Raw genomic sequence first — 143319 nt, 5'->3', positions numbered from 1 at the left:
AGATAGCCAAGGGGTTGGAGGAAAGAAGAGACATAAAGAGAAAGAAAGGCAGATGAAGTTGAGGGGGGGGATGAGAGAGAGAGAGAGAGAGAGAGAGAGAGAGAGAGAGGAGAGAGAGAGAGAGAGAGAGAGAGAGAGAGAGAGAGAGAGAGAGAGAGAGAGAGAGAGAGAGAGAGAGAGAGAGAGAGAGAGAGAGAGAGAGAGAGAGAGAAGAGAGAGAGAGAGAGAGAGAGAGAGAGAGAGAGAGAGAGAGAGAGAGAGAGAGAGAGAGAGAGAGAGAGAGAGAGAGAGAGAGAGAGAGAGAGAGAGAGATAAAGATAAAGAGGGATGATATATGGCTCATTGTCTTTGGGGGAGGAGCCAGGTGAACTTGGCAGTACAGTCCACCCATCTGAGTCCAAGCCTCCCCAACCCAGTGTCTACCTCACAAGACTAACCCCACATGTCTCCTCAAAACACATTCAAACCACATGTATACCCAACCTCACTTACTGTATACACACCACACACTCACATGGTCCCACAATACCACTTAAAACACACACACAGATCTGAACACTATAAGTCAATAGCAGTGGACACAGCTGTGTGAGGGAGTGTCAGCTCCAGTATTGGGGAGGTCCAGTCAAACTAGGCTATGTGTTAGTATGCGTGTTGAAGGCTTGCGTGCAAAAAAAGCAGAGCTCCCCACACCACTCGATTACTCCATCCCCAAGATACCCACACACAGGGAAAGGGAGGGGGGGGTCTAACCAGTATCCAGGCCTCACACACAAACAACGTGTTATGGTCCCTAGTTCTCACACTCCTAGTGTATGCAGAATATATGTCACTTCTATTGAACTAAACACATGGCAGACTAATGAGGTCTGCCCAGCAAGGGAGGTGTGTGTGTTGTGTGTGTGTGTGTGTGTGTGTGTGTGTGTGTGTTTCTGAGCTTCAGGTAATGGTGGTTCTCATGGAATATCTTGCTGATTCAGGATATTTTATTCAGGTACATTTTCAGTGAGTGATCAGGGGTGTCCCAGTGTGTAGAATAGATGCATGCATGTGTGAGATACAGAATGGTATGTCCCTATCTAATATCTTGCTTATGTAGTACATGCCTTACGTAACTCAAACAGGATTCAAACCGCTAAGCAACCGAGAGACGAGTTTGTCTAATACAGGAATGAGAGGTATTGAGCAGAATATTTGGGAATATAGGACATTCACTGACGTACGTAGCCTAGGACTGGACAGGGATGCTGCTTGGAATATGTCGTAGGAAATTTGCTTGAATAATGATAAATAAATCACTGTTTTAATTGCTTCCTGCTTTTGACAGGAAGGTGTCATAACTGAAGCGGAAGTGCAATGTGTCGTCCACTGCAAGAACCCCAAGATTCACCCCAAGAAGTGCTGTCCAACGTGCCAGAGTGAGTGAATGTGTACTCGTGTGTGTGTGTGCGCATGTGTGTGTGTGTGTGTGTGTGTGTGTGTGAGATAATAAAGTTAACCTCTGTGTCTCTTTTGTTCCAGGCTGTATCTTCGAGGGCCGTCTGTACAAAGAGAGGGAAGAGTTTCACCCAGAGGGAAAACCCTGTATTAAATGCACCTGCACTGTGAGTATACACTGTATAGACATGCATGTCTTCAGTCTCCACAGTACAGTGACTGGCCCCTCTGTGGTCCAAATGAGTTTGTCTTGGCCCCTCTGAAGTCCCCCCCTCCTCCCCTTAGTAAACAAACAGTGGAGGTGAGTGAGTAAACATATTAACTTGTGGTGAGTCTGTAAACACATTAACGCCTCAGTGGGACTAATGTACACTATGTCCTGTACCAGCCGTTAATAAGGGCACACTGCTACAGGGCCAGGGGGAACTGTGACAACTGTCTGGCATCTAGAGTAGCTGTGTTTGTGAGCTGTTATAGGTGGCAACCCAGGTTTCACAGGTCCAGACAAAGGTACACATTATATTGTATAAGGGAAAAGGTCATTAGGTGGAGATAAGTTGAATAATGCATAAGAGAAGATTAATGCAGCATTGTTCTAACATCGATGTTGTGTTCTTTCAGGGAGGGCGGACCCTATGCATCAGGGAGGTGTGTCCTGTCCTCTCATGCCCCACCCACCTGAGCCACACTCAGCCCGGACAGTGCTGTCCCAAGTGCCTCGGTAACACCCCACTCTCATCAAATTCCTAATAGGACTCTCAGATAGAAGTCTGGAGAACATATTCATATTTTATGAAAAAGAGTACTTATCTCAAATTTACACCTTATTAAAACATCATAACAGTTCTAATAATTATCATCAAACTGATCTCTTTTTTTCTTTCTCTGTCTCTCCGTCAGGTCAGAGGAAAGTGTTTGACCTGTCGATGGGAAGTTGTCTGTTCCACAGTGAGGTCTATGAGAACGGCACCTCCTTCAAGCACGACAACTGCACCAGCTGTACCTGCAAGGTAAGAACTGACCAGGGAACCAGACCCCAGAACTCTATTCAACGTATGTACCATATCACCAAGTTACCATCAATAACTGACCCCTTCTCCTTCCCTCGTATCTCTCAACCTTCAACTTCTTATATGCCATATTACCAAGTTATTAATTAGTAATAAGATTACCAAGTTCATCAATAACTGACTTCTTCACCTTCCCTCGTATCCCTCCACCTTCCCAGAATTCCACTGTGGTGTGCAGGAAGCGCTGCTCTCGGCCTGGCAGTTGCCATGGTGACCAGTGCTGTGAGGAGTGTCTGTCCTTCGTGAAGGTAGCGGAAGTGAAGTACTGCCGGGTCAGGAACAAGATCTACCGGGTGAGACACTGTGGGACAACACCCTAATGATGCATCCCTGATATCAACTTCGAAAAATAGAACCTTACCATTGCCTCAACATTCAACACTGATACTATCCACAGCAGCTGTCCTTATTCTGACATTTATATGCATATTTATACAGACATTAATACTTGATTGATAAGTTGATTGATGTTGTGGTTGATTGGTTCCCTCTCTGCTTCTTACTCTGCTCTAGGAGGGAGACATGTGGTCGTCTGTGAACTGCACCCTGTGTGCCTGTATCAATGGGGCCATCGAGTGCCAGCCAAAGCAGTGTGTGCCAATCATCAGCTGCCCCTCGGTGAGTGACAGGCTCAAGGCCCAATCACAAACTGTCTCTTTTTGTATCACGCCTTTTTCATTCCAGGAATTGTTCAATTAAGTGATGTGAATGACGACATCGATTAGAATATACTTAAAAAATATGCTCACTCACTTTACCTATCACCTTAACGCTGGAATCCGTACTTGGTGAAACTGCCATGTCCGTTTGCGATATTACAACAACAAAGTAGTTACTTCAAACAACAAACACCGTTTTTTTCCCTCAGACATCATTGCAAATCATTGCACCCGTGATAGAACAGCAGAGTATGTACTGCAAGTTATTTTTACCACAATGCTGAATGCTCCTCCCCTCCGTTTCATCAACAAAATAAAAACAATAACAAATGCGCTGGGGCGGACAGTGGCTCTGTTTTACCGTATGCAGATTTCAGCTTTAAACAATTTCCCACCTGCAATTTACATGCATTTATCCCTATGTTATGAACACTGCCTATACCTATAGGACATATCCCTGTGGTCCCTCTGTTCTCACTGAATCATCAACATGAGACAGTCCCTTTCACACTTCATCACATAAACAACCTACCACGACCATCACGTCCCCATCCATCTGGTCCCTTTCCCGCTCAGACAGACAGAGGTTGTCTACCGTCCAGAGTTACTATCTGTGACTAACCGCCACACGTTAAATCCACATGCGTGACGTGTTGGTGTCACTGTAGGCAGCTGGCTGGAAGCTGATTTAGCGGTGGAGCGGTAAGGAGCAGTCAGAACCGATTCACCTGGGCCAGAACAGTGTGAGTGGGCCAAGGCACGACTGTGGTAACTTACCACAGTAACCATACCTTCCGCTGTCAAGTGGTTGAGTAACGGTCCCAGTTCGCACGGCTGTCACCTGTCATACGGTCGCGTTGAGGTCACCTGTCTTGGGATGATGTAGTAGATTCTTTGAAATCCAGTGACCAAATGGTCAGTTACTTATTCATGCTGTCAGTGACCAGCGTTCACACGGTTACAATGGTTACATAGCCTCACCTGTTATGGTCACATAGCGGCTGTTTGTTGCACGGTAATGTAGTGGTCATCTGTTCTTTCATACGTTCATATAGTCGACATTAAAGGCTCATTGCCATTCTTTTTTAAGCTAGCAACCCACCACCATCACATATACACAACACCCATATGGTTATGGAGCAGATAATGGTCAAATAGTAGCATAATGAACTGTCATACGGTCATCAGTCAGACAGTAAAATGACAGTCACATATGGCTGCCTTTGTCATGGATTCCTAGTGGTCACACAGCGTTCACCTGTCATACAGTCATGAAGTATATCTCCTAACGGCCATCTGTGTTTGTGTCTTGGTCACTGGGTCATGGTCATCTGTCGTAATAGTCACATAACAGCCAAATGAGACACGGTCACCTAACGGTCAATTGCAATATAGATATGGTCACATAGCGGTCACCTGTCATACAGTATCACAACATCCACTCATCATACCTTCCCGGTGGTCATGTAGCGTTCACCTGTCACACTGTCACAGTGCAGTCACCCATATGTCTGCCCCTCTGTCCCATAGGAGACATACAGTCTCCAGTCAGGTCTTTGTCTGGGTGATGTTTGAGTGACAGTGAAGAAGAGCTTCCATATATTTAGACCCTGAAAGCCAATCTCTCCATCTCTCAAAGGCAGAGCTTCAAAGAGGGAGCGCCCTTTGTGCACTGTGATGAGGGTTGGGTGGGATCTGTGTGTGTGTGTGTGTGTGTGTGTGTGTGTGTGTGTGTGTGTGTGTGTGTGTGTGTGTGTGTGTGAGTGAGTGAGTGAGAGTGAGGATCTGGGAGAGAGAGAGAGAGAGAGAGGATCTGGGAGAGAGAACAGATCTGGGGCAAAGGTAAGTGGGGGTTGAGGGGGATAGAGTTCTCAAATGTGCACATCTGATGGAAGTTGAAACGTACCCTCCCCACCCACCCTCTCTCTCTTGCACACACACCAGGCAGAGAGTAACAATTGTCTGTATCAATGTCTCACTGTCCACGTTTGACTGGTTTTGTCTGTGTCTATGTGTGTGGGTATTAATATGTAATGTGTCCAGTTGACTGTCTGTCTGTCTCTTGCGCTCTGACTGGCTGCCTACTGATCTCTCTCTATGTCTGTGTATCTAACGGTCTGTCTGTCTCTCCTAGAATAAGATCCTGAACAGAACAGGCTGCTGCCCGGTTTGCACTGAAAGTGAGTAAGTTACTCCCCTCTTCCTCTGCTGGGTCCTCACACACCTTTGTGGGTTGGATTTTGCAGTTTTGTGGCAGTTGTTTCTTTCTTGGTCTTCTCTCAAATTGAAATTGAGTCATGTTGTATTAATCGCAGATTTCTCATGCAAAATACAGGAAAACTAGATGGATCAAATTGATGCCCATAATTAAACACACTCCCTCTTTCTCCTCCTTCCCTGCCTCTCTCTCTCCCTCCTATCACTCCTTCCAGAGCCAGGCGTGTGTACCGTATTCGGCGACCCCCACTACAACACCTTCGACGGGCGCACGTTTAACTTCCAGGGAACCTGCCAGTATGTTCTGACTCAAGACTGTGGTGGTGTCCCCTCCGGCGGGGGTGGAAACAGCGCCGACTCTGGCTTCACGGTTCTGGTGAGGAACGATGCGAGGCGAACCCGCTCCTACTCCTGGACCCAGTCAGTGGAGCTGAGGATAGGAGGGCTGAGTCTCAGCCTGCACCAGCACCTGACGGTGAGGAGGAACGGCACACGCATCGCCCTGCCCTACCATGGCCCTGGGGTCCACATCGACCTGGATGGATACCTGCTCAAACTCACCACCATCGCAGGTTAGACGGGCTGCATGTTAACTTAATTGGAACCCAAAGAACACTGCTAAAGCACACTGTAGCTCCTTTTTGAAGCATAACTTTGTCTCTCTCTTTCTTTCTCCCTCCTCCCCCTCCATCAGGTCTGGAGATCACGTGGGACGGGGACAGCTTTGTGGAGGTGGTGGCTGCTCCTCACCTGCGCGGTCGTCTCTGTGGCCTCTGTGGGAACTACAATGGACACAAGCGGGATGACACCATGGGCAGCGACGGCCTCTTCAAGTTCGTCGTGGATGAGTTTGCCGAGTCGTGGCGCGTGGACGGGAACGAGGTTTGTGCCCAGCCCCTCAGGAGGCCCACCTCGTACCTCTGTCCCGGCAGTGTAAAGGTGAAGTTCCGCGCCCACAGGGAGTGTCAGAAGCTCAAGTCTTGGGAGTTCCAAAAGTGTCACCGGGTGGTGGACTTTGCCTCCTTCTACAGGTCAGTGGTGCTTGGGGTGTCTCAGGAACATTGGGGAGCATAATTTGACACAACGCTCTTGTGACATGTTATTCATATATCAAACGTGATATTTCATTATCTCCGATGTGCATAGAATGTCCAGTGTTGTGTCGAACATGGAACCCTCTTAGTATGGAGATACATTTAATCCAGTCCATTTAATTTAATTCAACAGTTATTTTTCTTATCTCTCTCTCTCTCTAGGTCCTGTGTAACAGACATGTGTGAGTGTCCGGTGCATAAGAACTGTTACTGTGAGTCCTTCATTGCCTACAGCCGGGCCTGTGAGAGGGAGGGAGCCCCCGTCCACTGGAAGCCAGAGGCTGCCTGCATGGGTGAGTGACAGCACACACAGCCTATCACTAAACTTCATGGAACAGGGGACTCCCCCCACATTCAATTTGCTCAACAGAATGTATCTCTGAAATCCATTCATGCAATTCTGTCAAACCAACCCCATCTTCTCCCTCCCACCTTCTCAGCCACCCAGTGTAAACACGGAGCGGTGTATGACACCTGTGGCCCGGGCTGCACCAAGACCTGTGACAACTGGAACGAGATCGGGCCTTGCCACAAGCCCTGCGTGGCCGGCTGCCACTGCCCAGCCAACCTGGTGCTGTTCCAGGGCCGCTGCATCAAGCCCACAGCCTGCCCTGGCCGGTGACCCTAGTGTCCCAGAGGAAGGGGGCCGAGAGAGGGCCAAACAACCAACACTGCCTGGCACTCAGGGTTCATACCTGGGGGAGTGAGGGGAACATGGGGGGTGAGTGTTGGGTGATGGATGGATGAACAGACAGGCAACGATGGACTGAAGGGAATCTCAGAAGAGAGGTGGGTCAGCTAGAGGCCTCGTCCACTCTGAGAGAGATAGATACCGGCCATCACGGACTGGGGTTTGAAGCTCCGCTATCTGCTGCTCTTACTCGTCCAGCAATACCTTTGTGTTTCCACAGGATGGCGCCCATGTTGTCATTAAAATGGGATAGGTATCTGGAGGGAAACATCACCCTTCTAGATAAAGGGGAGGAGGCTCTTTGGGAAAGCCTTTGTGGCTATGCTTCATTAGTTACTGGACACTCAAGGGACATCCATCCAGACTGCTATGGACCCTCAGGAAAAGGGTGGGGCTGGCTCTCTGTTGAGCCAATATGGCCTCAGTGTTTCACTTTGTTGCAGCACACAGACATTCAAAACCAGGAAACCAACCAATGCATCTTGAACAAGCATGTACACCCTGCCAGCATAAGGGATAAGCTCTACGATGAATATATTGAACAACCCCCAGGTTTCACTTGCATAGGATTCTTTTATACTGTAAACTAACAAGATTTGTATAAAAACAGATAGCATTTTGTATTATTATTATTGTTATTTGTTTGTTGTTGATATTGTTAATTTATATATCGATCAATTGATATGTTGTAGCAAGAGCCAGATTCATAAATCTAATTTCGCTATAAATGATTTAAAGGGAAAAAAGCTATTTATGTATTTGTTGTTTAGTTTGTATAATTGTGTCTTGTTTGAAGAGAAACGCCCAAATGTGACTTGGTTGTTGCGCCATCGCAGGGAAGAAACGTACTGTATTTTTAAATGCTCAGTGTGTACAGGTTGTTGTGTGTTGATTCTCAAACTGAAGGTGTTCCTCGAGACGTACATTTCACTTGACTTTGTAAGTTATTATTTAAGACCAGCAATATATAATTTTCATGAAACTCATCTCTGACAGTTTTCTTCCTTTATTTTGGTTGACTGATGTGAGGTCAACACATAAAAAGTTAATTACATTTACATTACAGAAAGCATCTATTCAATTTAAATACATGTGCACACTATAATACACCTCAAATCTCAAAAACTAGAGATAAACGCAAGAAGTCAACCACCTCGATAAATGTGTCAAGAGAGGTTGTACTGGGACAGTAACAGTATGGGTCAGAAATAACACTGGATGCCAGAGAGACACACATTGGAAATAGCATTAGCATTCCAAGTACATGGATCAAACTGCTGTGAAAACAAAACATTAACATTTATATACCCATTGATTGATTGATGTCCCAGACACACAACAGCACCAGTTAAATACCATTTAAGCCCCTTATGAACACACAAACTGGTTGAATCAACGTTGTTTCAACGTAAATTTGTCAATGTATTGTGACATGGAATCTACGTGGAAAATACATTGGATTTGAAAAAAGTAATCAATGTAAACTTATTTTGAGGGTGGAATTTCATCAATGTAACCAATTTTCAACATAGACAAACCTTGTATAAAATATGTTGAATTTGTACCTTTGAAACAACGTCAGATCTTCAACGACATATCCACTATCAGGAAAAAAACTTTAAGCTGGGCAGCACCTCCTATTGGAGAGTTGATCTATATACAGCTATTCATTTGGTCTCCCATTCAGGGTTTTAACCAAGCCCAGCCCTGCTTAGCTTTGATATTTGTCACTGACTATAATAGGACTAGATAGAATAGGACTAAGTTAAAGAATAGGACTAAATCAAAGTTTATGTAAAGTGCATTTAAAGTTTGATTAGATTTAGTCCTATTCTTTAACTTAGATTTTTGGTTGAGATGGAGACACAAATCCAACATATCAATTATTAATTTGTAGACAAACTGGATATTGAATTGTGTTTGGTTGTCAATGCAACCAAATATCAACATTTGAAGGAGATGTATCTTCTGATTGGATAGTTCCATCTGTTCCACTGACTTAGTCTGGCTTTAATTCCAGTTTGTCTACAAATTAATTATTGATATGTTGGATTCAGGTCTCCATCTCAACCAAAAAAGTTAAAGAATAGGACTAACCACATCGAACCTTAAATGCACTTCAACTTTGATTTGATCCTATTCTTTCATTTTGATTCTTGGAGACATGAATCCAACATATCAATAATTAATTTGTAGACAAACTGGAATTAAAGCCAGACTAAGTCAGTGGAACAGATGGAACTATCCAATCAGAAGATACATCTCCTTCAAATGTTGATATTTGGTTGTGTTGACAACCAAACACAATTCAATATAACTTTTGCAATACAGTAAATAGCCTATTAACTTGTCCACAGGTTAACAAATGATATGTTGGATTCACCTCTAACTAAACCAAAAATAAAAGTTAAAGAATAGGATTAAGCAAGTGGCTCAGATGAAACCATCCAAGCATTAGATATCCTTTAAAATGTTGATATTTGGTTTCCTTTTGGAATACAGTAAATAGCCTAAAGTTAAGGCTATCTTACAAACTAATGTGACAGTATTTATTCAACCTTAAAATGAGTAACACACATCCATGTGTGATGAGGTGTGAATGAAGGAGTCCGGCGCAGGAGGTAAAACACCGAAGTCCAGAGTTTATTCCGTTTACATAAATAAAACGCACCCAGCAATAACAAATGGAAGAGTCGAGCTACTCGCTCTCACAATGAAACAATCACTCACAAAGACAAGGGGAACAGAGGGAACACGTATACACATACTAATTAGGGGAATGAGCACCAGGTGTGTGTGATTGACAAGACAAGATAAGTGGAGTGATGAGAATGGGATCGGCAGTAGCTAGTAAACTGGTGACGACGAACGCCGAAACATGCCCAAACAAGGAAGGGAGTCAGCCTCGGTTGAAGTCGTGACACCATGGCCACATTTTGAAGCTAGCCTACAGTAACTATACATGTCTTCTTATGTAATAATAGAAAGCGTGCATGCCCAAGATAGCATCCAAACACCGCAGGTCTGTGGAGATCTTCACAATTGCTATAATAATCTGCGCAGAATGTCGAACACCATTGATCACTTGCACTATGTGTTTTTAATGTAATCTCAACTGCAATCCAGGTCATTTGGTCGCGCTATTAGAGTATGCACAGTGATAACACATTAAATTGTTGTATAAATACAAAATATCTGACATTGTATTACCATTTTAACTTTGTTGTGCTTTTAAATGGTTGAAAGCATAGTGATAACACAATGGAAATTCAACAAACTTCTGGCTGTCTCTTTCAGTGGGTGAATAAAGGTTGAAATCTCATTGATCAATGTCTCAACCAAATATTACCCAAATTTCCACGTTGAAATTACGTGATGTGCCCAGTGGGATACTATGGCAGGGATACACCACAATGTCACATCTCTATGGAGGACACATCAAGATATTTGTTTTAACCCTTTTTATCGATTTGTTATGACTTTTGGACTAGGGATTGTTTTGTTATAGGGCACATGATATAGAGTATCAAATTATATTCACTGTCACAACAGTTCCTAAATTAAAAGATGTGATCCAATGTGACTGCTATCACTCCAAATCAGTTGAATCTATGGAACTGATGAAAAAACAAGTGGTCAATTTATTGCAGCGGTTATATTTTATGAATAACTCAAAGTCTGATGAAAATAGACTCATGTCTAAGTAAAAATAGAAGTTCAGTGTCACTACTTGTTCAGAGTCTTGTTTTGCTTCTTTGGTACGTCTGAAAATGTCTACACTGGTCTGACACTAGGCCAGTGATATATAATTGGGAACTTGGGACAGTGATATATGGTTGGCCCAGTAACCACGTTTCCGTCCAACCTTTTTATGCGAGTAAGGTTCATGTCGGATAAAGAAATGCCACTACAGGCCTGATGGAAACAGCACATTTGTCGGTAAACTTTCCAAATGTCGACTAAACTAAATACGCTAGACAAGGTGGGATCTTTTTGTGTCTGTAAATTTAATTATGCGAAAAAAGACGGTGGAAACGCCTTTATATTGACATAACTATCATATCGAAGTAAATTTGGAGTCACGTGATGATATTGCGTGATCCTCCCACTACAACTCGGGAAAGCATGCAGTTTATTAGGCTAAATGAAATAAATGAAGGGTGGTGAAAGTGCACTGTGATGAGCTTGATGCGCCTTTCCAATAAATGTGATCGATGCTTGACAAATAAAAAATAATCACGCTCTTATCCATAACAATCTCATCATGTAGACTTGCCTATCTGCGAGCTGTTGGCTAGAGCGCACGTGCCAACACCAGAGATTTGCAATATAATGCAACATTTCTTCAGTAGAGTTTAAAATGCGATGGAAACCCATTTAACTTGTATTTTTTATTCGGTACATGGGAATTCAATCGCAAAAGTTGTTTTTATGTGCAATAAGTCATCACGCACATACTGTTATCCCCAACAAGTCAATTTGATGCAAACATCTCTGGTGGGAATATGCACATATTGTTTTTATACGGATTTTACAACATTCGCATTAAAATCTGTCACCAATTGGATGGAAACCTAGCTATTGAGTGAGACAGAATCAGAAAGTCAAATGATAGATGTGGAAATAGTAGATCAGCGATAAAGGGTATGGTGAACTAAGTACTGGGTGTTGGTTAGGTGCTGTTAAAAGCAATGCAAAATATTTTAGGTGGAAACTACTGAAAGTGATATTACAATTAAACTAAAGTGCTTTGACATGTAAAGCATTGACCCAGGCTCATTTACTACCATTACCTGTTACTGATGTTCACCAGAACAGGTCAATATTCCAGCTAAAACCTTTAGTAAGTGGTAAATTTAAACTTTAGAATCTGATGCTACGTAAAAAAATATGAGTATGTCCTTTAGTATCATCTATAGCTTAGATCAATGTGAGCTGTATCCTTGCCTCTTAAAAGACTGATTTTGAAAGTGTCATGATACTGATAAAAACATGGAATGGGTGAAATGCTTTCAGTGCCTTCTTTTGATTTGCAGATAAATAGGGAGGCTGGGGGTGATATAGTCCAAATAAGCCCCTCCCCCTGTGATGAAACAAGAAAACAAAGACTTGTGATACAAGTTGATACAACTAGGAGCTCTAACTACAGAAAATATGTATATGCATTCTAATATATATATATTCTTAATACAAATCAAAATATACAGCTAATCAAAAATACACTATTAAATCTCCAGGTTGGCCGGCTTCTCAGAGATTTAAAAAATACAATAAAACCAGGTTTTACAGTTGGGTCAGTTACCACAGCAATGAAAAAATGGCACCAGGCAAAGAGAAGAAAGAAGGGAGCAAGATGGTGTGATAATGAGAGGTAGAGAGAGTGAGCAGGAGAGAGACTGGAGGCAGTTCAGTCATCACTGTCGCTGCCTGACTCGCTCAACTGGAGGTCATTCCCTGTGGACACACAAACAACACACATTACTACATTGCAACCACCACCTACATACCTCTATCGAGAGATAAATTATTAGTAGTCCCCCCAAAGTAGAGTGCTACACTGGCCCTACCAGCCCTGGTACTCACTGAGCGTGTTCATCAGCTGGTTGCTGCCCGGTTGCCTGTCTGCTCCTCCGTTGGCCATGGGGTTACGGTTGGGGGAGGGCTGGATGTGGGGGAGAGGGAGTGGGACAGGTTGGGGATGAGGGGCGTCATGCTCCCCATCACTGCTGGAGCTGTCGTCCCCACTACCAGAGCCACTGGCCGAGTCAGATGAGCTGCTGCCGCTACTGCTACTCATCTGTTCAATAACCTCCACCTCCGCTCGCAGCTCTGTGCCAGGACAGGAGGGGGCGACAGAGGCAATAGAGTCAGTACACAGTCAAAGTCAATCGAGAAACAAGAATGATCACATGGTAAAAGTTGTGGCAACATGAAGAGGCTCACCTCTCTTGATGTCATCTAGCTGGGGCTCAGGGGAGGGGTTGTCCTTGGAAGGGGAGGGGGAGGTCTTGGCCCCTGCACCAGGCTTAGTGGGGGCACGGAACTGCGCTGGAGGCTGGGGGGCAGTGGCACGCACCGACTGCTGCTCAATCCTGGCCTGGATCTTACTGCTGCCCTCCGCTCTGAAAAACCAAGTCAACAGCTGCACATCTACTGTCACAAATGATCTGCAAAACACATTTCTTAATTCACAAGTTAATTGTTACTATGTATTTTTGAGACAATGTTTTGGTTAACCCCCTCACCTGGTTTTCTTGACCTGGATACTGCTGCTCAACTTCTCCAGCATGTACTCCCCAGTGTCATGATTTATGATAAGAACACAGTCTTTCTGATATGGCCGCTTATTCCCTTTGAATACTGTCATGGGTGGTGTAGAGCCCTAAGAACAGCACAAGAACAAGTATCATGATCAAGTACACAGTTTGCTTTCATCTTTCTGCAGTGGAGTTATCAGAATTAACTTTTGTCATTGTACAGCAGAGGCAAAAGACCACAGCTGAGTAACAATGACTAAAAAACACCCACTCTTACTGGAATGTGAGGTAATGTGATGGTGACTTCCTCTCCTTTACCGACTTGCAACTCTCCCTCGCAGCTTGTGTCAATTGAAGCTGGTTTGAAATCATCTACAAGTGTGAAAGAGTGAGAAAGGTAATTATAAAGTCAGAAATACTAGTTACCTGTCCAAAATTGTAATCAGTAACCTAACTTTTGGATTACCCAAACTCAGTAACGTAATCTGATTACTTTCCCCTTAAGAGGAATTAGAAGAAGTAAAAAAGGACACATTAAACGCATTTGGTGTGTCATCATAGTGGTCTCTGATTTGTGGTCAGACTCGCTCAGGTGGAACAACCTTAAACTTGCGCCTTTTTTCAGTACTCAATTGAATGTCATTGAGAAAATAGAAAGATGTTAATGTATTTTTTCGCAAACATCCTTTCTGAATTTAAAAGTAATCACCTTGCTACGCTACTTAGTTTTTCAAAAGTATTTGTAATCTGATTACAATATTTTTGCTCGTAACGTACCTGATTCCCATTAGTTTTTTGTAATCAAGCTAGCTAACTAACAGTAACTAGCTATATTGTTAGCTAACGTTAGCTAGCTGACGAAGATAGTTAGCTAACATTATCTAACTTACCAAAAGGCGTGACTAAAGTTGGGTATAGTAAAATAAACTTAACATATTTACACATTTATACTTAATCACTAAAAATATTGTCTGGCTACTAACATCTGATGGTGTGAAATGACGATTTTGGCCTCTTCTCAAAGCTCTCTCCGAGCTTCAAAACATGTTCTTCTTTGTCCAAGAGCGGATTTGTACTCCCATTCATGACTCTGCTGGAAGTTTAAGATTCACATGTATTTAAAATATGCTGCTTTATAACATTTAATGATAAGCTAGCTATGCAGCTAGCTAAGCTGTTCAGCAAAACAATCCATACGCCACATGACCACTTATTTCCCTGTTTTGTTCCAGTGCTGAAATGTCACCGATAGGGTCTGAAAACCCTGCTTGGTTTGACTCCAAAAGAAACACCCACAAATCAGCATATTTAGTACCTTAGAATTAGTAACAATGTATTATTATCTATTAGTATAATAATAATAATTTCACCTCACACGAATAAGTACAACGTTTTTACTGACTGATATAAACAGGCCGGAATCATCGTAATCAAACACTGTTCCCACACGGACGAAGAAGACTACATGCCACACGAGAAATCTTAGAACATTTCTGGAACATTTGCGTTCATTAAAAATGTATGTGGAAATATTTCGTGCATTTTCATTAGCAGTCTATCTATCACTACAATGTGTTAGTACCATCCATTAATATTAGCTGGATCATTTAATATGGATTGATGAAATATAATAGATTTGAGAATGTCAAGGAAGTTCTGCTATTAGCTACTACCGTTAACTACAGTAGTGCAAGTTATGGCACTATCAAAGCAAGACGACACAGCCAATGTTGTACTCCCTGGAGAGGAACCCAAAGACAGATTGCCATGTCTTACCCAACCAGTCCAAAGCAAAACATCTACTGGCAGGACTTTGAATGAGAAAGAGATGGAGAAACTGACAGGTGACCAGACTTTGGTGTCTGACTTCAAGCAGATGAAGTTGGAAAAGGAGGCACAGAAAAACTGGGACTTGTTTTACAAAAGGAACACTACAAACTTTTTCAAGGATAGGCATTGGACCACCAGAGAGTTTGAAGAACTGAAAGTGTGCCTTGAGGTAAGAAGATGGTGTAGGATGTTGTTAGGTTCCCAACTAGGGGTGCATCTCAATATGGTACGTTTCTCTCTCTCAGTTTGAAGCCCAGAGGCTGGTCCTGCTTGAAGCTGGCTGTGGGGTTGGGAACTGCATCTTCCCACTACTGGAGGAAGACCTCAACATCTTTGTCTATGCCTGTGACTTCTCACCACGAGCTGTGGAGTTTGTGAAGGTAAGAAGATGTACCACTAATGACCCGGAGCTAGTGAGACTTTTAACAAAACAACCCTGATGTCCAGAGTCATTTTCTCTTTGTCCTCAGCAACACCCCCTGTACTGCACTGAGCGCTGCAGTGCGTTCCAGTGTGACCTGACTAAAGATGACCTGAGGGGTAATGTCCCAGTGGGCAGTGTGGATGTGGCCACGCTCATATTCGTCCTCTCAGCCATCCACCCAGACAAGATGCAGCAGGCTCTGGACAACATTTACAGGGTGAGACAGGGCTGAGGAAAAGCATGAAACTGCAGTAAACACTTTAAACACCCTCAAAATAACTCGTGACTGAATTGACATTCTCTGTGTCAGGTTCTGAAGCCAGGGGGCATCATTCTGTTCAGGGACTATGGCCTGTATGACCACGCCATGATGAGGTTTAAGGCCGGAAACAAACTGGGAGAGAACTTCTACGTCAGGCAGGACGGCACCAGGTCTTATTTCTTCTCCAAAGGTCAGTCCATTCCTCTTTCTCTTTCCTCTCCTACATTTTCCCTCGTAGTAGTTCTTTTAGCTTTTTTGTCTTTCTTTCTTTCTTTCTCTCATCACATAACGCACAAGCAGTAAGCAGTCGGTCTCTTCTATGGGACTCTTTCTCTGTTTATACATTTTTCTTCTTCTTCGATGAGGTTTAACGGCAGTTGGCATCCAATAAATGTTGCATTACTGCCACCTACTAGACTGGAGTTTAACTCCCTTATACTTTTCTTTTTTTTTAAATATACAAAAAAATAATAATACTAATACCCTATCATCTAACACTACACTCACAAAACATTAAAAATAAATAAAAAATATCATACTCCACTATTTAAATCTATTTTGTCCTACTTCAGGCCAACAGCCTGAAAGGATCGGACATCGCCACTTAACACACCCTGTAACTCTTCCGATGTCAAGTCTTGCACACCAAAATACCTCTCCGTAGCTGCCACCACAACCTCTATTTTCTGCTACTTACGTTCCATCCCTGCAGTAGAGTTGATAACCATTGCTATAAATGCCAAAAATCCAATCTTACTGAAACATACAGTACCAGTCAAAAGTTTGGACACACCTACTCATTCAAGGGTTTTTCTTTATTTTATACAATTTTATACATTGTATAATAATAGTGAAGACATCAAAACTATGAAATAACACATATGGAATCATGTACTAACCCAAAAAGTGTTAAACAAATCAAAATATATTTTATACTTGAGATTCTTCAAATAGCCACTCTTTGCCTTGATGACAACTTTGCACACTCTTGGCATTCTCTCAACCATCATAACCAGGAATGCTTTTCCCACATATGCTGAGCACTTGTTGGCTGCTTTTCCTTCACTCTGTGGTCCGACTCATCCCAAACCATCTCAATTGGGTTGAGGTCGGAGAATAGTGGAGGCCAGGTCATCTGATGCAGGACTCCATCACTCTCCTTCTTGGTAAAATAGCCCTTACACAGCCTGGAGGTGTGTTGGGTCATTGTCCTGTTGAAAAACAAATAATAGTCCCACTAAGCCCAAACCAGATGGGATGGCGTATCGCTGTAGAATGCTGTGGTAGCCATGCTGGTTAAGTGTGCCTTGAATTCTAAATAAATCACAGTCAGTGTCACCAGCAAAGCACCCCCACACCATAACACCTCCTCCTCCATGCTTTACGGTGGGAACTACACATGCGGCGATCATCCGTTCACCCACACCGCATCTCACAAAGACACTGCGGTTGGAACCAAAAATCTCCAATTTGGACTCCAGACCAAAGGACACATTTCTACCAGTCTAATGTCCATTGCTCGTGTTTCTTGACCCAAGCAGGTTTCTTCTTATTATTGGTGTCCTCTAGTAGTGTTTTTTTTGCAGCAATTTGACCATGAAGGCCTGATTCACACAGTCCCCTCTGAACAGTTGATGTTGAGATGTGTCTGTGACTTGAACTCTGTGATGCATTTATTTGGGCTGCAGTTTCTGAGGCTGGTAACTCTAATGAACTTATCCTCTGCAGCAGAGGTAACACTGGGTCTTCCATTCCTGTGGCGGTCCTCATGAGAGCCAGTTTCATCATAGCGCTTGATGGTTTTTGCGAGTGCACTTGAAGAATCTTTAAAGGTTCTTGAAATGTTCCGTATTAACTGACTTTCATGTGTTAAAGTAATGATGGACTGTCATTTCTCTTTGCTTATTTGAGCTGTTCTTGCCATAATAGGGACTTGGTCTTTTACCAAATAGGGCTATCTTCTGTATACCACCCCTACCTTGTCACAACACAACTGATTGGCTCAAACGCATTAAGAAGGAATTAAATTCCACAAATTAACTTTTGAAATGCATTCCAGGTGACTACCTCATGAAGCTGGTTGAGAGAATGCGAAGAGTGTGCAAAGCTGTCATCAAGGCAAAGGGTGGCTATTTGAAGAATCTGAAATATAAAATACATTTTGATTTGTTTAACACTTTTTTGGTTACTACATGATTCCATATGTGTTATTTCGTAGTTTTGATGTCCACTATTATTCTGTAATGTAAAAATAAAGAAAAACCCTTGAATGAGTAGGTGTGTCCAAACTTTTGACTGGTAGTGTATATCACTTGTTGGTTTATCCCTCTGTACTGGTATAGGTCTACTACTCACACCACTCCTCTCAGGATCCCTCCCCCTTGACCCATCTTCCTCTACTTTCTTCACTGCCTCAGCATATGACAACTTCTGCACTACTCTAACCCTGGAAACCTCAACCTGCCTCTCTTGCATGGGCACCCCTACATTTAACACATACCACTGCTTTCCCCAATGCTACACATTCCTTGGTCTTATGCCCTTCTGCACACTTCTCACATCTAGGAACCTCCCTCCTACACACTGCTGCCACATGCCCATAAGCTTGACACCTGTAACAATGTAATGTATTCAGCACAAAAGCTCGTACAGGATAACTTATATATCCTAATATCACTTTGTCGGGCAAAGACTCAACATCAAAACTCAAAAGAACAGACAATGACTCGACTGTTTCTCCACTCACTCCAACCTGTCTGCGTCTCACCAAACGACGAGCATCACAAACACGGGAATCTTCTCCTTCAGTTGGTCAGCTTTCACATTTACCGCTACCCCAGTAATCACTCCTTTCAATGGCTCCCTTTTCTTGAGAGCAAAACAATTCACATATCTTGTCCCCATTCATTTAACACGGAGCTCCTGCTCCCTCTGACCAGCAGAAACACAAACAATTATCACTAGACCACTTCTGGTTACCCTCACCGATTCCACAGCACCCAACTCTGTTTTCACCCAACCTGAAACCACAAATGGATCAGCCAAAAGGCAAGGGTCCACTTTTTCCAAAAACGTCACTCCTACTGTCACAGACTCATCTTTATCCTGACCCTCGGTGCAAGCCTCGGGCCCCGAGAACTTCACCACACCTACCACCTCCGATACTTCGCCCTCATTCACTTCCATTTCTCCTATTGTCTTCAACTCACTCTGCTTACACTTTCTACCATTCTCCTTTAACAAACCATCTCCCTTATTTCTGCCATTTTTAACCGACTCAAGCTCACCCTCTTCCTCCCTCTCTCTCTCTTAGACCTCCTCTGCCTCTCTTTTTCCCTCCATTCCTCCTCCGTATTCCAAGTCTAACTCTCCTGATGATAATACTGCATGTCTCCTGACATACATCTTGTTCTTGCCTTGTCAAGGGACGCCATTTAACCGGCTGTCACAATCTCCGTACAATCTATACATTTTTCATCTGAACCTTCTGTGTTTCAGAGCTCTTAGCTGACCTGTTCAGAGGGGCGGGGTTCGAGAGTGTAACCAATGAGTACGTGCTACGAGAAACGGTCAATAAGAAGGAGGGACTTTGTGTGCCCAGGGTGTTCCTTCAAAGCAAGTTCCGAAGGCCAGACCAATTACAGAGCTCCTGAAGTCCCTTTCCGCAACAAATGTTTGAAACCTTCAAAGGCACAAATGGACTGAAACCTTCATATATAAACGGATATCATTGGACAAAAGCCTACACTGCCGTATTGCTGATCAAGTGCCGTTTGTTTGATTATGCTTTTTTATTAATAAAACTCAGTGGTGGAAAAAGTACCCAATTGTCATACTTTGAATGAGTAAAAGTAAAGATACCTTAATAGAAAATGACTCAAGTAAAAGTGAAAGCTACCCACTAAAATACTACTTGAGTAAAGTCTAAAATGATGTGGTTTTAAATATTCTTAGGTATCAAAAGTAAATGTAATTGCTAAAATATGCTTAAGTATCAAAAGTAAAAGTAAATGCTATAAATAATTTCAAATTCCTTATATTAAGCAAACCAGACAGCACAATTTATTTTTTATTTAACAATAGCCAGGGGCACACTCCAACACTCAGACATAATTTACAAACAAAGCATTTGTGTTTAGTGAAGTCCGCCAGATTAGAGGCAGTAGTGATGACTGCGCGTTCACTTGATAAGTATGTGAATTTGACTATTTTCCTGTCATGCTAAGTATTCGAAATGTAACGAGTACTTTTGGGTGTCAGGGAAAATGTAGGGGAGTAAAAAGTACATATTTTCTTTAGTAATGTAGTGAAGTAAAAGTTATAAAAAATAAAATGGTCAAGTACAGAATCCAAATAAAATACTTAAGTAGGACTTGAAAGTATTTTTACTTAGTTACTTTACACCAATGATAAAACTATATGTGTATATGATGGAGAATTTCTTAGAGAGAATGGTTTGGTTGTGTAGTTTCAGAGTTGTTAAAGTTCCAATACTATTTTTTGCTGCCATCTTTTCCAATCACATTTATTTTTACCACAAGGGGGCAACAAAACCTGTATAAAATATGTAACATCAAGTGCTCCTTGGTTACAGTCAAAATAAATATTGTCTCATATTTTTTATCCTGCTCAATTTGTTTTCTATTTCCAATTTATCATGTTTACCTAGCATTCATACACAATGTGCATACTTGGCAAACCCATGTTGACTTCTAAAAATGTAAACGTGATGGTTTAATGTAGATGTCATGCACCTAATAATCTCTCGTGGACAGATGCATGTAACATATCTGACACAATTATGCAAGAATGTAGTTCTTGGTGTCCGAGATTATGCACCTAATGATTTTGAGTGGGCAGGATTTGTTTTAGCGCAACAGTAACAGTTCCTTATATTTTTAAGTTGCCACTACATACGAGAATACCTCTGCTTTTATGTCTTTAGGCACTGAACAACGAGCATCTGGATTTGTTTTTGAGACCACCTCTTTTTTCAGTCCCCCCTCCAAATGCACCCATCTGTGACACCACAAAGTCACCCCTGACCCTGTGGTAGGATGAGTCACCAGCAAGCACCTGAAATTATTACTCACATGTCACCTTTTCAAAGACCTCTACAGGTGTTTGTCCTATCTGGGCGTGTGTGTGTGTGTGTGTGCACGTTTCTGTGTGTGTGCGTATGTGCAGGTGCACGTGCAGGTTTCTTGTGTGTATTTTTTCATGTGGAACTGACCCCACCACGCGTTTACCCTTTCCAGCAGTGGGATGGGTCAGTGTGGGTTTGTGCCATGTCACCTTTGGGAGATGAGACAAGGGAACACGTGTCACTCCTCTCACATCATCAGGAACGTGAGGGCAGCTAGATCCACAGTACATGAGGAGTCTGACATTCAGTGAAATGCCGCAACCCCACCAGACACTGTCTGCTGGACACTTGGGGCTCAAAGGCCAGCTCCCTTCTGGCTTTTTTATAGCCTATACAGGGTTTACTGATACTGTAGAGGATGGCAAAGCACTGCCGTTTAAAAGGGTTCTTTATATCACCAGGTAGGTTCACGTGGGTCTGAGCATGATTTCGGCAACCCAGAACCAAAATCTTGCATCTACTTTATGTTAACGTCTGTCCACAAGAGAGAAAGGCTTTGCACAGTTTCACTGACATTAATCTCTATGAAAGGGATTTATCATTTGTTTACAAATTGGGTTGATTTATAGATCAGATAATCAGTGCAGCGCCTAGGTCAGACCGACCCTACCCACTGGGCACAGATGTCAATTCAACGTCTATTCCACGTTGGTTCAACGTCATTTCATTGAAATGAGGTGGAAACAACGTTGATTCAACCAGTGTGTGACCAGTGGATAGTGAATAAGCACAGTACGCTCCATTTCCATATCCTGTCAATAGGAAGTCTATAGCAACACAATGAGTCATTGAGGGAGTACACAGGTGCTCCCAGTCCTATTCAAGGTCCCCATCATCACTCATTACTAATCACCTGTCACCATTGTAATGTTCGGGATACAGGTACACACCCTGATCCTTCCTGTACATACACACACATAAACAAGTGGCGCCCATCTTTCTGTCGCGTGACGAGGGTTCTTACTGATGGTCCAGGCAAATCATTATTGTGAACCTCTACCCCCAACAATGTTCTCTTAATGTAATCCAGTCCACATTCACCCACTGCTATAACACTTGGCACTTTTCCCCTAAACATTTACAGCACTAAGTGATCATTATCAGCCTCTTAGGATCCTTTGTATATGAAGACGCTATAGGTACCTGGAATGTTTTGTGAAGTGGAGCCCTCATGAGTGTGATGATATTGCATAAGAGGAATGTGATAGGAGGGATTGCAGCGTATGATTACATATTTATCTCCCCCTCTCTTTTTCACTCTCACCTTATTCAAATGGCAGAATGTTCAGTGTGTCTCAGAGATCAAATATAGTGCATATCTATCAGCGTTGTCCGATCTACACAATCCATCTCAATTCTCAATGTTCTGAACGTTCCGCCCTACTAAGCAGGACCATGCCAAGATCCGCCTCTCTTATATTGCTGTGTCATTTCCTTTATAGAGAGGGCACTTCCTGTAGAAAAGTATCTCGCACACGCACATGCTCAGGCTGAGGTCAGCTCTGCTCCACAGTGAAAGAGAGCACTGAAGAGGTCATAGCCTTCTAGTACCTTCTATCTGGAGGGGTTTGACATATCCTGTTATTCAGACACGTTCCTTTGGGTGGACAGAACATGCTGACTACTGTAGATGTCCTTGTGATGTTGATAGTAGTTACAGTGATGTAATGTGGGAAGCTAAACTCTTGTGAGATGAGGCTAGTACACTGTTTCCTCTGTAATTACCTAGGAAGGGATCCCTTCCTTAATGATATTGACTTATATTGGTTTCAGTAAAAAATAAATAATAATGTGTTCACAGTCCTAGATGTGGCTTTTTGGTGCTTATGGTTTTGAAAAGTATTGGCGAAACAATGTAGTCTATGCAGTTATGAATACCTATTGAAATACTAATCCTGATTTCACATTGGTTCTTGATATACTGTATACTCCCACTCCCCCCTGATCACAGCCATCTATATACAATAAGTAGGTTGTATACAATATATTTGATTCTCCTCCTAAATGGGGCATGTGATTCTCTTGTCAGTGAATGGGTAGCGGATGTATTCCAAGGACTAGACGGGTTTCCGAACGGGACACGACCCCATCAGATTGGTGCGCTGTGGAAAAAGTCATTGAGGTTTTCCTGACTGGTTGATTTTCTTCCTCCCCTTGTCGTGTCCCATTATTAACACTGGCAGTGAACTGGTGTTCTAACTGGTCTGTTCTCTGGCTTTAAGGTGAGCAGACAGACAGTCTGAGTTACATAACTGTCAAAACAATCACCCCCCTCAATCTGCATGCCTGCCATCCTCTGCTTCTCTCTTTTCCCCTCTGATGGGCATGGGGAATGAAAACAAGGATGTCTGGATGTGGGTATGAGAGAGGGAGAGAAAAAGAGAGAGCGAGAGAAGGAGCAAGTAAGCAGCTGTGTTTGTGTTGACTGAACCTGTGTGAATACAGGTCCAAGTGGTGTGTGTTTGTATGTGTGGGAGAAAAAGAGGGTGTAATACCTGGATTTACTCCCACACTGCAGAGATGCTCTCCTCCTGTTCTAGCTATGGGAACAACCCTAAAGGCAGCGCTGTGTCTGAGTACCCTGTACTTACGCACTGTAGCTGAGTCACCTTACTGTCCACGGCTGCCTAATCACGCACTGCAGCACTGATAAGGACCTCTTATATGCCTGAGGTTAATGAACAAAATGGGCTGTTGAACAGAACTGTGTCTTAGGATAAGGGTCCTTCACTGATGACGTGAATGTGTGCTATTTGCCTATCTAATCATATTTAGTATATCTGGGTCACATGGTATCTGAATCAGGATGGGACAAACGCATCTAACAAGAAGTGAAACTAATGAAATAGCTCAATAGGTCTATCTTGTCATCATAGTGCACTGCAGTAAAATAACTGGAAATAAACATTCTAATGGTAGTTGAATGATAACCAAGCCTTATGTTCTAATGTCAAGCAATAGCACTGATATGTGTCATTCAAAGCCTCTGTCATTTCATAAACTCTTTATAACTTTTTGTAAACATTACCACCTACACACCACATTTACATACTGGGCATTCCATTACCTTGGGCTGAGAGAAAGTGAGAATTACAAATATTTTTATCAAAAATGGTTCCAGTTCCACTCAGACATACAAAATACCAAATGAGTCCTGTCTAACATGATTGGTGTGTATTTTACACAACAGCCTCTCTACCTCCCAAACACAGATCATATTGTTGGAAATAATATAAATTTTAAACATAAATGTGCCGTATTATGGGTATCATTTGAACTTGAAGGAATTGTTATACAAAGATGGAAGCTTTAAATCAATATATCATAAGGTTTTGCCGGAGTGAGTATTTATCTAATATAGGCCTTCTGTACACAACTGACGTGCATGATACCATATAAATATAATTATATTCATCATCAGATTGTTCTTGAACTCGATTTCTTTGAATCCAGACCCAACAGACCAAAATACCATGTTTAATCTATAGGGCATCCCCCATTAATTTACTGTATCATGCATTTCTTATGGTGTTACACTGCTCAATACTGGGCTACTTATGTTTTGAGGATACAGTATATGGTATCTGAGCATTGGAAAAAGTGGTTCTAGAATATGGGATGAAGAGAGTATCTGGTATTTTGGAGTAGGCTGATACAAAGAGGGTATTTGGTTGGGTATGGCTAACTGGCCTAAATGGAATGTAGGGGCAATGAATATCTGAGGGTATTCATTAAATACATTTTCATTCATTATTATCTGAAATCTGGAACATTCTATTGTGGGAAGAAATATATATTAAAGACATTTATAAAAAGGTATTGAATTTCCCAAATTGTATATTCAACTTGTTACAACTGTTTTACCACACAGTAAGTAGTCTTTGATGGTACATAAATATATAAATGCATCCGTTTGGAGAGCAGAAGGGGGCGTGACGTTACGCTGTAGATACGCGTTCACAAGTAATTTCATCATCACTTGCTCAGTGGCTCGGCATTGGACGCAGACAGAGCGTTGTGTCAATTGACATTTTACAAGACGATTATCACGCTTTTGTCTCTCAATGACCTGTATATCGCTTTGATATACATATAAATATTTCAAACCTCCTTTTTATCATCGCTAATGTTGCAGTGTGATTGAGCGTGTTTCTTCTAGAAGCGCCGGTCTCGCGGTTAGAGCGTCTCTTGGAAATTGGCTTTGTTCGCTCCGACAGCACACAGTCGGCTTTATCATCCAGAATGGACAATTTGGAGAAAGAAAATAGGTCTGACGAAGATTCGGAATACGAAGAAGAGGAGGTGGACCCTAGAATTCAGGTACGTTATAATAACAATTGCTCTTTGTTTCAGTTGAGACTAACTAATCTCTTAATTTAACAGCATTTGATACATCCACTTCAATGCACAGTGGAAGAGTATGTATTATCCCTGGCAGAAAGTCTATCTTATTTGGGGTCTTTTTTCAAATTGTTTTTAATGTATTGATTTATCAAGACTGTCGATCTACCTTGAACAAAAGGTCTGTATTGTAGCCAACTAAGTTGAGACGTAGGCCTACTTGTTAGGTTTATGATGGGCTATGTTTTAGCCAAACTTGTTTCTGATTTAATGGAATGCATGGGAATACAGGCCTGACACTCAAATAGCATGTTCATCTGAATATACCTTCTGCTGTGTGCTAGGCTATTAATTGGTTGAAAAATAAAATTGTTTAGCCTTAAAAGCTATGTGCATTTAATATATCCATAAATCAAGATGATAGCTTATTCTTCTATTTGTTCAAACCATCACTCTGGCTACCTTCTAATGTCCAGTCTAGTATTTCATCCAAGTGTAACACATTCCAGATGTTGCAGACTTCCCAGATACTGTATTACATTCCTTTCTCTTGGTGTTGCTCAATATTGTCATTTGCTCTCTTTCTTACAGGGAGAACTGGAGAAACTCAACCAGTCTACAGATGACATCAACAGATGTGAGACACAACTGGAGGTAAGACAGTGTACACGCACACTTTCAAGTTTGACACACACTTCCCCTCCAAAGTGCACCACATGGCTGACACAAATTGACAACAACTAGAATCAAATGAAAGTGAAGACTTGACCGCTCTGCCATCAGATGTGTCATCAGACACTTTGCAGCAGTCTGTGGCTTTTCATATGTTTTACATGCAAAACCCATATTTTCTGCACTATGCAGCTACAAGGTGACCCACTATCAAATAATTCCTTTCAACCATTAGACATTGACCTCTGCATTTTGAAGATGATTCATTCAGGTCATTGAGGTGGTGTATGTTGCAGAGTGTTGATCTTTGGATGCTGTTAAATGTCAGTAAAGTAGTAGCACCCAGCTCTGTCAGTCGTATACCTTTTTGGATCTGTATTAAGGTAAAAGTCTCTTTAGGACACCTGTTGGGGTCAAAGGAGGCATTCAGTCTATAAAATACCTGTCATTTCTAATGTTTACTGGATCCTCACCAACTTGAGCAGCATAAAGCTTAAAGAACTTGTACTTGTACAATGTTTCCATTGATCTTGATGTTCAATGAGTGCTTGTCAAATACTTACTTGTTTTTCGAGTTCAGATATACTCCGCTCTGTGTTGTTGAGTCAGCGGGTCATGGTCAAATCAGTTTATTTGTAGACCCAGTTTGACGTGGTCTCTCAGTGCACAGCTGTCTGCCTGTTGGAGTAAACGGTGTGCCAATCGGTGAAGTGTGTCTATTTGAGATAGACTTGAGTCCTTACGGATTGCTCCACCGATCTGTAAACAAAATTAACGTTTCAAAAGATCAGATAAAGGCCTCTGTGGAAACCCTTTGCAACACACACACACACACACACACAAAATATTGTCCAACTTTTTGAGTGCATTTGACTTTAAAGGGAATAAACACACAGATGTACTGATTCACCATTTCTCAAACCACTTCTCAAGTACATAGCCACAGGAAGTAGGGGTGCTGAGGGTGCTGCAGCACCCCCTAGAAGGAATAAAAGGTATCGCAGCTCCCCCACCCCCCAACTACTGCTCAGTGCAGATTTGGCAGAGCTTCTGGTATTGATGGAGTGATGAGGATAGCCAGCAGCAGAGCCCATTTGGATGTAGGAATATCATAATGTCCTGGTAATGGACCATTGGCTGTAGTGTTTGTATTGATAATATCAAGGAGCACGTGTCACTGCATTTGTGATAAGGGGCAAAGCAGATCAATGGCTATAGTTCCATAACATCTGTGAGCATTTTGTATTTAATTCAGAGGCCTTTCATTTAATACCAATATCAACATCCAAATGGAATAAGCTGTATCTGGGTAAAGGGCAATACAGTTACACAAATGGTTTGGATTGAATTAGAGTATTTTTAGGTATACGACAGTGTGTTTGAGATGGTGTTCAGTGTATGAGGAGGCTGTGACAGAGGAGATGCGCCACAAAAGCAACGCTCTGCTCGACCCTGAGGTGTGAGGGACAGAGAGACTGCACTGTACTGTAACCTCTGCTGGATCAGCTAGAGGAGAAAGAGAGAGATGGAGAAAATGAGGAGTGGAAATAAGAACAGAAAAAAGGGGATGGAGTAGAGGGAGAGAGTGGGGGATGAAATGCATTACAAGGAGAGATGGAGAAAGGGGGGACCGTGACCCCATCCTCTGAATTTTCTCTGTTGAGAAATAGATGGTTTACATGGCCTGTACACACACACACACACACACACACACACACACACACGTACAGTTTTCATACCCAGCAATTACCCCCTGTTGTTCTGAGACTGAAATAATGCATGGTGCCTCCCCTGCGGTGGCCTCTTGCTATGCAGGAGGTTGGGAGTTCATGGAAAGGCTGTTTTTCTCTCCAGGATAGCAGGTATCTGATAACCATGTCAGAATTCCAGTCTGACAGAGTACAGTAAAGAAACATGTTGGGGCAGCAGAACAGCAAGTACCAACGTGTAGCAAATGGCAAACAGTGGTGGTGGAGCCATCACTGTATTGGGTTCCTTGATCTGCATACACACTGAATGGGAAGGAGCTAGGGTTCAGGGGCTAGGGGTTGTTTTCGGACATGGTGTTTGTCCTCAGATGCCAGCTTGTTGCAGGATGAGTGATGTCACAGGAAGTGTGTGTCCCTGCCCTGTTCTCACAATTGGCCTTCCATCCCTCAGATTTGAAATGGTAACAGGAAGGATATCTTAGTCCAGAACACTGGTGCAGATTTACATAACATCCCATGGTCAGATTTAAAGTTTCAAAGAATTGAAAACAATCCAATAAACTTATTGCATAAGTGCTATATATTTTTTCCACACTGACATCTCCAGGAATTTCATGCTTGTTTTTGTTTTCTGTCTACCATGATGTCTCCTTCTGGACGTCACACTTGACCTCACTTGTTTGATCTGAGAAAAAAATCTCCTCTGCCTTATCTAAAACGGTTTCAGGGCGATTTAATGTTTTGGATTAGATTAGGTTTGATACGGTTGAAAGTAGGCCTGTTATTGGCTTTATCAGCATGCTTAGCTGGGGACTCTTACATCTAACCACTCCGACTGATGAATAAACATTAACAGTAGCTGATGGTGTGTCGCATAAAAGGCTATTTCATATGATCATTTTCATATGGCCATTTCTTTGTTAATTGCCTGTTTGCTTGTGTCTGATGGTTGCATCGACATAGCTGCCCCTGGTGCGTCTAACTTAATATTTGCTGTCAATTGTTAACTGCGGTTGGTTAACTAGTTAAGAACAATGACCTAATAATGTAATCGCCGTAACATCGAGATGAGTGTTGAGTCTTCTATTACCTTTGTGAATATTCATAGCAAACAAAGGGTTGGAAGTTCGCTACAGTCCTAGTTAATAACCCTTTCTCCCTGTTTCTCTCCAGGATGCCAGGCAGAAGTTCCGCTCTGTATTGGTAGAGGCCACAGTGAAGCTGGATGAGCTGGTCAAGAAGATTGGGAAGGCGGTGGAGGAGTCCAAACCCTACTGGGAGGCGCGGAGAGTGGCCAGACAGGTGAGACACCACTCAGTGGACAGGGGGACTACGAGCTGGGGGTCTCGGCTCATATTGACCTTAGAAATAGTCCAAAATCTTTTATTTATCGGAAACGCTTTATTTGCCTTGTTTCTTTGGGATTCATTAAAACCAGCACCATTGCGTACAATTTGATACCAGGTTGACTACCACATCATTTCTAAATACTAGGCAAATACCACATTGAACACCAAATGGTATGGGACTGTTAACTAACGTGTTACCTATTTACCTAGCTTGACTTGCCAGGACAAGTATTCTTTCTTAAAACTGCATTGTTGGTTAAGGGCTTGTAAGTAAGCATTTCACTGTAAGGTCTACACCTGTTGTATTCGGCGCATGTGACAAATACAATTTGATTTGAAGTGAATGGCCTGCACAGCCTCTCCTTCATTTGCCTAATTGCCCCTCTACACACGGTAATGAGTGATGGCTCTAACAACAACATCACTCCGTGTTAAAGCCCCGGCTGCTTAATGAGAGTGAGGGGGGTGTGGGAGTGGCTTTGTGTGAAGCTGTGATCTCGGTTCCCTATTCTGCAAAGCCATAGCTATTGTTATAGGAAAGGAGAGCTGCTGCCACCTGCTCATCTAGATAAGAGCCCTGCAGCTGTAAACAGTCAGAGAGGAACTGCCGGGACCAAACCAGACATGAAAAGGTTTTTAAAGGCCAACGGTTCTTCACTTCTTCTCTTATTTTGTTCCCTCTGGTGTTTTTGGCTCTGCTTTGGGCATTGTGTTCCCCTCATTCAGGCAACCTCTATATGGCTTCTGAATGAGCATGCACCTTTGTGTGGTTGTGATTTATGTTAATGCCCCTGACAACACAAATTAAGTTCCCTTATGGAAAAAGGAAGTTCTTCTAAGTTTGAGGATATTGGATTGTATGAGTTCCTCTGTCTACCTTTCGCACATCTACTCAGGGGTGCAACTTTCACTGGGGACGGGGACGGGGACACACACACACGCACATTCTGAAATATAATTTTTGTCCCCCTCACAGTTTTATCATTGCACTGTGATACAAAAAGAGGCATCGGTGTGCTTTAGGACCATGCGGACACGTCAGAGCGGTCGGGTAGCACGGTGCTGCTGTCTGCAGCTGCTGTCTCTGTGTGTTGCGCCTTTTCTCCAGGTTGTAAAAGCAAGCACAGCAGAAACTGGCTACTCTTTATTTGACTGATGTAGCTGGCAAGTTAACAGCTGTTTTTTTTTTATTCTCAGTGCTGAGCTAGTAGTGTAACTGACATGTAACGTTAGCTAATGTTTCATCCCATCTCGACTGAAGTTATGTCTGAAGAGAATGAGCTAGCTAGCTAGCTAGTAGCTACCACAGCCAGTTCAGCTTTAGCCTCTAGCTATCTGTCAGGTAGTAGCATCTAACAGCTGTTGCGTGTGTATGGAAATGTTTTGTAGCCTTTTTGTCCCGTTTCAACAGAAGTAAATTAACATGGCCAGTTTTTGCCAGTTGATGTACCATTAGAGCTAGCCAAAAGTTGCCTAAGGTTAGCTAGCTAGCTCACTAACTTCAGTTATTATTTTAGCCTCAATCACACTAGACCTGAATCAAACAATGAAACCAGCGGACAAATGATTGAAGATATTCTGAAAAAAAATTTGACAGTGCAATGTGAGTTATTATTAGTCAGTATAGCAATGTAACGTTATTGATCTGTCAGTTTCCCTAGCTAATTCCCTACTTTTCACATTGACACGGTATAAACAGCTTTACAAGCTACAGTGTCATGGTGCACAGTCAGTACACAACACTATGCTCATCATGTCTTAGCAGGATCAGATGGTGACAGGGGTCTCAGCAGGGTCAGTCAACCAGGGAAGACCAGTCTGTGACGGTGCTGAGGTGAACTTTTGCAGAACCAAGGCTATTTCTCTGTGCAGCAAACACTGGACAAGCCAGATGTTTCAAAGATTGAAACTATTTTAGGGCAGTCTGACAAACCTCTAAAGTTGATTTCCAAACCGTATCAAGGGTTGATAGAGGCTTTTCCCGATGGCACAAAACATGTAAAACATGATGAAGACCTGGGAGACACTATTGATGATGATGAATGGATACAGATATGTTTGAATGCCCAGTCATGTTCATATAATCTCAGACATACATTACTGCAGTTTAAGACCATCCATAGAACATACTATATGCCAGTGAAACTGAATATCATGCACTCAGAAATTTAATTCCTCTGCTTGAGGTGTAAAACACAAAAGGGGAAATTATTAAAATATCTGTCCTCCTAAACATGGCCCTGCCAAGCCGCACTGCTTCTTGATACACTGCTCGCTTAACCCGGAAGCCAGCCGCACCAATGTGTCGGAGGAAACACCGTTCAACTGGCGACCGAAGTCAGCGCGTATGCGCCCGGCCCGCCACAGAAGTTGCTAGAGCACGATGGGACAAGGACATCCCGGCTGGCCAAACCCTACCCTAACCCGGACGACGCTTGGCCAATTGTGCGCCGCCTCATGGGTCTCTCGGTCGCAGTCGGCTGCGCCGCTCGGGAGGCCCAAAATGGGACATATTTGCATATGTTATGATCTTGTGAAGGCTGGCTGAATTCTGGCAAAGAGTATGTTCTTTTATCTCAGCATGTCTACAGATTCTCCCTGTTTTTGTTTGCTTGAAAATGTTGATACTGGAGACTTATCAGAAGAAACTGTGTATCCTAGCATTTATAGTGGCTAAGAAATGCATTGCTATTAATTGGAAGGTTGGATATCCTCCCAGATTGGATGGCAGAAATGTCAAGTTATGCATCACTAGATTTGATTTATTACAAGATTAAGGGTATACTGTGCAACTTTCATAAGGTCTGGGTGCCTTATATGGAATACTGTATGACAAAGGGGTCTGTATTGAAAACATGAGTTTTTTTTGTCAAGCAGTTGCAAATATATTTTTTTAATTGGCACATGAGACAACGGTCTGATTTGCGCCTGTCTCAGTGGACTAATCCATTGAGGAGGCCACGGGGATGCCACGGTCCAAGAATATGGGGATTGTGTCTCAGATGCACAAAGCACGTCTCTCTCCAGAATGCGCTCTCTCCCACCATTTCGTGGGTATTCATTGTTTCATAACTTCATTGTGTGCATTGTTTGCTGTGTCTCAATTCCCCATTACATATATTGCCAGTAGTAGCCTACATTTACCGTTAATTCCCATAATTTCTAATCTGCAATGTTTGTTTGGGTACAGTGATTTATGTTAATGCATTGAATATATTATTATTATTAGTCATTTATCATTCTCATTGTCGGCGTGGACATGTGTTTTGCAGAACTCACAACTTATGCTACCCTTGAGAGAAACACGTTTTTATTTAATTCCATTTACGAGTTTTGTCAATTTATTCATCGTCTTTTGTTTGAAACGCTCCTGTCAACGTTGAGTAAGGCCGCACACCTGATTACGCATATAGAAGTAGGACTAGTCTACCTGGCCTGCACACAAATCTAGGCCCATAAATGTGCCCAAAATGAGCTGTGGAGCTTCTCAAAGTAATTTTTCTTAAACTCAAACACCAAATAAACGAAGTCTGTTTTTAGAATCAATTGAGAATGGCAATAGTTCCTCAAAGTATTTGAACAATATTTCCAGCGCTCTCCCTTTCGATAACCACTCGACATGAAAGTGAAAAATGTAAATGTGAGACAAATGAGAGAACAGCTCACTCTGACCATTTGACTTGCCCTAGCAGAGTTGTTTATCCAGAGCGTTGGTGACTGCAACTGTGCTGCTGGCAAGAATTTAATTATGCTTTTTTGCCAACGTTTACTGACACTGGCCATATTCAACGGGTGTTGAGTGTTTGTAAATTCGTCAGTTATTCTGCGCTCTAGCACACTGACGAGAGTGCTCTGAAATCGGAGTAGATAGCCAGAGCGAATTTACCAGCTACGTCTATCGACCATTGTCGACAAACATAAACATTCTATTGAAATAGTTACTTGCATAGTGGAGTCTTTTGTTTAGACATGTAGCTAGCTAGCTAAACAATTAACCATATTCCAACTCATAACGTTACTACCCTGCATGAATCGGCAGGTAGCTAACCAACCAGGTTCAATGTTAGCTAGCTAACATTAGGCTATAACTAGCAATTCAAATGACTCTGAGATACGAATAATATTACTAGAAAGATCATACATGTAACTTTACCTAGCTAGCCAGCCAGCTAACGTTAGCTAGCTAGCTAACAGTACACTTGAATATCTGAAAATGTAGCTAGCTAGGCTCTCTTACCTGTATACAGGGATGGACGCGTCTCCCTATCTGTCACGGATGCCTTGGTTGCCCTTAGTTTGAAGATGTAATCCGGAGACAGGTGTTTTATACAACAGCCTTCTGTGTGTTCTCTTTTCCACTCCGTCTGCATATTTGCAATCAAACGGCAGAATTTTCTCCATCTCCATAGCTATCATACTCTAATTTGATTTCAAAACTCGGTCCTCCAGAAAGTGGAAAGCAACTCTTATGCAGTTCTACTACGTGATATCTTTCAAAAAAGCCACATTAGAAAGGATTACCTACACATACTGACCAGCTCATATTATAGACAGAAGCGTGCTACATGGCAGACCAATCCGAACTCATCTCTCGGCATGTGCAGCCAACTCATTATCTCAGCCAATCATGGCTAGCAGGAAGGTTGCTGTCTTTTTCCGTGGCTAAACCAACTAGGCTCGTAATTTATCAATTTTATTTGTATTTACAGATGGCATACAAGTTTGTTATTAAGGCACATGAAAGTTCACATGTTCCAGAAGGCATTTCTGCCCCCAAAAAACGCATTTTGATAATAAAAAAAAGTTTACGTTCAAATGGCGCTCCTGTGAAGTAGTGACGTGTGACATACGCCTAGTTTCCTGAAACAAGTCACATTAATTTTTTTCTGGATCTTTTCTACCTGCAGGCTGCAATATTTTTATGTGTTGGCGTTATGTACGCTGTTTTTACATAGTTGGCAATGGCAATAAAAGTTACTTTTAGATTTTTACAATTTTCATTTAGATTAAGAGAGTGTAGATTAACCACAGACAATGATTTTGAGATGAAACTGTTCCACGAAAATGTGCATATGAAAATCATTACTAGCACGCAGATTGGTAGAAATTGTAAGATCAATTGGCCCTCCAAATGGAAAAGGTTGCCAAGTGCTGGTGTAGCCTATTACCGGCAACTTCAGCAGCGTAATTCTGCCAGTGGGAGAAGGCGGGTCGGAAATATATTTTTTTCTTCTGGCTAGGCTACCTTGATCTTTGGCTCTCTCTTGAGTCATTTGTGTGTCTTAATTATTTAATCAAACAGCCTGCCTAAAGCGTCAGATAAGTTCAGTACATATAGTTGTTTTTATTAAAACACATAGGGTGTGTCTAGATATGGAAAAATACATGTTTAAAAATTTGGCCAATCGATTGGTCAAAAGAAAAGACTACGCTTGGTCAACGTAGTCTTTTCTTTTGACCAATCGATTGGCCAAATTTTGAAAACGTGCATTTTTCCATATCTAGACACACCCTATGTGTTTGAATAAAAACAACTATATGTACTGAACTTGTCTGATGCTTTAGGCAGGCTGTTTGAACTTTAGATGCCCATGTTATGTCCCCACCACTTCTAAAACCAAAGTTGCGCCCCTGCATTTACCGGCCCAGTTATTTCACTGAAAGCAATGGTATGAAGCCACGATGTGTTCAGGGGTTCAATAAGAGTTTGGCACATACTTGAGGGATTGAGACTGAAACCTTTGAAAAGCACTTAACTCCGTGGCTCTTAATTCCAGACTAGGTTGGCAGGTATCTTAATTATGAACAAGTGCAGGACTCGCTTGTCTGTCATACTATGCTGAGCTCTGCAACAAGAAGTCAGTGGGACCTGACTGCATAGGGCGATTCTAGGGCACTGGTCTCACACACTCATACACACACACACACACACACACACATCACAGGTCTCATCGATCGAAGGTGTGGTTGAGAGCATTACAAAGCGGTTGAGGTTGAAATGGATCAGTGGTGCGGTAAATGGCTGCCTCTCTAACATGGTTGAGTTAATCAACCTCACAGTGGTGACTGGCGCAGAGGCCATTTAAACACAACAGTCCTGAATCAATTATGCAACATAAACACTCTTCCTCTATTTCCCTATCTTCCTCCTCCTCCATACTCTATCCTCTGTCTTCCTCCTCTTCTATTGCAATGTATCTCCACCTCAGTCTCTCCATTCTCCTTCAGTGGGGAGCATGTACACAACGTTGAACTTGAATCATTGTTTACCCAGAGGGGTGGAAATTCTCTATCTCTCTGGTTTGTTGAAGTAGCCTACATGAGCAATACATTATCATTTGCTTTAGAAGGCTAATGATAAGGTACACAGGGAGTGGCAGCGCTGTGGAAAAATGCTCTTGACCTTAGTCTAGATATACGCACGCACCATAACTCCATCTATTGCTTTGTTATGCAAAAGCCTGTCACTTACCTTAGATGTTGAGAAGACTTGCTAGTATATCCTGCGGTAATAGGTGTCACAAGTTAATGGGTGACTGCGCTTGGAAGTGGCTCAGAGACGGCTTGACTCGGCCAGAAAGTTTTTTACTGTATGTTTCCTGAGGGATCGCTTGGGTACCCTGTACTATTCTTTGACAGCTCCCATTTTTTAAGTGCTGAATCAGAGTGCCTCGATTGCTGCAGTCACCGGTAGTGTAAAATGATGAAAAGTGTTTTTCTTATATCTCATGAAATATGTATAGTTTCCTTCTCGTTCACCTCCGCTTTGAAGAGTGTGACTTGACGAAAAGTAGACCAGTCAGGAGTTTTTCTAGGGAGGTTTGCAGGATATACTATTTTCAGGTTTTCTATTGTGTTGTATGATAGTGTTTTCTGTATCGTCAAATACAAGCAAATATTCCTCACCTCAATCAAGCATGGTCAGTTGGCAGAGCATTAGCATTAGCAACCCAGCTCCTATATCTAACTCTGGTTGCATATTAGCAGTTAGCATCAGGGTTGGGGTCAATTTCATTTAAATTCGAGTCAATTCAGGAAGTACATTGAAATTCCCATGCTAATTCTCTTCAGTACTTTTCAATTAGGAAAATGTGGGATTGGAATTTGGTTTACTTTCTGAATTGAAACGGAATTGACCCCAACCCTGGTTAGCATTAAACATTGAAGTCCTATTGCCCTTCCCCCTCAGCTGCCCCATTTTGTCTGGAGAGTAGGTACAGCTAGTGGGGGACAGGTGGAACAAAAGAGAGGAGGAGAATGGTGATGGTAATGTGTTGTGGCTGGTGCAAGGTTTGGGCACAGTCTGCCTCCCCACTCTATCTCGCCCCCCTCCCTCTCGCTCTCTCCTGCACGGCCCGTTACCGACAGTGATTACCACGCAGCTGAAGTGCACAGCCGAGATCGTCTCAGCCCCTCGCTGCCTCAGTCATCTAACCGCAGTGCGTCTGGAGGTGGGAAGAACGAAGGAGCGACGGATAATGAGAGAGAGGAGGGGAGATGCCTGAGGTCCACAACAGAGGAGACAGACTGTGGATATGTCTGTGAGATTAGTTATGAACTGACCTCCATGATGGCCATAGATTGAACAGATGTGGGGCTTAGTGATTTCTGGCTGGGGGAGGCTGGGGGAGGAAAGCAATGAAAATCCTTCAGGCCTGAAGGAGATCATCCAGTAGATTGGTTGGATTTGGTACAGCTGGAATAGAGTCAGACTGGGGGAGAGAGCTGACTCCAGCTGATGTATGGGATTGTTCTCTGGCTCTGAGTCAAGGGCAAATGGATCACAACTAGAAAGGATACTCTAGGTCCCTGCACATTTTTGTCAGAGACTGGGTGCTCTAATACATCAACCTGTCACTGTAGTGTCTGGGATAAAGCAAAAGTGCACTCTTTCAGTGCTGGGACTGGGAGAGAGTTTGTAGGAATTTATATGGTCTTGAGGTTTTGTCATACTGTAAAAATTGCATTTTATTACAATCCCAACATGCATTCTTGCAGTGCAAGAAGAATGTTGTCATGTCTTGCCCTGGAAAGTTACTTGCTGTGGTAGAATAGGGAACTTTGTGCCAGACAGTCTCCTTTACTGCCACAGCAACTCAGTTCCATTTATTACAGAAAAGCTAGTATATCCCTGAGGGTATGGAGATTGGGTTAAGACGGTTAGAAATCCTGCATAGTCAAGAGACCATCTGTGACCTTTCTCTTCTGTGAAGAGATGTTTTGGCAGGCTTATAGCACAGAGCAGACGAGGGTCATGGGGGGCTAGGATGAGATGGAGGGAAGGATGGAGAGGGGGAGCAGAGACAAGGTCGTGGCCATGTCCTGGAGCCATGCTCTGGCCTCCTGGGAGGTGTGAGGCCAGCCTGTCCTGTGGTGTCCAGCCTGTGGTGTCCAGCCTGTGGTGTCCTGTGGTGCATGTTGATGCTGGTCAGTCCTGGTTACATAACTGCTTCAGCAAGCAGGACTGGAGCTGCTTTAATAATGGCATCTCAGCTTGACAATGACTCAATACAGCTGTGTGTGTGCGAGCTGTGCATGTGCCTATTGTTCTGGTTGGCTAACGTGTGTGTGTGTGTGTGTGGTGTTGGCGGGCGGGCGGGCGGGGGGGGGGGGGGGGGGGGGGTCAACAGGGGCGGACTGGGACCTGAAATTGGCCCTGGCATTTCTAACTCACAGGCCCTTTTTTTTTCTCCAGGCCCCCACACCAGCCCATTTCTTTCCTTTCTTTCCCATTTCTTTCTGCTAAAAACCCAAGTTAGGCAGGCCCACTGGGCTAAAAATTGACCAGTTCATCTGGCATTTCAGGTCAGTCCGCCCCTGGGTTGTCAACGCTTGCTGTCCAAGCCTGCAGCCATGGAACATTGTATGAGTGTGCTGAGGAATTTACTGTAAAGTGGCTGTGGCTGGAGATCCAAGAGGCAGCTGTTCATAACAAGTGGTGCTTCAGCGCATTAGACGTTGACTGGAACACTGAAGTTAAGCAATGGTTAACCAACCACTTGGAACAAGAGGCTTGCACCCCCACGTCCATGTCTGAGCACTGTTGCTCCTTCACTTTGCCTCAGAGGTAACATTCAGACTGACCTGATCAATCTACAGCATCTAGGTTGTTATAGCATCAGACCATGAAGCATGATGAAGACGAGCTCTCCCTGAGTCAGGTACGGTCTAACGACTTCTTCAGGATTAACTCTGTGGGTCTCTGACAGATATCTAGGGCAGTCTCAATCGGGCAGTCTCAATCGGGACACAAATAAGGCCAAGGCTAGCGAAGCGTGACTAACTGCAGAGATGCATGTTTACTATCTGACTGTAAATCAATGACCTCCAATTGAAAAGGCCCTTTTCATCCCATCTCACTCCCTTTTCACCAAGATTAATTGCCCTGAATAACTGAGGAGATAGATTAAATCGGTTAATTCTCGTGGAAAATAGCTGTGTGTTTGTGTTCTCTTTGAAGGCCGTTACTTTTCCAGTGTTGATGGCCTATGCTGAGAAATGTTTAGCTGAAACTCTCTGGTCTTTGAAGTCTTGGCATGTCTTGTTTTTGCAAACGTTGTCAAATTTATGCTGTGAAGATTATAGGAATGCTTTATATTTCAAAGCTTCTCTTACATGCGTGCAGCCATGGAGACAAGCGTGAATATGTAGCAAAGAGATGATTATCTGAACATGTGCCGGTTAACCAAATTAATTCTCTGTTAGGGCTCCGAAGAGCGTAAGCTGTGAATAATTTAAAGGCTGTGTAGAGCAGGATCCGATTTTCTTATGCACAAAGAGAAAGTGTAGTCTTATTATAAAGTTATACTTTACTTACACTTGAGTGTGCACGCGTTGGTGCTTGTTTGATTTACATTTACAGAGCCCTACTGATTTAAAATATGAGTAGGGCTGTAATGGGAAATTATTTGATTAATTATTTTCCTGTATTTGAGTTACTGTGGATATGGATTGATATGTAATAAACATGATTATATGTGCGGGGAGACAGATGTATTCCCTTGGGGAATGGAAAAAGGAGTTAACCATGGATGTTTTAAGTACCATATTTAATTAAGTAGTTTGGCACCTGTTACTCTATCATTATCTGTTGTAACTGTGTACTGATGTTCTTACCTTTGAACTGTATCAAATGTCTGCCAAGTGTTGAATGTTGTGTAAAGTTTGACTCCAGACTGGATTCGAGGACACACTGATAATGTATCTGTGATTCTGTAGCAGCTGATGTTGTGACTTCCTACAAGCCTCCTGGTGTTTACAGAACATTCGGCGCTGTGTGATTAATATAATTAGACATTTTCTTTGCTCCTATTCTGGAGCTGTCTCCATGATGCAACTTGTAATAAACCGGGTTGATTTGTGATTGATTTGATCAATGTCTGCTCTCCTTTTTGTTCGCCTGGAAATTCCTGTTACAAGGGCCTATGAAGTATCTGTGTGTGATGGAGAGAAGTGAAAGTAGTAGACCTTATTATATTTTTATATAGACAGAAACTGCAGCAGAAATGCAGAACTGATCTGGTATTAACATCTTTCTAGAGGCCAAATATACACCGGTTTGAAACCACAGCCCTTTACAGTCCTTAGAGAGGACAGTGAATAACAACACAAGAATTAATTGGAATGAGCGGAATAAATAGACTAATGCCTGCTCTCCCCTCCACTTCCATCCATCTCCCCTCCTCCCTAATAATCCATCTATCTCTCCCTCTTCCCTCCGGTTGTGAGAGTTCCTGAGAGGCCCAGGAATTGAAAGGTGGCTGAGAAATAATGCTCTAGTCTTGAAGTTAGCTGGACTCTTTTTTTAAATATATATATTTTTTTTTACACCATCACTGTGCAGCTGAAAATGAAGGGTAGAGATGGGATGAGTAAACTGAAAATAATAGAATGATGGATCACGGTGGCAGCAGGACTGAAGTGGTGATGGAAGAGAAGAGTAGGCAGAGGAGAGAGGAGAAGGGCTGGGTTGCCAATCATTTATAGTGGAGCAGGTGTACAGCAGTAGGCCTGCTGTGAGAAGTCTCTCTGTTGGCATTCTGTTCATCTGCAGTATACAGTAGGAACAGAACACTACTAAATACTAATACATGTACTTATATATTTATAAATGTGGCACTAAATAGCCTCTATCTGCCAGTCTGCAGACTAGTTCTGTTGCATTCCTTATGAATAGCCTGCTATCTAGGAGTGATTCCTGCTGAAGTAAATTAAAGACAGAGATAGATGCACAAAGAACATCGTGCTGTACAGTATTATGCTTCAATGCAGTATTATTCCTATGAACTGAGTCAGCCATAGGACTTTATCATCTGGTGAATAGTCCTTTCTCCTGAGATGATTCCTACTGTATTACATTAAGTGGACAACACTGGATACAGAAAGCACATAGGGTGTTCCTGGGAGTGGGGCATGTTTTCTCAGCATGTAGTCTGTTTGTTGGGGTTAGTGGGAAAACAATTATGCCGAGTGATTTTAAAGTAGATCACTGAATGTGCTTACAGTGCGAGGGAGAGAGTTGTCTGAATGAGAGCGTAGGTAGCAAGACTCGTGAACAACGTGACAACCATTTTGTGAAAGAAAGGCCCCAGTTGAATTCCTCGGCATTCAAACTCATGACTCATCCATACAGTGAAGTGATAGACATTGGTTAGCATGTGGTTGGACTCAACTCTCTCGTATGTGTACGCCAAGCCCATCCATGTCATGTGAAGGTCTGTGAATGGGTTGTGTGATCACCACAAGGCAGAGGTTGTTTAGTTCGTGCTGAGTTGGCATTTGGAAGGCTAATCAAATTACCATTGTAGGGAATGGGATGTTGTTGTCTAAAAAATGGAATATCTTGGCTTGCAGATCCTTATCTAGTAGAGTCTTGAGGTATACCACATACTGCTCCATAGGTCATGATGAGAGCAGGAAATAATGATCACTTCATTTCATTGAAGTTTGTTTTCTTTGGGGTGACTCAATGTGTTCCTCACTTAAATTAGGTCAGTAGAATTCCTATTCACATGAGATTCTGTTGGAACTTTTCTCTGCTGTGACTTATTCATAAGTTGCTTGCAGCCAAGGAGACATGTCAGTGTATATCTACCTTCACTTCCTCCCAAACTAGTCAAACTTAACAAAAGTAACGCTACTTTGTCTGGAAATTCTATGATAAGCGGAAGCGAGTTGGGATTTAGTTTTTTGGCAGATCAGTAACGTTTTATCATCCTTACTGTAAAACGTCTGAATGATATTTAGCCTCTACAGTAAATTTACACACACACACACACACTCGTGCCCACACAGATGCAGTAAATCACCTTCCCTAGACATGCTATTGGTGAGTTTGGGGCAAAGCCTTGAGTTGATGCTTTACTGGTACCCACAGAACAGAGAGGGGTTTAGGGTATTAGCGCTAGCTACAGGGGGTTTCTGTCAGTTGCTATGACTGACAGATTAGAGAGGAAAAGTGGATAAATGAGGAAGGATTAGCTCTGCAGCTATGGCAACACACACATGGGAAGTCTAAGCTACGGTAAGCTTCCGCTTTGTACTGTACCTTACCATAACTGAGGCTGGAGGAGGGAACTGTTTTGGAGTTTCTGTTACTATGTGACCCGGTTGGGCTAAAATATGCACAGAGAGAAAAGTAGTAATACTTGTATGTTCTCTCTGGCAGCAGTCTACGATGTTTTGGTTGACCTCAGAACAGAACATTCAGAGTGGGTAGGGAGGGATGTGTTAAAACAAAGCTGGATGTTACTGATACCTTCTGATAGTATCAATAGATACCAAGGGGAAAACAAGATGTTGAGCCTTGTTACACCCGGCCAGCCACACACAGAGAGACACACAGACAGCCACACAGACAGACACACACAGAGAGACACACAGACAGGTGTGAAGTGTTTGACAATAATTATATTAGCTGTGAGGTCTTTGAGCCCTAAAGCTCTTCCCCCGCTGTATACAGTAAGTGTCAAATGAGACGTTGCAGCTATACTTTGTGCTTATACATCCATACGTCATGCCGTCATGACCTTTCTGTGTTTTCTCCGAAATGAGTCCTTTTGATGTTAGGAACATCTTATATACAAGACAGTGTTTGGCGTGTTTCCATAGTCTGTCACAAGGACCTTTGGTGATTTGTTTGTTATTACGCCTAGTTGCTATTTTCCATGCTGACTCAACAGCTGATTTGGTTTATTCCTGTCAATGTTTGAGCTGAAGGTTTTGTGTGTCTCTTGTTTTTAAAAACAGCATTTCATGAGAAGTGCTTACATTGTAGTTATATAGAGACACTGGATATAGTAGTTTCTTGACTGAAGAGCTCATCATTAATTTCCTGCAAGAGGAAAGAGTTCTCTTGAGGTGTACAGATCAAGGATTTGGCCTAGTATGGGCATGGGCCAGCTGGCAGTAGGGGCAGGGGTTCAACACTGATGGCCAGACATGGCCCACATAATATTTTATGGTGAGAGAGAACTTGGCTGGCGGCAGAGTGTCATGGCCTGTTGCGGTGCCCGTCTGGCGGGCTGTCACTCTACCCATTGTCCAGGCCCAGCTAGAGACCCAGTCCTGAAGTGTGTCTGATAGGGTCTCATCCCATCCGTTGTGCAGATTCTGCAGGAGACCAAGTGAAGGTCTGGTTCTGTGGCTGATCTCAGTGCATATCTGACGTGGTGTCGCTCTACCCATTGCCCAGGCTCAGCTGGAGGCCCAGAGAGCCACCCAGGACTTCCAGAGGGCCACGGAGGTGCTGGGGGCTGCCAAGGAGACCATCGCCCTGGCAGAGCAGAGGCTGCTGGAGGAGGACACCAGGCAGTTTGACTCAGCCTGGCAGGAGATGCTCAACCACGCCACCCAGAGGGTGAGTACCGTACTGCATGGAGGGAATGGGATTCTGCGGGGGGCATTAATGCAGCATGACTGTCTATCAAACCGAAATTTGACACCTGAATGTTACTATTCAAAGGTTTGAGGCATAATGTGGATGGAAATCGATGTTTCACAAGTTAGGAAGTCACGTTGTCGCATTTCTGTGTAGCTGCCAGACTGAGTTCTGATTGGCTGTTGCAGGTGATGGAGGCGGATCACACGAAGACGCGGAGTGAGCTGGTGCACAAGGAGACTGCAGCCAAGTACACGGCAGCCATAGGCCGCATGAAGCAGCTGGAGAAGAAACTCAAACGCACCATCAACAAGTCCAAGTGAGTCCCATATGACCGTATTGCGACCACAACCCAATCGCACTGTAGTTAAAAGACTGAGAAGTCAAAGTGAATCTTCTACAACCACTGCATCAATTATCAAATGGTCTCCGACACACACATTCACAAATCCCTGTTTATTTGTCGACAGTGACCGTTTCCAAGACATTGATCTTTCATGACATAGATTTTTCAGTAGCTTGGAAAAGGTCAACTTGAACAAAACAATGAATATAAATGTGCAAAAGGTAAAGGTGCGTGCAACAGTGGAGGCTGCTGAGGGAGGACGGCTCATAATAATGTCTGGAAAGGAACAAATGGAATGGCATCAAACATGGAACCCATGTGTTTGTTACCATTCCACCTATTCCACTCCAGCCATTACCACGAGCCTGTACTCCCCAATTAAGGTGCCACCAACCTCCTGTGGCCTGCAGGAGTCATTTTCGACCTTTGATGATGAAGTAGTGGCTGTTTTATTCCTAGCACCACAAAGAGAGACAATGTGGTGGTGTGCTGGTTAGTATATGCTGTCAGGTTTTTACAAAACTCCATAGACTGGAGGCCTGTTTTGGGGAGGGAGTGTACAGTGTAGAGTAGGGGGTCTCTAATGTTTCCCAGCTGTGACTGAGAGACTGAGGCTGTTGTGAATCCATATAGTCTTAAAAAGCTTCCTTGTCTCCTTTCCGTCATGACCACAGGTCATGTACTTGATATGTGTAATCAGTTTGGTTGAAACCTAGCCAGTCCTCCTACCTATTAGTGTCATGAAGATGAGATGAGGAAAGAGTCAGTTTTAGAGTTTTGGGACTGAATCCGTCTTGCTCTGTGTTGCCTCAGCTCTCTCAGCCTAATCCTTTCTCCACAGTTAGCTCATCTAATGTGATAGCCATATAGCTCACCCTGTTGCCTTGGTGATATGTACAGAGCTATTCCAAGTTGTTTTCATCGCCTCTAATCTTTTTTCCCCTCCTCCCTCTCTTTTTGATTGACCTCTCTCTCGCAGACCTTACTTTGAGTTGAAGGCAAAGTACTACCTACAGCTTGAGGTATGTGTGCACTACACTACACTGTAATTTACCTGCCTTCATAGACCATTTTAAAGGTATTTTAGATTTAAGGAGTTCTATTATTGCCTTGTTATTGTGGACTCTGCTCCATGGTTAGATCTTTACTGATGTGACCTAGGTCAATAAACTTTGACCGTGAACATATTGCCATGTCATCTCAGGTCTAAACCATTTATGGCAATGATGGCTTTGTGTGTGTGTGTGTGTGTCCTTAACTGTGTATACCAAGCTAATGCTAATAATGACTCCCTTTCTGTCTGTAGCACCTAAAGAAGAACGTGGATGAGTTGCAGGCCAAGCTGTGCCAGGCCAAAGAAGGGTACAAGACGGCTCTGAGAAACCTGGAGATGATCTCAGACGAGATCCATGAACGCCGACGCAACTCAGCCATGGGCCCCCGGGGGCGGGGCGTGGGCGCCGAGGGCGACAATGTCGCCGGGGACGACATTGCCAGCTTCAAGATGGAGTCGGATGGCATCTCCAGTGAGTACACTTACAGTGCATGATGTTCTGGTCATTTAGTTTCTGCGCTTGAAAACTGCAGAAACTGTTCTTGGAACAACTGTCCTACATAGTGAGGCTAAACAGCCAGCATTGCCTACTTTTCACTATTAGTTGGGTACGGCACATGCAAACGCATACTCACCCTGTTGACACTCTGACTTGTTCTTCGAATCCTTTGTAGGAATTCCTAGAAGAAATGTGCTCCTTCTTTCAAAGGAAATTCCTGTTGAATTTAAAATGCCTGTATTGACTTTGTGAAGTTGTCATATCATGGGATCTTCTGCAAAGGTCATTGGGCACACAATGCTTTATTTGAAGGAGAGATACTTAACTGAAGTCTTTCTTTATGCTGAAGGAAATGGTTTTGGTCTTTCCTGCATGGCATCGTTCATGGCACCCAAATTCCATGCATGTCTTAATAACAACTAGCCTAGAGACAGCTTTACTGTTTAAGCTCCTATGGTTAAGGTTAGGACTTGAGTAATGAGACCTGATCCTGAATCAGTTAAGTGCTGAAGATATACACTGTGATGAGATGAGGCTCAACTGTAGTCAGACAAAGAGAGTGGCTGTTCAGAGCAGTGTGTGTCACTGATCCACTTCCCATTGTCCTGCATTATGGGCTGCGGGATGATGTTACCATGGCAACCTGAGAGACCTACTGCTGGCTGACCCACTCCGACACCATTGGCTGAGATTATGTGGGTTAACGCGCAACAGCAATAAACAGTAATATGCTACATTTGCTGATTTGTCTTTTAGTAGATATAGTAAAGTGTGTCTGTTTCAAACTGTAACTCGATGGCAGTAAACAAAAGAATCTGCGATTGCACATAGTTCAAGGTCATAGAAAACATGCCTTCATTCATACATTCGCCATCCATGTTGGAATTTGGGGACTTTGACCCCTACACGGAAAATGGATCTCATATTTGTCTTGAAGTACTGTATGTCTTTACACTCCCTCTTTCTTTCAGTGTAAAGGATCTCTGCAGTATTTCAAGCAGTCTCCCTCTCCCCCTTCTACCCACTGTCTGTCTCCCTTTTTTGTTTTTTCTTCCTACTCCCTTTCTCTCTGTTCCTTACCCTTGGCCCCTCTCTCTCCCTTTTTCACCTAAACCTCTTCACCCTCAATCTCCAGCTTCCTGTTTTCTCTCTTTTGTATTTTGTTTTTCTGTGGATGCCACATTGATGCTCTGCATATACACTCCTTAGTTGTACAGTAAAGGCTTGTTACATCTCAACCACTCTTCCCCTCTCTCTGTCTCTGCAGTGATGTCTGAGTCGTTTGAGGATGAGACCTGCAGCAGCAGTGCCATGTCAGAGGAGGACTCAGAGACCCACTCCACCTGCAGCCTGGGCTCCTCCTCCCACTCCCCCAACAGCCCCCAGGACCTCCCCTCGCCCTGCCCCTTTGCCAGCTCCTCCTCGCCCTGCCCCCCCTCCTCTTCCTTCTCCTCCTCGCCCTGTCCCCCCTCCTCTTCCTCCTCCTCTTCTTCCTCCTCCTCCTCCTCCTCTTCCCCTGCTCCCTCCTCACGCCCCTGCAGTCTGGACATTCCCCGCCCTGTCTCGCTATCTGACTTCGGCCTCATCTCGCCTGTCCTGGGACCACGCAGCGAGTGTAGCGGGGCGTCATCACCTGAGTGTGACCTGGAGAGAGGTATGTGTGTGTGTGTGTTTGCATACTGTATGAGGTGTAAATATGCAAACAAGTGAAAAAGGAGAGATTGATGGTGTGTGTTTATTTTCAGTAAGACATATCGTCTTCTGCTACCTGTCTGACTAACACCTGAGCCAGAGGAGAGGCCTATTAGTCATTGTGACAGCTATCCTAGTGCTTAGGCCAGAGCAGGTGCAGAGCCACAGGCTAGCAGTACTGCTGGGGGATACATCCTAATCTCCGCTGGGTCCCTAAGAGCCTGCGGAAGGTTCTGGACAAGTGAGAAAGGTTAACATAGTGGAAACTTTTAGAAAAAGACTTGGGTATGATCGTCTACGGGGTGTGTGTGCAGGGCTTCCTACTCACAAAGGATATTCATGACCAGGCTCACACAGCATACCTGTCTGTGTGTTTCAGGTGAGAGAGCAGAGGGAGCGGAGGGGGAGCTGGACAATACTGTAAACAACAAGAGCACCACCGTCCCAAACACCAACAAGACCATGGGCCTGGAGGGCCGCCTCAGCTTCCTGTCTCTTCGACGCTCGCGCAACGACAGCACCAAGAACGCCAAGCGCGAACGCCAAAGCCGTTCCCAGACCCCCACCCAAACTGTGGTCCTGGTCAACGGGATGTGAAGAGGAAAGCTAACCCCATCACCGGCTTAGTGTGCCAACATGCTGTATTGCCAGTAACCACACACACATTCCATTCTACCCCGTGAACTAATACTGGCTAAGTAAAGAAAGTGGCTCAGTATGAGATACTATGAACTAAATGGTCAGTGTATATACAGTTCCTATGGATCATGATGAAGAAGAGACTAAGACCCAACCCAGGGTGGGTGATTTCATGAAACCACCACTTCCTATAGAAAGGACCTTTCACCTTTTGACCTCCCACCCGTAGCTTTGAGTCCTGTCAGATTGGCTTCCCATAATTCCCTCCTGTACTGCACACACATTAAGGACAGTGCTGGCTAACGTCCTAAGGGTGGGGGCCCAAGGTATATGAGGGGAAATGGGACAAACAGTGTTGTTTTTTACTGTGATATTCTCCCTGAGAGGGAGCTGCACTTCCAGAAAAGATGCGTTTCTGTTGTTCGTAGACTAAAGAATATGCTCCTAGCTTCGACTATTAGAAATTGAGTGTTATTTATAAAACTTGATGTCACAGTGAATGTTTTACCAATACAGAACATAGTAAAATACACAACATATCCAACATTGATAGCAATATGTGTTATGCTTTTGTAATTGAAGAGCATACATAAGGCCAGGATTTAAATTCAGGATTTCTAAAAAGGAACAAGTATATTTACGGAGTGAATAACCCTCATAACTTGTGATATTACTCTGCTATATCCTCTCACAGATACTTTATATGTGAATACTCTCACCTCCATGTAATCCTGTGTATGGCATATAGTTGCTATGGCAACTGCTTCATATTACCATGATGACCAAACACTCACTACCCACCCCTGGCTGGCATCTCTTCGGACAGCCCATGCATTTGTCCAATAGGGGTTATCAGAATTGGACTTAAAAGAACTGTATTCTATTGCACAACACATTTCCCAGTGATCTAAATGTGAATCCATCTCGCCTACAGTACTCATAAAGCTGGACTTGGAATCTGATTGAACGAGAGTAGAATAATTGTGTGCGGTGAGGCTACGGTAGATATACCCCTCCTCTCTTCCTCCTGGCTCTCTCCCTCCATCCTGTTTTTCATCAGTGCCACACTGATGTGGTACCAGGGAAATGGGCCTCCAGACAGTCAACCCCCCTAGCCCTCCCTCCATCCATCTCCCTGTCATGGCATCCCCAATGGCCCTGGACTGAGGGACAACCTCCACCCACAGACAGTAACACTAAGAACTGAGCAATAGCGCAAGGACAAAACTTTGGATAACCATATCTGCCCATGGACACTTTCACATAGAGTTCTCTGTAACAGAATGAAAATGGCCAGCCTGGTAATTCTCAGAATCTGATGATGGTTTTGTCTTAGACCAATATTGAGGAGAAAGTGAAACTGAATTAAACTGATTGTGGCGAAGAATGTTGAGGCCTTTTGTGGAAACTGACAGAATAATTGATAGAGTGAGTGTTGAGATTTCTGGTGGACAGTATCAGCTACTGTTGTAGATCCATGTTGGCTAAAGTGGCCCGCAGTAGACTGTCGGATGTTTGTGAGGTCTAGTCGTCTGTCTCAAATAGTGTTAAATTGGCTTCCTCTCCTGGTCTCCTTATATTCCATGGCCACATGGGAAAGGTATTTGGTCACTGAGTTAAGATGAGAATAGTAAGCTATTGCACAAGAGTATGCAGTCTTTGTTCTTGTGATCGCTCCAGTCTATGTATGTACTGTATGTGTACAAATGTAATGTTATATCGATGTTTATCTCTCTGTGCCACCCTCTGGTGTGGAATATAAGGATATAACCACGAACAGTCCCTCTCATAGCTGTTTTTTTCCAGTGGGTCTTGTTATGGTAGAGTAACTTTCCATTGTGTCTCCACAGATTATGTGCCTGTTTTCAGAAAATAATCAAATAAACTGATGTTCACTGCAGTAAGCCTATGTTCATTTCTTATGTTCTAACTGCAATGTTGATCAACTAACCTTTTGTCTGTTTCTCACTAGCCTGAAGTTCTTTGGTCAACCAAACTCAAGATCGTATTTGGTAAGTGACCCATTGACCCAAATTCCAGGCAGAGATGTAAAAGTCATTATATAAAAACATGTCAATGTTTTTTAGATGTCTGTCAGAACCCTATACAGTAATTGACCCAGGGTAGTCTGTAGCTAATCTGACTCGATAACTTTGACTAGGCTATACTGATATTTCTTTGTCTTACTGGCATTAAGTCAAAATAGCTATTTAATCGCTGCAGCTAGCCTACTGCAAAAAAACAACAAGCAGATCATTGCTTTCTTGCAGGTTGTTTACATCACTCTGGCTCCTCTTTGGCAAACCTTAACATGATTAACCACAGTCTAAGTACCACACTCTTGTCTGTGCTGGGTTTCCCTATTGACGTATAAGCCATGTGCTGCTGACTGTAGGGCTACAGGATTCAGAATGTTAGCAGGTTTGACATTCGCCACGGCTAAGCCAAGTGGCAAGACGGCACAGAACTAGATTATAGGATCCTGTTCACACTAACAAACGTTTAACTGGTTTTCAGTTCTCTTCATATTTGCTTTCCTCTCTTGTTCATCAGACACTCGATTTAGCAGTATTTGTCAGTTGCCAAATCTGGCTCTGGGGTTAAATCCCCGCCTTTCACCTAAACGATTGTTTTGTTCTCTCCCTCTCGTTACTGCACTTCCCTGTCTCCGTTTCTCCTCCTCTCCCTCCCTCAGGCCTGGTAGTTGGTCTTTCTGCCCTGTGATTCTCAGAGGTTGTGACCAGCTGTTGCCCACGCAACACACTCTGTTTTCAAATGCTCTCAGACAGGAGAGAGGCCAGATCTGCACCAAACCAAAGACAACACATTTTCTGATTTCCTTCAATGCCATGTTTGAATACATCATTCCACATTTAGTGCAAGTTGTGCAAAATCATAACAGACCGCCACACGATTGTACTATTGCATTTGACATAAGTGGCAGCAACAGTTGCCCTTTTTAAACAGTCACTGGAGGGGGAAGAAAACATAAATGTAATTCTACGTAAAGAAAAATGAAATGACAAAGAGCAGCCATTTTGCCAATGCAAAATAAGTGTACATGGTACGGGTGACTCCTCTTCTAGTAAGTCCATGCTGTCCTTTGTATAGCAATGACACTTTACAGTAATTGTCCAGAAAAGGACAAAGCCACTAGCAGTCTTGCCTGTTTGACACAATGTTAACAGAGAAGGAGAAACCGCTGTGAAGTGCTCAAGTCCTAGCTGAAGTGTAAACAGGAGATACGTTTCAAATGTTGTTTTCACGTCAGTACACACACACGGTTGCAGAATTCCGGCAACATATAAATTCCCTGGTTTTCCCTAAATCCCAGTTGGAAGATTCCAAAAATCTGGAATTTATTGAAAGTTCCTAGAATTTTGCAACCCTACACACACGTCCTGCATGCCTGTGTCACACATCCTTCTAAATGCCAGAGATCAGCCCTTAGAATTCTAGCAGTTCCACTGATGAAATAATGACATCTTCATGCCTGTGCAACAAAGAAATCCCTGTCGTGGTGCGGTCTCCTGAGAAAAAGACCGTTGCAGTCGAGAACGTCCCCCTTCGTTCTTGGTAAATACCAGCACTGCCTCTTGAGTACCTAGACTGGCGGTCAACAAGCGCCAAGTAATGAAACATTCAAAATCATAAGGGCCATAGTACAGTGAATAGTTGTGACATCATTTATAAAAATATACTGTATGTCATTATGGCAAAGGAGGAAGGAAGCACCTCCAACATTAGCTCTGATAGTTACTACTCAGTCAGTTTATTATTTGGTACATGTTCTTGCACACCCTTCAGCACAGAGGGCTAGGTTCCATACCAAAAACATGTCCCTTTCCAAATACCCTTGATAAACTCCCTTGCAGATCTGTATTAATAATATGCCATTTAGCAGATGCTTTTATCCAAAGCGACTTAGTCATGTGTGCATACATTTTTACGTATGGGTGGTCCCGGGGATCGAACCCACTACCCTGGCGTTACAAGCGCCATGCTCTACCAATTGAGCTACAGAGGACCACAATGCTCTCAGACTGGATAGGTGAGAGCAATATGGTAATAACTGCATCTATCCTTCCACAAAGTGCCTTCCACACTGCTTTCGCCTATCCAGTCATTTCAGATTCCAACGGGACTCAAGGGAAATAGAAAGGGAACATGTTTTTGGAATGGAACTCCGCTGTAGCCCAATAAAATAGTCAGTCTGTCTCTTTTGGGTCCTCCTGCAGTTGTAACAAGTTCCACCCAGAGTTTAGGGAACAGTGAGTGTCCATGTTGTGGGCAAGTTATTCCTGGTGTCACCCCCAAATCCTTCCCCCCTCTCCTTACTGGAGCTGGGAGACCTTTAGGGGCGTGGCACTGCTGAAGTCCAGGAAGAAGGGTCCTTCCTGTTTGGGCAGGAAGGTGGTGGGGATGACGTTGTAGATGCCAGCGGGGACATGGTCTGCCTCCATGTAGCAGAAACCACACCTACAGAGAGGGAGAGAGAGAGGGGGGGGGGTCACTATGGCTGTGTCTCAATAGTCTCAAATAGCACCCTTTCTAATCTCCATTCCTTCATAACGTGTTGTTACCAACACCCATTCCTGGACATTTTCTGTTTCATATTTCATTACCCACCAAAAATGCATAACATTTGTGTTCAATAGCAGAGCAGATTCTGAATGACTATCTGCTATTGAATACAAATTGAACCTGCTTTAACCTCATCCACAGGATAATGCATAATCAACAATCATGGTCTAAATGTGAAGAAAATGTTATGAATATCTTCACTTCAATTATTTCAGAATAATCATTTCAGACACACACATTGCATAGCCTTTGTCAAAATATCTAACTCAAGGCATTCCTTTGTGTAAATGTGCAGTAAGACTAATTTCAGTACACCCTCACAGCCCCAATTATCCTTTGAACCGGGCTAACTCACAACAGTGGTAGGCCTGATCCCCGACAACAATGAGACAGCCTATAGGGAGGAGGTCAGAGACCTGGCCGTGTGGCGCCAGGATAACAACCTCTCCCTCAACGTGTTCAAGACTAAAGGAGATGATTGTGGACTACAGGAAAAGGAAGAGGACCGAGCACGCCCCCGTTCTCATCGACGGGGCTGTCGTGGAGCAGGTTGAGAGCTTCAAGTTTACATTTATAATGTTACCAACATTGGAGTTAAACAAGCTCAGAGTTTGACAGTAGGAAAATATTTACAATTGTTCCTATTTAGCCCTTTATACTCGTACCCGTAAACGGGTTGAAAATGGCCAATTTGGACACTGATAAGCTCCTAAATTGGAATGCAGTGGCTGTACAGTAACATGCTATACATGACGTCAGAGCTCAGTCTCCGCTTCACAACTCTGTATGGGTTTTGACCGAGCCGTTTGGAACTTGAGCGCTGCGCGCGACAAGAAGTTGCCCCCATTCTTTCCACTAATTGGCCCAAAAAAAATGATGTCTGAGTGAGGGAAATGCTGTAAATTAAGAGGACGCTATGTATTTTGAAAGCTAAAACGTTGAGGATTATAATAAATACCGCTTTGATGTCATACAAGCAAGCCAATCACCCGTGAGTCCAAATGCGCACTTCATTACCATATGATATAGTTATGTAATATACAGTGTCAACGTTTATGATCACTGTGTTTGATGTACAGTTCCAAGATGGTATTATACCATGGGTTGTCCTGAACAGAATGAGCCTGTTTGGGGTTGCCAACCACGCATTTGAATGCACTCATGACTCCATTCTATGCGCACCAAAATTACAATTTGCTTCTCTGAATTGGCTTGTGAAAGCCTACTGTAAGATCGTATTTTATAATTTAATGATGCCCACCTGACCCAGATTGTGATTTATAATGGACCGTTTTTGGATTGCGTAAACAACAACAGTAATTGTGTGATGGCGGGGATGCAGGGTTGTGTTCAAAACAAAACAGCTACAAGTGTGCTTGCTCTAGTTCCTCAACAACACAGCTAGGAGAGCTCAAAAAAGCACCTTGTAGTTGAAGACTTAAGTCATAAAAGTGCATTGAAATGACTTAGGAACTGTGCACACTTTGGAGAGGTGTGTGGCCACTTGGAGACACCAGTTTGACCTCTCACTCAAACCCTTGTCATTTCTTTGTCTTATGTTGTACCTACCCCATTTTCCAATAATATTCTTATGTGACTGAATGTATCCAGAGTTTCAAATGTTGTTATCAACAAATGCGGTAAAATGCACATAAAATCAACAGTGTAATGTCTTGTGTCAGGTGAACTGTTGTGTCCTCACCTTTAGTCTAATAAAATGTCCCATCTCCAAACTGTTCCCTTTTAATTGCTACCATTGTTATGCATATGCTTTCCATAACTCTTCTTTAAGAAATATTTACATTTACATTCTAAATAGGCCAATGAGTGTAAAGGGTTAATATTAGGATCGATACTGAACTCAACACTATGTGCTGTTCCTGAACACCTCAGACAAACACACTATCAGCTCAATCTCCTGTGCTGCGTTTTCCTCCTGTGTATCCTGGGTGATTACCTGTAGTCTCCACTGTTCCTCTTCGGAAGGCCTGCAGGCCCTGGCTCTACTACTGTGGACACGGTCACCATCTCAAAGCCCACACTGTACTGCCTGTAGAGGGAGAGACAGGGGGGGTAGATCAGCTTTAATATTGCAGATAGATTGTGGCTTCTATCAATGTAATTGTCTGCATCATTTCCAATCCCCCATATATATATTTTTTATTTATTTATTTATTTATTATTTTATAATATATATAATATTTTATATTATAAAATATATTATTTTAAATATGCATTTTTTTTTTTATATGTTCCTTTTATTATTTTCCCCTAACCCTACCACCCCTCCCCTAATTGGAGTAATGTTGTCAATAACTAACTGAAGCCCACACTGTACTGCCTAGAGAGGGAGGGAGAGACATATCAACAATAACAACACAAGCGACCAGAACCTACGCTATACTGCCTATGGAGGAAGAGAGGGAGAGGCAGAACCACGTAACAGCTACACATGTCAGATTATTGGTAGGCCAGTACAATACAGCACCAACGCATTACACATCCATAAAGGATAGAGCGAGAATAATCATTTTTCTACTGAACGGGAACGGGTGAGGGAGAGAGAGCAGGGGATAAAAGGAGCGTTCCGGTGCTCTGTGCGTGGCTGAATATAGAATCCATCACAGTGGTGGGGAAATGCAGTGACTGAGTCATCCTAGCTGGTGTGTGTGTTTATGAGAGTGGATGATGATGTGTGACAGAGAGTGAGAGAGAAAGCGAGAGCATTTAGTTAGCAGTGCTAATGACTGTAGACTGGAGGGAGAGAGTGAGTCATCTCATTAGTGAGTCTTTCTCCATTTTAATTAGGAGCACCAGATGAACATTAAAGATGACCCCTACAGGATAAATAATAATAATAATAATTGGTCATTTAGCAGACGCTCTTATCCAGAGCGACTTACAGGAGCAATTAGGGTTAAGTGCCTTGCTCAAGGGCACATCGACAGATTTTTCACCTAGTCGGCTCGGGGATTAGAACCAGCGACCTTTCGGTTACTGGCACAACGCTCTTAACCACTAAGCTACCTGCCGCCCTTAGGATGACCTAAGGGAGTGTAGTAACACTGGAAACGGACTTAGTCTGTCTGGTCACATTTACACCAGGCAATCGTATTCTGTGACGGCTCTAATTTTCCTGGATGTGCCGTGACAAAGTATCATTGGAGTCAGACTGTCAGAGACAATGCAGACCATGCATATTATTTCAGTTTTGCATTGTAGTCATTTTGCAGTAATTCTGCAGTCTGCAGTGACGGACAGGATGAACACTCGAGTATTAAAAGTGCTGTGTTACAAGAGGACATTCATTTCAATGGAACCCATTTTATATCCATCCATTGGGATTGGGCCATAAGCAGTGTCCCCACTGGGTGTAGTGCCCCCAGTAGTGTGGAGGGCCCCTGCAGGCCTCAGTGAGTCTTACCTGGAGCCTCGTAGCTCTATGAGCATGGGTCCTGGGCGCTCCAGGTTAAACTGGTAGATTGGGTTGTGCTTGTACGAGTCCTTGTAGTTCCCACAGCCCCCTGAACTCAGCCCCTTCCACTGGCCATTGATCTGCACAGGGAGAGGGGGGGCTTTAGCAATGTAAGATGGTGATTTTGTTATCATGCCAATAAAACTCATTGAATTGAGAGAATGTGAACAAGAAAGAGACAAGTGGAAGTAAACGTTACCCGTTTGGTATGAGTGAAGGGCGTTGGGATCTTGGAGAAGGAGAACTTGCATCCAGAGTACACCTGTTGGAGGGAAACGTCTATTACTCTGTTGGAACTGAATGAGCAGGGATGTGATCAGCACAACATAGAAACATCAGGAAGAAACTCAAGGAAGAATACCGGCCAGCTCTTATACAGATGGAAGAAATCATGTTCCTTCCGTACCTCATGAGAACTCTGAGTATGAGACAATGTCAATTCACTAATTCTCCAGATGATTTTTAAAGAAGTGAGGGTGTGCAGGCATTGATTTCACAGCCAGTTTGCTGCTTGCCAGTCCAGGCTAGATATATTCCTCTGGTAATTTGCTTCTCTCTTTCATTCTCAGAAAGACACATGCAACTACTCTGTGTTTCTTCTCTTCTACAGAGGCCAAATATGTTGTTTTTGTGAGACTTCAGATACCAGCTCCTCAAAGACTTCAGCTCAGTTGACAAGGGGAGTTTATGAAATATAAATGAGCAAAACAATGTGTGGGTCACATACAGAACATAAATCCTCTCTCATTCATATACAAACCAACAGAAAGTCTTTCCCTCTCCATCTCTCTTTCACACACGCAGACAAACTCACAAGCTCTCTGTCAACTGATTTCACAGTTCTGCAAGTGGGTTCTGATACAGAACTGTTTCTAATTAAATAATTTGCACACTTAATTTAAGACTCAATCTGCATGGATATGAACACACGCATGCGCGTACACTCACTCACACACTCACAGACTAGAGGACAAAGGAGGCTGCTTCATGTATAATTCTACATCATATTCTGAAACACCAGATCTAGTTTTATATTGCTTGTGTGTACAGTATATGTATGTACACTTGACACTCATTAAGTGGAACAAGACACTTTCCTATTTTCTCTCTCTTCTCTTCATCTCATGAGCCCTCACTCCATCTTCCCCCACTCCATCTTCCCCCACTCCTCCTCCTCCTGCTTCTTCTTCACCATCCCACTCTCTTTTCTCACGCTCTACTGTGAGATGCTTGAGGCATGCTATATGCTCATTTCTGCACCGCAGTACAACAGGATCGCAGTGTTTGCCTGCCAGCGACAGATCTGACAGGAGATGTACCTGCCACAATATGTGTGTGTTAGTCTCACCCTCAGGGTGTAGTTGATGGTGTTCTGCTTCTCGTACTGTGACACCACCAGTGTGAAGGTGTGTGTTCCAGCGCTGGTTAGTCTCATCTTGGTCAGGTAGTGGGGGCTGTTGATCCTGATCCCATCTATGTAGGGGGGAGGGTCCGCTGAGGAGGAACATACCAGACAGTCAGAGAGGAAACACACACAGACACACACATATTTCCATGAGAAACTCACCAGGGTAGTAAACTTTCTTTCCCTCGGTCTTGTAAACCACCAAGGTGATGAACTCCCGATTTTGTGCAAAGTCGTCCTGAACATCAAAAGGACAAAAACAGAGTGATTATTGTTTCTATGGGAGAAAATGAGACATTGTCTGATACTGCGTGGTGGTGGACAGCCAGACAGATGGTGTGTGCACCTTGTCAGTGATGTGTCTGGTAAGCAGCACCCAGACAGCAGTGCCCCCTGCAGGACAGGTCACCTCCAGCTGGTACTGAGGGTTGTTGGCCAGGCTGTAGGCATCCTTCACCGGGCCCTGCTTCCCATCCCAGCTACTGCAGGGACACACACAACCACAAATATACTTAACATATCATACGTGTGTAGTTTTTATACACATACAGTGCATTTGGAAAGTATTCAGACACCTTGACTTTTTCTACATTTTGTTACGTTACAGCCTTATTCTAAAATGGATTAAATTAATAAAAATCCTCATAAAAGCTACACACAATACCCCATAATGACAAAGCGAAAACAGGTTTTAAGAATGTTTTGCAAAGAAACTGAAATATATTATTCAGACCCTTTGCTATGAGACTCAAAATTGAGCTCAGGTGCATCCTGTTTCCATTGATCATCCTTGAGATGTTTTTACAACTTGATTGGAGTCCACCTGTGGTAAATTCAATTGATTGGACATGAAAAAAAAACCTGTGTCTATATAAGGTCCCACAGTTGACAGTGCATGTCAGAGCAAAAACCAAACAATGAGGTCAAAGGAATTGTCCATAGAGCTCTGAGACAGGATTGTGTCGAGGCACAGATCTGGGGAAGGCTACCAAAATATGTCTGCAGCATTGAAGGTCCCCAAGAACACAGTGGCCTCCATCATTCTTAAATGGAAGAAGTTTGGAACCACAAAGTCTCCTCCTAGAGCTGGCCGCCTGGCCAAACTGAGCAATCGGGGGAGAAGGGCCTTGGTCAGGGAGGTGACCAAGAAGCTCCAGAGTTCCTCTGTGGAGATTGGAGAACCTTCCAGAAGGACAACCACCTCTGCAGCACTCCACCAATCAGGTCTTTATGGTAGAGTGGCCAGACGGAAGCCACTCCTCAGTAAAAGACACAACAGCCAGCTTGGAGTTTGCCAAAAAGGCACCTAACGGACTCTCAGACCATGAGAAACAAGATTCTCTGGTCTGATGAAACCAAGATTGAACTCTTTGGCCTGAATGCCAAGCATCACGCCTGGAGGAAACCTGGCACCATCCTTACGGTGAAGCATGGTGGTGGCAGCATCATGCTGTGGGGATGTTTTTCAGCGGCAGGGACTGGGAGACTAGTCAGGATCGAGGGAAAGATTAACCAAGCAAAGTACAGAGAGATCATTGATGAAAACCTGCTCCAGAGCGCTCAGGACCTCAGACTGGGGCGAAGGTTCACTTTCCAACAGGACAACGACCCTAAGCACACAGCCAAGACAACACAGGAGTGGCTTCGGGACAGGTCTCTGAATGTCCTTGAGTGGCCCAGCCAAAGCCCAGACTTGAACCCGATCGAACATCTCTGGAGACCTGAAAATAGCTGTGCAGCTATACAGGTGTGCCAAGCTTGTAGCGTCATACCCAAGAAGACTCGAGGCTGTAATCGTTGCCAAAGGTGCTTCAACAAAGTACTGAGTAAAGGGTCTGAATACTTATGTAAATGTGATATTTCCGGTTTTAATTTGTACTACATTTGCAAAAATGTCTAAAACCTGTTTTTGATTTGTCATTATGGGGTATTGTGTGTAGATTGATGAGGAAAAAACCTATTTGATCCATTTTAGAATAAGGCTGTAACGTAACAAAATGTGGAAAAGGTCAAGGGGTCTGAATACTTTATGAATGCACTGTATAGTAGTTAGTTAGAGGTATAGCAGACCCTTGTGGGAGATAGAAGAGGGCTGTTGTTGACTGACCTGTGGATACAGGAAGACTCTCTGAACAGGGCGGGGCTCCAGCTCAGGTAGATGACATCATAGTACTGGCACAGGTCCTCAAACGTGATCCAGAACACGCCGTTATCAAACTTCTGTGCGGTCTTGGGGTCAAAGTTGAGGTATTTGAGAAGTTCTGGGGTCCAGTTTTTCTCGTCCCGTTCACTGAAGCGGCCTTTCCACCTCAGGTGGCTCCACGGGTTCTTCAGCTGCAGGAACCGCTTCCCCTGAGAGCCAGATCAAATGGCAAAGAAGCTTAGCATGCAGGCAGAACACTATTAATGATGCGCAAAGTTACAAAGTTCTGCAGGCTCTAGTTTTGTCTTATCTTGATTATTGTCCAGTCGTGTGGTCGAGTGCTGCAAGGAAAGACCTAGTTAAGCTGCAGCTGGCCCAGAACAGAGCGGCACGTCTTGCTCTTCATTGTAATCAGAGGGCTGATATATATACTATTCATGCCAGTCTCTCTTGGCTAAGAGTTGAGGAGAGACTGACTGTCTCAATTCTTTTTATAAGAAACATTAAACTCCCAAATTGTTTGCATAGTCAACTTACACACAGCTCTGACACACACACTTACCCCACCAGACATGCCACCAGTGGTCTTTTCACAGTCCCCAAATCCAGAACAAATTCAAGAAAACGTACAGTATTATATAGAGCCATTATTGCATGGAACTCCGTTCCATCTCATATTGCTCAAATAAACAGCAAACCTGGTTTCAAAACACAGATAAAGCAACACCTCACGGCACAACGCCTCTCCCCTATTTGACCTAGATAGTTTGTGTGTATGTATTGATATGTAGGCTACGTGTACCTTTAAAAAAAAATGTATGTAGTTCTGTCCTTGAGCTGTTCTTGTCTATTAATGTTCTGTATTATGTGTGGACCCCAGGAAGAGTAGCTGCTGCTTTTGCAACAGCTAATGGGGATCCTAATAAAATACCAAAGACATAAATGGAATTGACCAGATACAAATAAAACACAGCATGCTATACTAACTATGAGTGGTTGTGCTAACAAGCTACTGTAACAACTATGAGTGGTTGTGCTAACAAGCTACTGTAAGAACCATGAGTGGTTATGCTAACCAAGCTACTATAACAACTATGAGTGGTTATGCTAACCAAGCTACTGAAACAACCAAGAGTGGTTATGCTAACAAGCTACTGTAACAACCATGACTGGTTACGCTAACAAGCTACAGTAACAACCATGAGTGGTTACGCTACCAAGCTACTGTAACAACTATGAGTGGTTATGCTACCAAGCTACTGTAACAACCATGAGTGGTTATGCTACCAAGCTACTGTAACAACTATGAGTGGTTATGCTACCAAGCTACTGTAACAACTATGAGTGGTTATGCTACCAAGCTACTGTAACAACTATGAGTGGTTATGCTAACAAGCTACTGTAACAACTATGAGTGGTTATGCTACCAAGCTACTGTAACAACTATGAGTGGTTATGCTACCAAGCTACTGTAACAACTATGAGTGGTTATGCTACCAAGCTACTGTAACAACTATGAGTGGTTATGCTACCAAGCTACTGTAACAACTATGAGTGGTTATGCTACCAAGCTACTGTAACAACTATGAGTGGTTATGCTAACAAGCTACTGTAACAACTATGAGTGGTTATGCTATGTTAACACTAACACTTACTTTGTGCTCCCGGATATCCAGGACAGCGTAGGCATGCGTTGGCACAAGGCCCCACCTCTCGCCCTCCTCCTCTGTCATCACCCCCGTTGCCGTGGTGATTAGGACGTCGCCTCGGTGAAACCTGTCATGAGTGGAGGGAGATGTGAGAGTTGGTCAGCTATCTTGGCTAGGAGACAAAACTCTGTGGTATTGATAACCATGTCTATTACCATCTGGCAGCAAAGGTAATCATGAAAAATTACTACCGGACTGGAGGATGGATTAGTGGCATTACTCAGTGTGTGTGTGTGTGTGTATCTTTTTGCAAATGTAATATGGTTTGTGGATTCAAATAAAGTATTTGAAATGTGTAAGAATCTGAGTCATATAGCTCTTCGTGTGTACTGTATGTGTGTGAATTCTACAGAGCAGATTGACCATGTAGCCCCTTAAGTGTGTGTGCATGGGTGAATTAATGTGTGTGTGTGTCTCACCTCTGGTAGAGCATGCGGAAGGTGTCGTCCTTGCTGAACGATTGATTGTCTGAATGCATGGCGATACGCTCTGGGATCCAGCCAGTGAGTGCGTGCAGATCGATGTTCTACAATACAATAAGACAGAATGAATAGAGATCACACTTGAGAGAACATCAATAACAAGGTGGAGAACAGAGCCAACTGTCCAATCACGCACGATGGATGAAATGTGGAATTTAGCCCACGCTGTGAATTTGAGGGAACTCTTGTTAGCTCTGAAACATTCTCCAAAGTGAAACATTCTCTTCTCTCATATTATCAGTTCAGTAGGAGACAAGGAGAGGTAGCCAAAGCAGATTATTGAGTTGCACGCTTGGCTATTGGACAGAGCCCAGTGCAGGTGGTAGTACTAGTTCTTTCACAGGGGAAACTCCCTCACCGAGTTGGATCCAGGGAAGTCGTAGCCTCCCATGACCTTCATGTAGGCCTTCTCTATGAGGGAGACCCACAGCTCGTTCCTGTTGCTGGAGTAGGAACACAGCAGCTCTCCATTCTGACCACATGGAAGGAAGTCGTCTATAATGACCTGCAGGGAACAGGAGGGGGAACACTTAGAACAATACAACCCATTGGTAGACACTGTCAGAGACAGGTTTGCTAGTTTATCTCACAATGACATTGAGCTCCAGTGGACCCAGCTCCCAGGTTTTGCAGTGTGTGTTACCTTCCTGGGCACACCGTTGATGTGAAGCTTCACCATGTACTTCCCACAGGGGTTATACTCTGGCTCCCCCCGCCGGTTCTGGGGGTAGATGATGCTGGTGATGAGCTTCTTGTTGTAGCGTCGCTCATAGGCAGCGCTGATGGCTAATGACGCCACGAATGAGCAGTCAGACACCACCGTCTAACAGGAGAGAGTAGGTGATTAACAATAACGGGGTATGAGACTGACATCCGACCACCAGGATAGGAGGTGAATCTGTCAGTTTTATCCATCACATTGACAGGGATTCAGTATAGAGCAGATTGTCCATAAAGTAGGTAGGTTTTATCAGACAAAACATATATACAAGTGGCGCCATCTGAGGATGAGTCAATTCCAATACAACGCAACTCATATAGCTACTGCACTTTTATTGATATTGAAGGCTATATGTGTGGCCTGACCTGTTTGATGCTGAAGCTGGATACAGATAATATCATGGTGGGGTTATTGCAGATCTCGTCAGGGCGAACCCAGCGGGAGAAGATGGTTTTCTGCTTGGGAGACAGGGCCAGCTTGCCTAGTTTGTCCCTGGGAAACATCCACAGAGAATAAAAGGTCTGATGTTTATCACAAATCAACAATTAATACAATCAAGTGGCTCTCCATCTAGTATTCTACAATCCGTACACCCACCTACTAAGGAACTTTTTTAACTCAGCCAAGAATATCCTGACTTACGAGAATGGAACAGGAAAGGCAAATCTCTCCTTCAGGTCCACGCTCATGAAGGGGACAAAGGGAATGCTGTTGATCTTGGACGTGCTCCTATGTGGAAAGGAGGACAGGAGAATCAGGAGAAATGTGAGGTGAAAACATAGATGAGAGTCAAACCTGAACCTTCACCAAACAAAGGTGTGTTACTGCCTAACCTTTAGAAAAACCAGTCACACACTGGCATTATGCTCCTAGGGAAATGGGGATTATTATGGAACCACAGATCATCGCTTCTTGGGAGCCTAAACTCAATGTGTTGACTATGTTCTATGATTCTCCAGAGTCCAGATAGATCCCAGCCTGCTCACCTGAGCACCTCTATCTCCTCTGAGGTGTAGCGCTGGCCTTGCGGCTCGCTGGATTGGACCGGCCTGACTGGCTGGGGGCGGTCCTGGAGGGAGAAGTCAGGCCCCAGGGGGAAGAACTGTCTGACGGGGCAAGGCCCCCCACTGGGTTTGGCCCCTGAGGGCCCCGGCCTGTCCTGTGGCGACTGGGCTAAGGGACTGGCGGACTGGGACTCCTTCAGCCCCTCCGCCCTGGAGAGAAACAAAGTGCTTGGTTGGTCTGGTTGGTGTTCCTTGATCATTTACAGCGCATTCGGAAAGTATTCAGACCCCTTGACTTTTTCCACATTTTGTTAAGTTACAGCCTTATTCTAAAATTGATTTTAATAAAAAATGTAATTATGGGGTATTGTGAGTAGATTCATAAGGATAAAGCAATTTTGTTTTGCCACATTTATTAAAAATAAAAAAACTGAAACAATTTACATAAGTATTCAGACCCTTTACTCAGTACTTTGTTAAAGCACCATTGGCAGCGATTACAGCCTCGATTCTTCTTGGGCATGACGCTACAAGCTTGGCACACCTGTATTTGGGGAGTTTCTCCCATTCTTCTCTGAAGATCCTCTCAAGCTCTGTCAGGTTGGATGGGGAGCGTTGCTGCACAGCTATTTTCAGGTCTCTCCAGAGATGTTTGATTGGGTTCAAGTCCGGGCTCTGGCTGGGCCACTCAAGGATATTCAGAGACTTGTCCCAAAGCCACTCCTGCGTTGTCTTGGCTGTGTACCTAGGGTTGTTGTTCTGTTGGAAGGGGAACCTTCGCCCTAGTCTGAGGTCCTGAGCGCTCTGGAGCAGGTTTTCATCAAGGATCTCTCTGTACTTTGATCCGTTAATCTTTCCATCGATCCTGACTAGCCTCCCAGTCCCTGCCGCTGAAAAACATCCCCACAGCATGATGCTGCCACCACCATGCTTCACCGTAGGGATGGTGCCAGGTTTCCTCCAGATGTGACGCTTGGCTATCAGGCCAAAGAGCTTTCATCAGACCAGAGAATCTTGTTTCTCATAGTCAGAGTCCTTTAGGTGCCTTTTGGCAAACTCCAAGCAGTCTATTATGTGCCTTTTACTGAGGAGTGGCTTCCGTCTGGCCACTCTACCATAAAAGCCTGATTGGTGGAGTGCTGCAGAGATGGTTGTCCTTCTGGAAGGTTCTCCCATATCCACAGAGGAACTCTGGAGCTCTGACAGAGTGACCATCGGGTTCTTGGTCACCTCCCTGACCAAGTCCCTTCTCCCCCGATTGCTCAAGTTTGGCCGGGCGGCCAGCTCTAGGAAGAGTTGTGGTGGTTCCAACCTTCTTCCATTTAATAATGATGGAGGCCAGTGTGTTCTTGGGGACTTTCAATGCAGCAGACATTTTTTTGTACCCTTCCCCAGATCTGTTCCTCGACACAATCCTGTCTCGGAGCTCTACGGACAATTCCTTCGACCTCATGGCTTGGTTTTTGCTCTAACATGCACTGTCAACTGTGGGACCTTATATAGACAGGTGTGTGCCTTTCCAAATCATGTCCAATCAATGAAATTTACCACCGGTGGACTCCAATCAAGTTGTAGAAACATCTCAAGGATGATCAACGGCAACAGGATGCACCGAAGTTCAATTTCGAGTTTCACAGCAAAGGGTCTGAATACTTATGTAAATAAGGTATTTCTGTTTTTTATTTGTAATACATTTTCAAAAATGTATAAAAACCTGTTTCGCTTCTTCATTATGTGGTATTGTATGTAGATTGATGATAATTTGTATTTATTTAATCCATTTAAAAATAAGGATGTAACGTAACAAAATGTGGAAAAAGTAAAGGCGTCTGAATACTTTCCGAATGCACTGTATACATACAACACTAGAAATGTAGAAATATGACACTAGAGAGGAGGGGAGAGTGACCTCCTTACCTATCGAGGGCCTGACGAGCCAGCTGCTTCAGTTTGCCCTGCAGCCCCTGGTCTGTCGTATCATTAGACTGTGAGAAAAGGAGTGAGAAGGGAGTTACACTTGACACCTGCCACACATATTATGTACCCTAGGAAGTAGGTCAAGAGGGATGTCAATACATACAATGAAGGCTAATGGGGCATCAGTCTGTTCATGGCCTAATCCAAATAAGCAGTTCTTATACTCGTTCCTGACTACACCTTCATTGGACCTGGTGATGACCCAGGAATTAACATACTGTATAATGTTTTATACAGTGGTCTGAATAGCAGAGAGTACAGCTCATTTTGTTGTTGTTGATTTGCTCAGTACAAGAGCATTGGTGGTGAAAGTTGCCTCTGTAATCTCACAGCAGGCCTAAAAGAAGCCTGGGCCTTTCATGAGCAGCCCCTACCGTCTGGATGCAGAGTTCCACGGCCTGTGTGTAGAGTTCGATGGCCTCGTCCCCATTGCCCTTCTCATCCTCCTCAAAGGCCTGTGTGACCAGGAAGTGGGCCCGCTCCAGATCCACCTGCTGCTTGCTCTTCAGAGGGTCGCTACTTTGAGCTTGAACTGTATGGGGTCAAAGGTAAGTAAGACACAATGGAACATTAAAAATATATATTTTCACATACACTGGATAGGTGCAGTGAAATGTGTTGTTTTACAGCCATAGTAGTACGGCGCCCCTGTAGCAAATTTGGGTTAAGTGCATTACTCAAGGGCACGACCGATTTTTCACCTTGCCAACTCTGGTATTCAAACCAGCAACCCTTCGGTTACTGGCCCAGAGCTATAACCACTAGGCTACCCTCAATGAGAGGCTGACTAAGAAAATAACAACTGGATGAGGGAAATATAGGTGTGATATATTTGAGGTGATGTGGATATATTAGGATAGCTGCTGCCAACTACTGCATTGAGAAACGCTGAAAACAATGAAAGAGCGTTCCTCTACCCAAATAAGGCTTGTGCCTCATATCAACTTGAATACAGTAACATGACCCTCTTCAGCGACAGAGATATTAAAGAGGCACAATGCCATGTTGACATACTTCTAGGCCCGGGCCACCGTACAGTATGAACCTGAGTCACATCCACTCTCCAACTTAACGGGACACACCCACAAACACCTTGTTGCTTTTATGTATTTAGTTTTGTTGCTTTTTGTGCTATTGCTCTGTCTGCGTGCTACTTGTCCTGTGTTGCTCTGCATGTGCTCACTGCTCATTGTTTGTCTGTATTGTTATTGTAAATTGTTTTTAATAACCTGCCCAGGGACTGCGGTTGAAAATTAGGCGGCTGGCTTAAACCGGCACTTTTACTGAAACTTTGATTAATGTGCACTGTCCCTGAAAAAATAAAAAATAAACTCAAACTCAATCTGTGGGCCAGTTTCATAAACACAAGCGAAGGCCCTCACGTCTCGCACAAACATGCACACACACAAGCGCACACACATGTGACGTGAACTGTACGCTGTTCCGTAGGTCATGGAAAGAATGACTCAGAAGGAAACTCGCTGTAAGTTTACTGTGATCCAACATTAGATAGGCTAAGGACTAGATACAGTGCATTCGGAAAGTATTCAGACCCCTTGACTTTTTCCACATTTTGTTACCTTACAGCCTTATTCTAAAATTGATTAAATCGTTTTTTTTCCTCAGCAATCTACACAATACCCCATAATGACATAGCACAAATGGGTTTTTATACATTTTTGCAAATGTATTAAAAAAAAAACAGAAATATGACATTTACATAAGTATTCAGACCCTTTACTCAGTCCTTTGTCAAAGCACCTTAGACAGCGGTTACAGCCTCAAGTCTTCTTGGGACACCCATATTTGGGGAGTTCCTCCCATTCTTCTCTGCAGATCCTCTCAAGCTCTGTCAGGTTGGATGGGGAGCGTCGCTGCACAGCTATTTTCAGGTCTCTCCAGAGATGTTCGAGCCGGTTCAAGTCCGGGTTCTGGCTGGGCCACTCAAGGACATTCAGAGACTTGTCCCGAAGCCACTCCTGCATTGTCTTGGTTGTGTGCTTAGGGTCGTTGTGCTGTTGGAAGGTGAACCTTCGCCCGAGTCCGAGGTCCTGAGTGCTCTGGAGCAGGTTTTCATCAAGGATCTCTCTGTACTTTGCTCTGTTAATCTTTCCCTCAATCCTAACTAGTAACCAGAGAATCTTGTTTTTCATGGTCAGAGTCCTTTGGGTGCCTTTTGGCAAACTCCAAGTGGGCTGTCATGTGCCTTTTACTGAGGAGTGGCTTCTGTCTGGCCACTCTACCATAAAGGCCAGATTGGTGGAGTGCTGCAGAGATGGTTGTCCTTCTGGAAAGTCTCCCAACTCCACAGACGAACTCTGAAGCTCTGTCAGAGTGACCATCAGGTTCTTGGTCACCTCCCTGACCAAGGCCCTTCTCCCCCGATTGCTCAGTTTGGCCGGGCGGCCAACTCTAGGAAGAGTCTTGGTGGTTCCAAACTTCTTCCATTTAAGAATGATGGAGGCCACTGCGTTCTTGAGGACCTTCAATGATGCAGAAATGTTTTGGTACCCTTCCCCAGATCTGTGCCTTGACACAATCCTGTCGGAAAATTCCTTTGACCTCATGGCTTGGTTTTTGCTCTGACATGCACGGTCAATTGTGGGTCCTTATATAGACAGCTGTGTGCCTTTCCAAATCACATCCAATCAATTGAATTTACCACAGGTGGACTCCAATCAAGTTATAGACAAATCTCAAGGATGATCAAGTGAAACAGGATGCACCTGAGCTCAATTTCAAGTCTCATCGCAAAGGGTCTGAACACTTATGTAAATAAGGTATTTCTGTTTCTTATTTTTAATAAATGTGCAAACATTTCTAAAAACCTGTTTTCGCTTTGTCATTATGGGGCATTGTGTGTAGATTGATGAGGGAGGGAAAATAATTGTATCCATTTTAGAATAAGGCTGTAACGTAACAAAATGTGGAAAAAGTCAAGGGTTCTGAATACTTTCCGAATGCACTATAGGCTACTCTCTGATATGCTTTATGAATACGGGCCCAAGCATTCTGGATGGAGTATGAGAGTGAATGAAGTTGGGTCAGAAGTGGTTATGGATGATCACCATTTTCCCTACGCTGTTGAGGTGGACTCACCAGCATTGTGCAGGGCCTGAACCCGGTCCAGGTACTCATTGACTTTATCCTGGATGCCCTCCAGTTTAGACCCTGCCATGCCGGCGTAGATCAGGGCTTGCGCCGCCTCCTAATATCACATACAACACCAACATTATTGCTTTCAAAATGACATAAATGAATTTTAATGTAGCAAAATACAAGCGAGTGTCTTAACCATTGGTCAAGTACCTCTACGATAGTACCCTATATTATTTGAGCTTCTGGATACCCCTTAAAGGCTGAATAAATACCGTTTGTTACACAGGTGTAAACACTGGGATGCCACTTCTAAAGGCTAAAAGTGCATCAGTGATCAAGTAGTCTTTTCCACAATGGTGACCATAAGATGCAGGTTAAAGTAAAAGCCATTTCAGTGTGATAGTCCTTAACGTTACCTTATAATAGAAGACAGCCTCGTTGTATTTTCCATTCTGGTCGCAGATGACAGCAGTTTTAGCAAATTTAACTGCATCGTGCTCCAGTGCCGTGCAATCCATTTTGTTCTAACGTGTTTTCAAACGCCTTCATACAGCCTGGAAAATATGACTGTCCCTGTCGTTCGTTGTAACTAACGTTAGCTAGCTAGCTAGCTGCGTTAGCTAGCAAGCTGAACTTGACAGAACGTCAGACAGCTAAATCAAAGCAATGAGTTACATTTCCAAAATATACATTTTTAAAAGAAGATTATCAAATGAATGAAATACAAACAACCGCCTTGACAATGTCAGTATTACATTATGATTTACAGCTAGCAAGTATACGAGCTACTTTCTGCTCGATGACAACAACATGTCATTTCCATGATTTAGCTTCCGGGTAGCTCCACCAATGACGAGCGTTTACATTCCAATCCAGTTGGTGGCAGTATTGCGCCGTTGATTTGATGTAAATCTCCAGTCAACATTGAAGAGTATTCATGATCGAAACGTAATAACGCAATAAAACTCGACGTGCAACACATGTTCATGGTGAGTTTTACGCACATTGGCATTGTTAACTAATGTTTTGACTGTGTCCCTCGTGAGATGGCGGTGTGTGGATTTGAAAGATTGCACTTCATTAAATAGTTTCAGTCGAAGTTCCATTTCCTCCATGTGTGTGAAACGCATAGACTTACATTTCCTATTCAATCAAACGTTGTATTGACTTTATTGTTCCATCATTCAACACTTTCTGCCTAAATGTATCAGTCTTTTGAGAAAAGCTGTAGGTTCTTGGACAGATTTTGACATAACCTAACCTGTTATTTTTCGGTCTGGTGAAAGACTCCTCTTCAGGAATGAAACAAGAATATCAGGACCTTATTCTGCAGGAGTGTGGTGCAAAGGCGCTGCGTGTTGGTGCCAAAATCCAGACGCTGTGGAGCGGTTATGGCCAGATTGTGAGGATCCATTTAGAAGGCTGTGACCGCCCCTCGGTCGTTGTCAAACATGTAACGATCCCAAAGGAGGCCGAGCACCCTGGAGGCTGGAACACAGACCTGTCTCAAATGCGCAATGTGAGGTCCTACCAAGTGGAGACGCACTGGTACCAGAACTACTCCACCAATGATGGCTGTCGGATGCCAGCCTGTCTGGCTGCTTGTTCATACGGGGACGAACAGCTGATAGTTCTGGAGGACCTGGATGTGGTGGGCTTCGACCAGAGAAGAACCAGCGTTACGGATACAGAGATGAGGGCCTGCCTCAGCTGGCTGGCCCACTTCCATGGCCTCTTCCTGGGGGTGGTGCCGGAGGGGCTGTGGCCCGTAGGTACCTATTGGCACCTGGAAACACGCCCTGACGAGCTGGATGCCATGGACGACGCCGAGCTTAAAGCAGCTGCCAGGGGGATTGACAGGATCCTCAATGAATGCCGCTTCAAGACCATCGTTCACGGAGATGCCAAACTAGCTAACTTCTGCTTCTCTGGGAGTGGGCAGGGTGTGGCGGCAGTGGACTTTCAGTACGTGGGTGGAGGCTGTGGGATGAAGGATGTTGTCTACCTCCTAGAGGAAATAGAGGAGAAACAGCTTGAAAAGAGGGTTCCCGGCCTGCTGGACTACTACTTCACAGAACTGAGGGCATCAGTGACCAAGCAGGTGGACTTTGCTGCCCTGGAGAAAGAGTGGAGGGATATGTTTGCCTTTGCCTGGACAGACTTCCATCGTTTTCTCCTGGGATGGATGCCAGGACACCGGAAGATCAACAGATACACTAAGCAGCTGACTAAAGAGGTGCTGAGGAAACTGAAACAGTGATTTAAGCCTCCGCCATTTAGGCTCATCAATCACCTGCTGATTGGACTGGGTTGTATTGAGTGATGTAGATCAGAAAAACTGATTTGCTGCGTGTTGTTGGGAGCAGAGCAGAAGATTGCCGAATAAATCAGACTTTGAGCCCAATTCTTGGTATACAGTCAAACAATGCACTGATAACGTTTTCCTTACATGCTAGAATGTTTTAAATGACATTTCAACTTACTTTACCGGTTGTCTGTGCGGTTGGTCCTTCAGCTGCTCTAAATTTGAGACAATATCCACAGGAAAGTATTGTTTACCGACTATTTAGAGCGCAGGTACTGAAGTGGACATTTCTATCACCTGGTACACGCGCAAAACCATGTAAACACCTGTTAGTATGCATCGTGTGCATGTACTTCTGTCATGTGCAAACATCTTGATTGCCACACATAGACCCGCGCTTTAAAGTCGGTTTAATAATACTTTCCTGTGGATATGTACAAAAAATTTGACCAGTTGAAGGACCAACACCATGGACAATTGTCAGAGTTCAAATATCATTTTATTCAACGTTTGTGACAGACAAGGGACGTTTAGTTTTCTATGTAAATGTGTGGCGTTGCCTACACAATTTAAAGAATTGCCACGTTTCGTGACTAAGCAGCAATTTAATATCTGCAGATAGACTAATAAAGCACTTTAATTCTCACCTTTTGCCCACCTTGCAGTGTTTTGGTTGATGTTCTGCATAGCTTGTAAGATAATTTGAGAACTTTTAACAATCTTTGCCATTGTATCCATATTATTTACCAAAGAATGACATTCACTATGCTTTCTCTATGGGGACAAGTTAACGAAAACAGACAACCAAAATGTAGTACCACAGTGCATCAAGTGTGAAGTGGATTTCTCTTCTTTCCTTCATCTGCACGGATGTAAAATAGGTGCTGGATAGTTGAAGGCAACTCCCTGGTAGCGACCCACAATAGTACTTTCACCTATTTGGAGTTTTCATATCAGTGCAGATGAAGGAGATGAAACGAAGGAGTCTGAGATCCAGCCAAAATAACTGTAGTTAGTGACATAGTAATCAGCTGTTGCACACGAGATTCCCTAAAAACACGCCACTTCGATACAGCTACGACCGAAAGTGACTTTTCCCTAACCTTAACCTAATTCTCCTAACGTAGTAAGGTTAGGAAAAGGGTTAGGGTAGGGTTAGTGAAAATGCTCTCCTAACCTGCTACGGAAAGTCACTCCCGGTCGTAGCTGTATCGAAGTGGCGTGTTTTTAAGGAATCCAAGTGTATCCTACTGCGGAAGAGTTTTGACATCTGCCACACCCCCTTTGAATCAGCTGTTGTATAGAGCGCAACAGTAATGGCGTCTTTTTGTAGGCACTAACTCCGGCATGGCTCATTGGCCAAAGCCTATGGGGAAATTAATGTATTTTTTTTAATAAACACTGAAAAAGTATATGGTAAACACAGGCTTAGATTTTATACATTTTTTTCTATGAGATCATGTTCATCCGCTAATCCACTTTTGTGAACTTTGAAGCATTTATGTAATCACAACAAGCACAAAAGGCATTCATAAAAGGTCATGTTAACCGACTGATATCTCAGAACAAAACATATAAGATCTTCTTAGCCTGTGTTAACCTATATTGCCCTCCTGAGTGGCGCAGTGGTCTAAGGCATTGCATCACAGTGCTAACTGTGCCACTAGAGATCCTGGTTCAAATCCAGGCTCTGTCGCAGCCGGCCGCGACCGGGAGACTCATGGGCGGCGCACAATTGGTCCAGGGTAGGGGAGGGAATGGCCGGCAGGGATGTAGCTCAGTTGATAGGGCATGGCGTTTGCAACGCCAGGGTTGTGGGTTCGATTCCCACGGGGGGCCAGTATAAAAATAAAAAAATACGTATTCACTAACTGTAAGTCGCTCTGGATAAGAGCGTCTGCTAAATGACTAAAATGTAAATGTATTCAAGTGACCACTAACAATGAAAATACATGTCCTCAAAGGTGGGAGGAGGCGAGATCAGGTGGGACCATTCTAGCCAATGAGAGGGCAGATATGTGTGACAACAGGCCATAGAGATAGACAGAGGACTCATTTTTGTATCTGATATTATAGAGTACCGCAGGTTGAGGAGTCATACCCATAAAACCTAGCGGTCAAACAAGGAAATGGTTCCAATAGTTTTTCCACCATTCATTTTTCCCATAGGGGTTTTAGAAAAACGTAATAAGGGCCATGTTTCATGTAGGCTTACCCTGGCGTGACATTTTGATAACCATGTAAATCTCTCTAGGACAAGGTGGCTTTTATCAATATATTCGCCTGTATTTAACCCCCAAAAATGAAATGCTAATTAGCTGCTAATGTGGCCATCATAAAGAACTACAAATGTCACGATGATCTGAACGAGACTGCCGAATAGAGGCAAAGGTAAGAATCTCTGGATGAGCTATCTAATTTAGCTAAATTTAGTAATGAATAAATTGTCCAAAAGTCTTTAAAGTTGACACTTCTGTGAACTGTCTTGTGCAAGTTTTAAATTGACACAATACCTGTTGGCAAAGGTGTCAGCTAGAGATGAGGTGCAAGATCTTGCAGGGATTTGTAGTCTTGCATGATGTCTAATTAGCATTTTAGAATCAGAGTAAATAGAGCCAAATATATTGATAAGTCACCTTGCCTGAGAGAGATTTACATGGTTATGAAAACGTCACGCCAGGTTAAGCCTACATGAAAAACAGCCCTTATTTTAAGTGTTTCTAAAATTCCCTATGGGAAAAATGAATGGTGGAATAACGATTAGAACCATTACCCTGTTTGACCACTAGGGTATTATGACACCACTGTTGGGCTCTATAGCGTCTGACTGCATGGGCAGCACCATTGTGGCGATCTCCATTTTAAAGTAGTACATTCTCTTCCTTCATTGGCTGATTGCTCCCAACTCAGGAACCCCACCCAGTTGACTACTTTAAAATGGTGTAAGTCCTCAATGGCAATGTCCATGCTAAAATGGGTTATATCCATGATGAGTTCTCGATCTGACAACAGGCACAACTTCAAAGTTACTGAAATGCCATGTGTCCACTTAGTGCATTTGTAACAACCTAGCCATTACGAAACTTCTATTAGATCAAAATATATTATAGAATTACACTTACTTTACTTTTATGCTCTTTTAGAGTTTCAAGGCACTCACATTATTTTTGTAATATCTGTTATTTTTTATTACAACACAAGATTGAAGCTAGACGAGTGGTCAAGATATGACCAATATACAGTTCTTTCTAGTTCCTCTATGGAACCACTCTCAATCAAAATGAGGTGTCAATAACTGGGGATGCAAAACCACATTACACAACCAGGCTACAGAAGCTCAAGGATGTTCATCCATTCCTTGCATTTACACTGTCTCCTACCCCAGTACTGCAGACGCTCTGGGTGAAGATTCCCCTAGGTACAGATCTAGGATCAGCTTCCCCTCCCCCAATCCTTCCTTCATACTGGATGCAGAGACATAAAAATGATATCCATGAATGAGTTCATCTGACTCTGGGGAAGTAGACAAAGGGCTTCATTGCCAAAATCCCGAAGTATCCCTTTAACCATTAGTGGGGAAAATGCTAAACTGACCCAAGATTAGTGTCTAGGGGCAATTTCACCCTACTCCACTGCAGACCAACAGGTTATGCTTAAACAGGGGATTATTCCATTCCATTGGTAGGCCTTAAAGTTATTACACTGGCCTTTAAGAGAGTCATATTGACATAAAATCAGTCATCCTGCGGCGCCCCTTTCAGACTGGACCTCTGCCTCTTCTTCTCCTTCTGGCCCATCATACGGTAAAGCTTCTTCTTCGCCTCCTTCTGCCTCTTGAGCTTGTCCTCCTCCGCCTTGTCCCGCTGCCGCAGGAAGTCCTTGTGCTTGGCATGCTGCGCCGTGTGCGCTTTCTTGCTCTTGTAGTTGTGCACCGTGCTTAGTGCGTTGAGCAGCGCCGCCACCTGGTGGACAAGAGGGCACATGATCAGATTTCAAATGCAGTGTCATTCGTGTGTGTGTCAGGGGAAGTAATTGAAGCCACAAAAATTCATGCTGATTGCAGTACTGCAGGCATTGTTGGCAGAAAATTGCGATCTTCGTGGTCCATCTTAGAATTATTATTTTTTTTACACTAAGACAATCATGGTACCAATGATTGCTTCTAATACACCAGTTGTATGTCCTTGAAACTTATTTTAAAATCGCACACAGAAGTTATAAGGATAATTTATTTGCTAATGGCAGCCTGCAGGACCCTGGTCGTCCTTCAACTTGAGTTACTCAATGAGAGGAGGCAGCACTGAGCTAGCCTGCAAAGTCACTTCCTGGAGTTGCTCAAACTGAGCATGTTATGTCTCCATGAGAAGCCAATTTTACCGACTTCATTTGGCTTCAATGTGCTATTGAGTCTTCACATAGGAATGAATGGTGTCACGTGATCAATGGCTTTGTCCAATCATATATACAGTTATTGATGTGTGCGCGCCCCCATATATTATGGGGGAGGCAACAGTGTGTAGGTTGTTACAGCCCAGCTTTTACACATTGATTTAGATAATCAAGATAATAAGAATCTGACAATCATCACAGAATGCAATCCAATGGGATTTTTCATTATCCTTTCCGTAAGGAGACCCTTACCTTCCTCTCATGGGGCTCCCGTATGACAGCGGGCCTCTGGAGGTCCTTGGGCGTCTTGCCCTTGGGCTGGTCCTGTTTGGGCTTGCTCTTGAAGGGCAATGCCTTCTGCAGCTGCCTGGGGATGTGCAGCTTGTTGAAGTGGCGCTGCGCTCGCACCACCGGCTGCCAAGGGGGGAGAAAGGGTCAAGGGTTAGGTCAGAGGTTCAGAATCCAACCAGGCCAATAGACTGGCTTCAGCAGATAACTTCTCTGACTACAGACGCTGTGAGACATTGGAGCGGAGGACAGATGTCAAATGGTGCCAGAGAAGATAGTGCGTTACCACCACCAACAGCACGGGTGGTGAAATTACATTTAGACACATTTTACTGTCCACGCAATGTGGAAAGTTGCCTTCGGTTTCACATACATAAAACAGACATTAAATGCCGGACGCTAGTTAAAGAGGTATGTTTATTTTGATGGGCGAGCGAGAAATAACTTGTAATATTGGTCACCATGGATGTCACAGTGACATGCCTTGGGAAGAACGACGACAAGCCTGTGCGAATGACCAGTGCACCGGTGATGTATCGAGGTGCCTGCCAACCATAGGTGCTTCCCACTGAGCAGCTGTATCACGGTGCTGCTGGCGTTAGCTAACATAGCCAAATGTTTTGCTCCAAGTTTTTTTATTCCAAGTAGGATAGCAGCCTTTATGAGAAATAACTTATATTGGTAACCATCTGGACGTCACCGCGTGATACAGTCTACTCAGTGGGGAGAGCATGCATGGCAAGCAGGTGTTTCACAACACCGGGACAGTGTCCTTCGCCCCCACCTGCTGAGCACAGCTTACCCACAGATCCTTTAACGTTATGGCGAGGGAAGTAGTCAGCTCGCTAGCTAGTGTAGCCAATATATCTAGGTGACAGCTAATGCACAAGCAACAGTGGTTGCTTAGTTGTAGTGATTTTTCACTGAAAATGTACAAGTAGGATATTAACATTGTATCCAAAAAGTATTACAAAACTAAATTAATCCTGAACACTTTCCCAAAGTCGGCCACTACAATATGTAGCGGCTCAGATATTATGCGCGCAGCGCACTAACGCCCTGGACCAGAGCTAATGTGCAGACTGATACGTGTGCAGTGCATTAATGCCCTGGACCAGAGCTAGTGATATATTATAGCTCTGGTCCAGGGTGTTAGTGCACTGCACACATGCCATCTGAGATGCAAAAACACCATCTGAGACACACGCACATGACTTTTGAGATTCGCAGACCATCTGCAGCTGGATGCTTCTCCTATTGGCAGGAAGTAGGAAATGCACCCAGAAATGAATTTGTGTGGTGTTCTTTTTTGCTATGCTCCATTTTTACTTACCAAATGTCTTAAGTTATGTTATTCACCCAAAATACCTCAAATGACTAATAAAATGCCGTGTGTGAACATTGCAGTTATTTCAAAATACTACTTCATATGATCAAATCTATGTGTATGACAGTGTATCAAATGAACATCAGCCCCTTGAAGAGCAAACACACACAGGCAACCAATTTAAGTCTCATGTCTATGATTCAGAGTTAACGTGTTTGACATTTGTGAGTTGCTTTTCCGAGTTGGACTAATAAACGGTTGATAGTCTAACTGCCTCCATATTTAATCAATTGAGCTTCATCAAAATATCAGGTCACACTTTATTTGGATAGTCCCCTATAGATCATCTTACAGATGGTCAAACTATCTGTTGATATGCAACTGCTTGCTGGGTTACGGTTAGGTTTAGAATTAGGGTCATGTTTGGGAGCAGCAGAACAGTGAGCGGACATTCCTTTTTTCTCTATGTATTCTGGCTGCCACCTCGTCGGTCTGGCCTTACCTTATACAGTGAGTCTGTGTTGGGCTTGTTGCGGATCCCCAGGTCGTGTTTGAGCTGGCCCACCGTCCTCATGCCCGACCAGCTGTCCTTCTGGCCCGCTGGCATCAGCAGAGAGGTCACGGGGTTGTAGAGCTGAGGGACTGACACCGGGTACCAGGAGCGCAGGAACACAATGTCTACACACACACACACGTAATTAATAACATCTTTTTTTTTGCATATATATATATATATATATATATATATATATATATATATAGTTATGGCACACGAGACACCTGTCTTATTCACACCCATCTCAGTGAATTAATCCATTGCGGAGTGCGAGACTAATCATTGTCGGAGTGGACACGTTGTTTGCAGAGCCCACAACCTATGCAACACCTGTGAGAAACAAGTTTTGATTTATTTCATTCCATTTACGAGTTGTCAATTTAGTCATTGTCTTTTGTTTGGAGTGCGCCTGTCAATGTTGAGTAAGGACGCGCACCTGATTAAGCATAGAAGTAGGCGTATTGGCTACCTGGCCGGCTCGCAAATGTAGGCATATAAATGTGCCCATTTGGGGATCTGATAGTATTTCTGATTGGCTTAATGCACCACCACTAATGAGCTGTGGAGCTTCTCAAAGTAATGTTTTCACCTCAAACAGCAAGCAAACAAAGTCTGTTTTTACATCCATTGAGAATGACAATTCCTGTGCAGAGCTCACAGGCGCAGGAAACTCTGGTCGTGTCTACACTTGACACTTACATGCGACTTCTGCTATCAGAATACAAAGACTGCATTTAAAAGACTGGTCTAGACGCACAAAAGTCGCTTTGTGGTCTGATTGTATTCAGATCTGGCTGACCACTTCAGAAGGTGGTCAGGCTGCATTGTGTGTGGATTTCTCCTCACTCTGGACGCAATCAGGCTACCAAAAGCGCATACAGTGGGCGAAGTCATCAGCACTCCTCCCAACAGTCTCAACAATACTAAAATACTGTTTTAGGAACGAGGCACCTTTTCATTATAACGTTGGAGGAAATACGTTCCTAGCATGTGAGGAACGTGTTTACTGGCCTAATATTTAGAATTATGTTTTTTTTGTTTGGCTAGAGTTATGCTAAAGCGTTTGCAATCCCTTTAGCGTTGCTTGCTTGCTACAGAGGTTAGCTGTCTAGTTAGCTACAGTAGTTATCTACTGCCATCAGTTGTTGTGTTATCATATTTTGCCTATTCCGCCGTTTGTAGAATGCATACTGGCATTTGAATATAGTGCGGGAATAGGGAATCCGGACAGACTGTGGCCACGTTTAAAATGTAGGCGTAGACACATGACGCGTTCAGAATTCCATGAACAGAACGCTATGATCAGAATACTAAAGCTGTATGAACTGTCAAGTCTAGACACTGCCTCGGCGCCCAGAATATTTTATACAATATTGCAAGGCGCTTCAGACTGGGCCCAAGTTAATAGTTGATACAATGTTTCAAGTTCGTTGCAGATAGGCCATGCATAGCCAATGTGATTTATAGGATATTTATTTTTAAAATCAGGATATTTTCTACCTGCAGGCTGCAATGTTATTATTTGTTGGCTTTATAGGCTATTTTTACATAATTGGCAATGGCAGAAGTTACTTTTTAGGTTTGTATCATTTTCATTTAGATATAATTTTGATAAACCACATGACAATGATTTTGGGATACAAAGACATTATTATAAATGAAACTGTTCCACGGAAATGTACATATGAAAACCATAACTGGCACGCAGATCAGTAGAAATGGTCAGATAAATTGCCACTCCACATGAGAAAGTTTGCAGACTTCTCGAGTAGCCTATTACCGGCAACTTCAGGAGAGTAACGGCAGAATCTGCGAAAGCCAGTAGGAGCGGGAGGAGGATGGTCGGGACAGGCTACGTTTTTTTTCTTCATCTCTGGCTCCCTCGAGTCGTGTCTTAGTTCAACAAACAGTGAGCTTAAAGCATCAGACAAGCTCAATGCATATAATAGTTGATTTTATTAAAACACATTAGGGTGTGTCTATATGGAAAAATATACGTTTTAAAATTTCAACCAATCGATTGGTTGAAAGAACAGACGACTTTCGGTCGACCAAGATTTTTTTTTTTGTCGGGGACAGCCCTAAATAACATATACCAGGAGCACAGGTAAGCAATATCTACAAAACACACACACAATTAAATATCTATACACAAGGACACACACGAGTAATGAACATGTGACAGGAGCACAATGTGTACATACACACCCAGAAGTGAATGTACTAGCTAGGGATGTGAAGGCAGTATTCCTTGCAAATTACTGAAACGTCCATGAAGCTTCCATGAAATGTGCAACCAAAACAGTAGGAGCAGCCTGCTGCAGGCAATACAATAATTAGTCAAATTGTATAAATCCTACTTCTCCTGGAATTTTCACCATATTACTTTCACCTATCCAATCCTTCAGATCTCCACAAGCGCATAGAGGGTAGGGTAAGGGGGCTATGGGTTGTTTTTGGGACTATGAAATGCTCTACACTGCGCCAGTTCCTCACCACTCATCAGCAGCCTGTCTTCGAACGTGGCTCTGTAGGCTCCCGCCGGCGTCGACAGGGCCTTCTTAATTTGACCTCTGACCCCGCTGACTGTTCGGATGGAAGCCCCCTCGAATTTCGCAACCTCCAGCACGGTGTTGAACATCCCCTGGGAACAAAACAGAGGTGTAAAGCTCAACTTTTCTTACATGTTTTTTGGGGACCCGAGTCTCATTCATACTTTCAGAGTATTAGGGCTGATCTAGGATCTGTTTGTGTAAATGATTTAAATCTCAGTTGGTACACGCCACATTAGTGTTCCAAAATACTGTAATACGTATGTATGCTGTAATACACTGACTGTGCAAGCGGCAGGACTTCCGGTTTTCCCCGGATAAAATATCCACTTTTCACTACATTCAGACCACATAATAGGGCAACTATATGTGATCGTACAGATATACTAATCACGATATTTCACATTGTTTGTCTGTATAATTTAAATCTAACATTAATTTGCATGAAACAAAATCCACTTGATCAATAGTTAATGCTCTAGTATCCTATGGTGCCACTAGTGCCAATGACATCTATAGTTCGACCAACTGATCTAGTGCAGCCATCTAAGGTTGCAGTAACTTTATATTCACACAACTTATAAGGACATATACATAAGGTTCACATACCAAATTTCATGGCACCATGTTCATCGGTTCAGTTCTTATACAGTGCCTTCAGAAACTATTCAGACCTTGACTTTTTCCACATTTTGTTACGTTAGTCTTATTCTAAAATGGATTAAATAAATAAAAATCCTCAGCAATCTACACACAACACCCCATAATGACAAAGTGAAAACAGGTTTTTAGACCTTATTTACATAAGTATTTGCTATGAGACTTGAAATTGAGCTCAGGTGCATCATGTTTTGATTTATCATCCTTGAGATGTTTCTACAACTTGGAGTCCACCTGTGGTAAATTCAATTGATTGGACATGATTTGGAAAGGCACACACTTGTCTATATAAGGTCCCACAGCTGACAGTGAATGTCAGAGCAAAAACCAAGCCATTAGGTCGAAGGAATTGTCCGTAGAGCTCAGAGACAGGATTGTGTCGAGACACAGATCTGGGGAAGGGTACCAAAACATTTCTGCAGCATTGAAGGTCCCCAAGACCACAGTGGCCTCCATCATTCTTAAATGGAAGAAAGTTTGGAACCACCAAGACTCTTCCTAGAGCTGGCCGCCCGGACAAACTGAGCAATCGAGGGAGAAGGGCCTTGGTCAGCGAGGTGACCAAGAACCCAATGGTCACTCTGACAGAGGTCTAGAGTTCCTCTGTGGAGATGGGAAGACCTTCCAGAAGGACAACAATCTTTGCAGCACTCCACCAATTAGGCCTTTATGGTAGAGTGGCCAGACGGAAGCCACTCCTCAGTAAAAAGACACATGACAGCCCGCTTGGAGTTTGCCAAAAGGCACCTAAAGGACTCTCAGACCATGATAAACAAGATTCTCTGGTCTGATGAAACCAAGATTGAACTCTTTGGCCTGGATGCCAAGCGTCACGTCTGGAGGAAACCTGGCACCATCCCTACGGTGAAGCATGGTGGTGGAAGCATCATGGTGTGGGGATGTTTTTCAGCGGCAGGGACTGTGAGACTAGTAAGGTGTGAGGCAAAGATGAACGGAGCAAAGTACAGAGAGATCCTTGATGAAAACCTGCTCCAGAGCGCTCAGGACCTCAGACTCGGGCGAAGGTTCACCTTCCAACAGGACAACGACCCTAAGCACACAGCCAAGACAACACAGGAGTGGCTTCGGGACAAGTCTCTGAATGTCCTTGAGTGGCCCAGCCAGAGCCCGGACTTGAACCCGATCAAACATCTCTGGAGAGACCTGAAAATAGTTGTGCAGCATCGCTCCCCATCCAACCTGACAGAGCTTGAGAGGATCTGCAGAGAAGAATGGGAGGAACTCCCCAAACACGGGTGTGTCAAGCTTGTAGCGCCATACTCAAGAAGACTTGAGGCTGTAATCACTGCCAAAGATGCTTCAACAAAGTACTGAGTAAAGGGTCTGAATACTTATGTAAATGTGAAAAAAAAAGAAAATCCTGTTTTTGCTTTGACATTATGGGGTATTGTGTGTAGATTCATGAGGAATCAATTTTAGGATAAGACTAACGTAACAAAATGTGGAAAAAGTCAAGGGGTCTGAATACTTCCCGAATGCACTATAGCCCTAGTGTGATATGGGCCATTAGTGGTGTAGCGGGCTGACTTTGAATACAGCAACTAATCATTCTCAAATTCATTAGAGGCTAATTCATTGAGTCTATAGATGGGATAGCTGACATCACGAAAACGATGAGCACGGGTCAATGGAGTAGAAGTCCGTGAGTTATTGTGATTCTGGATGGCCAGATGGCTACCAACAAACTGCCATGTGGGGAATCATAAGTGACTCGTTTCAGCTAGTTTAATCTTGTTCTTGATACCATGTCTTGTTTTGAGGTCTTTTGACTGATTTCATGTCAATGCTAATATGGCTAAAATTCACTAGCTAGCTAACCAACAACTGTAACAATGTTTTTAAGAGACTAAACATTGAAGAAATATAGTTTACATGTCAACAATCTAAGCCAACCCCATCTGTTTTGGCCCATAGCTGCGCATGTCGGTTTTGTTGCTTAACAACCAACCCATCTATATACCAAATCTGGAGTCAGTCTGACTTAAGGATTTTTAGCATTAGAATGTGCTAAAGTGCATATATCGGTACAGTGCAGCCATATGAATGCAGCAACAATTTTCTCTCACAACCATTGAAGAGTGATGTAATGAGTCGAAATAAAACATCTGGAGTGAATCTGATGTATGGTTCATGAGGAGATGATTGTAGAGGATTGAGTATTAGCGTTACATATGCAAATAATGAGTTGTTAATGGTTTCCTTGTTTTTTTTAGATATCAATACCAAATACAGTTTGTTTCATCTTAGGGACGTCCATGATAGCGATTACAAGTTTCAAGGTGATAGCCACTGTGGAGTGGATTTACAGTGGTTTGAAATGGACACGTAAAATCTGGTTCATGATAATATTTTTTTAAAGGTTTTTTTTAGCATATTAGTGCTAATATGCATCTACTGGTATAGTGTGGCCATCTTTGAATGCATCAACGTTATTTTCTCATTCTTTAGGGACTATTGTGATGAGTCCAAAGACCACATTTGGAGTGAATGACTTAGTCAATGAACATTTTTTATGGTTATTTTAAGCATTTAACGTTACATAGTTAGTCAATTGTTAATAGTTTCCTTATTTTTGAAGATATCAATTACAAACTTAACAAAGTTCATCATGGTAATGACTGATGACCCTAAAAGGTTTAAAGTTGATAGGCCACTGGTGGAGTGGATTTACAAAGGATTTAAACTCTGATTTCCTGATTTATCAATAACCCAGCCATCTCTAAACCAATCCCTTATCTTTTCTCAAATTAAGTTAAGAGATGTACCATTGGCCTACATACATGCATACATACATACTTTGGTGTTATTTTGACTTTTGCTTCATGAAAATACGTTTTTCCAAAATGCCCAAGATGGAGGGAAATCTATCCCGACGGACCTTATGGGTCCTTGAGGCAAATTTGTTCAACATGAGGATAGACACCTACATGAGGAAAGACAACAACCGTTTCAAGTCTCTAGGTCAAACATGGTGGCGGATATGAGGGTTTAAATGAGTGCTGACAACAGCGCACCCTATAGGCCAATCAATTGCATTATTTTTGACCAAGTTACTCATGGCCTCTAGTTTCTGTGTGCCAAATTAGAAAGTAAGTTACCAATCTATGCTTGAGTTATTTGACCATGTCAAAGAAAAAAGAAAAAAAGAATTCAGCGAATAACAATAGGTTACACAGCTTTGCTGTGAACCCTTAATTACATATGAATACATTCACAAAGCATTACTTACACACAGTTGGTCCATAAAGCATTACACAGTTTTTCCATAAAGTGTTAGACTATTTCTGTTATCCTGTTCTACAACAGATGAAGAAATGCCTCAAATGTCTACCACAAAAAAATATATATATCGTAGCTGAATTTTGGTATGTCAGTAATACTATGAGGTGCATCCTACCTTTATGAAGGATGTGTTCTTGTAGATCTTGTATGGGTAGCCAATCAGCTTGAGCTTTTTGACTATGGTCACAGATTTGTCCAGGTCAAGGACAACTCCTGTAGCTGCAATGCGGAAACTGGTCTGCAAGAGAGAGAACGGACAACTTAAACAAAGATGCTACTAGAAATTACCCATACTGTGTACTGGTGCATGGTTGTATGATAGTCGTAAACAATTGTACTAGTTGCAAAATTAACTAAAAAGGTGTAAGTGGTAGAACTTTGGTCATAAAGTCTTCCAAAACTGAGATTTGCGGCTAGCAGTACCCAAGTAATCATTGATTCGGAACACAGCTGCACACAACCCGAACATAGCCACAGAATTAACCTACAGCACAGCTGCACGCTATCCAATCGTAACAGCAGAATCAACCTACAGCCCACCCTTTTATTTACCGACAGCGGAGCTAACCAATTGAGGCATTAGCACACAGCGTCTCGGAATGAGACAGTGTCATCAGAAAGTATTCATACCCCTTGACTTATCCCACATTTTGTTGTGTTAAAGCCTGTATTCAAAATGGATTAAATCGAACTTTTTTCTCACCCATCTACACACAATACCCCATAATGAGTGAAAACGCTGTTAGAAATGTCTACAAATCTATTGAAAATGCAATACAGAAATCTCTCGTTTAGTTAAGTATTCACACCCGAGTCAATACTTTGTATTAGCACCTTCGGCAGTAATTAGAACAGCGAGTCGTTCGGGGTAAGTCTCTAAGAGCATTCCACACATGGATTGTGCAACATTTGCCCATTATTATTTTCATAATTCTTCAAATTGCGTTCAAATTGGTTGTTGATCATTGCTAGAAAACCATTTTCAGGTCTTGCAATAGATTTAAGTAGATTTAAGTCAAATATGTAACTCGGCCACTCAGGAACATTCACTGTCTTCATGGTAAGCAACTCCAGTATAGATTTGACCTTGTTTTAGGTTATTGTCCTGCTGAAAGGTGAATTCGTCGCCCAGTGTCTGGTGGAAAACAGACTGAACAAAGGTGTTCTTGTAGGCTCCATTCAGTTTCTTTTTTTATCCGGAAAAACTCCCCAGTCCTTAACGATGACAAGCATACCCATAGCATGATGCAGCCACCACCATGCTTGAAAATATGAAGAGTGGTACTCAGTGATGTTTTATTTAGGACAAAAAGTTAATGGCTTTGCCACATTTTCTGCCTAGTTGCAAATAGGCATGTTTTGGATTTTTTTAGATTCTGTACAGGCTTCCTTTATTTTCACTCTGTCATTTAGGTTAGTAATGTGAAGTAACTACAATGATGTTGATCCAGCCTCAGTTCTCATATCACAGCCATTAAACTCTAACTGTTTTTAAAATCCCCATTGGGCTCATGAAATCCCTGAACAGTTTCCTTCCTCTCCTGCAACTGAGTTAGAAAGGACACCTGTATCTTTGTAGTGACTGGGTGTATTGATACGCCATCCAAAGTATAATTCATAAGTTCACCCTGCTCAAAGGGATATTTAGCATCCGCTTTTTACACATCTACCAATCACCATCCTTCTTTGCGAGGCATTGAAAAACCTCCCTGTTCTTTGTGGTTCAATCTGTGCTTGAAATTCACTACCTTACAGATAATTGTATGTGTGGGGGTACAGAGATTGGGTAGTCATTCAAAAATCATGTTAACCATTATTATTGAACACAGAATGAGTCCATGCGACTTATGAGATTTGTTAAGCACGTTTTTACTCCTGAACTTATTTAGGCTTGTCATAACAAAGGGGTTGAATACTTATTGACTCAAGACATTTCAGCTTAGATTGTTTTTATTAATTTCAAAAATGTTCTACAAAAATTCCACTTTGACATTATGGGATATTGTGTGTAGATCAACAACAATCTCAATTGAATCAGGCTATAACAACAAAATGTCAAAAAAGTAAAGGGGTGTGAATTCTTTCTCAAGGCACTGTACATGTAAACAGGGCTGAAAAGTGACTGGTAGTAGGAATATATAAATACATATGGTAATATACTAGTGGCAATATATACATGTAAACAAGAGTAATAGTGACCGGTAGCAGGATAAAATAGATAGATACTAAAAAGGTAATGGCAATCAATGAACAGCAGCGTAGTGGTAATAATAAAGCAGTAGTTGTTTGCCATTTAACAGTCTTATGGCCACGATATAGAAGCTGTTTAGGAGTCTGTTGGTCTGAGCCTTGATTCACCGGTACAGTCTGCCGGACAGGAGCACGGAGAACAGTCCATGTCTCGGGTGACTGGAGTCTATGGCACTTCTTCGGGCCTTTCTCAGACACTGCCAGGCATGCATGTCCTGGATGGTTGGGAGCTCGCCCCCAGTGATGCGCTGTGCCTTCCGCACCACCCTCTGTAGGACCTTCCTGTCAAGGGCGGTGCAGTTGCCATACCAGACGGTGATACAACCAGTCAGGATGCTCTCCATGGAGCAGCTGTAAAAGTTCCTAAGGATCTGAGGGGCTATGCCAAATCATTTCAGCCTCCTGAGGGAGAAGCGGCACTGCCTTCTTCACGATTGTGCCGGTGTGAGAGGACCAAGTTAAGTCCTCAGTGATGTGGACACCAAGGAACTTAAAGCTCTTGACCCGCTGTACTGCGGCCCCGTCGATGTGGATGTACACCCACCCCTCCTTCCTGAAGTCCACAATCAGCTCCTTGGTCTTCCTGACGTTGAGGGAGAGGTTGTTGTCCTGGTCCCACACTGACAGGTCTCTGACCACCTCCCTGTAGGCAGTCTCATCGCCGTTGGTGATCAGGCCGACAACCATCAAGTCAGCAAACTTGATGGAGTTGAAGTTGTGCGTGGCCACACAGTTGTGGGTGAACAGTGAGTACAGGAGGGAGCTAAGCGCACACACCCCTGGGGGGCAATGTGGCGGAGGTGTTGTTGCCTACTCTTACCACCTGGGATGGATCCATCAGGAAGTCCAGGATCCAGTTGCAGAGGTGGGTGTTCAGTTCCAAGGTCCCGAGCTTGGAGGGTACTATGGTGATGAACGCTTAACTGTAGTCGAACAGCGTCCTCACATAGTATGTGTTCCTTTTTTCTATGTGGGAGAGGGCAAAATGGAGTGCAATTGAGATTGCGTTGTCAGTGGGCATTATGCAAATTGTAATGGGTCCAGGGTGTCTGGGATGATTGAGTTAATGTGTGCCATGACCATCCTTTCAAAGTACTTCGTTATTACAGATATGAGTTCTACAGGGCGGTAGTCAGCTTGAAACAGGTATGATGGTAGTCAGCTTGAAACATGTGGGGATTACAGACTGTGCCAAAGAGAGGTTGAAAATGTCAGTGAAGACACCTGCCAGCTGGCCTGCGCATGCCTTGAGGACACGCACCGGAAAACCGTCTGGCCCAGCGACCTTAAGAGTGTTGACACGTTTAAAAACCTTACGTCAGCCTCGGAGAGAGAGAGAGATCACCCAGTCCTCTGGATTAGTGTGGTCCCTCATGCAGGGCTCTGTGTTGTTTTTGTTGAAGCCTGCATAAAAAAGGCATTGAGTTTGTCTTGTAGCGAGGCATCATTGGGCAGATCACGGCTTCCTTTGTATTCCGTTATGTACTGTAGCCACTGTCACGTGTTGGAGCTGGTATAATAGGATTCCACCTTGTTCCAATATTGTCCTTTTGCCTCGTTGATGGCTCTGCGGAGGTCGTAGCAGGACTTCTTGTACGCGTTTGTGTCCTCAGCCGTAGCCTCGGGGTTGGCTGCTGTTGTGCATCCAAGTCAGGGATGTTAACCCTCTACACTCCAGCCCGTATACGGGTTGTAAATGTTAGATCTGGACACCGATAACTTCTTACATTGGAACGCAGTGGCTATACAGTAACATGCTGTACATGACGTCAGAGTTCAGGGTCTATGCTTTAAAGCGCTGTATGGGATTCAACTGACAGATGTTCTAAACTTGCGCACCACCTGAAACAAAAAGATGCCCCCATCCCTGCAGCTAACTGGGCTACTTTTGCACACCAAAATAAATGTTTGAGTGAGGAAGATGCTGTAAATCAAGAGGACTCGATCTGTTCTAAAAGATTACTGAGGATTATAATAAATACTGCACTGATGTCCCTGATGTCATACAAGCCAATCTCACACCTGTGAGTCCAAATGTGCACTTCACATTCCGATATTATAAAACTCATGTAATTTACATTATCAACGTTAATGATCGCCATGTTTGATGTACAGTTACAAGGATGACAAGGCATCATACCGTGAGTTGTTTGGAACAGAATGAGCCTGTTTGTCGTATTATGAAGACAATTTGCCATGGAGCACACACCCAAATGCACTCAAGACTCCATTATATGCGCACCAAAATGACTGTTTTTCCTGAAGTGCCTTGTGAAAGCCTAACACTGAGATCGTACCTTAGCTAGTCATGTTGGCAATAGAATAAGCTTTCAAATGATGCCCACCTGACCCAGATTGGGATTTATAATGGACCGTTTTTGGATTGTGTAAACAGTAATTGTGTGATGGTGGGGATGCAGGGCTGTGTTCCAAACAAAAAACTACAAGTGTGCTTGATTCATTTCCTCAACGGCACAGCTAGGAGAGCTCAAAAAAGCACCTAATAGTTTACGGCTCTTCCTTGAGTCATAAAAGTGCATTGAAATTACTTTGGAGAGCTGCGTAGCAACTTCGAGACACCAGTTAGACCTCTCACTCAAACCCTCATCATTGTTTTGACTTACAGTGCATTCAGAAAATATTCAGACCCCTTGACTTTTTCCACATTTTGTTACGTTACAGCCTTCGTCTAAAATTCATTAAAGAAAACATTTCTCATCAATCTACACACAATACCCCATAATGACAAAGCGAAAACAGGTTTTTAAAAATGTTTGCAAATTTATAAAAAATAAAAAACAGAAATACCTTATTTACATAAATATTCAGACCGTTTGCTATGAGACTCGAAATTGAGCTCAGGTGCATCCTGTTTCCATTGTTCATCCTTGATATTTCTACAATTTGATTGGAGTCCAGCTGTGGTAAATTCAATTGATTAGACATGATTTGGAAAGGCACACACTCAAAGCAAAAACCAAGCCATGAGGTCGAAGGAATTGTCCGTAGAGCTCCGAGACAGGACTGTGTCGAGGCACAGATCTGGGGAAGGGTACCAAAAAATGTCTGCAGCATTGAAGGTCCCCAAGAACACAGTGACCTCCATCATTCTTAAAATGGAAGAAGTTTGCAACCACCAAGATTCCTAAAGCTGGCCGCCCGGACAAACTGAGCAATCGGGGGAGAAGGGCCTTGGTCAGGGAGGTGACCAAGAACCCGATGGTTACTCTGACAGAGCTCCAGAGTTCCTCTGTGGAGATGGTGTTGGAGATTTTTTAGTGGACTATGAGATAATCATAATCATGTGGCTAGGCAAGAACTTAATCCTGTGGCCTTTTGTCTCTCTCCTCAAACAAAGTGATAAAGAGCGGCGCCAGGGTTGAACAGAGTTTAAACTAAACAAGTGTTTTTGCAAGATAAGGGATTGATTGAGTATTACTATTGATTCTGAACTGAATGAAAGTCGAATTTAGCCGCCACTATAGACAAAGGGAGTGGGCGGAGCAATAAAAGAGCAGGAAACTGAAGAGGCAGGGATTTTAAAGCTTGGGTGTGTGGAGGGCACTATATAAGATGGAGAGAGAGAGAGGGAGAGAGGAGGCTACTCTGCAGACCAGCTTCCTTTTATTGAAATTCAATAAAGCAAATCTTGATTCAACTCTAGTAAAAGTATTCAAAACTCTGAATACTTTCCAAATTCACTGTATGTGGCTGCTAACCCAAATTGCCATGAATATTCTTATTATGTTACTGAATATATTTATATATAGAGTATTTTCAGATTTCGTTATCAACAAATGCCGAAAAGTACAGAAAATGTAAAATGCACATAACATCAACAATGTAATGTTTGGATTCAGTCTTGTGTCAGGTAACTGTTGTGTCCTCACCTTCGGTCTAATAATTTCCACATAATCTCCAAACTGTTCCCTTTCAATTTCTACCATGGTTATGCATCTCATATTTCTTCTGTAAAAAATATTTCAATTTAGCCCTATACATATAGCCCAATTCCCACAAGTGTAAAGGATTAAATGTAATTATTTCCTTTGTGGCCTGCTTCTGTGGTTCTTACCTTAGTTCCTGCGACTGACTGCACAGCCAGGAAGCCTGTGCCCTGAGGTGTGATGGGACCTGGGAACACAGCAGAGAAGGACAGGGTTCACATTTATTCATTATTTTACCTATATTCAAACAGGTAAGTTGATTGAGGATCCATGTAATTCTGACCAGGGGGGCATGTCACAAAGCAAGACAATTTAGCTAGTTTACTGAAATAATGTAATATTTCCGACTTAAGAGATATGTAGTTATATTAGCATGGTATAACCGGCTCGACGCCCTCAACATATTTTACAATTTAGCTTCTTCAAGGAACCAGATAATCAAGAGCTATATCTGAATTTGCATCAAATTTAGCTGGTTAACTTAGCGATCCTGCTACGTGATAGTGCCCTCTGATGAATAGTTGCAATGGAGGAAAAAAGGTGCCACCTGAATAAAATAAATACTAAAACTACAGCGCATTACTGCTCTCACCCCAGATGGTGGCGCCACAGTGCATGTGTTGCGGTGTGTACTTGAGCAGGCGGTGGCGCCCGTTGTGGTCCTCGATGTGGTACAGGGGGATGGTCTGGAAGCGACGCCAGCCCAGGGACAGGATGAGGGGGTCGCGCGTCTTCAGGATCCGGTTGTGCCATCGATGTTTCTTTAACCGCATCTGGGACAAGAGAAACATCACCTTGAGTCACCTGGAAAAGTTCTAAACAAATTACACTTATCATTATCAATTAGTCTCACTGACACTGTTTTGAGCAATAGTTTAATGCCATTTGTTTAGATCTTAATTTATTAGGGACAGATGCAAGTAAAAAAAAATGAATAAAACGTTAACGTTCAAATAAATCAACACTGGGATGCGTTGCACAATAACATATGGAACTACCCAGTCTCTGCCTAGAGCTGGCCGTCCGACCAAACTGAGCAACCAGGCAAGAAGGACCTTTGTCAGGGTGGTGACCAAGAACCTAATGACCACTCTGTAGGAATTCCACTACAGAGTTCCTTGGCTGAGATCAGAGAACAACAGTCTCTACAGCACTTCACTAATCTGGGCTTTATAAGAGAGTGAGAAAAGGCACATGACAGCATGCCTGGAGTTTGCAAAAAGGCACTTGAAAGACAGATCATAAGGCAAAATATTCTGTGGTCTGATGAGAAATGTAACTCTTTGGCCTCAATGCAAAGCGCTATGTCTGGAGAAAACCAGGCACAGCTCACGACCCATCTAACACCATCCCTTACGTGAAGAATGGTGGTGGTTGCATCATGCTATGAGGATGCTTTTCAGCTGCAGGGACTGGGAGACAAGTAAGGGAACAATGAATGGAGCCAAATACAGGCAAATCCTTAATGAGAACCTGGTTCAGAGTGCAAATGACCTTCAACTGGGGCAAAGATTTACATTCCAACAGGACAATGACCCCAAGCATACAGCCAAAGCAATGCTGGAATGGCTTCAGAACAAGAATGTGAAAGTCCAAGTCCTTGAGTGGCCCAGCCAAAGCCCAGACCTGAATCCCATTGAAAATCTGTGGAAAGACTTGAAGATTGCTATTCACCGGTGCTCCTCATCTAACTTAACAAAGCTTGAGAAAATCTGCAAGGAATAATGGGAGAAAATCCCCAAATCCAAATGTGCAAAGCTAATACAGACATACCCAAGACGACTCAAAGCTGTAATCGCCGCCAAAGTTGATTCTACAAAGTATTGACTCAGGGGTGCGAATACTTATGTAAATTAGATGTTTTTAATTTTCAACACATTTGCATTTCTAAAAACATGTTTTCACTCAGTCATAATGGGGTATTGTGTGTAGATGGGTGAGGAAAAAAAACAATTTAATCCATTTTGAATTCAGGCTGTAACACAAAATATGGAATAAGTCAAGGGGTATGAATACTTTGAAGGCACTGTAGCGCTGCCCTAACAAATCATGTCAGTTTCTGGCCCCATTACTGACAAAATAGAAATGTGACGCTTTTAACTTAAATTTTGTTCACGCTGGCCACCTCTGAGAATTTAGCTCTACCTTATGCGCAGACAGTAGCAGTGTTAATTGTCAACAATAACTCTGATGAAAAATACTTGTCGTCAACAACCTATTTGTCCTGACTAAAACTATGAAAATAACGAGACAAGATGCCCTGGAAAAAAACTAACTATTAAAAAATTACTTTTCATTTTAGTTGACAAAAATGTGACGAGACGAGAATTCCACATGAGATTACATCTTTCAGTTGCGCGATCTGACTGAGCTGATCAGTGCGGCTCTCCCACACATCTCTCAGGCGGTCTCTTCAGTCACTTGTCAATCTTTTGAACTGATGGGAAGCCAGGACACTTCACTTGTATCTAACCTCAACTAGAAACAATAATGTTTACTCTCTCTCTTACTTTCACGTAGCTAGCTGGCTGGCTCTCTTAGCTAGCTTCTTTACATCGATTTGATGTAGTCAAGACAGGCACTACCAGATGGGATGAGAAATTAAGAAGGAGGGGAGATCTAAAGATGCAACAACTATCAGGGGTAGCTAATTTGACTAGTATAATGCCTTTGGCTGCTAAACAATGAAAGAAAGTTGATTTGAAAACCAATACTACAGGAGAGTGAAGTCTTCAAAAAATAATTGCCTTCCCGTTTCTATGGTGGGATTTTGGCTATAGGCTACTTTGAACCAAGGTATGAAGTAAAACGTCCAGGTTTCAAACAATTAAGGAACAGGAAAAATATAGCGATGCTAATGATAGGCCTAACATTCTTCTGGTAGATCGAAAGGTTTTCCCAAAAAACCTTCTCAATTAAATGTTAACTAGCTACAAAGTAGCCTATGCCTACCTGGCAGAATGATATCATGATATCAATCCAGTGGCCATTTGTTTTGCAAACTCCATCTCATGTTCACTACAGAAAAACAGCTAACCAAACAGTGCTAGGTGCCTGCGGTTTAATTAAAAGGGTAACTACACTCAAATGTATATATTTCTTCGATTTTTCACAGACCTCAAAAGTGGTCTCCTGATGTGGTTTAAGCATTGTTGTGGACTTAGAAAAACAACAAAATTGGATGTTCTATTTAAAAGAAAGTGTGAAAGCGAAAACCTGAAAAATATCTGAAACCTGTGCTTTTCTGACTCAGTTGACAGCCTCATGTATCCGTTTTGGTTCCTTAGTGAAAGACTATAAGCTACACTTTTATGCTTATGACAGTGTGCTGTACTCTCCTGCCTCCTCTGTGAACCAGGCTATACAGTGGGGGAAAAAAGTATTTAGGCCTGTAATTTTCATCATAGGTACACGTCAACTATGACAGACAAAATTCCAGAAAATCACATTGTAGGATTTTTAATGAATTTATTTGCAAATTATGGTGGAAAATAAGTATTTGGTCAATAACAAAAGTTTCTCAATACTTTGTTATATACACCCTTTGTTGGCAATGACACAGGTCAAATGTTTTCTGTAAGTCTTCACAAGGTTTTCACACACTGTTGCTGGTATTTTGGCCCATTCCTCCATGCAGATCTCCTCTAGAGCAGTGATGTTTTGGGGCTGTCGCTGGGCAACACAGACTTTCAACTCCCTCCAAAGATTTTCTATGGGGTTGAGATCTGGAGACTGGCTCGGCCACTCCAGGACCTTGAAATGCTTCTTACGAAGCCACTCCATTGCCCGGGCGGTGTGTTTGGGATCATTGTCATGCTGAAAGACCCAGCCACGTTTCATCTTCAATGCCCTTGCTGATGGAAGGTGGTTTTCACTCAAAATCTCACGATACATGGCCCCATTCATTCTTTCCTTTACACGGATCAGTCGTCCTGGTCCCTTTGCAGAAAAACAGCCCCAAAGCATGAGGTTTCCACCCCCGTGCTTCACAGTAGGTATGGTGTTCTTTGGATGCAACTCAGCATTCTTTGTCCTCCAAACACGACGAGTTGAGTTTTTACCAAAAAGTTCTATTTTGGTTTCATCTGACATACTCCCAATCCTCTTCTGGATCATCCAAATGCACTCTAGCAAACTTCAGACGGGCCTGAACATGTACTGGCTTAAGCAGGGGGACACGTCTGGCACTGCAGGATTTGAGTCCCTGGCGGCGTAGTGTGTTACTGATGGTAGGCTTTGTTACTTTGGTCCCAGTTCTCTGCAGGTCATTCACTAGGTCCCCCCGTGTGGTTCTGGGATTCTGGGGTTCTGGGATTTTTGCTCACCGTTCTTGTGATCATTTTGACCCCACGGGGTGAGATCTTGCGTGGAGCCCCAGATCGAGGGAGATTATCAGTGGTCTTGTATGTCTTCCATTTCCTAATAATTGCTCCCACAGTTGATTTCTTCAAACCAAGCTGCTTACCTATTGCAGATTCAGTCTTCCCAGCCTGGTGCAGGTCTACAATTTTGTTTCTGGTGTCCTTTGACAGCTCTTTGGTCTTGGCCATAGTGGAGTTTGGAGTGTGACTGTTTGAGGTTGTGGACAGGTGTCTTTTATACTGATAACAAGTTCAAACAGGTGCCATTAATACAGGTAACGAGTGGAGGACAGAGGAGCCTCTTAAAGAAGAAGTTACAGGTCTGTGAGAGCCAGAAATCTTGCTTGTTTGTAGGTGACCAAATACTTATTTTCCACCATAATTTGCAAATAAATTCATTAAAAATCCTACAATGTGATTCTCAATTTGTCTGTCATAGTTGACGTGTACCTATGATGAAAATTACAGGCCTCTCATCTTTTTAAGTGGGAGAACTTGCACAATTGGTGGCTGACTAAATACTTTTTTTCCCCCACTGTAGCTGATCTACAGACTGCATTAAATGTCATACAAAAAGCACTTGACCTTAATCTGGTACTGAATGCAGATAAAACAAAGTATATGCTGTTCTCTAGAGCCCACAACATTGACTCCACAGACTTCCATGTCTGCACATTGAATGGAGCCCAAATTGAGCAAGTCCTCTCATATAAATACCTTGGCATTTGGATCGATGACAAGTTGTCATTTAAAACATGTAGGTGAGCTAACAAAGACACAGAATTAAACTGGGCTTCTTCTACAGAAATAGATTGTGCCTTTCGCTTGATAGAATAAATCGTTCAGTTGACATTCCATCACTGTGATCTGTATCAGAAAGTGGGCTGGCCATCATTGGCAACGCAGAGAACACAACATTGCCTTCTGTTCATTTATAAAGCTCTCGGGCAGAAACTACCATACTACATTGCTCCTGACCTACAGAAGTACAAAATACCTTACTCGCTCACAGGAATGGCTAAATCTTGAAATTCCTGTTGTCATTAGTGATTTAGGTAAAATAGCCTTTAGGTTTTACATGCCACAAATTTCAGAATACCCTACAATTGGACGCACCATTGCCTTTCGGACATTTTAGGGTATTGGTACATGACCCGTTTACAGAGGAATGCACGTGTTTTTCCATAATTGTATTTTTGTATGTTTCATGCTCCCGCCTTTGATTGTTATAATTGTGTCAGTAATTCCTTATTTTGCTTCATTTTTGTGAATCAGGGCTACTTGCAAAAGAGACATTGGTCACAATGGGACTTCCCTGTATTTAATAGGATGCCATTTCAGACACAGCCAAGGAGTTAAGTTCTTGAACTGGAAGTCCAATTCACTCTATTTCACTTCTTCAATTGAAATGGAACTGAGCCTGACTCGTTAACCCGTCACTCACCTGCAGGTAACCTACGTTGCCCTCGCTGGCGCCTAGAGCCCCGAGGATGATGGGATAGTGGGGATCAAAGTTGGTGACAAACTCGCAGGGCAGGGAGGGGATCTCCAGACGCACATACATGCCAGGCCGGAAGCCCTCGTACTGGACCCGTGTCTCGTCATCCACGTCCTCAAACTCAGCCCGGTTCAGCTAGGAAGAGGAGAAAGGTTTAGAGATTGTGGTGAAATGAAAGGCTCAGTGGGTTAGAACAGGGTGTTGTCAACACCAGGGTTGTTGGTTTGAATCCCACATGGGCCACATACTGAATATAGTGTCAATGCCAAGGTTGACAATTCTGTAAGTTGATTTAAAAGAAGAGCATGTACAATTTTGTTTTGCGTTTCAAGACTGATTTTCCCTCATTGTGCCTGATGAACACGACTCAATGTCTGATCGGAATGCCACTAACAACGTTGGTTTCCTTTCGGGCATAATAAGATGTTACCTTGACCCCGTTTGAATAATTTCCAAATGCATCCTTCCTTGTTTCTTCGATGTAAGCACATATCTAGTGGTTGGGTAGGTGCAAGTAAGGTTACCCACCCCAAATATACGCTTTTTTTTTTAAAATCTGTGATTACATCAAGGAAGGAAAAAGGAGGCATTTCTGAAGTATTCTATCAGGGCCAGAGACTTCTGCCTCCTGTCATATCAAACATTTACCTATGACCCCTCACCTCTGCCTGTTTCTGCATCTCCTCCTTGAGGTCATCAAAGTAGGTGGCGTCTCCGTCGTCGTACTCCGTGTCGAAGCGCTCCTTCAGCCGCCGTTTCTTCTCCAGACGCTTGTTCTTCTGGGTCTCGTCGTCCACCGTCATCGGCTTCTCCTCCTCCTCATCTTCCTTATCATCATCACTTTCTTCCTTGGCTTGGTCCTTCTGCTTGCCAGCTTTCCCCTTGTGCACTTCCCCCGTCTCCAAGTCCTCAAAATCGCCATATAGCTCCTCTAAAAAGAGACGAAGAGCGAGTTAGCAAGCGGGTGATAATGAACAGTGGACTTCTGATATACAGTACATAGCCCTGATGGATTGGGACTACTCTGTTGGGACAATGAGTCCATATCCGGAGCACATGAAAATAATTTGAATTGGGGAAAATGAATTTCAATTGCTCTCTGTTTACCATATTTGATGTGCACACAGGAGTCAACCTTTACAGATTGCATTTAAAATGGGACAGATTGCAGTTATAAAGCACTTTTAAGGACAAGACCAAGAAAGTCATGAAAACAATCCAAACATTGAGCAATGGGCTGCAAATCCTTACCATCCTCCTTCAGCAATGTAGCAGCATCTTGATCGTCCTCCCATTTCCCTGTCACAAAACAGTCCCGTATCGAGTCCAGCATCTGAGGACACAATATTTATGTCAATTACAAAAAATATTCAATAAATGTAATTTATCTCTTGAGTTGATGGAATATAAATCATTGTATTGACCCCAACCCAGGTCAGAATATGAATGTATGGATGCCTCCATCCATAGCTCCTTCTACTTAATGCCTTTCTTCAAACTGTTGGTCTTTCCACACTTTAAATGTCCAGTGCCAAATCAGGTGTGCTAGTGCTGGGTTAAAACAAAAATGTGCAACCCTTGGGGTCCCAGAGGAAGATAAACCCTGTAGTAAAAGAGATGGGACAAAGGAAAGAGGCGCTACGATATGGTTTTGTAGATTTCCCCTTTTACCTCTTCCAGGTCCCAGTTGTGAGCGGCATCAGGGTCAAAACGGGAGCAGTCCACGCCGTCCGCACGATGCTTCTTGCCCTTCTCGGGGCGGCTGACTCGAAATAGCCCTCCCAGCTCCTCCTCATCCTCCTTCCCATCACCATCAACCTCCGCCACTGAAGGAAATAAACGTAGTCAGTCAGAAATCAAGGCCAGGCACAAACGGAAGCAAATGGGCCGAAATAGGGAGGACCTGAACTTGTCCAATAAGAAATGCTCATTTTCATTGCAAAACATTTTGCTACAGTGTGCATTAATGAATACACTCTAGTGCTCAACAAACAAGATCCGCCATGACATTAGGATAAAAGGGAAAATGTCAGTTAAAAAAAAAAGAGGCAAAAAAACATTCTAAGAACAAAACAAACTAATCTTGTTACTGAAACCCAGGAGGAGACGTTACCTGTGCCGTACACCAGTTTACGTAGATTGGGGGTGGCGCGCTGTTGCCGTAGAAACGCCTCCGACGCTTTCTGTTGCAGACCCTCCTTCCACCGCAGTGCCCCTGAGAAACATTTGGTGGGTTAGGGTGAAATTAATTATTGACTTCAGTTCTTGTTCCATTTGGCTACTTCCCCTCCCCATCAGTATTCACAAGGTGAAAGCAATATGGCAGACAAGAAGCATGCATTCTGAATTCCAAATCATCCCTTAGCCTCTAGGCACTCCTGTAAATCTGATACGATTGGATAGGTCATTAGATTATCCTATCACAAGGCAAGAAACCGATCCAGTCCTGTCAGATCTACAGGAGTGCCTAGAGAGTAAGGGCTAGGTTGTTTTAGAATTCAACAGCCAACTGTACAGGTGAGGTGGATCCATTACAATATTGCTTACACCAGAGAGTGCAGGTTTTTGTTCCAGCCTGCCACTAACACACCTGATTAAAGTACTCAACTTGGTCTTCAATTCAGAGCAGCATTATTGGAATTAGGTTTGTAAATGATGGGCTTGAACAAAATTCTGTGGACACTGAAGATGTAGTATAGACAAGGGGGAGGGGCCACAATGGAACTACGCTGAATAGACCGAATATTACCTGCACTTTCATAGCACAGCTCTCCTCCCTCCATCTCCTCATCTTCCATTTTGGAGGTGGCATTCGACTTCTTGCTTTCTTTGCCCAAGACCTTGGTTTCACAGTCATCCTCTTCCATTGAATCACTCGCATCCTCCTCTTCCTCCGAGCAATGACCAGAGTCTCTTGGTTTGACATCACCCTTTTCCACTGCACCGTCTTCATCTTCTTCCCCCTCAGAATCACTCTCCTCTCCTTCACTCTCCTGCTCTCCCTTCACCCCTTCTCCCTCCTCCTCACTCATTTCCAGCTCATCCTCACTGTCTGCAAAGGCAGGTACCTCTACCACTGGCTCTTTCTCTGCTTTCCTTTCCTCCATCTTCTGTCTCTTCACCGGAGGGGCGGTCTTTATTCCTTGATTCTCTTTTGGTTCAGTGTTGTCCTTTGCCTCTTTCTTCAAAACTGTTTCTTCTTCTTCTCTTTTGTTTCCCCCCTCATTATCTTCCTCATCCTCTTCTTCAGACTCTCCTTCCTCATCCCCCTCTTCTTCACTGCTACCCTCGCTGTCATCATCATCGTCATCATCTTCCTCTTCAGTGAAGACAGCCTTCCTCCGCTCTCTCTGTGTCTCAGGGTCCCAGACTCGGCTCTCCTGTGGTCCTGACGTCAGCCTGTGAGACAAGATGGAGACCAACACAAGTCAGAGGCAAAAATTGATATAATTTTCTATATGCCTGTATTTAACGGCCCACTTTCTATTTAGTAAAAGAACAAAACGGCAGCCACTTGGTTTGCTATAAAGCTAAGGAATAGGACTGGAGAAATGTAGCGACTCTCAAATTACAAGGACTGACAGTCCATGAGATTAAAATGACGATGAGGTTCTCTTTTAACAATACGTTTATAACAGATTTTAACAATGATTTTAGGGCTGTGTCTCAAATGATTCCATAGTGGCCACAAAAGTAGTACACAATATATGGGAATAGCGTATCATTTGAGATTTCCAAGACATTGTGCGAGCGTCACTGTGCACTCACCCGTTCTCCTCCTCCTCCTCCTCCACTTCCCCGGGGGTCAGGGCAGCCGCCCCTGTGAACAGTGACACTTTGCTGGCGGCCATCTTGGCATCCAGGGTGGTGTGTGTACCGATGAGGGATTGGACCAACTCTGTGGTGGGACGGACCTCCTCCTGGTGGACACGGAACAGAAATAACTGATTATAGGAGCGTGTGCACACACATTATCTAGATCATCTGCACATGATCTAGGTTCAGGGGAGAGGGAATTTACAACGGCCCATGACACTTTCGGTTTAGTGTACTCATTCACAACAGTCTCAAGCCATTGTATATAACAGGAGTCAATTACATTCAGGAGCTCTTCCATATCACATCCATCATATGTATTGAACTACCTGACTTTGACCAGTAAAAATACATAGTATTTTCCTTTTCTGTGTCTTACTGAACATGGCCCAGGGGTTGGAACTGACCTGTTCCTGATTGACGTGGCCGCCGGGCAGGTCAATGTAGACTGCGTCCTTATCGTACACGACCCCCCCGACCCCCGCCATGGGAGCGTAGAGCAGCCGCTCCTTCTCGTTCAGCGCCCTCTTCTTCTGCGCCTCAGGCAGACCGCAGGGGTCTGGCAGGAAGCTGATGTCTGCCACCGCAAAGTCCCCCACACCTGCAGAGGGTGCCACCATGTGTTAGGTTTCAAACCAAATAGCCCAATGTTAGGACAATACAGCTTTCCGAATCAATGTTTTCAAAACCCCATCTTTGTACAATTGAGATAAAATCTCTGTTCAGAGGTGTGTAGGAGTGAAACATTGCCCAAATACACCACCGCAGTAACCACATGCTATGTTTATTTGCTAAATGAATTGGTGAATGTGAATAGTGCAAGTCAATATGTACTAGCTTTGCGAGTACTGATACAGTATTCAATTAATCTCTTCTCTACAAGTCAGTGTTCCTCAAAAGGGCTCAGATTCTTATTTGCTCTTAACCCAATGAGCGTACTTACCAGGGATATGGACCTGGCCTTTATTCTTCAAGTATGTCCCCCTCAGGTAGCCATAGAGAGATACAGTACGATCACACTTGGGGTCCACCCTCACCATCTCGGGGTCGGTCAAATCCTCCATGCTGTGTAGATGACGAGTGTGAATGAGGAACAGTGAAGGGGATCAGTTAAACAAAAAACAAATTAACAGGGAGTGAAAATGCAAGCAGGGTGCTGGGACCCATTGCTCGCAGGCATGCAAGTGTGCACAATTACACACACAATAACCATACATGTCACCATTCAACTGCATCATAGCATTCACAGAACAAGCATAGCAACATACAGAACACATCATTTGCCCAAAAGCCAGACAGGTAAGAATACAATAGTCTGGGCACTCAAAGCCGAGCATCGAGGTACTGCTTCTCCCTGGTAGTTAATTGATTTGATCCATGTCACTTTCCCTACGCTGAATCAGTCCTGGCTACATAATGTATGTTCCATTACAAACACATCGCTCTAAGAGGTCTGGACACTCACCGGTCGGCCACGACGTAGGGATGAGATTGCTGCCACACCAGCGGGCGGAACTTCATGACGGAGATGAAGCGGCCCAGGTTCTTGACCTCCTGGATCTGGTACTCTCCGTACACCATACCGGACAGGTAGAATAGTTTGGCACCCTGGGGGAAACAAAGAGGGAATGTGGAACACTCTTCAGGAAAGGAACTTGTGGTGGATTAGGTTCAGAGAAAGACCGTATGCCATGTTGATGAGATTGTGATGACCTTTATAACTATATTATACACATTCACAACATGCAAGCTCTGACAGATTGTGTACACGTTAAACGTCTTATCAAGACAAACCTAAGAAAATCACAAGTCAACTTGTCACTTCCATAGCACAAGAGAAAAACGCTGAGTTTCAGGATGTATGAAGGGGATATGTAGGGTTGGCACAGACTGGCCAACTCTGCTAATTTACCTCCAAGGTTTATCTAGCACATCATAAATATCTCAGCTCTTGCCAAGAAAGAATAAGACAATGAAATATGAAATGTGCTAGCTATAGATCGTATATGGGTAGTTACAGTATGGTGTTCAGTTGTTGTTACTTTTGGTATTATCCATGCTTTGTACAGTTTGAATATCTTTGTGAAAACCAATAAAAACACTTTGCAAAAAAAAAAAGTCAAACCAACTCAATCATCAAGTTTGCTGACGACGCGACGGTGATAGGCCTGATCACCGACAACGACGAGAAAGCCTACAGGGAGGAGGTTAGAGCCCTGGCAGAGTGGTGCCAGGACAATAATCTCTCCCTCAACCTCAGCAAAACCAAGGAGGTGATCGTAGACTACAGGACTGCTGAAGAGGTTTGGCATGGCCCCTCAGATCCTCAGGGACCTTTACAGGTGTACCATTGAGAGCATTCTGTCTGGCTGCATCACCACCTGGTACGGCAACTACCAGGTCTGAACCGCAAGACTCTACAGAGGGTGGTGAAGACTGCCCAGTCATGCAGGTAGAAGGACATCTACACCAGGCGGTCTCTGAGGAAGCCCGGAAGATCGCCAAGGATTCCAGCCACACCAGCCATGGACTGCTCTCTCTGCTACCGTCCGGCAGGCGGTACCTGAGCATCAGGTCTCGGACGAACAGGTTCCGAGACAGCTTCTACCTCCAGTCCATAAGACTGTTGAGCAGCTAACCCTAAGCTGTCTACCTGCACAGACCCGTCTACCTGTACTCACCTGCACCTTAAGATAATATTTGCACTGACTCTTTTCACAGCTGCATTTGAAGAGACTATTTGCACTGACTCACTCACCCTTATATACACACACACACACAATTGCTAATACTATTTATGGTGTGAAGCCAAAGATAAAGTCTCTCATTCTAATTCGGTGCTTACCTGGTAGACCTCGGTCCAAAAGCGGTGTTTGAGCCGCTTCTTGGTCTTGCGCAGGGCCTTGTTATTGCGGAACGAGTCCAGGTGGGTGAGCACGCCCATGATGCGCGGGAAGCCGTGCACCTGGCAGATGTTGAGAAACTCAAAGGTCTCCATCTCAAAGCCGAAGCTGGCGTCAATGAGCATCAGCACCTGGTGGACCACAGGGATGTCAGTCTTTATCTCACTGATATAATAATATTATAATAAGCCATTTAGCAGACGCTTTTATCCAAAGCGACTTACAGTCGTGCGTGCATACATTTTTGTGTATGGGTGGTCCCGGGGATCGAACCCACTACCTTGGCGTTACAAGCGCCGTGCTCTACCAGCTGAGCTACAGAGGACCATCAAGTCAGGTCTATTTTTATTGTCTGGTAGGGAAATCTGGATTCAATTCAATTGTCACAGATATGTGCATCTCAAATGTCACCCTACTCGCTATATATGGCACTACTTTTGACCAGAGCCCTATGGGCCCTGGTCAAAAGTAATGTACTACATAGGGAATAGGATGTCATTTGGGACGCATCCATAGTGTTTATGCCAACACTGCATTTTCGTAGTGTGATAAAATATACTAAAAAGTCAACAATAAGGCATCAAAACAGACATTACTCCAATATTATAAGAAGTTTAAAAAAAAACGCTAACATTAAAGTTTACGGTGGGCCTCCTGTAGCTCAGTTGGTAGAGCATGGCGCTTGCAACGCCAGTGTTGTGGGTTCGTTTCCCACGGGGCCAGTATGAAAAATGTATGCACTCACTAAACTGTAAGTCGCTCTGGATAAGAGCATCTGCTAAATGACTAAAATGTAAGTACATTTCTATCTAGTTTTTATCACTTTAAAATTCGGTCATTTTGGCTTTAACTTACCAGGTCAGCAACCTTTGCCAAGTCAATCATTGTATTGATGTCATTGCTACACTCGACAAAGGTAAGACGCCTCTTCTTTCCTGAAAGGAAAATTAAGAAATTAAGATTGTGGTGGGGCGGCGTTAGCACACAAGGAAAACAACACATTAAATTACAGCCCTGTGGTCATGCAGGGTGGTATTCACTAGGAACTAAACAGAAGCAAACGTGACAAAACGGGGAGGGACTACCTTAACTTGTCCAAGAAGAAGTGCTTTCTGTTGCAAAATGCTTTGCTATGGTGTGCACTAATGAATACGACCCAAGCTCAACTCACCAGAGACTATGGTCACAGGCCCGCAGATGTCCCCTAGTTTCTGCCGCGTGAAGTTTTTGATCAGACAGCGGATGAGGGTGCTCTTGCCCACCTTGGGGGGTCCTACCACCACCACCACTATCGGGGGAGGCTCCAGAGGGGTGCGGTCCACCAGGGGTATGTGATGTTTCTTGGCCTTTAGGTCCTGGGCTCTGGGAGAAGGGGAAAGAACAGTGTTTATAGTTTCCTACAATGTTGAACTGTGTCTGTCTGCAGTTGTTATGCTGCCTCCTCTACACTGCTTTTCTAAATCTCAATGTCTGTCTGAAACGCTCAAGATACATTAACAGTATTCAGTCCTAAGGTTGTTTCTATAAACTTGTAAAACCACAGATTAGTGTCACAGTAACTAAAATACATACAACAAAATACTATGTAAACCTTGTGAAACAAAACTAAATCAATGCTAAAAACGCAAACATTAAAGTTTAGGGTGGGATGATTTTTCATGTAGTGTAGTATAATGGGGCATGTATACGAATGCTGCTGACCTGTGGAAGGTTTTGGCCATGCGCACTGCTGACTGGACAGCAAACGCTTTGGGGTTCCTCTTGCGTTCGTCATCTCCGGCTGGGGTTCCCAGCTGCTTCCTGCTCTTCTTCCTCTCTGCCTTGGGCCCGCTGTGCTTCTGCTGGTGCCGCTTCTGTTCCTTCTTTGGCTCCTTCCCCTCCATCTTCTCCTATCTGACAATCACACACACGTCAGAAACTGAAGCTTGAAGGATCAAATGTAGCTTTGCCTAAGGCACATCCCACTTAATTAGGTGTTTCACGTAACAATAATTGTGATAATTCCAACTACCTCCCTGTATGCGAGTGTACTAGCTAGTCTCTCAAGAAACTTGCCCATAATGGTTGCAGTGCATTTGCTAGTAACAACAGGATCACTCTACTGAAATAAGTATCAGTAAGAGGTGATGGTTTTTTCTGACAATATAAAAGTAACTGCATCAACTTGGTCTATGCTACACAATGTTCCTACACATTGTACAAGCATTTTCCACAGCTAGCATCATAGCTAGTAGGGCCGGGACGATACCAGTATAGCGATACTCGTTAGTATCGTAGCAAGAAACAAAACTGATTTAAATTCTTTAGGAAAACAGTCCTAATGTTGGAAACAAACATCATTATGTTGTCATCCAGAGTCATTTTATTTATTTTCCAAGCTATAGCACACTATTTTACATAGAGCAGGTTTTTTAAAAGGACCAAATAGTTATTTGCTTTGTATTTTCATTTTTGACATGGAAACAAATATTGAGATACTGGTATCGTCCCAGCCCTAATAGCTAGTGGGTGTTTTGGGAGCACCACTACCTTCAATCAACTAACCACTATCATAAATTGTTTGCCTCATTTGTCGACCATTACGTCAGTCGTCTTCATGTTTGTATTACGACATTTACTCATCAACAAGTGTTGATGAGTCTCTTTTTGTACTTCTTAAAGAAAACCTGACTGTTATTACACTAACTGCATGTCTAGCTAGCTAGCTACCATGCAAACAGATTTAGCTTGGAGCTCATTGTAAGCTACAGTTTGTACGCCAGATAATGCGATATAACTTAATAATACGTTTCCATTACTGGGCATTACAGGTTAGCTTAGACAAAAGCCATAGATTTTTCAACTTACCTGTTCTTGGCGATACTTCTTTCACCAAATCGAGAACGAAGAAAGTATCTTAAAAATGTCAGTGTCCGGTTGCAGGTGGTTCTCCAAAAACCAGAGAATATTCAGAAAGATATTACATCCATGTTTTGTATCGAGTGAGAAATGCCTCTTGCATGTGTGTACATCTGTTTTGGTCGCAATGTGTGATGCGCTGCCATCTACTTCTACAAGTGGCCGCGGCACATAGAAATGACTAGTTCCTGCAAAGATGTTAGGAAATGCAAGATGTCTGGCAGCTAAAATGGCGAGGAAACTCCTCACTCGGTGCAAAACATGGATTTATTATCTTTCTGAATAGTCTCTGGTTTTTGAAGAACCACCTGCAACTGAACACAGACTTTCTAGGATGCTTTCTTCATTCTCGATTCGGTGAAAAAAGTATTGTTAAGAAAAATCTGACTATGGCAAAGTTTTGTATAAGCTAACCTGTAACGCCCAGTAATGGAAACTTATTATTAAGAGATCATATAATATGGCGTACAAATTGTAGCCAATTGATGCCAAGTACCCCAACTCCTTCACGTAGTTGAGAGCAGACTATAGTTTTTTTTATGAACCTATGTGCGTTCTCTGTTGTTGCGTGCCTTTCTTTGTTTGCTGAAAACAAAACATTTTAATAAAACGTTAATCAAATACAACCACTTACTGTTTCCTCATTGCTGTTGCTCTAAGAAGGCAACTCAGTGTGAATGCACATGTGCCAATTGAATCTTAACAAGGAAAAAGTTGGTGGTTGTATTTGATTAACGTTTTATAAAAATGTATGGATTTCAGCAAACTAAGAAAGGCCCGCAACAGAGGACAAACATAGGTACACGGTAATGGTTTAAGAATGTACATTTTTGAAGTATTGACGCATAGCAACTCAAAAGGAGTCGGAGGTTCATTTCAAAAACTCTAGTCTGTTCTCAACCAGCGGGCAGATGGAGCCATTATTCATTTTACGTCATTTGTCAACTGCGTCCAACTGGAATCTATGCAGCCGACTTGTTTACACCGAGTTGCACTGGAGTCGGAACGCCATCATGGTTAGATTAAGACACCACAGAGCCGGCGAGAAATATGGGTTGGAAAACATACCTCAATGCAGGGATGGGTTAACCTCACCTTAAACCCTAGCCTAGAATGTTGTAAGTTTAGCAAATTTGTAAGATATAATACGAATTGTAATTCGTAATATGTCATACACACAAAAAGCTTATTTCTCTCAAATTGTGTGCACTAATTTATTCGCATCCCTGTTAGTGAGCATTTCTCCTTTGCCAAGATAATCCATCCACCTGACAGATGTGGCATATCAAGAAGCTGATTAAACAGCATGATCATTACACAGGTGCACCTTGTGCTGGAGTAAATAAAAGGCCACTAAAATGTGCAGTTGTCACATAGCACAATGCCACAAATGTCTCAAGTTTTGAGGGAGCGTGCAATTGGCATGCTGACTGCAGCAATTTTCACCAGAGCAGTTGCCAGATAATTTAATGTTAATTTCTCTACCATAACCCGCCTCCAACATTGTTTTAGAGAATTTGGCAGTACGTCCAACCGGCCTCACAAACGCAGACCACGTGTAACCACGCCAGCCCAGGACCTCCACATGCGGCCTCTTCACCTGCAGGATCGTCTGAGCCCAGCCACCAGGACAGCTGATGAAACTGAGGAGTATTTCTGTCTGTAATAAAGCCCTTTTGTGGGGAAAAACTCATTCTGATTGGCTCGGCCTGGTTCCCCAGTGGGTGGCCCTGGCTCCCAAGTGGGTGGGCCTATGCCATCCCAGGCCCACCCATGGCTGAGCCCCTGCCCAGTAATGTGAAATCCATAGATTAGGGCCTAATGAAATTATTTCAATTGACTGATTTTCTTATATGAACTGTAACTCAGTAAAATCGTTGAAATTGTTGCATGTTGACATTATATTTTTGTTCAGTATACATGGAGTGTGTCGCATTTACATACAGAATAATACGAATTGCTCTGAGACCAGGTTTCTGGTTGAGGTACTTGACAAAGCTAATTGCAACGTATGAAGGCAGGGAGAAATAAAGCCACATTACCTGTGAGAAAGCTACTTCCAACGACTTGATTTCCAGTCAGTTAATGAAATGCATTTGTTTACTTCATCTGGATAAATACAATAGTTGCAAAACAAACGTGTTTCCAACTTTCTCACGTGTGTAATGCAAATCCGGAAGTAATGGCCATCTGTATTTCCAGTCGTATAGGAAACATCACACCAATTTAAACGTTCCGCCTCCAAAAACGTTCCGCTGTAGTCTAATCGCTGCACAAATATATCTACCAAAACTATTAATGACAAAGGAAGACTGATTTAAAAGCTTTCTCCTAAATTAGATGGGAGTCACATGCTACTTACCGCACATTTGACTCAAATTACTGCGGGTATGGTATGGTTGTCCTATTTCATTGTCAATTATTAGAGAATCAATTATCAAAACAGCAGTTCACATAAAGCAGGTGTTTATTTTGAATAAATACAATAAATAGTGATAAAATATGTAAAATAAATTGTCAATGTATTATTCTACTTATATTATAGACCATGTATAGCCAATAAATATGTGTTTTTCTTAACTGACTCGCCTGGTTAAATACATGTAAATATATATTTATATATATAGATTAAGCCTATATTATAGTAGTAACTTACCTCCCTACATAACAGCACAGCAGCTATTACTGTAACAGTCCTATTGTACATGGCGAATACATTCAGGTCTGCCTTAATGTTGCCGAACTCATTCTGGGATTGATTATAAGTACATCGACATAATAAAATTGTTCGTTATTTGTTCAATTTAAACAGTCCCGGAATAGCACTAATTCTCACAAGAGCTAGACCTATTATGTGATACTCCAGGCCAAACCTGGAGTGTTGGCAACCCTCGCCATTGAAGACTTAGAAAATGGCAGGGGTGTTTACTGGTCCTGCCACTGAACTCTACTCCGTCTACATCTGCCCAAAGATGTCTTCCACACACTGGGAAGATAGTTCAGGTAGTGGGGCTTCTTTCGTAGCATCAAAGAGCCCTGAGGGACTTGAGTACTCATCTGAGACTTCCCTGTACAGGAAACCCTGGTCTGTGGGTGAGGGATTCTCAAGTCCTATGTCCCAGCAGGCTGAGTCCGGTGTGGCAGGGAAAACGGAGGATGGGTCAAAGGTGCTGTTGGCATGAACGGACTGGAGTCCACCGTTGGCGTGCTGGGGATGAAGAAGTCCAGACGGAGGTGAGTAGCGGAAGGCCTGGCCCTCGCCCTGGGAGCAGAATGTGAACTCCTGGGCAACGTTCCACCATTGAGCTTCTGGCAAAGCACCTGGAGAGCTAGTGCCCAGGAGCCTGTGTCTCACTCCCACACTGAATGAGGGACTGCTGTATCCGGCATCCCCCGGAGAGAGCGGGAAAGAAGGGGGACAAGATGAGGAACCGTAGATGCAGTCCTCCCCTCCCTCCTCATGCATCTGGCTGTGGCTCAGCGGCTGGTAATGAGAGACTTTCTCTATGTCGACCTGGCGGGTCACATCTTTGATCCCATGGAGAAGTGTGGAGAAAGGTTGTGTAGGTAGAAAGGGACTGGGGATAAGGTGAGCTGACTCTGGCTGCGGGGAGAGTCTGTGGCCCCTGTGCTTCAGGGTTCTGGCTCTCCTGTTCTGAAACCACACCTGCAACAGATAGGGATAGCTACATGAGAATTTGCTTTTTACAATGTAATTGAATAGGAAAGGTGTGTGCGTGTGTGTGCGTGCGTGTGTGCAACCACTTACCTGAATGCGGGATTCTGGTAGGCCAGTGGCCTGGGATATGCGCTCCCTCACAGCAATGCTTGGGTAGGGATCAACATCAAAAGCCACCTGCAGAAGCTCCAGGTGCTCTTTGGTGAAGCTAGTTCTCTTCCTGCGCCCCATGGTCCTAGCACCCATCTGTGCGGAGTTGTCTTGACCTGCAGAACAGCACCAATGTTACTCACATTGACTTAGATATTGTATTTTGAATAATAGAACGAAATGGCCACTACAGCTCTAAATACCTCTGGCATCCCAATGATTACATCAAGCTGGGAGCCAATGGCAATGGGACAAAGGGAAGTGCATCAGGGAGGGAAATATCCTCTTCCTCACTGCCCAACCATCTCCTACTGGTAATAGATGCACACTTCAAACAATACAAAGAGATAACAAACAAAACAAACACACACAAAAGATAAAGGACGAATGAATCACAAGTATATAAGACAAACAGTGTAAAGTATAAAACAACATGTCAAGACAGTTAATACAGTAAATACATACAATTCACTTAGGACAGTTCACATGTTAAGTATGTAATAATACGAATAGACAGAAACACAAACACTTGGATAGTCCGAATACTATGTCATAATATCAACAAACTATCTATTGATAAGCAACTGCTTGCTAAGGTTACGATTAGGGTTAGGTTTAGAATAAGGGTTAGGGTAAGGGTTAAGTTTAGGGTTAGGATAAGGGTTAAGGTTAGGGCTAGGGTTAGGGTTAGTAGATAGTTAGATGGACTATCCAAATAAAGTCTTACCAACCACATAGATACAATCAGGTTTGCCTTGTTGCATGTAACTAGACTATATAAATATATCAGAGAATGTAAGTAAAAACAGCACAACTGTGATCTTAAAAGTAAAAAATATATTTAAAAAAAAAGGCAAAATCCAGAAGCCCAAAATCCATTGATTTTGTCCTCACCAATGCTGCAGTCCATCAACATTTCTCTGTTGTTTAGCTCTGTGTTTGGTTGCTCTAGTCTTGGTCTAGTCCTCAGTCTCTGTGACTGACGAACTTGTGGATCTAAGAAATGTTTCTTGCTAGAGAACTCTGATGCTCTAACACTGGAGATCAGCTGTGCTGTTTTTATACCAAACTCCAAAGAGGAAGGTGGAATAGTGGGGTGTGGTGTTTCATTTGAAGTCAATATGTTTTCATCTCTTAAGGAGGTCATTTACAACACATTTCCCCCCACCCCTGCCCTAATTGCCTTAACCATGTGACACACGTACAGAATTAACACATACCACACCCTCTCCTCAAAACAATCATTGCATCATTAATGTGTTTGATTTCAGGTAGTGTCCACACATTTACAGCTCATTGACTTTATGAAAGAGAAAATTAAACAGATTAAAACAGCTAACAAGTGTGAATGGAACTTTTCTTTTCAAAGTATATGGTGCCTTTTTATTTCGAGCCAATTTTAATCTTGACTTGATCATTTGGTGTGTAGAGCATGTACGGTATGCAAAGAATGGTTAGAAATACAGTACCAGTCAAAAGTTTGGACACACCTACACATTCAAGGGTTTTTCTTTATTTTTACTACTTTCTACATTGTAGAATAATAGTGAAGACATCAAAACTATGAAATGACACATATGGAATCATGCAGTAACCAAAAAAGTGTTAAACAAATCAAATTATATTTTAGATTTTAGATTATTCAAATAGCCACCTTTTGCCTTGATGACAGCTTTGCACTCTTGGCATTCTCTCAACCAACTTCATGAGGTAGTCACCTGGAAAGCATTTCAATTAACAGGTGTGCCTTCTTAAAAGTTAATTGGTGGAATTTATTTCCTTCTTATTGCGTTTGAGCCAATCAGTTGTGTTGTGACAAGATAGGGGGGGTATACAGAAGATAGCCCTATTTGGTAAAATACCAAGTCCATATTATGGCAAGAACAGCTCAAATAAGCAAAGAGAAATGACAGTCCATCATTACTTTAAGACATGAAGGTCAGTCAATACGGAACATTTCAAGAACTTTGAAAGTATGTGTTATTTCATAGTTTTGATGTCTTCACTATTATTCTACAATGTAGAAAATCGTAAAAAATTAAGAAAAACCCTTGAATGAGTAGGTGTGTCCTAACTTTTGACGCATGATGTATATTTGATTGAAAACATATCAAAATGAGGATCAATATCTGTGTGTTCCAGAACCTGAATGAATTCACAATCAGAATTCATTTTTAAACATATGCACAATGGTAAACAAGTCAATGTCATAAACAACAAATACATTTATAAAACAAATTCAGGAATTGAGTTCATTGAAAACATTTTGTTTTACTGAAGTACAATTGTCATTAATACAAACTATAGTAATTGTGATATAAAAGGAGGGCAAACTTGTTTCATGTGGCTATTAGTTATTGATTGTAACAGAAAAATTACAGAATATGGGTTTGTGAAATTGTTTTGGACAGATACATGTGCATATGTCTACTTTATATTTACTGACCTCACTTCTATGTATAATTCATTATATTAAAGTTTAATAAAATTCACAAATCATATGAACATGTTGTAAACCTTTTTGATACATTTCCAGTAGCCAGATGACAGCAATTGAAGATAGACAATTATCACCTCACAAGAGTTGTAATGCGACCTGGATTTGAACCCTATTGATTAGAGACCCTATCAATCACATTTTAATTACAGCTATTATCAATCACATGTTGCATTGTGTGTGCCAGAAAAGGGGGCCATTTGAGGTGTTATATAGCCTAAATAGCCTAGTGTATTCTTTAATGTTTTGGGAGTAACCTTAATACTTAAAGCATTAAACACACCTATAAACTCACTGCCAATAGGTACTTATCACAGTGGTAGAACAAAAGCCGTACCTGCTGCGTGCCGCCCCATAGCGACGAACCTACGGTTTCTACTTGTAGAATAGTCGCCAACAACTTCACTTTGAGCCAATCAGAGGGCACGATCCCCCACGCGGGGGAGCCAACACAAAAAGTTAAAACGGAGGGCATTTTCTACATCCACGGATGAGCCAGTCACACTTCATATGCAATGTAGGCTATGGGATGGTAGCTGGGTCACTGCCTCATGACTTTTGTAGAACGTATATATTTTTTATGTTTTTGTATTCTATCAAAAAAAGAACATGTTTGACTTTCAGAAAAACATATTGGTCAATCTCAATAAATTTGGAGCCTAAATTAGCCATAGCTCTGTGAGTGAGCGATATTGAGCTAGCATAATGGTGAACACTTGAACATAATTTTTACTTCAATAACATATTTTAAAAAAAAATTCTCTATAATTTAGCCTAGCAGGGTGTATGAGTGGGACATACAAACAACATGAAACATGGAAAAATAGATACAACTGAGTGTTTGTATTTATTTAGCTTTGCACCATTATTTTCACACCAAATAAATGAGGACACTTCCTGAATGTGGTGTCATTGTAAAGGGGTTGTTTTCTTAATTGGAGAACAACAAACTAACAGGGTGGAAAGTGATATCATGGACACACAGATAATCTTAAATAAAATAATAATAAATACCCTGTACATGTGACTATTAAACTGAATATCGGAACTAAATACTTCCTCCAAGCTAGCAAACCACTGTGGCTAGTATTGACATTATAATTACATCATTACATTAGCTATTTTTCATGAAAAACTGCCTGTGTTAGCTGCCGAGTTAGTGGTGTCCTTTATGTTGTGTTAGCTTGCGAATATGCTAACGTTAGCTAGCTAGCTAAACATTTGGCTATGGACTGGCAGTGTGGGATTATGGAGAGTGACTTTAATTGTTTCTTCGTCATCTTGCTAGGTAGTTATCTAGCTGTTGCCATCTGGCTAGTATAAACAAGGTTTTCTACAAAATAGCAACATTAGCGCAATCTAAACCTACACACAGAGACATGCATTGCCAAACAACGCTAGTACCACCTCCTGGTTTGGCGTATTTTAACAAGGTGGCTGACCAATTCAAGGTCTTTGTTGTGTGAACACAGAAGATATTGACTGCTGACACTGTTCAGGGGTGCTAAATACTGTTTAACAATCCTACTGGTGTGTCTGAGCTAAAAGTGTCACATTATCACGGAGTCATGTGGACAATTTAGCAAGTTTAGAAGATTAAGCAAGATTAGTGCAAAATGAACCCATGCATTTACCAAACATTTAATTTAAGTGATGTTTTGTGAGACCATCAGTCATTCGCATGACATTAGCATGACAAGCAGGTTGACTCACCTCATCGGTAGGTCACAGGTCACATTACTTTTGTTTTTATTCATTTTGATCTTATTACAAAACTTGTTCCAGTTATAAACATGTTCAATTGAAACCCCAAAGAGGCATAATAGTGTCCACAAGATAAGGCACTGGTAAGGAATATATAAAAGGGGGCCAAGATACATTATGTAAGACAGGAGTAAAAAGGAATAGTGAAATACATCAACATAATTTAGTTGAATTTAATGCTTATTTTGAACTACATTTTTATTCAATTTAACCAATCCTTTCTTTCAGATGTTGTTCACACCCAAAAAGAGTGGGTTTGGAAAAGTTTGGATTCATATTAATATTTTTTGTACACTTTAAATAATGACCAAGCAGTATAAACAATTTTGCAAGAAGACTGGTCAGTATCCGAACTTAAAATCTAAGCACTAGTGTTTTCAAGTTAAAAAAGTTACTTTGAAAGCTTGTTTGCCAGGATACATATGGGCTACTGTATTCATGAAATTCTAAACAAAATGAATGATCACGTAATCAAAACAGATTGATTTACTCCTGTTATTGGTGTATGATGAATCCACAAGGTTTTCCTTCTGCATTTCTTCCATCGCAACAATGCAGTACAATATTGCCATTCACCAATGAACTTCCACCTTCCTTCCTTCCTTCCTTCCTTCCTTCCTTCCTTCCTTCCTTCCTTCCTTCCTTCCTTCCTTCCTTCCTTCCTTCCTTCCTTCCTTCCTTCCTTCCTTCCTTCCTTCCTTCCTTCCTTCCTTCCTTCATTCCTTCCTTCCTGTGTCTTGGTTCAACGTCGTTATGACATCATTTGAACCAGTTTTGCCCACTAGGTAAGGAGTCTGGGGTCTATTCAGTGAGGTGAAACGTTTTGAACGTTGCAGATAGAACAGTAATGGATAGAGCTAACATGATTCCATATTCTACCTGAAAGATAATCATGTCTCTCTATACAATATATTTGTATCTGAACATTCTTTAAAAAAACAATTATTACGTTTTTTCTCTATCTGAACATTCTGTAACATTGCTCCCTCCTGAACACACCCCTTGCTGTGAAACAATATTCACAATTTTCATGAGCCCTACTCTTGTGCCATCACCAGACATCAGACAAACGTATATGTGTGCGTTTGTGTCTGTGTGTGCATGTATGTCTGTGTACGTTTTTGCATATATGTAGGCCTACTAGGTCTTAATTATATAGGAATGAGAGGCACTGATACCCACCCTTGACAGTACACTCCCAAGAATATACACATGGAAATAACTGTAATCTGGCCCTATAACCACATATATAAGGTCATAGCTGGCTTTCTCTGTCTCTTTCTCTCTGTAGGTATCTTCTCTCGCCAGGAGTCTGAGTCTCTGCTGATGAACGCTTCGGAGAGATCTGGGTTACACCATAGAGATAGATAGAAGACTCATCTCTTTTGTGTTTAAAAAAAGTGTAAAGCTAATATTGCTGATTTAGTCCTGAAACCAAATATTGTGTGTCATTCATTTATTGTGGCCACTAGATGGCGTTAATAAAGTTTAAAGCCATTTACAAACCATAGCATCCAATTTAAAGAAGAAGGCAATACTCTGATCATTGGCTGATTGCTCCCAACCCAAAAGAACCCCCGGCCAGTTGACTACTTTAAAATGGTGGATGTCCATGATAAAACAAGTTATATCCATGATGATTCCTCTATCTATCTCTATAGGGTTACACCCTAAGCTACCCCACCACCTGTGGCTTCAAACACTTCCTGGTGGAGGTCATCACTACATCGGGAGGAGAGCTCCAACAGGAGTCACGTTGATTAAGAAACTGTTCCACTGACGTCAGGGGTCTATTTCAGTAATACCCCTCCACCCTCCTGACAAACATACCTGTCCTCCATGACACCTGGTGAAAGGAAATTTAAATTCTAGTTCCAGAATGGAAAACTTTCTCATTGAAAATGAATGACACTTTTCAGTTCTTACTTTGACATTTCAATTTATCTCCTGACTTGATGGAATTGAAATTGCATTTCAGCCCCCGGAAAGAGAGCACTGTCACACAAAAACAATGGAGTGAACTTATGGCCCTATTCAGTCAAAACAATGACTGGGTAAAAACATCTGTAAATCACAAACAACATTCCTGTGTGGCCACTGTAGAATTCGATAAGATATTCAATTTATGCTGAGGATAACAGATTAGTGTTTCAACAAAATATAACCTTCAATGTTTAATCTGATTCCATATTATGTTATCAAATGCAAGAGGCTTAGTCAAGACTGATGGATCTAGGCTGGTAGCAACTAGGCAGCCATCATACAATCAGATCTCCCCAAATGTAACTTATATAAATATATAGTTTACAATTACCAAAAGGCTACAATGAGCTGATACTGGTAATCAAAGTCTATCTTTATAATTGAATATATTTAGATCAGAGGATACACCATGAGTATTGACGCGTTCACATGCTAGTCGGAACTAGGAAACTCCGACTTGCAGCTAACATTTCAGAGTTTCCTTGTTCCGACTAGGATGTGAACGTGGCATAACTTTACCAATTAACCATAAGCAGTCAATAAGTATTGCTCTGAAATATGAGGAATGATATAGGCTAATGCTTCAAGTAAAAGTAATCAAAGTTTATTATTACAATGAATGCAACAAGATACAATTAATAATGTGAAATAGGCTATACCGTAGGCTAAGGTCGTCAAGGTAAAATGGAAAAAAAAGTATACGAATAATGCTGCGGTCAAAACAACTGGGAACTCGGAAATCTCTGACTTCCGACTTCAGTGCATTCAAGACAACTGGGAACTCGGATTTCCAAGTCGGAAACTCAGGCATCTATCTTGAGCTCTGACTTTCCGACCTGAAGATCCCTGACCTCATGATTTGAGCTCGTTTTTTCATAGTTCCCAGTTGTCTTGAAAACACCATTATTGGCTTGAATGGTTCCACCTCAACTAACCTCCTCCCGACCGCCTTCCCTTTTTGAAGACATTTATTTTCATTGTTAGAGTGGCCAATGGAGTATCTGGTCAATATAATGGATAATCGGTGAAATTGTTTTATTGAAATTCCATACATTTTGAAGGAAACAAATTCAAATGTGTTACAAAAATCTATACATCCTTCTAAAAAATTGTAACACAGAACATCACAAACAAACACAAAAACACAAAAACAGAAACACATAGCCTACAGGGCTTTTGCATTCAAAGACATTTGAAAAGCTTAAGAGTATCAATTGATTTCAATACCTTCTTATTCTTACAGGACATAGTATACAATGTGGCAAAGTAATTATTCAAATCTACCTTTCAAAATATTGAATAGGATGTCTTTTTCTTTAAAAATGGATTTTATGGATGTAATATTTAGCAATTATAATCAAATTCATCACATACTTTTCGTTAGTGAAGAATCTTGGACTATCAAAAATAAAAAGCTTGCAGATGGATGTCCTTACCAAATCCGAAGATCCACCTAGTCACATACACACATTGGAAAAACAAATGCTCAAGTGATTATTTCCCAGATTGTACATTTGAACATTTCTCATCAATATTTCTAATATATTTAGAAATACTTTCGTTGGACGACTAACACCTATGAGTTATTATAGTGTCCTCTATCTAGCTCGATGACTGGCACCCACTTAGCTGTCAGTGTAATATTATGACGTAGTTTCCGGTATCACGCCCGCGGCCCGACTCACCAAAAAAACAAACAGTCGAACTGGCAAGGAGCAGTCAAAAAAGGGGTCGAAAATACTCAAAACATCTACAGTAAGTTAACGTTGTGTATGAATAAACCTCCCGTCCCTGATACTGTCATGACGTTCGTATTATCAAGACAAGTAGCAAACAAACGTTTCATGATATGCTAACGTAACGTTAGATTGGCTAATAGCTAGCTACATCTGCCAGCTAGTCTAGGTAGCTAGCAACACTAATCTCTGACGTTTTGATAGCACAACACTAGTGAGACTAACGTCTATTTGTCAGATATGCCAAAGTAGTTGTCATACATATATTATCAACATAGACTAGTTTTGGTAGCTAGTGTAAACAATAAACAAGTAGCTAGCTAACTAGTGTCTGGCTGGATGGCTCGTTTTGACAGCTGTATGACGCAACGCGACAGGTGTTCAGAAGTCAAGACTCGAATGTCTCCCCCTGAATTGTTGCTAGCTAGGTCAGGGGTGTCAGAGGTCCAGTGTCTGTTTATCCGTGACTTGTCTGTTGAATATAGTCAAATGCTGACTAAGCACTTGAGCAACAATATTTTCTTCAACTGGCCATACATAGGATAACATAATGATCATCAGGACTGGCTGTGTGTATCACTCATTAATTACACTATAAAAGCATTTAAAAGTATTAGCTAGCTAGCTAGCCAATATCCCAGTTTTTTTAATCAATTGACATAAACAATTCCAGACTGTCACTGTGTGATATTTCAATCTGTGCATGTCAATACATTTGAGTAGCCTAGCTAGTACCACAAGTAAGGACATTCAAAAAGTTTTGATTAATAACTGTATGTTTGAGAAGTATCGTCTCAATCACTTTCTCTCTATTTGACAGAACCTCAAGAAGCATAGCTACTTCACTCTCCACCAGGATCACATCGTGATTGGACACAGAACTGTCTCCCCACCAATGATAGCTCTTTAGAGGGGAAATTACCCTGTCCACCACAGTCATTGGCTGAGCTGGACTTGTGGTCACAATGATGAAGAGGATCTGAGGGAGTCTTCCTCCTCAGGTGTAGGAGACGAGCACTGTCTTCTCCCATCCCCTGGACACACCCATTAATATGAACCATGGACCCAGGAGCAGTTGACAGTCCCGTCACCTTAGTCATCAAGGCCCCCAACCAGAAGTATGACGACCAGACAATAAACTGTTTTCTCAACTGGACGGTGGAGAAACTGAAGAGTCACATCTCTAATGTGTACCCAAGCAAGCCGGTAAGTGGGTACTGCCTTTTTTTTGTTTCCTCATCCCCACCATTCCATGAACTAAGTGGAGTGGATAGGGCAAGGGGAACTGTCCGCCTGGAGAGCTACTGGGTGTGCAGGCTTTTGCTCCAGCTCTGCTCTAGGCCTAACTCTCAAAGGAATAACCACAGTAAAAGTATCTGCAAAGTATACTGAACAAAAATATAAACGCAACATGCAACAATTTCAAAGATTGTACTGAGTTACAGTTCATATAATCAGTCAATTGAAATAAATGCATTAGGCCCTAATCTATGGATTTCACATGATTGGGAATACAGATACCTTTTTTATTTTTTTAAGTAAGGGCGTGGATCAGAAAACCAGTCAGTATCTGGTGTGACCACCATTTGCCTCATGCAGTGCGACACATCTCCTTCGCATAGAGTTGATCAGGCTGTTGATTATGGCCTGTGGAATGTTGTCCCACTCTTCAATGGCTGTGCGAAGTTGCTGGATATTGGTGGGAACTGGAACATGCTGTAATACACGTCGATCCAGAGCATCCCAAACATGCTCAATGGGTGACATGTCTGGTGAGTATGCAGGCCATGGAAGAACTGGGACATTTTTTAGCTTCCAGGAATTGTGTATAGATCCTTGGAACATGGTGTTGTGCATTATCATGCTGAAACATGAGGTGATGGTGACGGATGAATGGCACAACAATGGGCCTCAGGATCTCGACACGGTATCTCTGTGCATTCAAATGGCCATCGATAAAATGCAATTGTGTTCATTGTACGTAGCTTATGCCTGCCCATACCATAACCCCACCGCCACCATGGGGCACTCTGTTCACAACGTTGACATCAGCAAACCGCTCACCCACACGACGCCATACACATGGTCTGCGGTTGTAAGGCCGGTTGGACGTACTGCCAACTTCTCTAAAACGATGTTGGAGGCGGCTTATGGTACAGAAATTAACATTACATTCTCTGGCAACAGCTCTGGTGGACATTCCTGCAGTCAGCATGCCAATTGCACGCTCCCTCATAACTTGAGACATCTGTGGCATTGTGTTGTGCAACAAAACTGCACATTTTAGAGTGACCTTTAATTGTCCCCAGCACAAGGTGCACCTGTGTAATGATCATGCTGTTTAATTAGCTTCTTGATATGCCACACTTGTCAGGTGGATGGATTATCTTGGCAAAGGAGAAATGCTCACAAATAGGGATGTAAACTAATTTCTGCACAAAATTTGAGCAAAATAATATTTTTGTGTGTATGGAACATTTCTGGTATCTTTTATTTCAGCTCATGAAGCATCGGACCAACACTTTACATGTTGCGCTTATATTTTTGTTCAGTATAGTATTGAAGTAGACTTACTTCTCTAGAATTTGAGGAAGAAACAAGCCCAGATTTTTCATGTTATACACTTGTGAGGTAATTGTAATTGGGCTATTCATCTTAGCATTTTATATAACCAAAGGAGGCTATAGACAGAGTCTCATTGTTTTCTAGCTGAGCTCCATAAACCTGAAGAGATATCACAGCTGTTGAGTAAATCTCAAAAGTGGACATCCACGGGGGAAAGCAGAACAACACTGTAACCACAGCAACAAACCAAGCATCCTAAATGAAGGGATTAGTTCATGGTTATTATCTTAATAGTTCAGTTACAAGGGTAAGGTTTTCCACAATGAATGACACAGTGTGTTCTCTGCCACATAGTTTATTTGTGAGCACTATCTTGCTGCGCCTTGACCACAAAAACAAAACAGAAACACATCTATCACTTCTGAACATAGACTACATTTTTGGGATTTGAAATGTTTGCTTTTACATGTACATAGGTCTACATTTACATACATCATGTGAAACAATTATGTAAGGCATTGTCTTGTGACGCTGCAGGCATGCATTCCGGTGTGTAATCTACCCTAATGTAATCTAATCTGAAAATGCTTAATCTCTTCTGGAACACAAACTAGGTTTCCATCCAATTGGCGCCAGATTTTCATGCAAATATTCTAAAATCTACATTAAAAACAATATGCACATTTTCCAACCAGAGATGTTTCCAGTGCGTGATGACCTAGTGCACATACAAATATATTTAGCGGTTAAATTCCCATGTACCGAATTAAAAAAACAAACAAGTTAAATGTGTTTCCATTGCATTTTCAACTCTACTGATGGTTTTCTCACAAAAAATGTTGCGTTATATAGCGAATGTGCCCACTCTGGTATTGGCACGTGCGCTCTAGCCAACAGAGCAAGCGCACGTGTACGTATAGCCTACTTGATGTGATTATTATGGAAAAAAAGAGCGAGATTATTTAGATTTTTCAAACGGAAGCCAACCATTGATTATCATGTCACCAGAATAAGACCCTCAATATTTATTGGAAAGGAGCATTAAGCTCATCACCTTGCACTTTAATCACCCTGTGAAGTTCATCATAACCTATTTAATCTGTAGCCTAATAAACTGCATGCTTTCCCGACGAGTCATAGTGGGATGACCACACATGTCATCGCGTGACTCCAAGTTTACTTTGATATGTTGGTTATTATATCAATATTTGCGCATAAAAGCATTTCCATCGACGTTAAGCCTTAATTCATTTTACAGACACAAAAAGATCCCACCTTGTCTAGCGTATTTTGTTTTGTCGGAATTTGGAAAGTTTACCCAAAAACGTTCTGTTTCCATCAGGCCTGTCATTACATGTTTTATCCGACATGTACTTTACTCGCATAGAAATGTTGGATGGAAACCTGGTGATTTGAGGAATGCTTATCTCACCCCACACCTTCATATTATCCCACACCATGTTTTCTCTAAAGACAGCTGATTCCTCCCAGGTACAAAGCCTATTCTGTTACTGATGTCATGTACTGTCACTGTATCAGATTAGTGAAACATTTAGGTCTATGGTTACAATAGTACTTCTGTATTAATAAACATACATACAGTGGGGAGAACAAGTATTTGATACACTGCCGATTTTGCAGGTTTTCCTACTTACAAAGCATGTAGAGGTCTGTAATTTTTATCATAGGTACACTTCAACTGTGAGAGACGGAATCTAAAACAAAAATCCAGAAAATCACATTGTTTGATTTTTAAGTAATTAATTTGCATTTTATTGCATGACATAAGTATTTGATCACCTACCAACCAGTAAGAATTCCGTCTCTCACAGACCTGTTAGTTTTTCTTTAAGAAGCCCTCCTGTTCTCCACTCATTACCTGTATTAACTGCACCTGTTTGAACTCGTTACCTGTATAAAAGACACCTGTCCACACACTCAATCAAACAGACTCCAACCTCTCCACAATGGCCAAGACCAGAGAGCTGTGTAAGGACATCAGGGATAAAATTGTAGACCTGCACAAGGCTGGGATGGGCTACAGGACAATAGGCAAGCAGCTTGGTGAGAAGGCAACAACTGTTGGCGCAATTATTAGAAAATGGAAGAAGTTCAAGATGACGGTCAATCACCCTCAGTCTGGGGCTCCATGCAAGATCTCACCTCGTGGGGCATCAATGATCATGAGGAAGGTGAGGGATCAGCCCAGAACTACACGGCAGGACCTGGTCAATGACCTGAAGAGAGCTGGGACCACAGTCTCAAAGAAAACCATTAGTAACACACTACGCTGTCATGGATTAAAATCCTGCAGCGCACGCAAGGTCCCCCTGCTCAAGCCAGCGCATCTCCAGGCCCGTTTGAAGTTTGCCAATGACCATCTGAATGATCCAGAGGAGGAATGGGAGAAGGTCAGGTGGTCTGATGAGACAAAAATAGAGCTTTTTGGTCTAAACTCCACTCGCCGTGTTTGGAGGAAGAAGAAGGATGAGTACAACCCCAAGAACACCATCCCAACCGTGAAGCATGGAGGTGGAAACATCATTCTTTGGATATGCTTTTCTGCAAAGGGGACAGGACGACTGCACCGTATTGAGGGGAGGATGGATGGGGCCATGTATTGCGAGATCTTGGCCAACAACCTCCTTCCCTCAGTAAGAGCATTGAAGATGGGTCGTGGCTGGGTCTTCCAGCATGACAACGACCCGAAACACACAGCCAGGGCAACTAAGGAGTGGCTCCGTAAGAAGCATCTCAAGGTCCTGGAGTGGCCTAGCCAGTCTCCAGACCTGAACCCAATAGAAAATCTTTGGAGGGAGCTGAAAGTCCGTATTGCCCAGCGACAGCCCCGAAACCTGAAGGATCTGGAGAAGGTCTGTATGGAGGAGTGGGCCAAAATCCCTGCTGCAGTGTGTGCAAACCTGGACAAGACCTACAGGAAAAGTATGATCTCTGTAATTGCAAACAAAGGTTTCTGTACCAAATATTAAGTTCTGCTTTTCTGATGTATCAAATACTTATGTCATGCAATAAAATGCAAATTAATTACTTAAAAATCATACAATGTGATTTTCTGGATTTTTGTTTTAGATTCCGTCTCTCACAGTTGAAGTGTACCTATTATAAAAATTACAGACCTCTACATGCTTTGTAAGTAGGAAAACCTGCAAAATTGGCAGTGTATCAAATACTTGTTCTCCCCACTGTATGTATGTGCAATAAATATTGCCTTACCCCACCACCTTGTTGATATACTTTCAGCACCATTGTTCTTGCAAAATTAAGAGCTAGAGACACGTTACATTTCCATAATATTTGCATTCGGGGCCTATCAGCCCAAACTATGTGATTTAAATTCTCTAGTAGCGTATTCTGCAACATAGGCTTTCTCAGACTGACAGTTGTGTTGTCTTAGTCATCCAAGGATCAGCGGCTGGTATACTCGGGTCATCTCCTCCAGGACCACCTGCAGCTGAGGGATGTCCTCAGGAAGGTAAAGACCACCCTCGACCTTGTCTCTGTTTTTCCGCATATGGTCGAGAAGTTGGGAGGATGGTGGACTAACACTATATCTGAAATGTTAGAATTGGTATGCAATATCACAGAAACCTCACTCAACATAACAGGCTGACTGCTGACCATTTACTGCATAGGGCCCACCCCCTTGTGTGTCTGTGAGAGAGGGTGAGCGTGAGGTTGAAGAGACTGTGACGGTATAACAATAGCTGATCTGATGTAGTAAGCAACATTGTTGAGGTTGGCTTTGACCCTGAATTCTAGCCTCTTCCCTGAAATCCCCCCCCATCCCCCCCTCTATTTCTCTCTCCCTCCCTCTCTCTCACTCCCTCCAATCACCAAAACAGAATCAAATGATTAATTACGCCCCTCTCCTTTTTCCCCACATCCAACCCTCTATTTCCGCCAACAGCAGGAGGGTTATCACATGATGCACCTGGTGTGTGCCTCCCGTAGCCCCCCAGCATCGCCCACGCCCCGCAGCGTCGCCCCCAGCCCTGTGACCTCTGACCCCAGCTTCAGCTCTGGGGTACGTCCAATGGTGTGGAGTCATTCTGTGGAGCTCAACAATTCAATCAGATAGAAATTAAATGTCTAGAACACATAACAGAATGCTCTGTCATGTGGAATGGAGAGTAGGGTGGGGTCTATATGTTACATTTCTAGTTGGTGACTTGGAACGTATCCCTTAGTTGTCTTTGCAGTAGGGCTGGGCGATATGGCCAAAATATCATATCACAATATTTTTCAAATTTTTTACGGTATTGGAGGTTTTTGAATAACATTTTTAAATATGCTTTATTAGTAGTGCATGACCCTAGGGTGGCAACACATACATTCTAAGTGTTTTTAATAGGGCTTTGTACATTCAATGAAACTTCAACCAAAAGTTGGAATATAGTGGGCACTTTGAATCCAGTGTTTGACACAATGAATGAAAAAGCAAGGGAGGGGTTATCGTGACAGGGTAGGAACCAAAGTGTTGGTCAGTGTTTCCCATTGGACCCTAATTAATGTTACATTAAATGTTTTCACTTACTGTAGCTTTGATGTAGCTAAAATATGAATGCTTCTCCTATTCCTCTCTGATTTAGGATATACCGTTGCAGAAACAACATGCTGATCTAGGCCTACACCATCGCTGGTATCAGGCTGTATTAGATAGCTAGCTACGTTTTCTCTGATTAGCCAGCTAACTAGCCATTAGCATTAGCGGCTAACACGATTTATTTACATTTATATACAACTTGCTAAGAAAAGACAAACTAGCTGTTTGCAGACAGTAAGATACACAATCTAATAGTGTGATTATCGAATGCTTATGGAAAACAGCACCGTTGTCACCAACATCTGCAGCATTGACCATGCATTGACTTGAAGCATTGACTTCAAGTGGTTGTTGTGACTTGTGGTAGCGCAAAAACTGCTCTCCTTGAGTGACGGGGCGGGTCTTGGTGTGTGTGGAAGGAGAGAGACGACTCAAGTAGCAAACTGAGTAAACTATAAAAACTGACATTATTACACACGGTGGAATGGCGTAACACATTTAACAAAACAAACATTGAAATACCGTTATACAAGGTAAAGTAAAAACCCAAACCTGACCGTGCATCAATACCGGTATATAGTCAAATACGGTATACCGCCCAGCCCTACTTTGCAGCAGTCCTTATTCCCATAGTAGCATTGTTTTTTTTACCAATACATTAACGTTTTTTTTGTGAGTAAAAGTTTTTATTCCTCTTTCCTTCTTTGCTGGTTTATGATTGGTGTATATCTTGTTACTCAGAGTTCAAACAGTGCTGGCTCCACCTCCCAAGCCACGACACCAAATCAGGACAGTCAGTCCGCCTCCTCCTCAGTAGCAGGAAGTTATGATGGACTAAGGCATCGTGGAAGCTTCCCCCAATTTAACCCTCAAAATCCTACCTCCACTGCTATAATGCAATGGTAAGCACTGTTCTCGTGTATTGGGATCAATTCTACTTCCGTTTCTACCTAGTCAGGAAATGAAGTGAAGTTCAATTTAAAACTTAAAAAGATGGGGGGGGGGGGGAATGCAGAAAATATTGTGTGTGCATGGTTTTCATAGTTTTTGAATGCGTGACTTTGTTTTTCCTCCACAGGCCAGATGGGACGCAGGTCCCGGTACAGGGGGGTATGGCTGCAGGTGTGCCCCCCCACCCCATGTACATGCCCATGCAGGTCCTCTGGTGGCAGCAGATGTATGCACGCCACTACTACATGCAATAGTAAGTCAGGGTCGTCTGCACTTAGGGCCCAATCCTAACAACCCGTAAGGACCACAGACTTCTCTACGTGGGAATGAGTTATATTCACTAGCTTCTATCCGGTAAGACTTATTTATGTTTTTCTTTCTCTCCCCCAATCTCTCCCTCTCCCAGTCAAGCAGCAGTGGCAGCCTCACAGCCCCCCTCCCCCCCCAGTCCCACCCTCTCCCCCCAACCCGCACAGCCCAATGAAGCTCCGCCTCCCCTGGGGCCTAACCCCGCCCCTAACCCCATCCCAGAGGACAGGCCGGCCAATCCCAACATCCAGATGAATGCCCAGGGTGGGGCCGTACTTGACGAGGACGAGTTGAACCGTGATTGGCTGGACTGGATGTACACGGTCTCCCGCGCCGCAATCTTGCTCAGCATCGTGTATTTCTACTCCTCCTTTGGCCGCTTCGTCATGGTGATAGGCGCCATGCTGCTCGTCTTCTTGTGAGTTCTCATCTGTACACTATCAGTTTGACATTAGAATGGATACTTTTGAAGGACCCTGTTTACTTTGTATTTGTGTGTGAGATACTCATTTTGTGATTGTGTGTGTTAACTAGGCACAGGGCTGGTTGGTTCCCTTTTAGGCCAGAGCTGCAGAACCCCAGAGGAGGTGGAGGAGGAGTGGGGTTAGCTCATCAGGATGAGGCAGAGAGACACCAGGACATCCAGGAGATGGTGGGTGCTCCCCGTCTAAGATGGACCCCATCTCTGTCTGTGTGGTTATGTTTTTCTGTCTGATCTGTCTCTGTGTCGAAGCTGGTCCACATTCTCTCTCTCCGTTTCTGCTTTTCAAACCGATGGTCCTTCTCTTATTCTCTTTCTTTTTCTCGTCCTGTTTCTCTCCATTTCAGGAGCAGATCATAGATGAAGGGCTGGAGGATGAGGAGGGCGACAGTGGAGAGGAAGGCCCAGAGGACCCGGCAGCCCCCGCTGCCCCCCGCCACCACGGCTTCCTGGCCGCCGCCTGGTCCTTCATCAGCACCTTCTTCACCTCCCTCATCCCAGAGGGACCCCCCCAACCCGCCAACTAAACCATGGAGGGAGACCCCCCCCCTCTCCTCCCCACCAACAAACTCCCATGCTGCCAACTAACAGACTGTAAAAAGAGCTGCACAGCAAAGGTGTGCAGTGTGGGAGAAGTCTTGAATAAATCAATGAACATCGAAGAAACTAACATGTTATGCCATGTTAAACAAGCTAACAATACTTTATATTCCCGAGGCTTCTCTGCTTTGAGCATACAAACCGGTACACACACCTTTTTCCTTTGATCATGTCTGCTCATTCAGATTTTGGTGGCATTGAAAGGCCTCGAAGGGTCTTCCATTTTAAGCAGTAATACAGCCATTGCATTTATCTTTTTTTTTTTTTGAGACTAGATGAAAGGAAAGGACATACACACCTAAATGTGTATGAATATTGCAGTGACTCTAGCACATACAGTGGGGAGAACAAGTATTTGATACACTGCCAATTTTGCAGGTTTTCCTACTTACAAAGCATGTAGAGGTCTGTAATTTTTATCATAGGTACACTTCAACTGTGAGAGACAGAATCCAGAAAAAAATCCAGAAAATCACATTGTATGATTTTTAAGTAATTAATTTGCATTTTATTGCATGACCTAAGTATTTGATACATCAGAAAATCAGAACTTAATATTTGGTACAGAAACCTTTGTTTGCAATTACAGAGATCATACGTTTCCTGTAGGTCTTGACCAGGTTTGCATACTCTGCAGCAGGGATTTTGGCCCACTCCTCCATACAGACCTTCTCCAGATCCTTCAGGTTTCGTGGCTGTCGCTGGGCAATACAGACTTTCAGCTCCCTCCAAAGATTTTCTATTGGGTTCAGGTCTGGAGACTGGCTAGGCCACTCCAGGACCTTGAGATGCTTCTTACGGAGCCACTCCTTAGTTGCCCTGGCTGTGGGTTTCGGGTCGTCATGCTGGAAGACCCAGCCACGACCCATCTTCAATGCTCTTACTGAGGGAAGGAGGTTGTTGGCCAAGATCTCGCGATACATGGCCCCATTCATCCTCCCCTCAATACAGTGCAGTCGTCCTGCACCCTTTGCAGAAAACGATCCCCAAAGAATGATGTTTCCACCTCCATGCTTCACGGTTGGGATGGTGTTCTTGGGGTTGTACTCATCCTTCTTCTTCCTCCAAACACGGCGAGTGGAGTTTAGACCAAAAAGCTCTATTTTTGTCTCATCAGACCACATGACCTTCTCCCATTCCTCCTCTGGATCATCCAGATGGTCATTGGCAAACTTCAGACGGGCCTGGACATGCGCTGGCTTGAGCAGGGGGACCTTGCGTGCGCTGCAGGATTTTAATCCATGACGGCGTAGTGTGTTACTAATGGTTTTCTTTGAGACTGTGGTCTCAGCTCTCTTCAGGTCATTGACCAGGTCCTGCCGTGTAGTTCTGGGCTGATCCCTCACCTTCCTCATGATCATTGATGCCCCACGAGGTGAGATCTTGCATGGAGCCCCAGACCAAGAGTGATTGACCGTCATCTTGAACTTCTTCCATTTTCTAATAATTGCGCCAACAGTTGTTGCCTTCTCACCAAGCTGCTTGCCTATTGTCCTGTAGCCCATCCCAGCCTTGTGCAGGTCTACAATTTTATCAGTGATGTCCTTACACAGCTCTCTGGTCTTGGCCATTGTGGAGAGGTTGGAGTCTGTTTGATTGAGTGTGTGGACAGGTGTCTTTTATACAGGTAACGAGTTCAAACAGGTGCAGTTAATACAGGTAATGAGTGGAGAACAGGAGGGCTTCTTAAAGAAAAACTAACAGGTCTGTGAGAGCCGGAATTCTTACTGGTTGGTAGGTGATCAAATACTTATGTCATGCAATAAAATGCAAATTAATTACTTAAAAATCGTACAATGTGATTTTCTGGATTTTTGTTTTAGATTCCGTCTCTCACAGTTGAAGTGTACCTATGATAAAAAATTACAGACCTCTACATGCTTTGTAAGTAGGAAACCCTGCAAAATCGGCAGTGTATCAAATACTTGTTCTCCCCACTGTATGTTTCTCCCTCTGTGTATATGAGCATTATCTATTTACATATAAGTATATACATCTTAATTCCTGACAAAATTGGTTTTTGAATAAAAGCCTTGTGGTTTCATATGTGTGAACTGCCTTCTATGATTGGTTCAATTGAAGGACAAGTGAAATGTTCTCTATTTGACCTACTGTATTTGGGAGTCACTAAGTGGAAGTTAGTGCTCTTTTTCATCTGGTGCAGTTGACATAATGGAATTTAATCATCCAGTCAAAGCCCTGTAACCATAGATATCCTATAATGAATATTCTATGTGTGAAACAGCTTAGATAACTCAGGAATTCTACTTCATCCTCCAAGATGGCTGCTTGATGACTTTACTCAAATCAAAATCAAATCAAAGGTTGTGTACACAGATTTGCAGATGTTATCGCAGGTGCAGTGAAATGCTTGTGTTTCTTGCTCCAATGGTGCAGTAATACCTAGCAATAAACTTCATACCCAACGGGCACCATGATGTTAAAGTAGAGGAGCAGCCCCAGGAGGAAAGGGAGAACCCATGGTATGTATGATGGTGGTTACTTCAACCCAGAATCCCTAACGGATTCTGAGGCCTTTTTTGAGACCACCTTCTGGGCGTCTGAAAACTGCAGAAACCTCTAGCCGACTTAACCTCTATAACAGAGGTAGGCAACCCTGTTCCTGGAGTGCTGCAGGTACTGCCAGATTTTGTGCCAACTAGGCACCACACTTGACCAATTGAGCTAATTGATCAGTTCAGAGATTAGGTTCTGAAAAAAATGTTTTGCCAACACTACAGATGGCTATATCGGTCTGCTAATACAAGACTAGTAAAGGCCCAGTGCACTACATTTTGCTAAGCTTGTGACGTGTATTATAAATTCTGAGGGTGATAGTTGATTTTGAGAAATAAATATTCTCATTAGATGACAAATTTGTGACAGGCTATTTTAAGTTTTGATTGTTAGTGCATTTTGCAAGAGAAATGTGTTGTTTCTCTCTCAACTCACTTGTGACTGATACATTTCTATAGGTAATCTCCAAGTAAAATAATTTATAGAATTGCTTCAATTGAATGACACTCAAGAGAGGTTCTCTAATTGTCCTGCAGGTGGTGCCATTGTAAACAAAATAAGAAAAAGCTCTGACTGTGATTTTAGAACAGAACTGTTTAGCTGTCTACATGTAATCAGTGAATGCTAGGACCTTGTCGGTGTCCACTGAGCCTGAGTGGTTCGGTGATTTAAAAAAAGTTCAAGGTGGCGCGCATGGCCTGGCAGACTCTTGCTATTTTTCATGCGGTCAATGTCAGGTGCAGGAGAAACGTGACTGGTGGCACTGCTCAGTGGACAAACCCATACATATATTTTGGTAGTAACAGAGTGCATTCATACATTTCAGTGCTCTTTTTCATCTGGTGCAGGTGACATAGTAACAGTGGGAAATGTATCAGCCAAACAGAGCCCTGTAACCATAGAGATCTTTTTGAAATGGCATGTAATCCTATGCCTGTAACAGCATGTATTATGATGTCACAAAACCAGCATAATGGAATCCATCAGTGACATAATAATTGCATCAATGACAACAATGACAGAAGTCAACACTCCAATGACAGATTGACCACGACACTACCTTCATTGACATATCCACCTTCAGAAAGGACTGTTGAGATCCATTGAGATAAATAGTCTACATTTGGTTTTGAATGCAGCGAACGCATCTTTCGATAAAATGATCCCTTTGATGTACTCTATTTTGACAATTATGTCATGGATTTATTTAGGTGTGAACAATACAGAACTCATAAAAGTGTTTTTTTGGACTGTCATAATCTCAGTTAACCTGGAACCAAAATCTTGTGTAATTTGGTCAGATTCTTTATGTTGACGTAGTCTGTCCACCAGGGATTAGGACTGCCATGACTGTCATGTGATTTTTTTGTTTAATTTGTATTCCTCAGGTCAGTACTTAAGACAAATGATCATCATTAATGACAGCAGTGATGAGGAAGTCGTTATCAGTAGTGAAGAGGAGAGGAGCTCTCCCTCCAGCCCCTTCAGACATGATGATGATAATGCTGATGATGTGGAAGATAATGAGGGGGAAGATTATGAGGAAAATGACTGGGACCCCTTTTTTCGTCATTTGTCTGATGAATACATTGACTATGCAACCTTTTATGAGCGTCAGTGAAACGTATTTTGGGCATCTGGTGATTTTAACCCCCTCTCGCCCTCTGAAGTCCTCTATGGTCCTAATGATGATTCTGGCTACGAAGAGCTGCCCAGACTCACCCTGCCCTCTGTCCAAATCCATATCAGATTACTATTGGAGAGGGAGGAGGAAGAACAGAGGAGAAAACTGACGCGGGCCTTAGATGCTGCAGCAGCAGATTTTCAGCCACCCGTGGGCCGCAGTGTGAGCCAGGAGCTGAGGTCCAGGAGGACCAACAGCGAGAAGAGGAGTCAGGAGTGGGAGGACGACACTCCTTCTGTCAAGAGGCAGCGGAGATCCCAGGACAGTGACTCCGAGGTGATGGAGCAGTGGGCTCTCCCCTGAAGTGCCCAGGGTGTCCCACAAGAGGGCCAGGCCTATCCAGAGACAACAAAGAGGCAACGAGTTGACAGCAGCGACTCTGAGTAGCCTCTGGAGCTGTTACAGTTTTGCTCAATTGCTTGAACACTGATTGAAACTGGGATCCACATGAGCTAAACTAGCATCCACAGGGCCAAAACATACTGTAACTTGTTTTTGCATAGGTTTTTCATTTGCAGCTGCTCATTTCCATACGCTGCTGCTGTGCTGGCCAATGAACTGATAATAAACTGAATTAATTAAGTCATACATTCTGTATTTTCCTTGTGTTCTTTATATTAGCATTATTTCGAGATTTGATACTGTATGTAGCCTATAGACAGAGGTGGGCAGTTTTTCTTTTTCAAGTATTTAAAATATATATTTCAATTTCTTGTGAGTATTTTGTAATTTGTGTATTTGTAATTACTGGCAAAAATTACAATGTAATTTGTAATGAGATACTTCAGAGGATGGTCTATAGCAGGGTTCTTCAATTCCGGTCCTGGAGGGCCGAAACACCTCTGTTTTTCATCCTCTCCTTCTAATCAGGGGCTAATTCAGACCTGGGACACCAGGTGAGTGCAATTAACTACCAGATAGAAATAAAAAAGAGAAGTGTTTCGGCCCTCCAGGACCGGAATTGAAGAACCCTGGTATATAGTTTTTTCTAAATACAGTGAGCTCCAAAAGTATTGGGACAGTATCGATTTTTTGTTTTGTTTTGGCTCCTTACTCCAGCACTTTGGATTTGAAATTATACAAATATCATACCCCCAAGACATGCCAACCTCTCACCATTACAATAAGGGGGAGGTTAGCATTTTTTGGGGGGTATGATATTTGTGCGTCTGTAACTTTCTCACTCATCATTATTCACGATTCATTCAGAATGATCCGTATTCATGGTAGCAGCCACATTAATGTAGAAGTGTTTAGAAACATGTGACTAAAAAATGACACAATACATTATTTACCATTAATTTCTATTGGGCACAAAATTATCTGAAACACAACCAAAACAAACAGCAAATGCATCCAACAAATGTGTAGTCACAAGCTTGATGTAGACATTGCATGCTATGAATATGGGACCAAATACTTTTTACTACTTTAATACACAAGTGAATTTGTCCAAATACTTTTGCTCCCCTAAAATGGGGGGACTCAAAAGTGCTGTAATTTCTAAATGGTTAACCCGATATGGATCGAAATACCCTCAAATTAAAGATGACAGTCTGCACAACAAAATGTGTCACTGTCCCAATACCTTTGGAGCTCACTGTACCTATATACCATTTTTTATAGCACTTCCCAATGTTGTGGCCCATTATCACCCCAAATGTGTTGCATTGTTATCAGAAGTCTTATGTCATGATCCTGTGAGGCCATGAGAGATGCTGGTGGATGAGGAGCTTGAAAGAAATTTGAAAAACAGGGATGCACTTCTAGAGGGAAGATAATGCAGTGAATTTGGTCCAAAAGGTGAACTTGACTTTCAATATTATTGCCACATTATCACTACTCTCACTGTTATTCGGGAAGTGAGTCCTGTGTTGTGACTTTCTTTCAAACCCCTCCCTTGAAATGGAAAGTCAATTGGCTATTAGTCAGTCTGCTATTAGCAGATGACACCACTGGAATCCTCAAGAACACAACACAGATTCCATAGATAGTACTAAACACTACCTATTTTTTCCAAAAGCTTCTCATTTACATTTAAATATAAAAATAAAGTGAATTAATGGCTATTCATGATCACGCTCTGATCACAGTACATATAATATACCAGTTAAAGGAAGTAAAATATTTAGGTATTGTCATTATAAAGGATTTAAAGGTTAGGGAAAAGCCCAATAGACATAATAATTAACAAAAGAGTCTAACCTCAATAGTTGGTTACAAAGGGATTCATGTATTTTTGGATGCCTTTTACTTACTAAAATGGAGTGTATCAAGTCTATATTATCGAGCATATTTCCTAGCTATCCATGACAAGTTAATCAAGACAATTTCAACTTTATATGGAAAAATAAACATAATTACTTAAGAAAAGGGGATATTGTGAAGTCTATTGAGGAAGGTGGTCTGAATTATTTAAAAAATGCTACTCTCTATCAACAGGGAAACAACTGGATACATTATACTGGTGAAGTGGTATGATGGAGGATAGTAGCTCCTGTTTACTGTTTTAGAAGAGATGAGAGGATAGGTTGGCAAAATCGTATTATAATTGGGCCTCTATAGGTGATTCAGAATTTTACACACACACGTATGAATATCCGCCAGGGCATATATTTATAAAGGTTTTATTACTATTAGTTAGGCTGTCTTGTACAAATTCACAGCTAAAAGCTGAATGACAGTATACAGACAAAAGAAAGAAAAGGAAACATGAGATAAAAGTTGAAGAAAAAAGAATGATATGGAGAATGAAGTCTCTAGTCTTACTGTATGACTGCAAACACAATAGAATGCTGAGTCCCAAAAAATAAGTGTGTACATGTGTTATAAAAAATATGGCAAGAGAATGTACATAAAAATATTCAAACAGACATCATATTGAGGTGGACATCAGTCACAAATAGTACAGCACTATGACAACCATTTTTGACAGGCATGTACTAAAAAGAAGCAGAATGTTGTTTTTTGGTCCAAAACAGGTTACTGCGTTGCATTGCATTTCAGGTCAATGGAACTCTTGCTCGTGACTGGACAAAAAAAATGGTTTTGGGGGAAGAAAAATGAATAAATAAACTCATATAAAAGTGAACTCAAAACAGAAACAGGTGAAGGATACATCTTCTAGAGCCAACAATATGTGGGCAGTTTGAAGACTTAGTGCTACAATTGAAGTAGACAAGAACATACATGTATAAATGAAATACACACATACATCATATATAATGCTTTAAATTCAAGAAACCACAACTAACATTGGTCCCGAACAGAGTGACCAAGTTCATTCAGCCTGACCAGGAGTTTCTCAGCCGTGAGTTGCTGTGGAGACCAAAACACACAAGCATTTGATAGGATAACGGTAGTATTCTCCATTCTCCACTTGCCACCTATCCACCTACTCCCACTTCTCTTCATACATTCCTCATTAAATACATTATGGGTATCATTCACTTGCTACATTTAAATAATTACTCCTCAGTCTTCAGAAACAAATATTTTAAAACACACCACGGGATTACTGTCATTTTTTTTGTACACATCTCAGACAGTACTGAAATTAGCGTTTGTAACCTTTTTTGTGTAAGGTGACGATACCGCTAGCATGCACCCTGCTGGGTCTGTAGCAAAATAATGAAAGCCAAATCATTGTTGCAGTCACTACTGGCCCATATACTTTTTCCAAGGTATTACTGAAATATACAACTTGGAGAAACTATTGATTTATTAAAAGTGGTGACTTGAATAAGGGTTAAAAATGACTACAGTGTCGGTACCTACTCTCACGCATGACTCCTCTGAAAGGATTCACTGCTCAGATCATCAGGCCAGGACATCCCAAACGTATTCAACACACTGTTACACCCCAGTTTGGCTCTCTCACAAAGGGATCTGCAAGGGCGGTGCACCTCCCCTTCCACACACTGGGGAGCATAAACAGAACACAGAAAGAAGCGGATATCCACAGAACAAGTCAATTTGACTACAGACTCCAATTGAGCCATCTTGAACGGCTGCCTCCGCCTGTTTTTTGTGTCCCAGCAGGTTTGGCATGGCCGTCAGGTTGTAGGAGATACCCTGGCACAATGGCATGGTAATTGGCTGGCAGGGGCCCTCAGGGTGACCACTGCTCACCCCAAACTGAAGAGGAAACAACAAAATACCTCATTTTCACCAATCAGCAATAATTATTATTCAAGGTTGTTTACCTTTATTTTACCAGGCAAAACTGATGGAGGTTTCCTTTCTTTCCTTGCCAAACATTTTGATATTGACTATTTCAGAGGCCCTTCATTGGACACTGTGTTAACAAACCTCAGAAACGAGCTTCAATGCCATACAACACTCCTTCAGTAGCCTCCAACTGCTCTTAAACACTAGTAAAACTAAATGCATGCTCTTCAACCGAACGCTGCTTGCACCCGCCCACCCGACTAGAATCACTACTCTGGACGGGTCTGACCTAGAGTATGTGGACAACTACAAATATCTAGGTGTCTGGTTAGACTGTAAACTCTCCTTCCAGACTCACATTAAGAATCTCCAATCCAAAGTTAAATCTAGAATCGGTTTCCTATTTCGCAACAAAGCCTCCTTCACTCATGCTGCCAAACATGCCCTCGTAAAACTGACTATCCTACCGATCCTTGACTTCGGCGATGTCATTTACAAAATAGCCTCCAACACTCTACTCAGCAAATTGGATGTAGTCTATCACAGTGCCATCCATTTTGTCTCCAAAGCCCCATATACTACCCACCACTGTGACCTGTACGCTCTTGTTGGCTGGTCCTCACTACATATTCGTCGCCAAACCCACTGGCTCCAGGCCATCTACAAATCACTGCTAGGCAAATCCCCGCCTTATCTTAGCTCATTGGTCACCATAGCAACACCCACCCGTAGTCTGCGCTCCAGCAGGTATATCTCACTGGTCATCCCCAAAGCCAACACCTCCTTTGGCCGCAAATTGCAAAAATCTCTGAAGCTGGAGACACTTATCTCCCTCACTAACTTTAAGCATCAGTTGTCAGAGCACCTTACCGATCACTGCACCTGTACACAGCCCATCTGAAATTAGCCCGCCCAACTACCTCATCCCTATATTGTTATTTATTTTGCTCATTTGTACCCCAGTATCTCTATTTGCACATCATCTCTTGCACATCTATCATTCCAGTGTTAATACTAATTGTAATTATTTTGCACTATAGCCTATTTAATGCCTTACCTCCATAACTTGCTACATTTGCACACACTGTATATATATGTATTTCTGTTGTATTTTTGACTTTGTTTTGTTTTACCCCATATGTAACTCTGTGTTGTTGTTTTTATCGCACTGCTTTGCTTTATCTTGGCCAGGTCGCAGTTGTAAATGAGAACTTGTTCTCAACTGGTTTACCTGGTTAAATAAAGGTGAAATAAAAAAAAAGTATTTATGTTTAAAGGGGCACTTTACCCTTTAAAAAAATATAATTTATCATCTGGTGTGCATCATGTGACTTTGACCAACTATGAGCAGGCAAAAGAAACTGAAACACATTTTCCTAACCTTTGCCTGCCATGATCATAGTTGTTTAAATAAAAATGCAGTGTAGTGGTGTGCTGGTTGGAGCCTGGTACTGAATCTGTAAGGTTGATACACTATATATGCAAAAGTATGTGGACACTCCTTCAAATTAGTGGATTCGGCTATTTCAGCCACACCAATTGCTGACAGGTGTATAAAATCGAGCACACAGCCATGCAATCTCCATAGACAAACATTGGCAGTAGAATGGCTTTACTGAAGAGCTCAGTGACTTTCAACGTGGCACCGTCATAGGATGCCACCTTTCCAACAAGTCAGTTTGTAAAATGTCTGCCCTGCTAGAGCTGCCCCGGTCAACTGTAAGTGAAAACGTCTAGGAGCAACAACAGCTCAGCCGCGAAGTGGTAGGTCATACAAGCTCACAGAACGGGACCGCCAAGTGCTGAAGCGCATAGCTCGTAAAAATGGTCTGTCCTTGGTTGCAACACTCACTACCAAGTTCCAAACTGCCTTTGGAAGCAACGTCACCACAATAACTGTTTGTCGGGAGCTTCATGAAATGGTTTTCCATGGCCAAGCAGCCACACACAATCCTAAGATCACCATGCGCAATGCCAAGCATCGGCTGGAGTGGTGAAAAGCTCTCTGCCATTGGACTCTGGAGCAGTGGAAACACGTTCTCTGGAGTGATGAATCACGCTTCACCATCTGGCAGTCTGACAGATGAATCTGGGTTTGGCAGATGCCAGGAGAACGCTACCTGCCCCAATGCATAGTACCAACTGTAAAGTTTGGTGGAGGAGGAATAATGGTCTGGGGCTGTTTTTCATGGTTCGGGCTAGGCCCCTTAGTTCCAGTGAAGGGAAATCTTAATGCTACAGCATTAAGACATTCTAGATTATTTTGTGCTTCCCACTTTGTGGCAACAGTTTGGGGAAGGCCCTTTCCCATTTCAGCATGACAATGCCCCCGTGCACAAAGCGAAGTCCATACAAAAATGGACTTTTGTCAAGATGTTGGTTACAACATCTCTTAACACCATCCATATTGGATTTCTATTTGTCATATATTTGTGCTATCTGCAGAGTTAGCTCTAGGTAAATGTTGCTATTCTTCAGCCATTCATGGACCTGTGACCAAAAACTAGCTACAGTGGGGAAAAAAAGTATTTAGTCAGCCACCAATTGTGCAAGTTCTCCCACTTAAAAAGATGAGAGAGGCCTGTAATTTTCATCATAGGTACACGTCAACTATGACAAACAAATTGAGAGAAAAAAATTCCAGAAAATCACATTGTAGGATTTTTAATGAATTTATTTGCAAATTATGGTGGAAAATAAATATTTGGTCACCTACAAACAAGCAAGATTTCTGGCTCTCACAGACCTGTAACTTCTTCTTTAAGATGCTCCTCTGTCCTCCACTCGTTACCTGTATTAATGGCACCTGTTTGAACTTGTTATCAGTATAAAAGACACCTGTCCACAACCTCAAACAGTCACACTCCAAACTCCACTATGGCCAAGACCAAAGAGCTGTCAAAGGACACCAGAAACAAAATCGTAAACCTGCACCAGGCTGGGAAGACTGAATCTGCAATAGGTAAGCAGCTTGGTTTGAAGAAATCAACTGTGGGAGCAATTATTAGGAAATGGAAGACATACAAGACCACTGATAATCTCCCTCGATCTGGGGCTCCACACAAGATCTCACCCCGTGGGGTCAAAATGATCACAAGAACGGTGAGCAAAAATCCCAGAACCACACGGGGGGACCTAGTGAATGACCTGCAGAGAGCTGGGACCAAAGTAACAAAGCCTACCATCAGTAACACACTACACCGCCAGGGACTCAAATCCTGCAGTGCCAGACGTGTCCCCCTGCTTAAGCCTGTACATGTCCAGGCCCGTCTGAAGTTTGCTAGAGTGCATTTGGATGATCCAGAAGAGGATTGGGAGAATGTCATATGGTCAGATGAAACCAAAATAGAACTTTTTGGTAAAAACTCAACTCGTCGTGTTTGGAGGACAAAGAATGCTGAGTTGCATCCAAAGAACACCATACCTACTGTGAAGCATGGGGGTGGAAACATCATGCTTTGGGGCTGTTTTTCTGCAAAGGGACCAGGACGACTGATCCGTGTAAAGGAAAGAATGAATGGGGCCATGTATCGTGAGATTTTGAGTGAAAACCTCCTTCCATCAGCAAGGGCATTGAAGATGAAACGTGGCTGGGTCTTTCAGCATGACAATGATCCCAAACACACCGCCCGGGCAACGAAGGAGTGGCTTCGTAAGAAGCATTTCAAGGTCCTGGAGTGGCCTAGCCAGTCTCCAGATCTCAACCCCATAGAAAATCTTTGGAGGGAGTTGAAAGTCTGTGTTGCCCAGCGACAGCACCAAAACATCACTGCTCTAAAGGAGATCTGCATGGAGGAATGGACCAAAATACCAGCAACAGTGTGTGAAAACCTTGTGAAGACTTACAGAAAACGTTTGACCTGTGTCATTGCCAACAAAGGGTATATAACAAAGTATTGAGAAACTTTTGTTATTGACCAAATACTTATTTTCCACGATAATTTGCAAATAAATTCATTAAAAATCCTACAATGTGATTTTCGGGATTGTTTTTCCTCATTTTGTCTGTCATAGTTGACGTGTACCTATGATGAAAATTACAGGCCTCTCTCATCTTTTTAAGTGGGAGAACTTGCACAATTGGTGGCTGACTAAATACTTTTTTCCCCACTGTACATATGGACAGTACCAAAATAAATCAAGAGGCTGATTAAGCGGCATGATCATTACACAGGTACACATTGTGCTGGGGACAATAAAAGGCCACTAACGTGCAGTTTTGTCACACAACATAATGCCACAGATGTCTCAAGTTTTGAGGGAGTGTGCAATTGGCATTCTGACTGCAGGAATGTCCACCAGAGCTTTTGCCAGAGAATATGATGTTAATTTCTCTACGATAAGCCGCCTCCAACATAGTTTTAGAGAATTTGGCAGTACATTCAACCGGCCTCACAACCGTAGACCATGTGCATGGCGTTGTGTGGGCGAGCGGTTTGCTGATGTCAACGTTGTGAACAGTGTCCCCCTTGGTAGCGGTAGGGATATGGTACAGGCAGGCATAAGCTACGGGCAATGAACACAATTGCATTTTATCGATGGCAATTTGAATGCACAGAGATACCGTGATAAGATCCTGAGGTCCACTGTCGTGTTTTGGCATAATGCACAGCCCCATGTCGCAAGGATCTGTACACAATCCCTGGAAGCTGAAAATGTCAAAAAAATGTCCATGGTCTGCATACTCACCAGACATGTCAGCCATTGAGCATGTTTGGGATGCTCTGGATCGACGAGTACGACAGCATGTTCCAGTTCTCGCCAATATCCAGCGACTTCGCACAGCCATTGAAGAGGAGTGGGACAACATTCCACAGGCCACAATCAACTGTATATGAAGGAGATGTGTCGCGGTGCACACCAGATACTGACAGGTTCTGATCCCCGCCCCTCCATTTTTTTTAAAGGTATCTGTGACCAACAGATGCATATTGTATTCCCAGTCATGTGAAATCCATAGATTAGACCTAATGAATTTATTTCAATTGACTAATTTCCTTATATGAACTGTAAATTGTTGCATGTTGCGTTTATATTTTTGCTCAGTTTAATTTAAATATTTCCATATAGGCCTATCTATTATTTTCTGCTTTATCTAAATATTTGCACATGTTCCTGGACTTCGTAACTTCCCACATGTCAATGTCAGTTTTCGTTAATATTTTCAGTTCACATACAGTACCAGACAAAGGTTTGGACACACCTACTCATTCCAGGGTTTTTCTTTATTTTTACTATTTTCTACATTGTAGAATAATAGTGAAGACATCAAAACTATGAAATAACACATATGGAATCATGTAGTTACCAAAAAGGTGTTAAACAAATATCAACAAAGAGACCTGTCTGCTGCCTTTGATACTGTGAACCATCAGATCCTCCTCTCCACCCTCTCCGAGTTGGGCATCTCCGGCGCGGCTCACTCTTGGATTGTGTCCTACCTGACCGGTCGCTCCTACCAAGTGACGTGGCGAGAATCTGTCTCCGCACCACGTGCTCTCGCCACAGGGCTCAGTTCTAGGCCCTCTCCTATTCTCGCTATACACCAAGTCACTTGGCTCTGTCATATCCTCACATGGCCTCTCCTATCATTGCTACGCAGATGACACACAACTAATCTTCTCCTTTCACCCTTCTGATAACCAGAGGTGGCGAATCGCATCTCTGCATGTCTGGCAGACATATCAGTGTGGATGACGGATCACCACCTCAAGCTGAACCTCGGCAAGACGGAGCTGCTCTTCCTCCCGGGGAAGGACTGCCCGTTCCATGATCTCGCCATCACGGTTGACAACTCCGTTGTGTCCTCCTCCCAGAGTGCGAAGAGCCTTGGCGTGACCCTGGACAACACCCTGTCGTTCTCCGCTAACATCAAGGCGGTGACCCGATCCTGTAGGTTCATGCTCTACAACATTCGGAGAGTACGACCCTGCCTTACACAGGAAGCGGCACAGGTCCTAATCCAGGCACTTGTCATCTCCCGTCTGGATTACTGCAACTCGCTGTTGGCTGGGCTCCCTGCCTGTGCCATTAAACCCCTACAACTCATCCAGAATGCCGCAGCCCGTCTGGTGTTCAACCTTCCCAAGTTCTCTCACGTCACCCCGCTCCTCCGCACACTCCACTGGCTTCCAGTTGAAGCTCGCATCTGCTACAAGACCATGGCGCTTGCCTACGCTGTGAGGGGAACGTCACCTCCGTACCTTCAGGCTCTGATCAGTCCCTACACCCAAACGAGGGCATTGCGTTCATCCAACTCTGGCCTGCTGGCCCCCCTACCTCTGCGGAAGCACAGTTCCCGCTCAGCCCAGTCAAAACTGTTCGCTGCTCTGGCACCCCAATGGTGGAACAAGCTCCCTCACGACGCCAGGACAGCGGAGTCATTCACCACCTTCCGGAGACACTTGAAACACCACCTCTTTAAGGAATACCTGGGATAGGATAAAGTAATCCTTCTTCCCCCCCTTACCCCACCCCCAAAAAAATGGTTGTAAAGTGGTTATCCCACTGGCTATGAGGTGAATGCACCAATTTGTGAGTCGCTCTAGATAAGAGCGTCTGGTAAATGACGTAAATGTAAATGTAAATATTTGAGATTCTTCAAAGTAGCCACCCTTTGCCTTGATGACAGCTTTGCACAATCTTGGCATTCTCTCAACCAGCTTCATGAGGTAGTCACCTGGAATGCATTTCAATTAACAGGTGTCCTTCTTAAAAGTTAATTTGTGGAATTTATTTCCTTCTTAATGTGTTTGAGCCAATTAGTTGTGTTGTGACAAGGTAGGGGGGTATACAGAGGATAGCCCTATTTGGTAAAAGACCAAGTCCATATTATGGCAAGAATAGCTCAAATATGCAAAGAGAAAACGACAGTCCATCATTACTTTAAGACATGAAGGTCAGTCAATCCGGAAAATGTCAAGAACTTTGAAAGTTTCTTCAAGTGCAGTTGCAAAAACCATTAAGCGCTATGATGAAACTGGCTCTCATGAGGACCGCCACAGGAAAGGAAGACCCAGAGTTACCTCTGCTGCAGAGGATAAGCTCATTAGAGTAAACTGCACCTCAGATTCCAGCCCAAATAAATGCTTCACAGAGTTCAAGTAACAGACACATCTCAACATCAACTGTTCAGAGGAGACTGCATTAATCAGGCCTTCTAAAGGACACACCAATAATAAGAAGAGACTTGCTTGGGCCAAGAAACACAAGCAATGGACATTAGACTGGTGGAAATCTGTCCTTTGGTCTGATGAGTCCAAATTTGAGATTTTTGGTTCCAACCGCCGTGTCTTTGTGAGACGCAGAGTAGGTGAATGGATGATCTCCACATGTGTGGTTCCCACCGTGAAGCATGGAGGAGGAGGTGTGATGGTGTGGGGGCGCTTTGCTGGTGACACTGTCTGATTTATTTAGAATTCAAGACACACTTAACCAGCATGGCTACTATAGCATTCTGCAGTGATACACCATCCCATCTGGTTTGCGCTTAGTGGGACTATCATTTGTTTTTCAACAGGACAATGACCCCAAACCCTGTGTAAGGGCTATTTGACCAAGGAGAGTGATGGAGTGCTGCATCAGATGACCTGGCCTCCACAATCACCCAATCTCAACCCAATTGAGATGGTTTGGGATGAGTTGGACCGCAGAGTGAAGGAAAAGCAGCCAACAAGGGCTCAGCATTTGTGGGAACTCCTTCAAGACTGTTGAAAAATCATTCCTCATGAAGCTGGTTGAGAGAATGCTAAGAGTGTGCAAAGCTGTCATCAAGGCAAAGGGTGGCTACTTGGAAGAATCTAAAATCTAAAATATATTTTGATTTGTTTAACACTTTTTTGGTTACTACATGATTCCATATGTGTTATTTCATAGTTTTGATTTCTTCACTATTATTCTACAATATAGAAAATAGCAAAAATAAAGAAAAACCCTTGAATGAGTAGGTGTCCAAACTTTTGACTGGTACTGTATTTCAAACTTCAATTAATTTTTCATATCTTTGTTTTCTCAACATTTCACATTAAGTTTCCAAAATCTATTTGATAATTTTTTAACCATAGTAATTACTGACTTAATAAAAAGCGTCAAACATGTATAGTCTCTCAGGGGTTATATCTCTCTTATTTTAATATTGACATTGTCCGTAGTTTGTAATAAATAAAGTATTTTCAGACATTCTGTGATGATGGGAGTGCTGGTAATCAGGCCATCATTGGGAGGTAGGGATGGAGGGGAAGAGGGGCAGGGATAGGGACTGTGGCTCACCTCTTCTTTGCTGTTGAACTGCAGGGTCGTCGGTGTATTCGCTGCACTTTCATAGGTGTGGTCTTCATCTCTCTCATGTTCAGTTTTGGCCTCGCTGCTGTCACATTCTTCCTCACCGTCACTCGGGATGGAGTTGGAGGACTGGTGGGTGACGTCTGCTTCAGGGCTCTGGTGGTCGACCTTACTAGTTCCATTTCTTTCGTCTTATGCCGTCTCGACTCTCTCTCTCCTGGGCTCGCTCTCTGTCACAGCTCCTGGAGAAGCAGAAGTGACAGCACACACTGCCACAGCGCGAGTTGTAGTCTCACTGATGGTCTAGGATGCTGGGTCAGATACTGCGGGCTCACTTTCTCTTTCTCCCTCTTCATCAGGCCATGGATTAGAGGCTGGACCTCTTCTTACCATGCCCGCATAGGACACTGGACATTGGAAGAAGGTGTGACCTTCACCTCCACACAGCTGCACATGGCTTCTTCAGTACA

General features: G+C 42.9%; 8 protein-coding genes across 8 annotated transcripts; 5 read left to right on the top strand and 3 right to left on the bottom strand.

The window, feature by feature from the left end:
* Positions 1–1040: 1040 nt before the first annotated feature.
* Positions 1041–8226, top strand: LOC311108383 (BMP-binding endothelial regulator protein-like; the record flags this gene model as incomplete). Its single annotated transcript, XM_084151017.1, has 12 exons — positions 1041–1052; positions 1328–1418; positions 1522–1604; positions 2059–2158; positions 2338–2447; positions 2666–2800; positions 3021–3125; positions 5301–5346; positions 5599–5955; positions 6078–6414; positions 6640–6770; positions 6918–8226. The coding sequence occupies 12 exons, from the start codon at positions 1041–1043 to the stop codon at positions 7097–7099; spliced, it is 1689 nt and encodes a 562-aa protein (XP_084007143.1). The 3' UTR covers positions 7100–8226.
* Positions 8227–11163: 2937 nt separating this feature from the next.
* On the bottom strand, positions 11164–14658 carry LOC311116544 (ELL-associated factor 1-like). The gene is made up of 6 exons (XM_084157427.1): positions 14409–14658; positions 13703–13797; positions 13414–13550; positions 13112–13290; positions 12752–12997; positions 11164–12622 (listed from the first exon to the last, which is right to left on the bottom strand). The coding sequence occupies exons 1-6, from the start codon at positions 14509–14511 to the stop codon at positions 12576–12578; spliced, it is 807 nt and encodes a 268-aa protein (XP_084013553.1). The 5' UTR covers positions 14512–14658; the 3' UTR covers positions 11164–12575.
* Positions 14659–14872: 214 nt separating this feature from the next.
* On the top strand, positions 14873–19755 carry LOC311116555 (tRNA N(3)-cytidine methyltransferase METTL6-like). Its single transcript, XM_084157428.1, has 5 exons — positions 14873–15424; positions 15501–15635; positions 15726–15896; positions 15990–16131; positions 19440–19755. The coding sequence occupies exons 1-5, from the start codon at positions 15122–15124 to the stop codon at positions 19592–19594; spliced, it is 906 nt and encodes a 301-aa protein (XP_084013554.1). The 5' UTR covers positions 14873–15121; the 3' UTR covers positions 19595–19755.
* A 5328-nt stretch (positions 19756–25083) lies between these two features.
* On the top strand, positions 25084–49167 carry LOC311113462 (SH3 domain-binding protein 5-like). The gene is made up of 9 exons (XM_084156683.1): positions 25084–25407; positions 26020–26082; positions 28983–29111; positions 42852–43016; positions 43226–43356; positions 44363–44405; positions 44690–44909; positions 46204–46590; positions 47008–49167. Exons 1-9 carry the CDS (start codon positions 25330–25332, stop codon positions 47223–47225), a joined length of 1434 nt encoding a protein of 477 aa, XP_084012809.1. The 5' UTR covers positions 25084–25329; the 3' UTR covers positions 47226–49167.
* A 925-nt stretch (positions 49168–50092) lies between these two features.
* Positions 50093–68692, bottom strand: LOC311113456 (calpain-7-like). The gene is made up of 19 exons (XM_084156670.1): positions 68283–68692; positions 67867–67975; positions 65142–65299; positions 64708–64775; positions 62773–63000; positions 62429–62515; positions 62152–62278; positions 61709–61888; positions 61424–61570; positions 61003–61109; positions 60530–60650; positions 58839–59083; positions 57078–57213; positions 56894–56969; positions 56675–56820; positions 55526–55588; positions 55276–55406; positions 53809–53901; positions 50093–51746 (listed from the first exon to the last, which is right to left on the bottom strand). The coding sequence occupies exons 1-19, from the start codon at positions 68382–68384 to the stop codon at positions 51602–51604; spliced, it is 2469 nt and encodes an 822-aa protein (XP_084012796.1). The 5' UTR covers positions 68385–68692; the 3' UTR covers positions 50093–51601.
* Positions 68693–68794: 102 nt separating this feature from the next.
* LOC311117219 (uncharacterized protein) lies at positions 68795–70816 on the top strand. Its single transcript, XM_084157498.1, has 2 exons — positions 68795–68855; positions 69153–70816. Exon 2 carries the CDS (start codon positions 69167–69169, stop codon positions 70124–70126), a length of 960 nt encoding a protein of 319 aa, XP_084013624.1. The 5' UTR covers positions 68795–68855; positions 69153–69166; the 3' UTR covers positions 70127–70816.
* Positions 70817–73339: 2523 nt separating this feature from the next.
* LOC311126936 (ribosome biogenesis protein BMS1 homolog) lies at positions 73340–107100 on the bottom strand. The gene is made up of 22 exons (XM_084158652.1): positions 106962–107100; positions 103723–103914; positions 103193–103383; positions 102877–102956; positions 101964–102152; positions 100584–100726; positions 100062–100183; positions 99526–99719; positions 99071–99222; positions 98052–98701; positions 97416–97517; positions 96974–97128; positions 96554–96635; positions 95965–96233; positions 95249–95437; positions 90036–90216; positions 89572–89630; positions 83362–83484; positions 79228–79375; positions 76678–76853; positions 74813–74974; positions 73340–74133 (listed from the first exon to the last, which is right to left on the bottom strand). Exons 2-22 carry the CDS (start codon positions 103902–103904, stop codon positions 73906–73908), a joined length of 3777 nt encoding a protein of 1258 aa, XP_084014778.1. The 5' UTR covers positions 103905–103914; positions 106962–107100; the 3' UTR covers positions 73340–73905.
* Positions 107101–116626: 9526 nt separating this feature from the next.
* LOC311116533 (homocysteine-responsive endoplasmic reticulum-resident ubiquitin-like domain member 2 protein) lies at positions 116627–128242 on the top strand. The gene is made up of 9 exons (XM_084157425.1): positions 116627–116747; positions 117549–117934; positions 122709–122786; positions 123222–123338; positions 124599–124759; positions 124936–125061; positions 125215–125535; positions 125652–125769; positions 125946–128242. The coding sequence occupies exons 2-9, from the start codon at positions 117788–117790 to the stop codon at positions 126123–126125; spliced, it is 1248 nt and encodes a 415-aa protein (XP_084013551.1). The 5' UTR covers positions 116627–116747; positions 117549–117787; the 3' UTR covers positions 126126–128242.
* The last annotated feature ends 15077 nt before the right edge of the window (positions 128243–143319 follow it).

Source organism: Coregonus lavaretus (assembly GCF_964263955.1).
Source record: "Coregonus lavaretus genome assembly, chromosome: 3".
In the NCBI taxonomy this organism is placed as follows: Eukaryota; Metazoa; Chordata; class Actinopteri; order Salmoniformes; family Salmonidae; genus Coregonus; species Coregonus lavaretus.
Note: the sequence above shows the minus strand (reverse complement) of the source record. Positions and strands in the feature narration are given on the sequence as shown.

What these genes read in the sequence shown, in the direction of transcription:
- LOC311116544 (XM_084157427.1), bottom strand. Translation starts at nt 14,511, where the DNA reads ATGAATGGGAGTACAAATCCGCTCTTGGACAAAGAAGAACATGTTTTG. An exon ending in GTCATTTCACACCATCAGAT is followed by an intron (nt 13,798 to 14,408) that starts GTTAGTAGCCAG and finishes TCACACTTGTAG; the next exon opens with ATGATTTCAAACCAGCTTCA. An exon ending in CCAGCTGATGAACACGCTCA is followed by an intron (nt 12,623 to 12,751) that starts GTGAGTACCAGG and finishes GTGTGTCCACAG; the next exon opens with GGAATGACCTCCAGTTGAGC.
- LOC311116555 (XM_084157428.1), top strand. Translation starts at nt 15,122, where the DNA reads ATGGCACTATCAAAGCAAGACGACACAGCCAATGTTGTACTCCCTGGA. An exon ending in AACTGAAAGTGTGCCTTGAG is followed by an intron (nt 15,425 to 15,500) that starts GTAAGAAGATGG and finishes TCTCTCTCTCAG; the next exon opens with TTTGAAGCCCAGAGGCTGGT. An exon ending in CTCTGGACAACATTTACAGG is followed by an intron (nt 15,897 to 15,989) that starts GTGAGACAGGGC and finishes TCTCTGTGTCAG; the next exon opens with GTTCTGAAGCCAGGGGGCAT.
- LOC311113462 (XM_084156683.1), top strand. Translation starts at nt 25,330, where the DNA reads ATGGACAATTTGGAGAAAGAAAATAGGTCTGACGAAGATTCGGAATAC. An exon ending in GATGTGAGACACAACTGGAG is followed by an intron (nt 26,083 to 28,982) that starts GTAAGACAGTGT and finishes GTTTCTCTCCAG; the next exon opens with GATGCCAGGCAGAAGTTCCG. An exon ending in CGCACCATCAACAAGTCCAA is followed by an intron (nt 43,357 to 44,362) that starts GTGAGTCCCATA and finishes TCTCTCTCGCAG; the next exon opens with ACCTTACTTTGAGTTGAAGG.
- LOC311113456 (XM_084156670.1), bottom strand. Translation starts at nt 68,384, where the DNA reads ATGGATTGCACGGCACTGGAGCACGATGCAGTTAAATTTGCTAAAACT. An exon ending in CCAGACACATCACTGACAAG is followed by an intron (nt 56,970 to 57,077) that starts GTGCACACACCA and finishes TTTGATGTTCAG; the next exon opens with GACGACTTTGCACAAAATCG. An exon ending in AAAGAAAGTTTACTACCCTG is followed by an intron (nt 56,821 to 56,893) that starts GTGAGTTTCTCA and finishes GTTCCTCCTCAG; the next exon opens with CGGACCCTCCCCCCTACATA.
- LOC311117219 (XM_084157498.1), top strand. Translation starts at nt 69,167, where the DNA reads ATGAAACAAGAATATCAGGACCTTATTCTGCAGGAGTGTGGTGCAAAG.
- LOC311126936 (XM_084158652.1), bottom strand. Translation starts at nt 103,904, where the DNA reads ATGGAGGGGAAGGAGCCAAAGAAGGAACAGAAGCGGCACCAGCAGAAG. An exon ending in AGACAGGCTGCTGATGAGTG is followed by an intron (nt 76,854 to 79,227) that starts GTGAGGAACTGG and finishes GTGTGTGTGTAG; the next exon opens with ACATTGTGTTCCTGCGCTCC. An exon ending in ACACAGACTCACTGTATAAG is followed by an intron (nt 74,975 to 76,677) that starts GTAAGGCCAGAC and finishes CCCCCTTGGCAG; the next exon opens with CCGGTGGTGCGAGCGCAGCG.
- LOC311116533 (XM_084157425.1), top strand. Translation starts at nt 117,788, where the DNA reads ATGGACCCAGGAGCAGTTGACAGTCCCGTCACCTTAGTCATCAAGGCC. An exon ending in TGAGGGATGTCCTCAGGAAG is followed by an intron (nt 122,787 to 123,221) that starts GTAAAGACCACC and finishes TTCCGCCAACAG; the next exon opens with CAGGAGGGTTATCACATGAT. An exon ending in ACCAGGACATCCAGGAGATG is followed by an intron (nt 125,770 to 125,945) that starts GTGGGTGCTCCC and finishes TCTCCATTTCAG; the next exon opens with GAGCAGATCATAGATGAAGG.